Source organism: Bacillus rossius, chromosome 7 (assembly GCF_032445375.1).
Source record: "Bacillus rossius redtenbacheri isolate Brsri chromosome 7, Brsri_v3, whole genome shotgun sequence".
Taxonomy (NCBI): Eukaryota; Metazoa; Arthropoda; class Insecta; order Phasmatodea; family Bacillidae; genus Bacillus; species Bacillus rossius.
Window position 1 is genome coordinate 59,556,556 of NC_086335.1, and position 144,179 is coordinate 59,700,734.

Genomic DNA, 144,179 nt, shown 5'->3' on the forward strand with positions numbered 1-144,179 from the left:
TTGCCTCTCTTATTCTTGTATGTTCTCGAAAAAAAAATCAAGATCCTATTTGGAAACCTTAGCTCTTTTTTTTTTACTTTGTGCTCATTCTGTGAATCTTTGGTAGGCTAAGATAACATCAGATCGTGGATGCATAATGTCTCCAACTTCATTTGATATGTTTTCTGTGTTATCTACCTCGGAGTGACGACGTTTATCCTCTTTTCTGTGTCCGAGCCTATCTTTCATGTAAGTCTGTAGAAATACCCTTTGCTGTGAATGTTTCCACGGCTTGAAAGGAGCAGCTTCCTTCCCATTTCTAAAATTAGCTTTCAAACGCCCTACTCTGTTTCGGTACGAATCCCGCAACTTCATCCACGTTGTTTTGGCCATATCACCTGAAATAAAAAGGGTTCACATAACTTATAACACACATAGGTATTATTACCGGCCCGGAAATTTTGCAGATTTACTGAGCGTCATTGTTTGTAGACTCTACACGCTCTGTAAAGTTTATTGGCTGTTTTTGATTGCGCAGGGAAGTTTAAGATTGCAGGTGATTATATCGCTCTTCTATAAAATATTTATTACTACTGTCTTACAGTCATCCAGGGCGTGACAAATATTTTTTTTCCAATCGTGAAAGTAACACAGAAGTCAACTTATCTTACAATAATTTCTAGCTTTATATCAAAATTAATTCGCGATATTTGCAGGTCTCAATGTATTAATGACACTAAAAATAAAATAAAAATTTGAACCTAAACTTACGGAATAAAATAAAACTATATACAATTTTGTAACAATGAAAATAATGTTGTCCACCTGATTCAATTAAGTATTTATTGGCAGCTATTTCTGTCCATGTTTTAAATTTTAGTCTCGTGTCACAAAAAAATGTTAATCATCTGTATCATACAGCACTTCATTAACACTCACAAATTCAATCAGAAGTTCTTGCATTGATGTTCCTTCCATCTTGCCACATGTATCATGCCAACAACTAGAAAACGCGCTGGACGAGTGGGGAAGGGGGGGGGGGGACCTGATTCAGGTTCGTTTTCGCCCAAGACCGGAGACGCCCAGAGTCCAGTCACTCCACTACAGTCGTGTCGAGTCCTGTCCGGTCGCAGAGGCGCTGCGCCCATTGTGGACAAGCAAGTGGAAGTTCTTACTGGACTCAAGTCAGGTCAAGTCAACTCCAATCCACTCTCTGCGGTCGCCTTAGCTGAACTCCGTGCGACCAATAGAAACCGAGTGTTGTGATCGCGGGATCAGCCGTATTTTTTACTTTCAAAATAATGTTCAAAACTGAAGTAGCTCGGCTTCTGGGTTGCAGCTGCGTCCAAGGCGAATATATCACCGACGTTTCGGTCGACATTGCAGTCGCCATCATCAGGACAACACTCCTCTCATGCGAGAGTATCAAAGGCAGAAGAACTTGTAATAACCTCAGTTGGTATCTCTACCCTGATGATGGCGACTGCAATGTCGACCGAAACGTCGGTGATATGTTCGCCTTGGACGCGGCTACAACCCCAGAAGCCAAGCCACTTCAGACAATGGCCGCGAAAGTCTGCGATCTTTATGTTAAAAATTGTTTCAGGTACAAGAATACGACCTGCCAACTCTCACGATTTTGGAGTGAGGCTCACGATTTTAAGGTCCATCTCACGCCCTCACGCCAAAATAGTGTTTCCTCACGATTTTTCGGGGCCCCAAGATTTTGTTTGTAAAAGTTACAAAACAAGTTTTACGAAAGCTTACAGTAACGAGTTTCCATCAATACTCGAGTCACGTAAAGGAAGCTATTTTGCGTTTTGTAGCGTGTGCCGTGCTGATTTTTCTATCTCGCATAGTGGAAGAGGAGACATTGTGAAACATGTCGCTACAAAAAAACACAACTAAAACGTGTAGTGTATTGCTCCAATAAAAAAATTAATTTTGCTGTGAACAGTGATAATAGTGTTACACGAGCAGAATGTTATTTTACATCTTTTTTAGTTGCGGCTCTGCATGATCACTACACGGCAGTGCTAAATTATGTTCAACTAAATTAAATCTGCAACCTATAATTTGTTGAAATAAATTTTGAAGCAGAGACCATGTAACATATGTACAGGTATGTCACTTAAATTTAAAGATTCTCATTTGTTGTTTTTTATATCTAACCTGTATTTATGGGCCTGAAAATTTTTATCGAGGACCTCATGATTTTTTAAATTTGAATGTTGGCAGGTCTTGAATACCTAGTGTTCTATCATTACTTTGTGTTTTATGATTATTATATAAGAAGTAAATTTTGACCGTGCTTTGTTCTCGAATCTCAAAGTTTTTTTCAGTCAAATTATTTTTTTCGTAACCGTGAAATTAAATTTCATTTTTGCTTTTTGTAACGTTGCGGAAGCGTCATACGGATTGGGAAAACGTATAAATATCATGCGGGTCCGGATCCGTTTCCGTTTTTACGTTTCTGCGTCATTGTGGAACACGCAACAAAAGTAATGAACCTACAGTGCAGTACTGTAGTGTATAAACACGGAAGCCTTAACACATCGCCAACCTTATAACTGAAAATGTTAAACTACAAAAACTATTTCTTCATCAGGATTTTTTACACAACTATTTTTTTTTTTCAAGCAAACGTGTTTAATTCGTACTAATTTTATATAAAAGCGCCATATCCTTTAACTGTGCGATAGTATAGTAAGAAAAGAAATGTATGCCTTTGATAGATTTTTTATAGCTTTTCTACACACCCAGTGTCTGCATATTTAAAAAATTTTTCGGAAAACGCAAGAATTTGAAAGTTGGCTAATGTTGCGGTGTTTTTTTTTTTTTTTTTTTTTTTCGTCTTTTGACGAGTATTCGTAAACCTTGTTAAATAACTTTTTGCGTCTTGCATTTCTTGCGTTCTTTAGTGTCTTGCGTAGTTTACGAACCCGACCTAAAAGTTGGTTTCGTGCTCAAAAGGACCGCCTTATGAAAGCATCCCGAATATATTCCCTTTTTTTCTCCGTCAGTTGGCACGGGCATGACGAAAGCCTGTTATCTTTCTTATCAGCGATGTAGCAGTTCAATGATTTTCTTTTAACAAGTTGCTGTTCGTTAATCAGTGAATGCACTCTGCAGTGTTTATCGAAGACTGGAGATATCTGTAAAAAATTGGTTGTCTGTAAAGTCGGTTTTCGGACGATAGTTTAACGTGACAACTTCATAACAAAACATTGATGAAATGATCGCATACTTTTATGAATAAAATTGAATCATTTTTATTGAATTATCACTATTTAGTATGGATACAAGAAGGGAGTGAAATGAAATCTAGAATTTAATCGATAAATTTACTTTTATTTGCACTCATTAATTCAAATGTGTTTATTACTTTAACGAGCATATTATTTTAACTATAACTTTTATACATGTTTGCTATTTAACTTCTTACAATCTGTGTTATTCTGTTAAGGATAGGACGATGATACGAAAAGTAGGAAACGAATGGGAGTATTTCAAGGATGATGTGAAGGAAAATGGCTTACCCAACACCAAAATGCAGTCAAAAATAATATATTTGCGCCACGGACTCTGCAGCAATGCTAGGAGGAACGGGTTAGCAAAGAGCAATGAAAATTTAAATGGAAATGCATGAAAACAGAACTACGCCACGGACTCGGTCGCAATGCTAGGAGGTTCAGGTTAGCAAAGAGCAATAATAAATGAGCGTAACGGGACACAGCGAAACGGGACAATGTGTGTAACGGGACACTTTTTCGTGCGTGCAGCCGGCGTTCATCGATTTATTAGACGTTGTCACTTCAATAGAAGAATATTTTATGGTTTAGTCGATGGATTACCGCCATTGAAATCATACATAAAATTTTACACTTGTCACCCACGAACATTCTCCCGGTTTTCACGCAACGGAAGAATGTGGCGAATGTTGTAGTAACCGGTGGGTTTTCTCGGGATACTTCCGCTTCTACCACCAGTGCTCCATCAACTACTCGAGCGCTTTTTACTGATCTCGATGTAAACGACACGTTCAACACTAATCGATTAGTTACATTCATCCTAAATGATTCCACGTCATGAAAAAGAAAACAAACAAGCAGGAGCGAACGCGGGAATTTCATTTTTTTATTTTGTTTTGGCGGGGAAGGAGGATGTAACTACTGTGCATGCTGTTTGTGAAAACTTTCCTTTCGTTGGTGGGAATTATATATATATATATATATATATATATATATATTTCCTCAGAATTTTTATGATTTTAAAAGGCTACTAAATAACTTAAATCAATTTTTCTGAAAGCATTAAAACCATATCACGCAGAAACCACCAGCATTGCCTTAAAACACAAAAATGTTCAGTTATTTATTCAATTTGTTCTGCTTATCAATACTTAAAAAATATATTTTTTTTTAATTCAGTTCTTATGGAAAATCTAATATACATATATATACACACATACACGCACACACATTGATTTCATTTGGTTGAGGTTCGGCCACTCAAAATGTCTACAAGTTCAACCGAGTTAAACGTAAATATATATATATATATATGTGTGTGTGTGTGTATATATATATATATACATACATATAAAATAACCTGTAAAGGGACACTCACCCTTAACTTCAAATACTAGCGCTGTGGCGGAAAAAAAACTTCAACCTCGGTATCCTATTGACCCACGCGGTGACTATCTGCCAGCAACTCGATATGGAAATGAGATCCTATTATGTAAAACGGTCCGGAAACGCCCACACGCTTTGTGAAGCTGTCCCTAACAGGGTTTAGGAAAGGAGATTGCTCTGTGTACGAGGATAGAGGTGGATGTCGTTTTATAACCAATTTCGGTTTATCCCTTACCAATATTTTCATAGTCTTAAAACAATATGGAATCAAATAAATAATTGTTATAAACTTGAAATATTACAATTTCTTAATGACAAGTTAAATAAAGAGAAAATGGTTTAAATGTATCATTTAAGCCCAAAATGTATTTCGTACTAAATATCGAGCAAAAAATCAAGAGCCAAAAATTAACTGAAACATAAAAAATTATAAAACTGGGATGTTAAGCCATTAAGACTGTTTTCCAGCTGTATTGTTGTTTGGTAATTTGCATTAAGCGTTTTGTATGTTGTAAATATTACACCTGTATCTTTCACTGGTGGTCAGAAAATGCATCCAGAGATTTAAAAAAAAAACGTAAAAACGTTATGATAAAATAACGAAAGCTTAACTTCGTAAACAAGTCGTTTTATTTTAGCCCAAAAAAATGGTATCGGAAAATACTTAAAATACCTAATGTAAAAGAAAATTTCAAACATTGTCAATCACCATCGTTACTTAAGGAGATATATTTGATGTCAACAGTATTTGTTGTTATTTTTATATTAGTACCTAAATTTATTTATTTTGTGCTAACTCTCGTACGTGGATAAATTAATTGGCAGTGATCTAGTACTAAATATTTTATTATTTGTTAGCTTCGCGGTTAACAAAACAGAAAACGAAAACTACGAAAAAACCTTTTTCAGATTTTGTCGGGGTAAAAGCGTGCTTAGTGACAACTGTTAATACAAAAATTTTCAAGGGAAATATTACCTATTGTTGTTTTTTTTCTGCTTAGTTTATTGCGTGAGTTTATCCTGATTTGAGAGCAAAAATTGAAGTCTATTGCTAGCAACAGTCGTTTTAAATATTTTCAAGTTATGCGATACGCGCTGATCACTTGAGAATTTTCACACGATTTTATAGTTGTAGTCATTCCCAAAAAGAAATTAAACATATAATGCCAATGGCTTTACAGGGGAAACTGTATGTAGCAGCCAGTCACTATTATATTCAGGCATTCCATTGAATTATATGCTATGCATTAATGAGGACAAATTTTGAAACTCAAACTGTATAATATTGCTGAGGCCGAAATATTAAAAAAAAAAAATTGTTAAAATCAAGATGTCTTTCGGTTCCTGTATCTCCCCGTTAAACCTTGGACTTCTCATTCAGGAGAGCCGGGTTCGCACCCAGCTAGCTTCATTCGTTCTGATGTCAGTTCTCCATGGTTACCGGAGATCAATGTTGGGATCAGGGGCGACTCCGGGTAGACGGCTATCATCCAAAACGATATGATGCATGTCAGATGTTTGGCTTGGAATATTCACAAATTAATAGTCTCAAATACTGAACGTTGATCATTTTAAACAAATTTTGATCTAATAAAATATTAACATATGAATTTATGTATTCAAGAAAACTTCACAAACCCTCAAAAATATAAACAGAATAATACAATTTGGAATCGGGAGATGCTGTAACCCCCCCCCCCCCTCCCCCCCCCCCCAAAAAAAAAACCTATGGAGTCGCGCTTGGTTCGGATGCTTTCTTAACAGAGGCCATAGGCGATATCTTTCCCAAATTTAAAATGCATGACATCGTTATGTGCAAGACGTAAAAACCAAATTCAGCTATTTATTTCTTCATATCCTTTAACATAACTCTTAATTTTTAATTATAAATATGTATTGAGTGGTTTATATTTTTTTAACGTTATAAACAGATCTTGCTTAATTTTTGCATCAAATCTAGCGGCCTATAGGCAGGAGGCCACAACTTGGGTACATTCAGAAATTTTTAAAAGAAAATAGTAGCAAAAAAGAGAGTTATTTGTGTACCACTTTGTATGCATCCTTTAAGCGTATATATGAATAGGTGCATATGTCACCAAATAATCTGTTACCAAACGATATTTAATGTGTTAACTTTTTTTTTAAATTTTATTTATATTAAATGGAACACAATAAATTATCAAATTGGGCATGAATTTCCATGTCAAAGTTTTAATGTGGGAGCTCATGCTAAAAAAAAATACGTCCAGGTACTGCCACTGGCTAAAGAGCAAAGGTACTATCGAGTACAGTGTTTGCATGCAGCCTCCGCCTTTTAAGAAAAGACGATTGGCTGTCCTGACGGGTTCAACATCAGGCTGACCACCTTTATTCAGGATGCGCCTCTTTGGAACCAGCGGAGTGCGAGGTGGAGTGGTCCGTTTGAGTTCTCCCCCTATCACTCTTCTTTCTACGTTTTCAACTCCCCCTCCCCCCTTCCTTTCTTTTCTATTTAACTCTTGATCCTTTAGAAAGACCCCCTTTAGTTGAGAGCTACCGCTCAGAACGTAGGCGGCAAAAAAAAAAGTTCGGGAAGAGCTCCTTTTTTTTTCCTCTTCGTGAGAGGATAACAAGACGCGTACTGTCTCCTCCTGTATATCGAGTGAATGACCTCCGTATCATAGGGCAACGGGCATGTGCGGTTAATCATCTAATCTATTCCTTCACCTGGTGTGAGTCGCCTAAATAATCCGCGTTCGTGCATCTTAATATTTCTTCGTAAATTATATATAGTTACTGTTCCAAAATGGGTTAGGTATGTTAGATAAATAAAATTCTTGCGAATATTTTGAACTGGGTTATTAGGCTAAATCGGCGAATTTTGATATAGGCCTACTCTAAAATCATACATACGTGTGAATTCTGGTTTAGTCTTCTTAAAAACAATTTTGATGTTTTCTTTGTAAATAATTAATAAATTAAAATAGTTCACGTCTTCGGAACCAATTAGTACTTCGGATTATATAACCCCTCTCTTCTAAAGGATGACTGAACACAGAGTCGTGGCTGAATTTCTAGCGAGTGACCAGCAAAAAGTCAATTTCCAATTACTTGTTACAAGAAAATGAGCGTTATGTATAATATAGTTTTAAAATTAACTTTTATTACTCACGTGTTATACAACCAAATTTATACCACAGAAGGCCTCTGGTTGTTAAAAAAAAATACATAAACCATGTTTGAACATACCTATATTTTAACAAATTTTGCGCGCGTAGGTCGTTTTCAGTAGCTTCTTACAGAAATGTTAATATGTATACATTTTGATACCTATTGAATGAAATATTATGAAAGTTATTTATACTTATGGGTGCATCTTATTCAATACATTATAGTGGTTTCTAAATTATATACATTTAAATATTTCTATGTTCAATGATGATAAAAAAGAATGTTAAATTGTGACACATATGGAAACTTTTGATTTCTCAGGGCTTTTAAAGTAAATGAATGAAATTAAATCATAAGTTTTGTTTTAATTTCAGAAACGCTGAGTTCTCGGCGAGCGGAGCCAATGACTACCTGTTGATGCCGGGAATCGTTCCTCCGCGGAAAGGCATCATGCTGCACCACAGCGAAGAGGCGGACGACACCAACCAACTCCCCGAAGAACTGCAGCGGCGCCTGATCGTCGCCATGATCTACGGCGACGAGAGAAAGTTCCGCGAACGTCTGTCGAAGGGAGCCGCGCCTGAGCGATTCCGCGCCCACCACTGCATCGCCACGGCCTGCTGGCGCGACCGCTACGCCAAGTTCGTGAAGATCCTGCTCGAGGCGGGTCTCGACCAGAACGCCAAGATCCCGAACTCCGTCGTGCTGGAGACGTTCCCCGTCTGGCTGGACGTGTACGACCGGCACGTGAAGGTCACCATCGAGGACGACGCGAACCGATGTCGAGGAAGAACCCCCGTCCATCTCGCTGCCGGGGCAGGGAATCCTCAAGTTCTCCGGCAGCTGCTGTCGAAGAGCGACACGAACTGCAACGCGAAGGACTCTCAAGGAGAAACGCCGCTTCACTACGCGACGTGCGCGAGGTACCACGTGGCAGGGAGTGGTCAGGAACAGTACGCCAAGTGCGTGGACCTGATCCTGCAGAGGAAGGACATCGGAGTGAACTGCGCCAACGCCCACGGCTGGACGGCGGCGCACCTGGCGGCTCTGCGAGGGAGCACCTGTGTGCTCAGCACCCTGCTGGCCGATGACCGCGTGGACGCCAATCTCAAAGACATGAACGACAGGACCTTGCTTCACTTGCTGGCGCACTACGAGGACATCCCGGATCAAAACATCGACTACATTGAAGCCTGCCTGACGCTGATCTTGTACGAGAGCGTGACAGACGTGAACTCCGTGGACCGAGACGGAAACACTGCGCTTCACTTGGCAGCGAAATCGGCGAACATACTGATATTGAAGACTCTGGCGAAGCGGCGCACCACTGACATGATGAAATTGAATGGCAACTGCAGGAACCTGTTGCACTGTGTGGCCGAGAGCAGGGTCAAAGATACGGAGAGAATAAAGTCGTGTCTGGACTTTCTTCTCGACTGGCAGGACAACAAAACCTTCGAGAAGCTGGAAGTGAACCACCGAGACGTCTGGGGCTACACTCCAGTCCATGTGGCCATAATAAGGAGGAATCACACGGCCGCACTTTCGCTCATGAAGCGAGGAGCATGCCTTTGTGAGAGAAGTGATGAAGACAGAAGAATCCTAGACGATATGTCACCAGAAACTCTCGAAGCTTTCTTCGATTCTTGCTTGGAGCAGTCAGGAGAGCCCTATGACAAATCTTTCAAGATCACATTCAAATACAAGTTCCTTCCTCCGCGAGTTCACCCGAAGTCATATAAATGTTCTGGAGGTGAGATGAGTGTTATAAACTGCATTTCTCAGAAAATACATTTAAGACATTTACTTGTTCATCCACTCGTGAGGAGTTTTCTTCATCTTAAGTACAAACGTTTACGAATGTTAGTTTATCTTAATATTATGATCTACATACTTTTTGTGACTTTAATTAATTCGTACATTAGCATGGAATCGTCTAGTTGGGGGAACATTACTATGAGACAAAACTCTACCCTTGTTGACCAAATGTCGGAAAATTCTCGCACGAAAGTCACATTGCGGGCAGGTATCGTTATACTCATTGCTTGCCTCGGCATACGTGAGATAATACAGATCACTTTATTGCATTGGAAATACTTCAATGGTGAAAATTTTTTAGAACTGCTGACACTTGTTCTTGCTGCTGTAATTACTTGGGATGCACACATAAACACGACCTGGCAGAGATACGTTTGTGTAACAGTGTTGATATTATCGTGGGTGGAGCTGATTCTGCTCACCGGCAGACTGCCCACGTGGTCTGTGCAGTACGAGATGCTGAAGACTGTTTTGGCCACGTTGCTCACGTACCTCGTCTGGTTCCTGATCATCCTCACGGGTTTCGCCATGTGCTTTCACGTCCTGTTCATCGTGGGCACGTCGGACGACTTCTTCGCGTTGCCGTGGCTGTCCCTGGTCCGAACCATCGTCATGATGACGGGGGAGTTCGAGTTCACCGGCTTGCCCTTCGACAACCTGCCGTTCATCAGCGACTTCGTCTTCCTGAGCTTCGTGGTGCTGGTGTTCTTCGCGATGCTGAACCTCCTGAACGGCCTCGCCGTCAGCGACACGCAGAAGATCAGGGAAGAAGCCCTGCAGCTCAGTGTCGTCTCCAGGGTCAGGCTCGTCTCGTTCATGGAGGAAGCGTTCGCGCACCAACTTCGGCTGCCTTTCGCCAGGCGGATTGGCGGCTTCTTCCGTCTCTTCTCGGACGCCGCCAGGGACGAAGAGCTCGTGCACGTCGTCAGGCCCAACCTTATGTTCGTCCCCGACTATTGGCAGTTCCGCCTCCGGGTCCAGTACTTGATCCGCAGTTTCCTCGATTCCGACATGGACATTGACATAGTAGATGCGTGCAAGGAACGTTTGGATCAACAGCATCAAGGAGATAATTGTTTGGGAGTGCTGGCCAAATTGTTGGAAACCAAGGGAAGAAGCAGGGAAACGACTGCACCTAGCTCTAATAGACAAAACTGTTCTAGTTTCTGTGAAGGAAACATGAACGAGAACATAAAAAATGAAACTGTAATTACTCTTAAAAAATAATTTTATTCGTTTGTGGCAAAAAACTCTGTTTTTATGATTTTTTTTATTTGATATAAAAATGTAAACTTTTTGATAAAGTGTATTATGTTGTGTGGTCTTGTTATTGAATGATTTTATATCTAAATGTTAATTTTTATTTTAAAAAATATATATTTTACCAAAGGATTTTAAAATTAATACCAAGTCTGTGTGGGTAAGTTTACTACTGAAGTTTTGGCATTCTTTGAAAATAATACATAACATCACTTCATGGCATTATTAGAAAACAAAAAATTGGTTTACTAATTTTTCTCTTGTTTATGTTTGTTACACGATATTGATAATGTACTTAAAATTTTATTAATTTTTAAATGTGATTATGTTTGTAACTCGATAATGACACTGGACCTAACAAAGCAGAAGAAAAAATGGATGAATAAAACGTATCAAATATTTTCTTTTACATTTTTTAATTTTTTAACAGTGATTACAAACTGTGCACATTAACCCAAATGTTCTGTCCAACCAGTTCGACTTACCCGCTATTTCACTCACGAAAATATTGTAACCTTGTAAGAAAAGTACGATATGGATTCAAAATTTCCCTACGTAAAGCAATATGCACAATACTAGGTTTAATCGAAATTTATAAAGTGATAATTTATGTAAATATGTATCGTAATAATCCTTATCATCCATTTAAATTTATTATTTTCCATTATATGGCATTCTAAGATATATTAAACCTCGATAAAATCACACCACCTGTGGGAACGAAGTATGAAGATAATGCCAACTTTCACATTTTTCATATCATTAGATGTGCGATAATCGTAAGCTTAATAAAATCAAACCTTTTTTCGCCTATTTTTAGATACTTTTTTTATATTACTGCAGACATTGTATAAAAAGAGCAAGTTTTTTTAGTCAGAGTTAGTGTGGACGTTCGTGGTAATGAACATATTTGTATGTAATAAGGTTTTTTTCGAATATTAATTACAGACTTTTATGTCATCCGTCTAGGTTTTTATTGCTTTCCACTTTGCCCTGTAACAAGGTCCTTTCTACATATGGCCTTCCCTCCTCGAAATATTTCCAAGGAACCTGAAGTAGGTTTCATTAGCACGGAACGTCAGCTGTTTTGTGATGTATAATTCTAGCATAGACGTTAGTATACAATATTTTAAACAGGTTTTCAAACAAATTAATTTCATTAGAAAAGACGTGCAAGACTTTAATTTTAATGAAAAATGTGGTGTGTCATAACGTCAGGAATATAATCACGAAAATGTATAATAATCTAAATTAATATTTTTTAAATATAAAATCCTAGTGGCAACAAAGAATAAATGTTAAATCTCCCAAATAATATGTGTTTTTTTAAATTTTAAAACTACTTTATGTTAATTTTTAGGTACGTTATCCAAACTCGGTTTAATAGAACCGGAGTTATAAATTTCAATAATAAAATTAAATATGCAACATTTTTAAGCATCTTTGTAGTGGACTTCAAAAAGTGAATGAAAAAAAAACTTAAAATTTAAATACAAGTTTTTGTATATGTTTCCACTATTTAAAACTAAGAGTGTGCTATCCCTCGTTTTCATTCATCTCTCCTCACTCATTGCGAGCTCATGAATTCATCTAAAGCCACACGACCGTGTTGGTATAGTTGCCGGCCAAACGAGCTTCGCTTGCAGCAAACATTAACAAGTGCTGTTTAAACATTTGCTAATCATATTCCTTTCCCACCGCAGCAACCCCCCCCCCCCCCCTTCCCACTCACGAATATTTCAACAAAAATTTCCAACAGTTCAATGGGACGTGAAGTAGGCCGCGGGTCAGAGTGGTTTACGTTTATTTTAGCTCCTACGGAGTTTATTTACTCTTAGAGCGTCGTTTTCATAGCGGCAGTCCAAACTACAAATTTCGGAGGTCATAACTGTTCGTTCGCACCAGAAGAATGTCTACGAGGGCAAAGCTCTCACAAGGGCCACTTCACAGAGTTCGTTGTTTTTGAGAGTCAAACAAGTTACGTTAAGAATTTTTTTTTTCCTTCACTCCCAGAAAGATATTTTATTTTGGTAAATACATTGTAATTATTTTTCGTAAGTGGAACAGAAATATTCATTACAGATGTTTGCAAATTTGTACATTTAGATGAAAACATGTAAACAACTCTATCACTACAAAATAGTGTTCGCAGTAATACTGGGTCCGGATTCATACACGGGCATTTATGCTCTGTGTGGTCCCGGTACCTCGAATTTTTTTTTCTTTTTTTTTTGTGAATCGTTCCCTGAATAGCTTTCCAGTTTTAACTGCACACATTAATAAGCATAATAAAACAAAATGAAGTCTAATTACTGAACATTCGATTACCGTTCTCACGGTTTGAAAAATTATGCTTGAATGAAACATTAATTAAAATTTTAAATAATTCACCAATTTTCGTAATAAATGCTCGTTATTATCTCCAGAGACGTATTTCATGTATGAAAAAATAGCCATAGCCTTTACAAATTATTTATTGGCAACTGGTTTCCAAAGGAATCTTTTGTAAAAGAGGAGAATTTTTTTTCTGTGTAGATTTAAATGTAAAGTATTTATTTTCTTGTGCTGTAAAAATCGATAGTGCAGAATTAATGTTTATATAATTTTCTTATAGGCTTCTTAAATTCTTAACATGACAGGTTGCTGATTATAAAGGAGTGTGTGAGGAGTTTGTGAGCACCAAAAATTTGATCCGTCCTTCCGTTGGTGGGAAAGACGGGTATCATTTTTGCAGTCGATCATAAACCAACTTCCCGATGAGCTAGAGAGTTGTAACTTTGAACATAGCTAAGAACCGGATGGCAATGCAATAATAATACTCGCTTTCTTTTCAGTTTGTTTTTTACTGATTTGTTTGGTTTTGTTTATCAAAGCTCCCGGATTCGTGGCATTAGGCTACGAGCATAACATTACAGTGTTGAGGGATGCATAACGTAGTACTCGCAGGCGGTGCCTACATCACACGTAAGGGGTCGTCCATTAATCACGTGATGTTTTATTAGCAAAATTTTAACCACCCCTCCCCCCTAGTGATTTCTGGTGAGGTTTTAGACTTCACCCCCCCCCCCCCCCCCAATAAATCACGTGTATTTTTTTGGTACAAAATATTTTTAAAAATTTCAGAATATTATCTTTAAATATAGGTATAATCTAATTTAATTCTGGAAAATTAAGTACAGTGATAAAAATGTCCAGACACACATTAAGGTTGCAGGTTTATTCTCACTGGCATAAAAATAATAAAGGAAAGGCTTATATGTGATTTACGCATGTATTCGGCGCCAAAATCACAGTCATACTGGCGGCTGGCAAGCCGAGCCGGGTGGTTCATGTTGCGGCGGGCGGGGATATTGTTGCTTGGCTACGGCGTCACTTTTCGGTTTAGTAGAAATCGGGCGAAAAAATAAATACACGTGATATCTCTCTACACCCCCCTCCCCCCTTGTGATATTTCGTGATTTTTCCCGACCCCCTCCCCCCCCCCCCTTTCGAGCCTCACGTGATTAATGGACGATCCCTAAAGCACTAGGAGAAGTGTCCAACACACGGTCATATAGTAAGGTCTAGCAACTTCCTATCCATCTCCTTGGCAAACATGTCCGCTTAGCAAAGCTCACGGCGATTAACGTACTAACGCCGCTGATAACAGTTGAGTTTAGAACTTCGTCAATAGATGGCGTTGCACTGATTTTGACACTCACTGTCGTTTTGTGATTCCGTCACGGCTTGTCTCCTATTGAAAGCTCGCCTCAATTTTAGTTTAAAACTTACAAGTATTTTTATAGTTAGGTATTTAAAATCCGCAATTGCAAATTTCCATTACAGAAATAAAATCAATTACCAAATCTGAACTAAAAAAAATTTAATTGATTGCAAAATCACGATCACGACACTAAAGAGCAGAAAATAATAATGAATATTTTTTTAATGTAACAAGTATTTTAAAACGGTCTACAAGTTATCATTTAATTTTTTCCTAGCCCCGTAAAGATCTATAACCACAAACAGATTCCTAATCCCATATAGAGTGTCCTAAAAGTTAGTATTTGTTCATTTTTAACACCTATGAATTAACTTGTAAGATTTAAAATGGAAAACGTGGGGTGGGTGCAATAGATAATTAACGCATGAATAGTTCACTAACAATTTTATTGCATTGTGTGAGTTTTTTTTCAACGACAGCTACTTCCTTCACTCCCTACTATTATCGATCACATTAGCCTCCGTTGCCATCCTTAATACGCCCTTGACCACAGATATCAGGTTCCATGAGACAATGTTTACGTTGAATTTACATGGACATCGAGTTTTGAAGGAGTACATATTCCAGTTCTATTCACCCCCCCCCCCTCCTTATTTTCCACATTTAAAATACTGAGATTCGAAATTGCCAATTAAAAATGTAGCTAACTTAATTATACCTTAGTTATAAATTGTCATTATTCTATAGGCCTAGTATTTTTAATGTAGCTAACCTAACACAAAAAACTGTTCACACGATTTTTACAATATTTTTTAATGTAGCTAACTTAACCAACTGTCTACATTATATTTAAATATTTTTTTAATGTATCTTGACAATTATAAAATTTCTCAATGTTCATACTTAAAGAGTCGACCTTTGGTTAGGTTATTTACATTTAAAACACTGAGATTCGGAATCGCCAATTTAAAATTTTGCCAACTTAATCATAACTTAGTTATAAATTGACCTTATTATTGTATAGGCCTAGTATTTTTTTAACGGATTTTAAAGTTCCATTGATTGCTGGATCTCGGTGAATCAAGGCTACACATGAGCTAAACCGGGACGCCAATCTTCAGCTTCATTTTGTGGGTAGGGCAGGTAACCAACTCCTGGGCAAGACGTGACAGACGATGAAAGACGACCTCGACATCTTTTTTTTTTTTCCGAGCGGACTTCGGTAAACTCCGGAACCGCTCGGGCAGCCAAGGCGCACGAGGGCGCCTCCGGTGCCGGGCGGCGCCTGGCGCGGAGGCGGAGGTCCGCGGATCGATGCTGGCGCCCCTCGCGGCCGTTCGCGGACACTCGCGGGGACAGCCCCCGGCAGCGCCGAGTCCATCCGGAGCCGTCCGCGATCCGACAGCGCGCGCACAGGTGAGAGATCCGCCGCTCCGTCCGCAGAGCATGGGAGGGAGATGCGGAGGTGCGACTCTGGTGGAAACTGAAACCACCACGTGGCGCTATCTGTTGGGTGGGCCCATAACTAGAGCCACGGAATTTTCGCGCATTCATTTAGTCGCAAGCTAGAATGCAAACCTACACACTGTCGCACTGTGTTCGTGATTGGACCGCAGTTACATATCTGGACACGCCCCTCTATGACCGTGAGCCAACGATGCCCAGCTAGGAGAGAAGTAAGCGAATCCAGGTAGTGCCAAATAACAAGGATAAAAATGTTCTCGCTAAGAAATCAACCAAGGGGAAAGTAAACATGGGTCGAGCACACCTATAACTTTGAATTCTATCCTGAGGCCAGAGGAATCCGCGAAATTTCCGGGACTCTACCATAACTACTAGCAGACAAAAAACTCGGACTGGAGGTTCGATTCCAACCTGACGATTGATTGCTCAGTAATTGAGATTCTAACCGTGCGAGAAAAACTTAATGCTGTTTTGTAACAAAATAAACATGTGATACATAAATAATTAGCATGAGATGCGAAATTTCTGTTACGCAACAACACATAATATGAGGCTACTAAAATAAAGTTAATTAATTTTCACGGGTTTGTTTCTCTGATAATACCTTATGCATAGAGACCTGAAAAATTCGCGGGTTCATTTCGTGATATGCCACAATTCAAATAATTATACCTTAGTGCTGCTTGTGCCATTGGTTCACTGTTAATCTGGAGGACTGAGGGACAATTAGAGACCCTCACTCATAGAAGTGTCGAATCACAGGGCACCCAGTCGAGACGACTCACAAGTCAGCAGCCAATGGACAGGTGGCATTTGCCCGAGTGTGTAGAGTGTAGTAGAGGTAATTGATTCCGCGAATTTTGCAGGTCTCTACTGATTGCTCAGTAAATGAGATTGTAACTGTGCGAGAAACACTTAATGCTGTTTTGTAAAAAAAATAAACATGTGATACATAAATTAGCATGAGATGCGAAATTTCTGTTACGCCACAACACAAAATATGAGGCTACTAAAATAAAGTGAATTAATTTTCACGGGTTTGTTTCTCTGATAATACCTTATGCATTACTTATCACAATCAATGTGGCCATGTTAGTAATATAAGTATTATAAAAAGCTACTATCTAGCAGGTGGGTCCAAAATTAATTCAAAAACTAGGTCTCACTCCCAGAAATTTCTCCGCCATGTTTCCATTCCACGACGAACAAAACTGCGGCATTGGAAAATAAAATGGAAATAAAATATGGCCACGTGACCCGCCAGGCTTGTTGCTAGTGAAACTTCACGGACAGAGGGAGAATTTGTAGGTTTGACAAATATTTGAAACACGTGCACAAGTGTGCAAGTATACAACCGCGAGGGCTTGTGGAAGTGTGCGATTAGGCAAGTATGCGAGTGCGAAAGTATGCAAGTGTGCTACAATGCTACTTATTTGATATCTGAAGCATGAAACATAAATTCGTGTTGCGCTTTTCATTAGCCTCTGAGCTTTACCATTTTCCGAGTTCACTAGGTCACTTGAAATTACAGCACACAGACAAGCCTCTAATGCACACCAACACGACGCTACATCACGCCAGTTAGCCGATCTAGCTGGTGGGGAGCTTCTCTCCCCCGCCGAATTAGGTACACGTAACTTTTATAGCATTACACAACCCACCAGCGCACACACAGGCCCGTGTGCCAAACCTATCCCACAAGACACACACCCCCGCCGTCGATTCAAATGATTCTTCACCAGTGTGGGGTGCACCTGAATTACTATGTACTTAGCGAGTTATAGAAACTTCGGTTTCTGGCCTCGCCCACACTTACTGCCCCGGATGGCAATATGATGAATCGGCGGCTCTCATGATGTCTCGACACATTGCATCTGCATATTTCAGAGTTATCGGAACACTTCGTTTCTAAAGTTGATGGCAGAGATGCAAGCTGAAACGTAAGAAGTTTAAAGTTGGTCGATGCTTGCGTTGTTTCGTTTACTGCATATTTCTTGATTTGCAAACCGGTATTTGAAAAAAAAGTCGTTATTTAACTTCGTTGTGTTTTGATTTTTTTTTCGTTCTTACAATCCTTGCGTGGTTTATAAACTCAGGCCAGGTTTGTAAACTACGGCAAAAAACTCAAGGCACAAAAAGTTTTAACAACAAAGTTTATAAACCACGCAGGGCGCAAAAACGCAACCCAAGCATCGGCCAACTTTCAAATTCTTGCGTTTCGGCTTGCGTCTCCAAATTCCACATTCGAAGTGAAGTATTCCGAAAACTTTTAAAGACGCAGACGCTATGTGCGTAAATGACAACGATGATGTTCTTATTACATGCATCACGTTTCCAATTGCTAAACATTCGCACTGTGAAAGTAAATAACCTTTTTTTAAATAAAAATATTGACGATTTCATATTATTTGAAGTTAAATATTAATTATCAAAAGAAAGAAAAAATGGAGGATAAATTTGTTTTGTACTGTTTGACAAATTCAAGTCGTAGGGTCGGTGACGTCTTGCGACTTCCGTGCTGTACAAACGACCGAGATTTACTTGCGTTGGTTGCGTGTTGCGTTGTTGCGTCGTTGCGTTGTTGTGGTCTATTTTTTATTTCCTTATCAAACTAAAAGTGGTTTGGGAGGGGGTTGGGGTTAGGGAAGACTAGGTGCACCTCAGGCCGAAGCGTCTTATGCTGGGTTTCGGCCGCGCAGCATGCATCGTATGCTTTTTTTTTAGGGGGATTTGCAAGCCATGGCAGCGATTGATGCTATGATTAACTCCCATTTATTAGTTCTAGACTTTAACTAGTTAAGTTGGGCCCAGATAAGACCTGCATAGACACATTACTGCAAGCATTAAGCAGGTGGGTTCAGTGCAGGACAAGAAGGTTGGTCCAGGAACAAGAGTTGGTCATGGACAGAAAAGTTCCAACCATGCTTTGGGATCGGGAGCTTGGAGCTTGCGGTATTTGCGTGATTTATAAAACCCGGCCTGACGTGCGATCGCCGCAACCTGATCACGCCAAAGGTGGGTTGGAGAAGGGGGGTGGAAATTAAGGGTTCTTCCCCCCCAACCCTTCCTTGTGATGGGTGCTCCGGCTGATGATTGGGTGCCGGGGACAGTTGAAGTCTCTCGATCAGCATCAAGCGATCGGGGGTTCTCGGTCGAATGGAATACAATTGGACGGACTGAACGGGGAACGGATTGGGACTCGAAGTCTCCGTGACATGCAGGTCGTTTAGTGACACGGTGAGGAGGGGGGAGGAAGAAGTGACGAGAAACGCAATTGCAGCGTATTATTTAATAATTACTGAAGGTCTGGTGTTTCAGTATTCCCCACTTCCCTACTATAATCCCTACTAATATTATAAATGCGAAAGTGTGTTTGTCTGTCCTTATTTCACGCGGCAACAGAGTAACGGATCGACATGATTGTTTTGCACGTAGATAGTTTATGGGCCGGAGAGTGACATGGACTACATTCAATCATAAATTCCGTCCCCAAGGGAGTGAAAATGGGGTAAGTTCTGATTTATAATAGAAAATCATACGAGGTAGGTCATAGATATACAAACTGTGTTTCTCTATGTCCGCCACACGGTCATATAGTAACTGGCAACTTCCCATCCTTCTCCTTGGCGAAACCTTTCCACTTAGTGAAGCTCGTGGCGGCTAACGAACTAAAGACGCTAATAACAGTTTAGTTTAGAACTTAGTCAATAGATGGCGTGGTCTTGAATTTGTAACGCGCTATCTTTTTTTTGCGTCCGTCACGTTTTTTCTAGGGGTTACCTGCCTTCCCACCAAATGAAGCTGAAGAATGGCGTCTCGGTTTTGCTGATGTGTAGCCTTGATGCACCGAGATTGCGCAATCAGTGGAAATTTAAAATCCAAATTTCCCGTTTTTCTTGTGCATGTCCTACTGACTTGATGTTCCTTACATCATCACGTGTTCACCCCGGGCCTTTTCGGGCACTTCAGCTTTAATATTCATAAAGGGAAATCTAGCCTGTCATGGACATCCACAGGGACCAATCACCGTTAGGCTGAGAATGGCCGTGTATAAGTTCTGTGTCAGAACAACACCAAGCCTTCAGTCACAAATCGTCCTTGAAGATGGCTGCAACAAGACATGCTGAAACGTCAGGGCATACCAGAGTTCCCACAGACGCGGCCTTGGACTATAAGCCGAGTAGTAGTTAGCGACTCGCTTCAGTTCTCGCGATTTCATATTCAGAGTGTGATCACAACACGTAAATGAGGGTTTTATTCTCTGTTCAGCGGTAACTACGTACAAATCCAAAAGAGAGAGATTTTATTAATTTATTTTCACGTTTGTGCATGAAATATATATTTTTTTAATTGAACATAAATATTCATGCAAAAATTACAGATATTTGTAAGTCTGTACATTTACATGAAAACAACTGTATCACTACAAAACAGTGCTCGCGATAATACTGGGTTCGGATTCTCACCCGCGCATTTAATGCTGTGTGTTGTCCCAGTACCAACCTCCAATAGTTAAAGTTATCTGCAAACCGTTTCTTGAATAGCTATCCAGTATTAACTGGTCACATTAATAAGCATAATAAAACAAAACAAAAAAGTTAAATATTTAACTTTTTCCATGGTTTGGATAACTAATGCTTGAATGACATATAAATTAAAATATAAAATCATGCGCGAATTTTCGTAAGATATGATCAGTATTATCATGAAAACTGTGTTTCACGTGTGTAAAAAAAACCATAGCCGTGTTGTATAAAGTTACAATATCTTCCGTGTGGTATTAAAAACTATATCTTGGCAACTGGTTTCCAAATGAATCTTTTGTACATGAGAAGAATTTTTAATTTTCTTTGCAACCGTGTGAGGTTTCGATTTGGCCAAAGCCTTTGACACTGTTAACCACTCTTTATTACTTGGAAAGTTATCTCAGTATGGTTTATGTCATAATTATATCAATTGGTTTTCCAGTTATTTGACCAATAGAAGTTTTTTTGTATCTATAAAGAATAATTCCTCTCTTTTCAATGCTATTTCTGGAGTTCGTCAGGGTGGCACTTTATCTCTTCTTTTCAATATCTTTATCAATGATATCACCAGTGTCTTAAATCACTGCACCGCAGTCCTTTTTGCTGATGATTTGAAAATTTACAGGAAAATTGGTACTCCCAAAGATTGCTTATTATTACAACATGACATTAAAAAAATTAATAATTGGTGCATGCATAATTTAGTTAGACTCAATAAGGCAAAAAACTAAGATAATATCCTTTACTAGGAAATCTTATCCAGTTAAGTACGACTGTAATTTGTTTAACTCTCAAATTGTTAGAACTACCTTAATAAAAGATCTTGTAATCTTCCTATATTCCAAGTTATTTTTTTCATAAGCATATTAACTATTTATATTCTACTACACTGAGAGAAAGGTTTGTTTACCTCAACAAAATATTTGTTTATATATGGCGAATTAAATATATTTTGTTAAATCAAACAAATTTTTTGTAGTAGGAGGGATTCTGTTAACCCAAAAATATGATTTTGTCAACTCAAATGTATATTTGGTTGAGTGTAACAAGTTATTTTTGCTACTTATCGAGTTTGGTTAAACTAACAAAATATTTTGTTCCACCAAGTTAATATTTGTTCCTCCATATATAAACAAATATTTGTTTGAATCAAACAAAGTTTTTTTCTCAGTGTACCCGAAGAACTTTGGCCCTAATGAAATGTGCTCGCCGCAGCGGACCCGTCTACTTCGGGTTGCGACGGCCAGCGGGGTCGGAGGTCCAGGGGCGTGCTTGCCCCCCTGAGGACCGCGGGGCACCATGGGTAACACGGAGAGCAACGTCACCAGCGGCGTCAAGAAGCAGGCCGGGGTCTCCACGCAGTCGCTCTACAAGCTCGTCGACCTCAAAGGTCAGCGCCCGTGTCATGGACACGGCCGTGTGTTGTCGTCAGGGCCATGCACAGAGAGCTCAAACACAAACTTTTAAAACATTATTATTTCCGAACTGCGCGAAAATTCTATGATAAATGTGCCATAAGCAGAAACCCATGTATTCCATCACTGGGCGAACAAGATCCAGAGATGCATGGAAAATATAAAATGCCAAATTCAATCTTGGCTCACAGACCTCCGTAGTGTGCTGTGGTGGCTGGCTGAGCGATCGGCCAATCAGCGCGACGCAGTTTTTTTTTAATATTGAATTTGTATAATTATTCTACCCCGAGTTGGAACTTTAAAATTATAGACAACATTAAAATGAAATAATTTGCTAATTCAAAATGGTCCGAAGCACGCAGGTGTAAGTTTGGCTCCCGGGAGTTCACTCCCTGTTGTGTTAGGGCTGACTCCCTATGTCCGATGGGCATGGCCCGCCTGGCAGGCTTCACCTCCAGTGCCGGTTGTGTTTCTGAAAGACATGGGATTTTGAATTGCAAGCTTTCAACAAATACCAAAATGAAATAGGCCTTGACTTAATTTACCTGTAACTTTATACGCCGACAGTTCCTCTGTAGTATAGTAGTAGATATTAGAGATTTGTAAATTAGTAATAAGTCCTAGCTACTAAGTAATAGTCATCAAAAATATATATATCTAAAATAATAATCAAAAAATCAAAAAATAATATTTATAGATATTATTTTAGTTTTATCTTAAGCACTGCACGTCCATCCCTGAGTTGGGTGTTTGCATATTTCGAAACGAAATGCCTAGTTTGTACGTCATTTATATTTTTTTCTGTCTTATTTTCTTATTTTTTTAGCTGCTGACTGGCGGCGGAGTGAGTGGTCAGTGTAACCACTCACCACCAGGGGCGCTTGCGTCCCTGGTCAAATATTCCAGATACAAATAAAATTCAAAGCGGACCACGAGTCCAAGTGCCCAACCCCCGCATGCTAGACTCTTTTCTACTCTGTCCAACACTTCATCCAGACCATCCTCTGTCTCCTGTAAATTCCTACACGTAATGCATGCAAATTTGCATCCCGAATGAAAGCGCCCAGGGTTTTCCCTGTGTCTATGCAGGTTTTACCTGGGCCCAACCTATCTCTAGTTATAGTCTAGATTTAAGAGTGAAGGGAGTTAGTCATGGCGCCAATCGTTGCCATGGCTGGCCAATCCCCTCCTAGCACATGATGCATGCGACCCTTTCCCTGCATGGCTAATCCCAGCATGACTAGGCGAATTGGCTTCGGCCTGAGACGCACCTAGGTCCCTCCCTAACCCGGACCCCTCCAAAATACACTTAGTTTTAGTTAGGTTAGAAAAAAAATTGGGAGATATATTTTTATTTTTCTGAGTAGTTAGCTTCCCATGCTTACTACTAATGATTTTATTGTATAAGTGCATAATGTGTCAGTAAAATGAGACTAGTTTTATAAAATAGATTTAAGAAATTTTAGATTTCATATATGTTGAATACTACACTTTTTTATGATTAAATACAATGTATTAAAGTAAAACCGTAAAATCTTGTCCATAAAAATAGCTTCTTTTTTTTCATTTTATTGTTTGAACTTGCTCTAAACATGAGGGGGAAAAAACTTTAAAGAATGTGCGTTTTAAAACACGAATTTTAATAAAAAGATTTTGTGGAGTTTGCTTTTCACAAAAATAAAAGCAAAAAAAGATTTTGGGTGATTTTCTTTTTTATCTCAATAACTAGGTCATTAGTAGAGACCCGTGAATTTCGCGGATTCATTTCGTGTTATGCTAAAATTCAAATAATTATACCTTAGTGCTGCTTCTATCATTGGTTCTCTGTTAATCTGGAGGACTGAGGGCCAATTAAAGTCCCTCACTCATAGAAATGTCGAATCACAGGCCACCCCAGTCGAGACGACTCACAAGTCAACAGCCGATGAACAGTTGGCATTTGCCCGAGTGTGTAGAGGATATTGGTAGTCTATCCTGGAGGTCATTGAATCCGCGAAATTCACGGGTCTCTAGTCATTAGAGATGGTCTGAGAAACATCCCAGCCATTTTTTTCCTGATGAATCGGGAGATTTCGTGGGGGGGGTGGGGGGATGCTGGTCGTGGGAGGGTCGGTGAACCGCGCGCGACCTCCCCTGTTCCCACAGGCGGGGGGCTGCTGGTGGACATGATGAAGAGGGCGTCGGTCACCAAGCAGTACGCAGAGCTGGACCACGCCATCAAGACCAAGGTGGAGCCCTTCCTCTACAACAAGGGCGACGGCAGGATGATCCCCATATCCAAGCTGGTGCTGCTGCGGAACAAGGAGCGCTCCAGGACCAAGATGGTAACCACCCGCGAACCAGCTGATACACGCTGTAATTTTTTTTACACGCTTTATATTAGCTTTGCCTGTATGTATGCTTGTTTGTTTGTATGTTTGTAACCGACTCCTTTGGGTGCGATTTTGACCCTCTTTAAACGGCCAGATTTCATTCAAACTTTGTAGATTTATCGAGGACCGATGACAATACACTAATTTGATAAGATTATTCCATTATTCAATTATTTACATTCCAAGTTAAGATAACTTACTCCCCTAAAAATTTTAGTTATTTTACAAAAGACTTAGCTTCAGTATGCCCGGCGTTGCCCGGGCTGAACACAGGGTGATTATGTTGTCCGCGTGTTAAAGCAAAATCGATAGCGCAATTTATGACAGTGTGGTGAACATAGAGAAATGGCACACAATTGCTGCCTGTATGTCTATGACCTATGATTTACCGTTTTACCCATGGCGATCGGTTGAACGGTTTAGAAGTTGATGCGCTGCAGCGTCATCTAGCGGCGAGTTAAAAAAAAATAATTGTTAGCATGAAAAACTTCTCCACGAAAAAAAACACTTCGATGTGCCAACTTTCATGGCCATCGATCAAACGGTATCCAAGTTCACCAACGTCACATAGAAAGAGTTTGTAATTATACAAGAAATATATCGTAACTTTGTGCAACACATGGCTTTGGCTATTTTTGCATGTCTGAAATACTTTTTTTTCGAGATAATACTGAGCATTTCTTACGAAAATTTGGCTCACAATTTTATATCTTAATTGATGTTTCATTCAAGCATTGTTTTTGATCATTGAAAAGATAATCGAACATTTAACAACTTGACTTTATTTTTTTTTTTGCATCATGCTTTTCACGTGCGCAGTCAATACTGAAAAGCTATTCAGGAAACGGGTTCCAAATATCTCTTTAACTACCGGAAGTACTGGTACAACACAAATCATAAATGCCCGGATAAGAATCCGAGCGCATTATTACTGCGATAAATATTATGTATTGTTGCGGTAGTATTCGTGTAAATGTACAGATTTACAAATATATGTCATTTTACAAGAATATTTGTGTTCCATTAACAAAAAAAAATAGTACATTTAGAGGTTAGTTTCATCTTCATGGTCCCCTTCTAATATCTCTGCGTTTCTTCATTTATATTTTTTTTCACAAAAACATGTTTAGTCTTTCAGTGATCGGCTGTATTTATTTCAGACACTTGGTATGTTTGCGTGTAACGAATCTCAGGTAATATATAATGTTATGGTTACCGTTTGAACCTAATAGTTGTCTCGTGCGTGGCAAGTTCACAGCCTTGCGCTTAGAGGCGACACAACGTTAAAAGCACCAGCGGGCGTCGCACTTATCACCCCGCCTCACAAACACAGATGCACACCAAAAAATTATTCTTTGCGTCAATTTTTTTTATTCTTCTCAGAAAGATCAAACGCTCTCAAAATACAGCTCACGCGAAAAACCTTGGAAGTGATTGCATTATCTCGCGCCAGACGTCGAGAAACTCAGCGCAAAGCACAAAATTTCCCAATGGTATTTAAAAAAAAAATGTTCTGAAAATCATGCTGCAAAATTTCTAGCGAGATTCAAATTCTTGAGAAATGTAGCTTTCTCCCCCCACTACCTTTGCGAGTATACAGAAATGCGACATTGTTTGGCACCAGACTCGCTTTTTTTTTACGTATTCATCTAAATTTTTCACGAGACGTTAAGTCTGGAATCCCGCTGCCAATGATGGCACGAGAAAATTGCGTAGGTGGGGAGAGGAGAGGGGGAGAGAAATAGATAGAGAGAGAAGGTAGCGATTTGCAAGGAATTTATCTCTCTCACACACATCCCGAGTGCCGAGCATATCTGTTGTTCAGGAATTCCCTCGCCAACACTCCGGCATGCCCACCAACTTTTATTTCCCCACACCAGCGGGCTGACTTTGCATCAACTGCGTGCATTCCCCACCCCGCTAATCCACCCCACCTGGACCGCATTTTGGTGGCAAATTAACTTTCCCATCACCGGAATCGTAATTATTTTTTTTCATGTGGATGTCTTCATCGTTACCGTTTCGCCGCTGGTTGTTTTCAAACACGAAAATTTGATTGGCGGAGAGAGAGGGAGGGGCATAGTTTATCGTGAGAGAATTCCTTCTCTTTTATATTTCCCCTTAATTTTAATTATGTACTATAATAATTTTAAATAGATAATAAATTATGAATTTACTTTGAAAAAAAAATGAGTTTGATACTTTGTTTTATTTTATCCGAGCTATTGATCAGAGTTGAAGCTTAATCAAAAATTCTCTAATAAATCAAAATCTGATCGGTTTTCTCGGGGAATTCCAATCATCACAGATTTATTTCTTTTAGGTATTGTTATCTGATGACACATATTTTGTGGTAGCGATCTGTGCATTTGTTATGGTAGGTACCCCTACCTAACGATTTCGCCCCTAAACTGCGTGATTATGTTGTGTGTTTTGAGTTAGGGGAGCTGTTTATTAATTATAGGTCAATTTTCAGAATAAAATCGGGAAGAGGGTTTGTGTATTTATCGTTTGTTTAGTATTTATAAATACTCCTTCATTTTACAGAGACTTGCAAGCCGTATCCTGTTAAGCGATACTTCGTGACGGCTGTTCACGGCTACCTAAAAGTGCCAAGTTTGCATTTGTGTCATCTGTAAATCTTGTTCTAATAAAAAAAAAGTGTATTACACCAAACTGTTTAAATTTGATCGCAAGTAAACCTAACCCATTTCTCCTTTGGCATATCTTGAAGAGCTGCTACAGGAGAGATAACACATTTAACATAAGTATATGTTATTCCTTCATCTTCCTGGCCAAGAAGTACCATCAGTTATTGCGAAATGAGAACCTATAGATGCCCCAGCTCTAATATTATGATTCATGCTTCCAGCTGCCCGTTTTGAAGGCCATGGAGAACCCTGAAGACTACGATATAAACAAAGATCTGACGGAAGAAGACAGCAAGCTTGGTACGTATTTAATATGTGGTATTACGTGCTTTCACATATAATTAAAGTGAAAATTAAAACAAATGTTTTGAATTATTGAGTTATCTTACATAATTATTACCCAGTCCACAAACTATATATTTTCTATGGAACAAAAAAATGGTAACTTGGACAGTTTTATTTTTCAAACAGTCAGTGGTTTTGTTTTAACTGGTTTTAAATGGTCGTTGTACATAATATTTTTTTCCGCTATGATTTATTAGCTAAAGAGAACTTTGTTGCCGCTGAAAATTTAAGCTTCAAAAATGTATGATTCAGTGTGTGTTTTGTTATAATAAAAATATAAATGAAACAAACTATGTAATAAATTAAATTTGCGTACTGATAATGCCACGTATTTGAAACATTTTTAGGGATATCTCCTCAAATGAGGATGTAGATGGCGAATTTTTTTTATACGTTTGACTCATGCTGTTGGTAGGCCTATTTTTTATTCTTTATATGTGTGTACTGTTAAGGCCGAATTTTTTTTTCGCGCGTGTGTGCGTATGTACGGTCCAATCAAATCCCGCAAATTGGAACGGTAAAAAATTAAAAAAAAAAAAAAAAGGTTCCTCAAGTTCTGCAATCAATTTTCTAATAACAGTATTTCCAACTACAACACGATCTTCGACACATAATCAAACAAAAAACCCTCATCAAAATTTAATGTAACGTATTGGACTTTCATTTGGAGCAAGATCATTTTGAATATTATTGAAAGCGTTTCTCTAAGCGGAAACATATTTCCTGTCCTAGAAAAATTAATGTTTCACAGAATGAACTTGCACCTAATTATTAGGAGCGTATGTTTTTTTTGGCAACAGATTTAGATACTAGACTAGCTGAGAGTAAAAACACTGTAGCATTCTCTGTGTTTCGTGATTGGTTGAATTTCCTTCAGGTAGATTTTTACTATTAGTGCGCAAATGACAACCAGTGCGGAAGCAAACGCGTCTTGAATGGGCTGGTAAAATAGGGCAATAGCTTCGCTTTCAGAGCGTAAGCAATTAAAAAAAGACAAGAAATTGCTGGCGTGGGCAGTCTAAGAAGCATTCAGATTTTTTGTTCGTGAAAAATCCACGGACCTAACAAATGGTTTCCTTGTTAACGTGGTCGTTGTCCAACAGCCAGAAACCGACGGAAACTGAAACCCAGATAGCAAACTAGGCTTGAATCAAGCTTGCCATGAGAAATGTGTGACGGTAACTATTTTCACACGGCAAGTTTAAAGCCGCCTACCACGACAAGCTCGTAGCAGTCTTGCCATGGAGAGACTGCAAAATTGCGGCGGAGGGTTCATGGTTCGAAGAAGGCTTGAACAAAGCTTGCCATGAGAAATGTGTGACGGTAACTATTTGCACACGGCAAGTTTAAAGCCGCCTACCACGACAAGCTTGTAGCAGGCTTGCCATGGAAAGACTGCAAGCTTGCGGCGGAGGGTTCATGGTTCGAAGAAGGCTTGAACCAAGCTTGCCATGAGAAATGTGTGACGTGGTAACTATTTGCACACGGCAAGTTTAAAGCCGCCTACCACGACAAGCTTGTAGCAGGCTTGCCATGGAAAGACTGCAAGCTTGCGGCGGAGGGTTCATGGTTCGAAGAAGGCTTGAACCAAGCTTGCCATGAGAAATGTGTGACGTGGTAACTATTTGCACACGGCAAGTTTAAAGCCGCCTACCACGACAAGCTTGTAGCAGGCTTGCCATGGAAAGACTGCAAGCTTGCGGCGGAGGGTTCATGGTTCGAAGAAGGCTTGAACCAGGCTTGCCATGAGAAATATGTCACGTGGTAACTATTTGCGCACGGCAAGTTTAAAGCCGCCTACCACGACAAGCTTGTAGCAGTCTTGCTATGGAGAGACTGCAAGCTTGCGGTGGTGGTTCATGGTTCGAAGAAGGCTTGAACCAAGCTTGCCATGAGAAATGTGTGACGTGGTAACTATTTGCACACGGCAAGGTTAAAGCCTCCTACCACGACAAGCTTGTAGCATCAGGCTTGCCATGGAGAGACTGCAAGCTTGGTTCGAAAAAGGCTTGAACCAAGCTTGCTATGAGAAATGTGTGACACGGCAAGTTTAAAGCCGCCTACCACGACAAGCTTGTAGCAGGCTTGCCATGGCAAGAAGAAGGCTTGAACCAAGCTCGACGCGCAAAGCGTGGACGGCAAGCCTGATTCAAGTGATGCGGTGGCGTGTTACGTGGAGACCTGCAGGGGCTTGAAAGAGGGTGGTTGGGGGGGGGGGGGGGAAATGTGCGCAGACCCGAGCCTGTGCCGGGAGGTGTGCTGGGACTTGAACGAGCGGGGGGCGGTGGGGGAGACCATCCTGCACCTGTGTCTGCTCAACGCCACCTCCGTCCACGCAGACATCGCCAAGAGGCTGCTGCGCTTCTACCCCAAGCTCATCAACGACATCTACATGAGCGACGAGTACTACGGTAAGCCACAAGGGCGTCACCAGCCGATGGCCTAGGCCGGGGGGGGGGGGGAGTTGTGGGAAAAGTATATATTTTGTTGCATTTGGCTATATTTTTTTGAATCTCTAGAGCTCTAGGAGGTGGGGAGGGGAACTGCCCCCCCTGGCGAAGCCCTTGGTAAGCCATACAGACATACACCGTGCTTTTACAAAAGGTTCCTTCGGAAACAAGTCTGTAGCACTACAAGAAAGATATTGTAACTTTATGCAACACAGGGCTGTGGTTATTTTCGCGTATATGAAACAACTCTTTTTTTTTTACGAAAATTGGCACATAGTTTTATATTTTAATTGGCGTTTCACTAAAGAATTTTTTTTCAAACTATAAGTATAATAAAATAATCGAATATTTAACATTCTGCCATAATTTTGTTGTATCGTGCTTATTATGTGCGTAAATATTAGAGTGATTTTATTTACAAAATTTCAGATCATTCATAACACAGGTATCAAAACTCCTGTTTTTAATGTTACAACCACTTCTCATGTGAAATACCCTATTTTAAGTTATTGAAATGATGTCTATTTTGTAAATACTTTCAGTATTAATTTAATCATAATAATATTATTTTTTTAGTCAACTCCTGTTAACGACAGCATGTGTTTTCAGTAGTTGTTAAAATTAAGTCAGCGACGACATGTGCTGCTACCTTGTGCGAACAGCGTCACAATTGACACTGCTGCTACCTGTTGTGGCAGATTAGAAATGTATTAACTTCAGTTCACGCGAGAAACGATGGTTGCAGTCGCAGTATGTTCTGGTGCAACGTTTAGAAAAATGATACAAAGATCATTTTTGATCTAAGATCATTGGATCGCCTATCGAAAAGCAGAATGGCGCAACTTGTCATGAGAGACGCCTAATAAGTTACGACAAGATACACGAGGGATGACATTTACGATAAGACCGCTGAACGAGATATTATAATAGTAGGACAGTAACATGACAGACAAGTATATCGGTCAGCCTTTTGGTATATTGTAGATTTTGTCAAAATTGTTTTACAAATACACTAATGTATTTTCGTCACCAATATTAGGGGCATGTATTTTATGCGAAGAGATTTCGAGACCAATTATGGGTTAAAATACTGGAGTATTGCCTGCGTTTCGTGATTGGTTGAGTTTCTTCCAGGTGCAAGTCTAGTGTCGGCACACCAATCACAGCCATTCTCTGTGGAAGCAAAATCATTCTGATTGGCCTGGCCAAATAAGGGAATGGCTTCTCTTTCAGACGGCTGCCAGTTATATTGCAGAAACCGCAGGAGCTGACATACCGTATTGCAGTTTAGAGACCGTTCCGATTTCTTCACAACGTTACCTGCCCCTACGCAATAATATTTAGTTTTGTTTCAAACAATACAAAATATTTGGTAGCTCCAAATATAGTTTTATTTCGGTGATTCCTGCTACATGAGCGAGTCCATCGTTTCAAAATTACTTAATTATTCTCTCTGGTGGGACATTAACTCACAGTGGTTTAGGTAAGGAATTAATACAGAAATAAGGTAAAATATTCAGTCTAGAATTTCAAATAACTCTCTCCTTTTAATCCTTTTTTTTTTCTATTCTGAATTTCTTCGCCGTCTCTTCCCTGTCGTGTTCGACTAACGCACTTCATCCGTGAATTCGCAACGCTCCAACTGGAGTTATTTCCCACAGATAAATCATTGACAGACTGGTTCAAATACGAAGGAACATGCGGCTATGCTAGGAGCAGATCGGAATCACGGTCACAGCATATTTCCGAGGAGTTTCTTTTCTAGTCCCTACCCGAGTGGTGCCCCCATACCTTGCGTTCATTGCTTTCAAAAAATAACCACCACAGAAAGCCGAGTGGAGTAACCGTGTTCTCTCAATTGAGAAGATACCCTGTGTTAAAACCCGCTTAGTGCAAAAGTGGTATTAAGTTTATCTTTTCTTCTAACACAATTTTTCACCAAATATATAATTTCTCGCTGTTACCTAATAGACCGATGTAAAATCCATGCGCTAACTCTTGCGACATAGAACAAGAACTTGCCTATACATCGCAAGCCAGTTAAATGCGTTGTGCGTAGAGGTGTTTTGAAGTGCATTCGAGACAGTCCAAAAACCTAGAATTAGGGACTGGTAGAGATCCAACATTTCGTAGATTCGTCTGTCCTCGGGGTAGAATTCAAAGTCATAAGTGTGCTCAACCTGTGTTGATTTCATAGCGAGAGCAATTTTATCCTTGTTGATTGGCGCTACCTGATTCGCTTACTTATCTCCTAGCTGGGCATCGTCGTCTCACGGCCGTAGAGGGGCGTGTCCAAACAACTGCGGTCCAATCATGATCACAGTGCGAGAGTGTGAAGGTTTGCATTCTAACTAGCGACTAAAAGAAGTAGCGAAATTTCAGTATCTCTAGGAACAGTTTTTTTTTTTTTTTGGAATAACAGTAATCTATGGAGAAAAAATCATTAGTTACTATAATGCCTTTCATCTATTCTTGAAAAAAATAGAAGCAGATTTTCTCGATTGAATTTGTTTTGGTTGCGAAAATTCGGAAAGCGCGTAGCAAATAAGTTCGCTGTATCCCACAAACTATATGAAGACTCGGTCTCATGCCATTTTGGTTGTTAATTTTACTTTAAAGGCAACTCTTGTCAATTCATTAAGATACATCTCTCTTGTGTGTGTATTTATTTTGTCTCGTTACAAATTATATTATCCGATATTTACCAAACGTTATTTGCGAGTCGTAAAAATCCTCAAGTAGTCACAATAATAAATTAATTAAGGTGGTCACAATAATAAATTAATTAAGGTGGTCACAATAATAAATAAATTAAGGTGGTCACAATAATAAATTAATTATGATCGATTGAGTGATATTTTACAGCTTTCAGATGGTACGTAATTAAATTCTAGTGATAAAGTTAGTAACAAAACAATAAATTCAAGAGTTCTTTAGTAATAAATTTAAATAAGGGAAAACATTTCTTAATCAATTTTTTTCCTTGGTATCATGGCTAACAATATTAATTCCAGGTAATATTTTAAAAAAAATGTTAAAGTTATCAATGTTTTGTTCACTCAACGCTGATTCGGACTGCATTTAAAAAAATTGTCTGTATTTATTCTTTTAAAAAATATATATTTCAGTGTGTTTAGAAACCTAACACAGATTTTGATATATAACATACATTCAGTTGTAGTGAATCACCTTATAACATATATATTTTTTTATTCAGTAAAAGAAAAAAAAAAGTATTTTATTCCCTTGAGCATCAAAAATGAATTAATCTACAAGGAAACTAAATAACTAGTGTGTGAGAGGGATAGCAGAGACTGAAGTTTCTACAGTTTACTTTCCGCGCTGTTATTTCAAGGTGCGCCCCACAGTAAACCAATACGCGAGCCTCTTTAATCCCATCTGCCGCTTTCCTTCCGCTCTCTCCGCGCCATCCCTATCACTCTCTCTCTCTCTCTCTCTCTCTCTCTCTCTCTCTCTCTCATTGACTCCTGTGTCACCCTGCGGCCTGGGCGGAGGGGGCGTCGCCGCCCATGGTCGTCACGGGGTGGAGGGGAAGGGGGTGCGCCGGGGAACGACCGCCCGCGAACAGCTAGCGGGGAATGTTTAGCGGCGGACACAGCGCCCTGCTCGTACACAGCTGAGCTCGAGCCATCGGAACATCGGAGGAAATAAAATGAAAAAAAAGAGAAAAAAACACGCGAGGGAGTCTTTCAGTAGCTACCCGCCAGTGATACGTAAACATTTAACCTAAATTAAAAAAAAAAATTTGTTGTCTGTAAAGTAGGTTTACGGACGATAGTCAAACGTGGCGTCATAACAAAACACTGATGAAATGATTGCATACTTTAAGAATAAAATTGAATCATTTTTATTTTATTAATAAAAGAATAAATACTTGAAATTATACAAGTAATCATATTTTTAAAGTGCAAGAATAATTAACCTTTATTGCCGAAATTGTTGTTGTAATAAGCAATGAAAACCACATTAACTTTTCACTTCACTTTATAAACAGTCGAGTGGAAGAGTGATAGATGCGGCGCAAGCGCACAATGAGCGTAACGGAACACGGCGTAACGGAACAATGTGCGTCACGGGACATTTTTTCGTGCGAGCAACCGGTTGTCACGTCAAAAAGAACACGTGAGAAAGTCTTTCAGTACTCGCCAGTGACCTGTAAACATTTAACCTCAAATATTCAAATAAACATAGGCCTATAAGTAATACGAAACTTGGGCATGGCACTTAACTTTTAATTCTTTGAAATAATGCCGAGCGTGATAAACATATACCAATACTGTTTTTTTTTTCAAATACATTTCTGGACGCTAAACACACACACGTAGTTTCCGAAACCACAGCTAGAATTCGCTGCCGTAGCAGCTACGTTGACTGTCGCATCAGTCGATTTGCAAAGCGAAAGGTTTAACTATCTAATGAAAACGGCTCCGATTAAAGCGGAAAAAAAGAAGAAAAAAAACTTTCATAAAAGAACTAAAACGCGGCTCTGGACCTGATTTTCGACAAATTTTTTTTATTGAAATACTGCCCAGCTTATTAAAATCTACTAAACCGTTAATACTATAAAGTTTCCCTTTGTCTCTGTGAGCTTTGGTTTCTCGTCATCCGTCACAGATGGCAGCACCGTGTTTACACATTTCCGTTCCATGCTACTTCCGTTCCATTCACGAAACTACTCCTGCCAAATGCCGTATACCTAGAGCTAGAGACCTGAAAAATTCGTGGATTCATTTCGTGTTATGCTAAAATTCAAATAATTATACCTTAGTGCTGCTTCTGCCATTGGTTCACTGTTAATCTGGAGGACTGAGGCCCAATTAGAGACCCTATTCATATAAGTGTCGAATCACAGGCCACCCAGTCGAGACGACTCGCAAGTCAGCAGCCAATGGACAGTTGGCATTTGCCCGAGTGTGTAGAGGATATTGGAGTCTTTCCTGAAGGTCATTGAACCCGCGAATTTTTCCGGCCTCCGTAAATAGCTCAAAATTATAATTATATCAAAATGATGGAGACATACAAGTTGGCGAGGCCTTATCTCACTCGAAGTAGCGCACTTCAACCATAAGTTAAAAAAAAAACACCATGTCGCTATTCTGGTGAGTGGAAACCAGCAGGAGAAGAGCATCTTGGACATTAGCTTTGCGCAATCTGAATAACGAACCAACTCAAGAAAAGTCTAGCGGAGAACAGAAAAGAAAAATCACTAACCTAATGCATTACATGGCTCCTCTTTTTTATTCAACTCGATTTGCTTGTTGAACTAAGCTTTTTTTATTCTTCCCCTTTCTTCCAAAGTTACAGGCACGTCGGAAGAAGACACAACCAAATCATCACTTCTGCGAGTCGTTCTTGGGTGTTTGCGCTGGCGAGAATGTCTGTCAGTGATAATCTTGTAAAAATCTCTTTAAAAAGAACGAATCACATTTAATCCCCGCTTCATCTCTAGTAACCATCCTCGTTGATGTACAGCCAAAGAAAACACGCCTTATGAAATTATATATATATATATATATATATATATATATATATAATCTTTTGAAAATCACTCAGCTTAATTTCTCTCCGGTGGAATAAAGTACGTTAGAAAATTTGAAGCAACTGAAATCCAATTATTGATTTATTTATTTATTTATTTATTGCGGTTTCATGTACACGCGTGGTGATACCACTGACGTTTATAAGAATATGAAGATATTTTTATTCCCAGGCAACGCCGAACAGTAGCGTATTTACTGTTATAGAAATTATCTGCGAGATATATTTATATTTTTACACTATATTTTGGTTTATATAAACACACAATAATATGTTATTATTCGATACTTAAATGGTTTTAAAGCAAAGGAAATATTTCTTTGAGGCTAACATACGTTTGTTTTGACGAAGATTTTTGTCGTGAGGTGAAACCAGCAGAAGATATATTAAAAAACTGTTCAAATGCGTACTTGGTGGCCACTGCAATAGTTCATACGCACGAGCGATTGAATCTCTCGAGCAGCTTAACTGATGCAGCGGGGAGGTCGTAGCGAGACGATAGGTACAGCAGCACACAACGCAGTTACTTTCTGCGCGCAAGAATCGGGTCGCTACTATAGGCCGTCCCACGCTCAGACTGCAGTACGCGGCTTATGGCGTGCGCTGTTGCCGGATCTCTTAACGCGTCGAGAAAGAAATTCAGGGGGATGTACTCCCTTTAGAATTCTGAGGATTCTGAGTGAACGAGAACCATTTTAAGAATCTGTATTAGTAATTTATAATTTTTTTAGGCGTATACCTACTGAAACGCTTATAAATCTTTAATAAATCGCCTATTTTTAACTTCAAACATGAAACCATTCACACACATTAATTGATATGAACTCATGCGGGAATTTGGAACGCTAGCTTGACAAATAAATAAACAATATCCAATGCATTTAATTTTAAATGCTTATTACATTTGGCAACATCGCGCGCAGAAATAATGACAGCGCTTACGGCAGTCGGCGTGTGCTAGAAAGAGAGACAGATAGAGAGAACTTCCACTCTGCAATCTAAGACTGGGGCGCTCTACAGATCCTATTACCCGCCGGTTGAGTGAGCATGCACGTGTGTCTCAGCAACTGCATATGCACTTAGATTAAATAAAATAAAGCGTTTGAACAGCTCGCAATGACGGGAAGTAGGCTACACGAATCAAATTACCCGTTTACATGACACGTAAGACTCAGGTAAGAATCGCAGTAGATTGCCACTAAACAATAGATTGCGTTTAGCTTGCGTTTCCTCGTCCTACTTTATTTGAAGGATGAACTCCGAAAATGTTAAAGAAACTAACATATGCATGGAAATCTACAGTTTTTATTTTATTTTCTGTTTACATCATGATTTTATTTTAAACTGCCTATTGTGAATCTTTAATCGTAAACTCTCTATAATAATTTAAATTTTTTTAGTATTTATGACAAGTACAAAACACTAAACCCCAAGGTGTCAAATATTGAAGGATTGAATCTTTTAGTATCAGAGAAGTTTTCAATCTTATTTTTTATGCATCTTGTTTTATTACCTGAGTAGCTGTTTGCGTTCTGTTGCTTTCACATTTCATACTTTATACAGAGGGGAAAAAAATATATATTCTGTACTTTTACAAAAGATTCCTTTCGAACCCAGTTTCCAAGAAATAGTTAGTGTCGTAACTTTGTGCAAAACAAGACTATAGTTATTTTTGTACGTATGAAATATTTTTTTCCAAGATACAACTGAGTATTTTTATGAAAATCGGTGCATGGTTTTATATTTTTTCTAACCATGAAAATAATAATGAAATACTCGATAATGTGACTTTATTTTGTTCTGTTGTGCTTATTAATGTGCGCAGTTGATACCTGAAAACTACCAGGGAACGGTTTGCAAATAATCTATATATGAGTATTAAAAAAAATCAATGTTTGTATGTATGTTCCCTATGGACTCCAAAACGGCTGGACCGATTTAGATGAAATTTTCAAGCAATCTTCAAATTATTCCAGCGGGTGATCTTGTTTAATTTGGTAGTGATCGGATCGAAATAATTTTTTGGGGCAATTTTGTGTCACATTTTCAATACAAAAAATACCAAAATTATATTTTTTTCTATATATATTGTTACGATTTACCACGAGGGGTTCTTAAAGGATAGCCCAATTAAAGATTTTTATTACACACACAGTTTTATTTATTACCACTACTTGTCACTTACAATTAATCTTCTAAATGACAAATAATTAACTACACTTAAAGAAATGTCTATTTCCCAGTCACTCGTTTCACACACCTCGCTGGGCCGCACCTCTGGCGCAACTCTTGCCGCAGCACCCCTCGTGGGTCTCCGCCGCGGGACTCCGTCGCCGCACTCCGCCGCCGCCGTCACACCCTTCGCCGAGATCCCACACGACGACTCGCTCGCAACTTCACTCGGGACTCCGCCGCGCCCGCGACTCTATCGCCCGGAAACTCCCGACTCCACTGAACTCACTCACTCCCTGCCTTGGAACCTTCGTCCAAGGACTTCGCCACTCTGCCGCACCCGCGGCACTATCGCCCGGAAACTCCGCCGCAGGAGAACTCCCGACTCCACTCACTCACTCAGATTCTCTGCCCTGGAACCTTCGTCCAAGGACTTCGCTACTCTGCCGCACCCGCGGCACTATCACCCGGAAACTCCGCCGCGGGAGAACTCCCCACTGAACTCCTGACTGACTCGAAGGTCGGCCCAACCTCCTTAAATAGCCCTTGGGTTCCCGTCCAGAACAATCGGGCATGTCTCCGAGATATCGCGCGACCTTCGTCGTCGAAATGCCCAGAAACGCGTCGTGAGTCCTCGAAGGACGCGGCGGCTGCTCAAAGAACGCCGATAAACTCAACAAGCATCGGGTTCCCACAAAACACACCGATAAACATGTGTGAGTCCCTCCATTCCACAGTGCGGCCTCCCTTAAGTAACTCGATCTGAGGCAGGTGCGCGCCGCGACAGTCAGGATGTCGCGAGATAGTATGGCACGAGATACCAGGGAGAGGATGCAGGTGGAAGGGGGCGCAGACAGGCCGAACGAGCGCGGCGACGCCAAGCACTGAAGCCAAGCGCGATCGTAACAATATATTTTTTTTTTCAGATTTTAGAACATTCACAATTAAAAGCGATATTAGGGTCGCTGGTGTCCAACTATTAGAGGTGGATTAGCCCAGCGGGTTATCCTGTGAAATTTGGTAGCAATCGGATCAAAAGCAATTATTTTTTTTTGGCATATTTGTGTCATATTTTCAATACAAATAACACAAAATTAGATTTTTCTATTATTTTTTATATTTTAGATTTTAGAACATTCACGATTAAAAGCATATCAAGGGGTCGCTAGTTTCCAACTATTCGGAGGTGCTGGCGCGGCGCTCAAGCAAGTGGACACGTCTCTGGTCCCGCCTGCGCAGAGAGAGAGAGAGAGAGAGAGAGAGAGAGAGAGGGGGACTGACTGTGACGCATGCGCAGGAGAGAGCGTGCTGCACGTGGCCATCGTGAACGAGGACCCCTCCATGGTGAAGTTCCTGCTGGACAGCGGCGCCGACCACCACGAGCGCTGCTTCGGCAACTTCATGTCGCCCGAGGACCAGAAGGCGTCGAGGAGCGACTCGCAGGACCACGAGTGGGTCAACGTCAACCCGGCCACCGACTACGAGGGGTGCGTGGCGAGCCGGGCCGCAACTGGAGTCTCTGGCACCCGGGGCATGAATGGATTCATGCGCCCCCCCCCCCCCCCCAACTCTTTTTTTTTCACATACCACACCAATGAAGCGGGGAGTCCGGGGGCGCTCCCACGGAAAAAATGGTGCTATTTAAGCATTTTCCATACCTTTCACGTAACAGTTTCTGTGCTACCGTACCTTCCATGCATGAACCCACTATGTCCATAAAGTAGTCCGCATAATCACTAGACTTGTTCATTAAATATATGTTGAGACGTTATATTGTAAATCAGATTAGACATTCCTGGCATGCAAGTTAAAAAAACTTTTTACCAGTTACCAGTTGTAGTAGGAAGGAATTACAATGCAAGCGATTTCGGCGCCCCCCACGGCTTTGCGCCCGGGGCGTATGCCCCGCTTGCTAGCTCGCGGCCCTGGTGGCGAGCCGCCTGCACATTCTTAGTATTCATCTGTAAATGGAACAGAAGAATTCGCGTGAAATTAACTGACTTGCTTTTGCGCTGCGGCAGTACCTCTGTTAGTCTTAATATATATATATATATATATATATATATATATATATATATATATATATATATATATATATATATATAGTGTCCTGATGTTTGTTTCCAGTGAACTCTTCACCAAGTCAACCGATTTCGATGAAAATTGGCATTTATGTGTAATTTTTTTTTCCAACTTGAGAGATAGGAAGGTTTTTATTTCGATTAATGGTGTTAATAATTTATAATTAATAATAAATAATAAATAACCGATCGCCATGGGTAAACAAAAAATCATAGGTCATAGACATACAAACAGCAATTGTGTGACACTTCTCTATGTCCAACACACTGTCATATAGCGCTATCCAGTTTGCTTTATCTCGCAGACAATAAAGCTCCGTGTGTTTAGCCCGGGCAACGCCGGGTACTGCAGCTAGTTTAACTTATTTTGTAAACCGTTCCCAGAATAGCTTTCCAGCATTAAATATGCATATTTTATAAGTATGATACAACAAAACAATGTTTAAAATTTTGAATTTCGATTAACTTTTCTAAGGTTCAACAAAAATTAAACATCCATTAAATTCTAAAAAAAAGCCAGAAAGTTATTAAATCTGTCAGTAAGTCATGTAATCTGTCATTAAGTCATTAAATCTGTCAGTAAGTCGTGTAATCTGTCAGTAAGTCATGTAATCTGTCAGTAAGTCATGAAATCAGTCAGTAAGTCATGAAATCTGTCAGTAAGTCATGAAATCTGTCAGTAAGTCATTAAACCTGTCAGTAAGTCATGAAATCTGTCAGTAAGTCATGCAATCTGTCAGAAAGTCATCAAATCTGTCAGTAAGTCGTGAAATGATGTTTGCAGCTATGTATACTGGGGAGAATATCCCCTGAGTTTCGCGGCTTGCCTGGGACAGGAAGAATGCTACAGGCTCATACTCGCTAGGGGTGCCAACCCTGACAACCAGGACACAAATGGCAACACTGTGCTGCACATGCTCGTCATCTACCAGAGACTGGTACGCATAGTTCACTTGGAAACCCCTATTTTAGGCTCCGCCAACCAAATGTTTAAATTTCTAAATTTTTAATGCTATTTTAAAAATTTTAAGAAGACATATTTTAAAAGGAACTATACAGGTTGAGTCCAAATTCTATAATGAAACTTTGGATGCAGGTTCATCACGACAAAATATGCTGGAAACATACATAAGATTATTATCTAAAGTTCTGCCCAAAGCTGGTGGTATAGGTACGTCTTTGAAGTTGAAGCTGAGCAACAGTTGTATTGTAAAGAATGGAGAAAGTATTTAAGATAGAACACTGTGCGTCTGGATTATATTTAATTGAATGAAGTTCTACACCACCACAAATATTGACGCAGTCGTGAAATAGAAATAATTCGTGGTATTAAAACGCCACAAAAACATGTGAAAAATTAATGTGTTATCCCCAGTCATTTCAATGAAAAAATCTTGCGAATACGGCAAAATTATCTGTGGTTGTAAAACATCGTTTAATTGAATACTGTCCAGACGCTCTTAAATACTTACTTTATTTATTAGCCTATTCGTAAAAAAATTAAGTTGTTAACCCCCAATTTTAAGTAGAAGAAATTTATACCATAAGTCGTACAGCTGTTTTCAACTTAATTTGTAGTGATGAACATCAACGGAATGTTTGTCGCAGATCACTTCTGGAAAACAAAACATAAATATGCAATTTTTTTTTAATGCACAAATAGCATAACAAGTACAAAAAAAAACATCCAGCACTGTTACACGTTTATTAATTTCAAAATGAGATTAAACTGAAAAGTTTGAGATAGCTCAAACAAAAACATAAACTTCGATGATGTGAACGATTTAAAAAAAAGTGAGGTTATAAGTTCAAATATAATTCAGAGAGAAAAATGGAAGCAAATTTCCGTCCAATCCTGCTACTTCAACGCTATTGTCAAGTATAGATGAGGACAAATGTCGAATGTCCTAATCATTCGCTCGCACTGTTCCGGCAGAGCACGTTCGACATGGCGTACGAGCTGGGCGCCTCGCTGGCGGTGCGCAACGTGCTCAACCTCACCCCGCTCACGCTCGCGGCCAAGCTCGCCCGCATCGAGATGTTCTTCCACATCCTCAACATCGAGCGGGAGATCTACTGGCAGATCGGTGAGTTCTTGATGTTCTTCCACATCCACAACATCGAGCGGGAGATCTACTGGCAGATCGGTGAGTTCTTGATGTTCTTCCACATCCATAACATCGAGCGGGAGATCTACTGGCAGATCGGTGAGTTCTTGATGTTCTTCCACATCCATAACATCGAGCGGGAGATCTACTGGCAGATCGGTGAGTTCTTGATGTTCTTCCACATCCTTTACATCGAGCGGGAGATCTACTGGCAGTTCGGTGAGTTCTTGATGTTCTTCCACATCCATAACATCGAGCGGGAGATCTACTGGCAGATCGGTGAGTTCTTGATGTTCTTCCACATCCATAACATCGAGCGGGAGATCTACTGGCAGATCGGTGAGTTCTTGATGTTCTTCCACATCTTCGACATCGAGCGGGAGATCTACTGGCAGATCGGTGAGTTCAAAATGTTCTTCCACATCCACAACATCGAGCGGAAGATCTTCTGGCAGATCGGTGAGTTCTTGATGTTCTTCCACATCCACGACATCGAGCGGGAGATCTACTGGCAGATCGGTGATTTCTTGATGTTCTTCCACATCCACGACATCGAGCGGGAGATCTACTGGTAGATCGGTGAGTTCTTGATGTTCTTCCACATCCACGACATCGAGCGGGAGATCTACTGGCAGATCGGTGAGTTCGAGATGTTCTTCCACATCCTCGACATCGAGCGGGAGATCTACTGGCAGATCGGTGAGTTCAAAATGTTCTTCCACATCCACAACATCGAGCGGAAGATCTTCTGGCAGATAGGTGAGTTCGAGATGTTCTTCCACATCCTCGACATCGAGCGTGAGATCTACTGGCAGATCGGTGAGTTCTTGATGTTCTTCCACATCCTCAACATCGAGCGGGAGATCTACTGGCAGATCGGTGAGTTCAAAATGTTCTTCCACATCCACAACATCGAGCGGAAGATCTTCCGGCAGATCGGTGAGTTCGAGATTTGTTTATTGTTTCAGGTAGCATCACCTGCGCTGCTTACCCACTATCTCAGATAGACACCATCGACATACAGACTGGCAAGATAAGCAAGGATTCTGCTCTCAACCTGGTGGTGTTCGGGGTAAGTGTGTTTATAGCTGCCGTGCGATACGTCCAAATTATAAAGCTCTGCAATGAAAGAAAAAAAAAGTTTTTCCTTATGGTGCTTATGGTGCCGAAGATAGTTACTTCCAAAGAATTTTTTTTTTTTACGAAGATTTCTATAACTATTATACGTAATGTGATTAACTGCTCTGCCCGATGCGGCCGCAAGGTCCGACAGTAGTTGTCCCGACAGCCGGGAGTTCATCGTGCCTCGAGGAGCGTGCAAGGGGTTGGGGGGGGGGGGTGTTTCACCCCGACTGTGGAACAGAGTGCCATCTCTACTGCTCGCTCATTGGTCGTTGCAGGACAAGGACGAGCACCTGGAGCTGATGGACGGAGTTCTGGTCGACCTCCTGAACGCCAAGTGGAACGCGTTCGTTAAATTCAGGTGAGACAGGTTTTACGCACTTTCGAAAAGCTTAACACACGCGGAAACGCGACTGCTTTTAACTTTTTATTGGAAACTTACGATTATCTTAAATGTTTCGAAGTGATTTTTTTTTTTTATTTGTCTGCGGGAGCTACAATTTTTCGAGCGTTACGAAAATTCCGTTCGCACGAGGGGAAGAGTTAGTGTTGTGGTGGGGGGAACCGGTTAAAGAAGGAGACGGCAGGGGAGAGGTGGAAATGACGCAGCATACTTTCACACTTGCATAATTTAGCGCTCGAATACTTGAATATATTTTTTTTTATCTGTGACCTCAGCCAAAGATAATTATGTTTCGTATATAGGCTACCTAATAATTAGAGACCCGGAAATTTCGCAAATTCGTCTGGCCTCAGGGTAGAATTCAAAATCATAGGTGTGTTAAACCGATGTTTGCTTATCCATTGGTTGATTTCTTAGCGAGAGCATGTTTATCGTCGTTAATTGGCACTACCCGATTCGCTTACTTCTCTCCCTAGCTGGGCGTCGTTGGCTCACGGTCATAGAGGGGCGTGTCCAAGTAACTGCGGGCCAATCATGAACACAGTGCGAGAGTGTGTGAAGGTTTGCATTCTAACTTGCGACTAAATGAATGCGCGAAATTTCCGTATCTCTACTAATAATGTAATATGAAAAAAAAATTTCACTTCCTACTTTAAAAAAAAAAATTCCAAGAAACAAGTTTGTGTGAATGTTTCGAGCAGGTTGGTAATGGAAGGAGGATTGTGTGCTGTTTTTTTCGCACGCAGGTTCTACCGGCAGTTCTTCCTCTTCCTGCTGTACTTCCTCTTCTCCCTGGTGTGCTTCACGCTGCGCCCCGGACCGCCGATGGCCACCAAGGTCCAGGCGGCGGCGGCGAACAGCACCGCCAGAGAGCCGCCCAGGAACTTGTCCGTCGCTGTCCACCCGGGGGCGGTGACTACGACCCCGCCGCCGCCGCCGGAGGCGCTCGTCCTGGGAGACGCCTCCGCGCCGCCGCCGCCGCACAGGGAGCTGCCCGGAGGAGGCGGCACACCCTCCCCCGCCCCCGAGCGCGCCGCGGAGGGGCGTGACCTCGCCTCGCCGCCCCCCGAGGACGCGGGTCGGACGACGACGGCGGCGGGTCCCGCCCCCAAGGTCACTGCCCGGGTCGAGAGTCGCAACTCCACCGGCAAACCTCGGCTGCAGGAAATTCACACAAAAAAAAACACATACATAAGATTTTAGTGTGTGACGTCCTTCCCAAGGCTGGTATACGCCTTTAAAATTGTAAATAAACAACTTTTTTTAAATTGCAAATAATAAATAAAGCACTTAAGATGGAACGCAGTAGCGTCTGTAAAATATTTTTAACCCAACAAATTTCCACAACCACCACAGTCAAAATTTATATTTCATTTAAATTGATTTTGGAAAACACCTTGATCATACATATCCTGTATGTTTCTGGTGATTATTCGCCACAACTAATAATTAATTCAAAGAAATCATTTGATGACAGCAACAAATATATTTTTTTTTATTTAGTAGAACTTTTTTTCAATCGATCATTATCCTTACGTTTAGAGTTCAATCTTTAAACACTTTCCCTATTGTTTGATAAAACCAGGTTGTACAGCTCCGGCATCGGAGACGTAAGCCAGCCTTGGATAGCACTTTATAAAAAAAATAAGCCGTGTGCATGTTTCCAATTTACATTCCCGTGATAAGCCTGTAGCCGAATATTGTCGGTCGAATTCTGACTCACCCGAATGTACAAGTGAGATGAAGCCAAGAGGCTAAATTGAAAAAAAAAAAAAAAAATCCTTTTTTTTTGTTCATAAGAAAGCTTTGAGTAGATCTCGTGACCGCCAAATTGGGGAGAGAAGACGTCCGATCGTTGTCTGGCAACGGTGTGGTAAGAAGAGACAGCGGAGAACACATGAACAAAGCCAACATCAGTGGCATTGGCAGGGTAGTGGTAGAGACACTAGCCTTAACCGAAAGAATAATTCTGATGGCATTTCAGAGACACGTACTTCGTTGTCTCAACGCACGAGGATTTCTTGCAGCCTGCAAGATTTTACCGTGCCGTACGAGAGTACAATTACGGATGGCAGGCGTTCCGATTCTCAGAAACACTCTACTCTACAAAGAGAAAAGGTGGGGGGACAAACAGAATCGCTTAAAAGGAAATTACTATATGAAATTCCGTTCTAAATTCGTCCTGACTATTAATCCTGCAAAATAAATATTAGATTGAAACTTTGGGTAATCACTTCGCAAGAGTTCTGAAGTGCTAACAAATTCGCTTTCCTACCCCACCCCCCTTTCCCCTTGTTTCAAGGTTCTCATCATTGGCGGTCCTTTGAGAAGAAATTAATAGAAGTGCCAATTAAAAGGTTTATATATATAACGTTGTGTGTTTTGTAGTTTTAGATTATTTTTTTTTTGGAAAATTCTCGCTTTAATATTAAATTTAACACGGGGTTTGCGTTTGACAAAACATCCCAAAAACTCAGTAAATTAGTTCAATGTTTAACTTTCATCAAAGAGATATTCAAGCCAAATACTTTAAATTCTCAGGAAACTTTATTATTCCTGCAAAGAATTTTGGTATCGTAAGAACTTACGATAAGTACGCTATAAAATTCTTATAACTTCCGGTCGAACTATCATCTACCTCTGAACACAAGACTTAATTAAAAATCTCTGAGGATAAATTCGTGTTGACTAATGTTATGTTTCCTACTTGGTTCATAAACTAAAAACAGAAAAAAAAACTAATATTTCTAAGATAAGAAAGAAATAATGTATGCACTTTACTATTATACAATAATAAAGATCATAAAACATAGTAAACAACTGAGTTAATACGTTTCCATACATTAGATTTATTGAAACCGATTCAATTCTAGTTATTTTTAGATCCCTCAAGGAACATTTCCAAAATATTGTACTGCAAATAATTAATATTGCTACATAACAATGCGATTTCCAGGATATTGCTGTGGAATATATCTAACTAATGGTTTATTTGATGAAGCTTGTGGTGTAAGTAGTATACCTTAGTGTGTCCGAGCGCAGGCTTCTGGCTGGGGTGTCGAGGTGTCAGCCGCCATCTTGGATTCGTCGCTCCGTCATGAGTATTATAATTATTTATATTTGTTGAGCGAGGTAGTGCAGTGGTAGGACACTGGACTCGCAATGCGGACTGGCTGAGTTCGACCCTCGGGCCGTCCATCTTGAATTCTGTTCAACGTGGTTTCCCTGAATCACACCGAGCAAATGCTGGGGTTGTTTCTTGCGGTAGGACATGGCACATTGTTTCCTCAATTTCCCTGACTTATGCTTATGTGATCGTCTCTAACGACCTTGATGTCGACGAGATGTCACGACATAATTTATTCATTATTCAATCGCTCAACTAGATTCCAAGGAATTGCACTCTACGAAGGTAGTTTTGAAAAATAGTGAGAGAGTCCTTCAGTACTCGCCAGAGATTTCTAACATCTAGTCTCGGTAATAAGAAAATGCGTGTGTACTCATGTAGCAAATGCTCTTATAATACGAAACTCGCGCCTCGTACATGAAATTATTTAAAGTATAATTCTTTAAAATAATGCCAAGCGTGATAAATATATACCCATATTGTGTTTTCAACTAAATTTCTGGACGCGAATCACACGTGGTTTCCGCGCCCACCACTAGAATTCGCTACCGGAGCAGCTACATTGACTATCGAATCATTTCAACTATTTAATGAAACTGCTCCGATAAAAGCGAAAAATATTTGAAGAATGCATGTGCTCTCGCGTAGCAAATACACTTACAGACATAATATGAAACTCGGATACGAAATTTACATATAATCCTTAAAATAAAATATTAACTTGATTTATTTTAAAATAACAAATTATAACACTAAATATATGTTTTTTTTTTTTTTTTTTTTTTTGAACGATTGAAATCAGTCTGTAAATACTGCCTACAAACAAACATTCACCTTATTGAGCTGATTCAACATTTAAGGTTTAATAGTAAACATTGTCACGAATTTTTTTTTCTTCATGGCATCGAATATATTATGTAAGCTAAAGATTTTTTGTGTCTCTGCAGTATGATGAAAGCTGTGCTATCGCTACATTTCAATGTTAAATAATGGTTGTCTAAATTGTAATGCTTATTTTTTTAAGTTGTCGTTTCTTTTTTTATGACTATAAATTATAACATCAAGTTTTAAAGGATAGTTGTACTATTATAAAGTTTTATTTTGTAATAAGTGTGCGCGGTGTGAATTCTGCGATGTTCCAGAAAGCCGTGTGTACGGATGGATCACGCGGGTCCGCCATCTTTTCCAAATTTCTGGCAACGCCGTGGTTACGCAATTCCGTTCATTAGACTTCCGTTCTATTCACGGAAATTACTCCTGTGTGCCGAAAGCTAAGATGTTCAAATATAGAAAACTTATCTTCAAAAATCCTGCCTCCTGGGAATGAAATCACTCCGTAACCGCATCGCGAAGCGAAGTGTCATCGTTGAAGCGGTGCAACGTAAGCCATTGTTTCGTACGCCTGGAGAGATGGTGATTACTAGAGACCTGAAAAATTCGCGGATTCATTTCGTGTTATGCTAAAATTAAAATAATTATACCTTAGTGCTGCTTCTGCCATTGGTTTACTGTTAATATGGAGGACTGAGGGCCAATTAGAGACCTTCACTCATAGAAGTGTCGTATCACAGGCCACCCAGTCGAGACGACTCACAAGTCAGCAGCCAATGAACAGTTGGCATTTGTCCGAGTGTGTAGAAGATTTTGGGAGTCTATCCTGGAGGTCATTGAACACGCGAATTTTTCCGGTCTCTAGTCATCGTTGAAGCGGTGCAACGCAAGCCATTGTTTCGTGCGCTTGGAGAGATGGTGATTTACTCCTTGCCAGATGTGTGGGACTTTTACATTTTGAAGAGTTTTTGTTTTTCAATTACGCCGTTTAGTTTCCAATCGTCCGTACCAACTGAACACCTGCCCACAGCTCCACAAGGAATGACGTTGCTTATATTATCTTTGAAAGATTTGTGCAATGGGAGTGCATGACTTGATGTAAGCTTTTGGACATACGCCATTGCTAAGCACATGTATTTCTGTAGAAGAAAAATACAAAAAAAAACACAAATGAGAAAAACACAAACAAAGCAAAAAATTGATTTTGTCAGGATATAGGCCTAAACACCACACAATACTCCACAACAGGAATATGGTTAACAAAAAAAAAGAAAAAAACTAAGAAAATGGACTAACAAAACGAAAAAAAAAACCACAAATGATGACAGCACAAAAATACCGAAACCAAAAAATTCAGCACAACAGCTGAAACGAGACAAAGACAGCAAAAGACGAAACGTCGAAAAGACGAAAAGACGAAACAAATACAATAGTTTTCTAAAAGCAGAAGAGAACGAAAAAAAAAAAAAAAAACCACAAATGATGACAACACAAAAATATTGAACCCAAAAAAATTCAGCACAACAGTCAAAACGAGACAAAAACACGACAAAATGAAAATACGAAACAAACACGACAGTTTTCTAAAACAGAAGCAAGCGACGTTACGGGAACTGCTATCTGCTCCCGTCCTCAGGCAGAGACGCACATGGTACGAAAACACAGGTGCGACTGAGTAGGGGCTGGATCTTATCCTATGCTTATCTCCGCCCATTTCTCGCACGTGCGTACACTGAGAGGTATTTTGAAGAGAAACTTCCTCACAGCGGTAGGGCAAGCCGAGGCAATGAGATCATCAGAGCGTAAAGAAGGAAAGTGCAATTCACAAGGCATCACGAAATGTGGAAGCAAATTAGGATGAGAGTAGTGTGACTGCATTGCCATTTGGCGCCGTGTTTTTGTTTTTACCACTTGCACTTTCATGAACACCATCGAGCAATTTTGTGGGGGTGAGGTATCGCAGCTTCGAATACGTCATCTGCACATTGCACGCATTATCCTTAAAACCTCTCGGGGCTTAGGAACTGAATTTTCAGGCTTATATCAATTTTAAAACTTGTTACTCACGCAAAGCCTGTAACTGTACTGCGTTAGCGTATAAAATAATCCCCTCGTGTCGCCAAATTTATGTGTCATATTTTACCCATTAGGATACTTGCCATAGACGGACAGCAGTAGCAGCACGCTGTTAGAAACTACAGTTAATATTACGGACTTTCTAACGAAGAAGTTACCTCAAATAAACGAAGAATTCTTCGTAATTTAAAATAACAATCTTCGTAATAACTATGCCGTATTTCGACTTCCAAGTTATATTTTTCGTTCTAAACAAATGCAAACATACAAGTGGACAAAACAAAGGTGTTTTTGCTGAAAATTTAACCCTTTTTTTATGTTATGTTAATGCACCAAGAAAATTATTTTTGGATTCGTCTTCTAAATAAGTTTCCGTGAACTTCAAAAGAAGTTCACAAATTTACGAAGATCCCAGGATAATAATTTGTAACGAGCGTTCTTCGTAAATTGAAGGCGAAAACGTTTAAGGGGCACTCATTGCCTTCAGTGCTGTTGGTGATTTGAAATGTTATAGAAATACAATCAGCATGTGAAGTTTCGTTTTTAACGCACGTGCAAGCCATGCACACGTGTGTTTTTGACGTGGCAACGTCTAATAAATCTATGTACGCCGGCTGCACGCACGAATAAGTGTCCCGTTACGCACATTGTCCCGTTACGCTGTGTCCCGTTACGCTCATTGTACGCTTGCGCCGCATCTATTTCTCTTCCACTCGATTGGAACAACCATCGATTTGACTTTTTCGAGGCACATTAAACTTGAAACACTCCCATTCGTTTCCTACTTTTCCTATCATCGTCCTATCCTTAACAGAATAACACAGATTGGAAGAAGTTAAATAGCAAACATGTATAAAAGTTATAGTTAAAATAATCACTTCGTTAAAGTAATAAACATATTTGAATTAATGAGTGCAAATAAAAGTAAATTTATCAATTAAATTGTAGATTTCATTTCACTCCTTGTTTGTATCCATACAAAATAGTGATAATTCAATAAAAATGATTCAATTTTATTCATAAAAGTATGCAATCAATCATCAATGTTTTGTTATGACGTTGTTTCGTTAAACTATCGTCCGTAAACCAACTTTACAGACAACCAATTTTTTTTTTATGTGTAACATTAAAGCTCTCGGCGTAGGCTATTTATTGGTGGGAGTGATAATTTCGTGAATGGAACGGAAATGTTGTGATCACGGTGCTGCCATCTGATGTGGCGGATGGTGAGAAACGAAGGGTAACTATGTAGTATATAGACTTTTTTTTACGAATTTTAACAATTTAATAAAAATTCCTTGTGGAATTTAGTATTTATTCAAGTCGACGTGGCTGCTGCTCCAGCAGCGAATTCTAGCGGCGGTTGCGGGAACTTGGTGTGATTCGCGTCCAGACGTGCAGTTGAAAATACAGACTGCGGTCGTTCGTCACGCCCGGCGTTGTCTTGCTGACCTATCGTGTCCGAGTGTCCGCAGCACGACAACACACGAGCACAGGGACGTCGGAACGTTTTCATGAATGGGGGGGCGAAAAGTCAGTCCCAGAGCTGGGGGTCCGGGGGTCCTCCCTCGGAAAAATTTGGAATTTTAGATGCAAAATTGTGCCATTTAATGAGTTTCCGAACCAAAATATTAAATATACCATTCCAAGAATTTGATGACGTAGTATGTATTAAATACTACTCTGGCAGTAGATGTAGTACAATTTAAATAAAATACCATCTAGGAATTTGCAATCATTTTACAGTATATTGACAATCATAAATTTGATTTTCTAATCAATGTGATCACCAATGCAAAGTTTGTAACTACTGGTTGAGAAAAATACTACTAGGACCAACATTTATTCTGGGAAAAGGAGGAGGGGGGAGATGCTACTCCCCCCACCCCCCTCAAATGCATAGCAGCACGGGGGCGACTCGCCCCTGCTGCCCCCCTGTTCCGACGTCCCTGCACGAGCACCCAATGGGGGACCTGACGAGGAGTGTCTGACGTCGTGTGCCGTCTGCAGCCGGGCGAGGAGGAGGAGGACTGGTGGGACGAGCTGCAAGGGGAGTGCCGCCTCATGCAGTTCGCCGGCACGGAGGCGCGCATCAGGCTCGGCGCAGAGATGGCCATGGAGCTGGGCGCCGGGCTGTACATCCTGGCGGCCGCGAGGGAGGCACGCTTCCTCGGGCTCGGCATGTTCGTGCAGAACCTGGTGGGTCGCCCCCTCCCCTGTCGCTCCTTCCACCTCCCTTCCCCTGCCTCGCCTCCCGCTGGCCCGGGTGCTTGGTCAGGTCCAACTGCCTGCCTGCGCCCTTCGTGCAGAACCTGGTGGGTCGCCCCCTTCTCCCTGTAGCTCCTTCCACCTCCCTTCCCCCTGCCACGCCACCCGCTGGCCCGGGTGCTTGGTCAGGTCCAACTGCCTGCCTGCGCCCTTCGTGCAGAACCTGGTGGGTCGCCCCCTTCTCCCTGTAGCTCCTTCCACCTCCCTTCCCCCTGCCACGCCACCCGCTGGCCCGGGTGCTTGGTCAGGTCCAACTGCCTGCCTGCGCCCTTCGTGCAGAACCTGGTGGGTCGCCCCCTTCTCCCTGTAGCTCCTTCCACCTCCCTTCCCCCTGCCACGCCACCCGCTGGCCCGGGTGCTTGGTCAGGTCCAACTGCCTGCCTGCGCCCTTCGTGCAGAACCTGGTGGGTCGCCCCCTTCTCCCTGTAGCTCCTTCCACCTCCCTTCCCCCTGCCACGCCACCCGCTGGCCCGGGTGCTTGGTCAGGTCCAACTGCCTGCCTGCGCCCTTCGTGCAGAACCTGGTGGGTCGCCCCCTTCTCCCTGTAGCTCCTTCCACCTCCCTTCCCCCTGCCACGCCACCCGCTGGCCCGGGTGCTTGGTCAGGTCCAACTGCCTGCCTGCGCCCTTCGTGCAGAACCAGGTGGGTCGCCCCCTTCTCCCTGTAGCTCCTTCCACCTCCCTTCCCCCTGCCACGCCACCCGCTGGCCCGGGTGCTTGGTCAGGTCCAACTGCCTGCCTGCGCCCTTCGTGCAGAACCTGGTGGATCGCCCCCTTCTCCCTGTAGCTCCTTCCACCTCCCTTCCCCCTGCCACGCCACCCGCTGGCCAGGGTGCTTGGTCAGGTCCAACTGCCTGCCTGCGCCCTTCGTGCAGAACCTGGTGGGTCGCCCCCTTCTCCCTGTAGCTCCTTCCACCTCCCTTCCCCCTGCCACGCCACCCGCTGGCCCGGGTGCTTGGTCAGGTCCAACTGCCTGCCTGCGCCCTTCGTGCAGAACCTGGTGGATCGCCCCCTTCTCCCTGTAGCTCCTTCCACCTCCCTTCCCCCTGCCAAACATCCCGCTGGCCCGGGTGCTTGGTCAGGTCCAACTGCCTGCCTGCGCCCTTCGTGCAGAACCTGGTGGGTCGCCCCCTCCCCTGTCGCTCCTTCCACCTCCCTTCCCCTGCCCCGCCTCCCGCTGGCCCGGGTGCTTGGTCAGGTCCAACTGCCTGCCTGCGCCCTTCGTGCAGAACCTGGTGGGTCGCCCCCTCCCCTGTCGCTCCTTCCACCTCCCTTCCCCTGCCCCGCCTCCCGCTGGCCCGGGTGCTTGGTCAGGTCCAACTGCCTGCCTGCGCCCTTCGTGCAGAACCTGGTGGGTCGCCCCCTTCTCCCTGTAGCTCCTTCCACCTCCCTTCCCCCTGCCAAACATCCCGCTGGCCCGGGTGCTTGGTCAGGTCCAACTGCCTGCCTGCGCCCTTCGTGCAGAACCTGGTGGGTCGCCCCCTCCCCTGTCGCTCCTTCCACCTCCCTTCCCCTGCCCCGCCTCCCGCTGGCCCGGGTGCTTGGTCAGGTCCAACTGCCTGCCTGCGCCCTTCGTGCAGAACCTGGTGGGTCGCCCCCTTCTCCCTGTAGCTCCTTCCACCTCCCTTCCCCCTGCCAAACATCCCGCTGGCCCGGGTGCTTAATCAGGTCCAACTGCCTGCCTGCGCCCTTCGTGCAGAACCTGGTGGGTCGCCCCCTCCCCTGTCGCTCCTTCCACCTCCCTTCCCCTGCCCCGCCTCCCGCTGGCCCGGGTGCTTGGTCAGGTCCAACTGCCTGCCTGCGCCCTTCGTGCAGAACCTGGTGGGTCGCCCCCTTCTCCCTGTAGCTCCTTCCACCTCCCTTCCCCCTGCCAAACATCCCGCTGGCCCGGGTGCTTGGTCAGGTCCAACTGCCTGCCTGCGCCCTTCGTGCAGAACCTGGTGGGTCGCCCCCTCCCCCTGTCGCTCCTTCCACCTCCCTTCCCCTGCCCCGCCTCCCGCTGGCCGGGTGCTTGGTCAGGTCCAACTGCCTGCCTGCACCCTTCGTGCAGAACCAGGTGGGTCGCACCCTCTCCCTGTCGCTCATTCCACCTCCCTTCCCCCTGCCAAACATCCCGCTGGCCCGGGTGCTTGGTCAGGTCCAACTGCCTGCCTGCGCCCTTCGTGCAGAACCTGGTGGGTCGCCCCCTTCTCCCTGTAGCTCCTTCCACCTCCCTTCCCCCTGCCACGCCACCCGCTGGCCCGGGTGCTTGGTCAGGTCCAACTGCCTGCCTGCGCCCTTCGTGCAGAACCTAGTGGGTCGCCCCCTTCTCCCTGTAGCTCCTTCCACCTCCCTTCCCCCTGCCAAACATCCCGCTGGCCCGGGTGCTTGGTCAGGTCCAACTGCCTGCCTGCGCCCTTCGTGCAGAACCTGGTGGGTCGCCCCCTTCTCCCTGTAGCTCCTTCCACCTCCCTTCCCCCTGCCACGCCACCCGCTGGCCCGGGTGCTTGGTCAGGTCCAACTGCCTGCCTGCGCCCTTCGTGCAGAACCTGGTGGGTCGCCCCCTTCTCCCTGTAGCTCCTTCCACCTCCCTTCCCCCTGCCACGCCACCCGCTGGCCCGGGTGCTTGGTCAGGTCCAACTGCCTGCCTGCGCCCTTCGTGCAGAACCAGGTGGGTCGCCCCCTTCTCCCTGTAGCTCCTTCCACCTCCCTTCCCCCTGCCAAACATCCCGCTGGCCCGGGTGCTTGGTCAGGTCCAACTGCCTGCCTGCGCCCTTCGTGCAGAACCAGGTGGGTCGCCCCCTTCTCCCTGTAGCTCCTTCCACCTCCCTTCCCCCTGCCAAACATCCCGCTGGCCCGGGTGCTTGGTCAGGTCCAACTGCCTGCCTGCGCCCTTCGTGCAGAACCAGGTGGGTCGCCCCCTTCTCCCTGTAGCTCCTTCCACCTCCCTTCCCCCTGCCAAACATCCCGCTGGCCCGGGTGCTTGGTTAGGTCCAACTGCCTGCCTGCGCCCTTCGTGCAGAACCTGGTGGGTCGCCCCCTTCTCCCTGTAGCTCCTTCCACCTCCCTTCCCCTGCCCCGCCACCCGCTGGCCCGGGTGCTTGGTCAGGTCCAACTGCCTGCCTGCGCCCTTCGTGCAGAACCTGGTGGGTCGCCCCCTTCTCCCTTTGGCTCCTTCCACCTCCCTTCCCCCTGCCAAACATCCCGCTGGCCCGGGTGCTTGGTCAGGTCCAACTGCCTGCCTGCGCCCTTCGTGCAGAACCAGGTGGGTCGCACCCTCCCCCTGTCGCTCCTTCCACCTCCCTTCCCCCTGCCAAACATCCCGCTGGCCCGGGTGCTTGGTCAGGTCCAACTGCCTGCCTGCGCCCTTCGTGCAGAACCAGGTGGGTCGCACCCTCCCCCTGTCGCTCCTTCCACCTCCCTTCCCCCTGCCAAACATCCCGCTGGCCCGGGTGCTTGGTCAGGTCCAACTGCCTGCCTGCGCCCTTCGTGCAGAACCAGGTGGGTCGCACCCTCCCCCTGTCGCACCTTCCACCTCCCTTCCCCCTGCCAAACATCCCGCTGGCCCGGGTGCTTGGTCAGGTCCAACTGCCTGCCTGCGCCCTTCGTGCAGAACCAGGTGGGTCGCACCCTCCCCCTGTCGCTCCTTCCACCTCCCTTCCCCTGCCCCGCCTCCCGCTGGCCCGGGTGCTTGGTCAGGTCCAACTGCCTGCCTGCGCCCTTCGTGCAGAACCTGGTGAGTCGCCCCCTTCTCCCTGTAGCTCCTTCCACCTCCCTTCCCCCTGCCAAACATCCCGCTGGCCCGGGTGCTTGGTCAGGTCCAACTGCCTGCCTGCGCCCTTCGTGCAGAACCTGGTGGGTCGCCCACTCCCCTGTCGCTCCTTCCACCTCCCTTCCCCTGCCCCGCCTCCCGCTGGCCCGGGTGCTTGGTCAGGTCCAACTGCCTGCCTGCGCCCTTCGTGCAGAACCTGGTGGGTCGCCCCCTCCCCTGTCGCTCCTTCCACCTCCCTTCCCCTGCCCCGCCTCCCGCTGGCCCGGGTGCTTGGTCAGGTCCAACTGCCTGCCTGCGCCCTTCGTGCAGAACCTGGTGGGTCGCCCCCTTCTCCCTGTAGCTCCTTCCACCTCCCTTCCCCCTGCCACGCCACCCGCTGGCCCGGGTGCTTGGTCAGGTCCAACTGCCTGCCTGCGCCCTTCGTGCAGAACCTGGTGGGTCGCCCCCTTCTCCCTGTAGCTCCTTCCACCTCCCTTCCCCCTGCCAAACATCCCGCTGGCCCGGGTGCTTGGTCAGGTCCAACTGCCTGCCTGCGCCCTTCGTGCAGAACCAGGTGGGTCGCACCCTCCCCCTGTCGCTCCTTCCACCTCCCTTCCCCCTGCCAAACATCCCGCTGGCCCGGGTGCTTGGTCAGGTCCAACTGCCTGCCTGCGCCCTTCGTGCAGAACCAGGTGGGTCGCACCCTCCCCCTGTCGCTCCTTCCACCTCCCTTCCCCCTGCCAAACATCCCGCTGGCCCGGGTGCTTGGTCAGGTCCAACTGCCTGCCTGCGCCCTTCGTGCAGAACCAGGTGGGTCGCACCCTCCCCCTGTCGCTCCTTCCACCTCCCTTCCCCTGCCCCGCCTCCCGCTGGCCCGGGTGCTTGGTCAGGTCCAACTGCCTGCCTGCGCCCTTCGTGCAGAACCTGGTGGGTCGCCCCCTTCTCCCTGTAGCTCCTTCCACCTCCCTTCCCCCTGCCAAACATCCCGCTGGCCCGGGTGCTTGGTCAGGTCCAACTGCCTGCCTGCGCCCTTCGTGCAGAACCAGGTGGGTCGCACCCTCCCCCTGTCGCTCCTTCCACCTCCCTTCCCCTGCCCCGCCTCCCGCTGGCCCGGGTGCTTGGTCAGGTCCAACTGCCTGCCTGCGCCCTTCGTGCAGAACCAGGTGGTTCGCCCCTTCCCCCTGCCGCTCCTTCCACCTCCCTTCCCCCTGCCACGCCACCCGCTGGCCCGGGTGCTTGGTCAGGTCCAACTGCCTGCCTGCGCCCTTCGTGCAGAACCTGGTGGGTCGCCCCCTTCTCCCTGTAGCTCCTTCCACCTCCCTTCCCCCTGCCAAACATCCCGCTGGCCCGGGTGCTTGGTCAGGTCCAACTGCCTGCCTGCGCCCTTCGTGCAGAACCAGGTGGGTCGCACCCTCTCCCTGTCGCTCATTCCACCTCCCTTCCCCCTGCCACGCCACCCGCTGGCCCGGGTGCTTGGTCAGGTCCAACTGCCTGCCTGCGCCCTTCGTGCAGAACCAGGTGGGTCGCACCCTCCCCCTGTCGCTCATTCCACCTCCCTTCCCCCTGCCAAACCTCCCGCTGGCCCGGGTGCTTGGTCAGGTCCAACTGCCTGCCTGCGCCCTTCGTGCAGAACCTGGTGGGTCGCACCCTCCCCCTGTCGCTCCTTCCACCTCCCTTCCCCTGCCAAACCTCCCGCTGGCCCGGGTGCTTGGTCAGGTCCAACTGCCTGCCTGCGCCCTTAGTGCAGAACCAGGTGGGTCGCACCCTCCCCCTGTCGCTCATTCCACCTCCCTTCCCCCTGCCTTGCCACCCGCTGTCCCGGGTGCTTGGTCAGGTCCAACTGCCTGCCTGCGCCCTTCGTGCAGAACCAGGTGGGTCGCACCCTCCCCCTGTCGCTCATTCCACCTCCCTTCCCCCTGCCACGCCACCCGCTGGCCCGGGTGCTTGGTCAGGTCCAACTGCCTGCCTGCGCCCTTCGTGCAGAACCAGGTGGTTCGCCCCTTCCCCCTGCCACTCCTTCCACCTCCCTTCCCCCTGCCACGCCACCCGCTGGCCCGGGTGCTTGGTCAGGTCCAACTGCCTGCCTGCGCCCTTCGTGCAGAACCAGGTGGGTCGCACCCTCCACCTGTTGCTCATTCCACCTCCCTTCCCCCTGCCACGCCACCCGCTGGCCCGGGTGCTTGGTCAGGTCCAACTGCCTGCCTGCGCCCTTCGTGCAGAACCAGGTGGTTCGCCCCTTCCCCCTGCCGCTCCTTCCACCTCCCTTCCCCCTGCCACACCACCCGCTGGCCCGGGTGCTTGGTCAGGTCCAACTGCCTGCCTGCGCCCTTTGTGCAGAACCAGGTGGGTCGCATCCTCCCCCTGTCGCTCATTCCACCTCCCTTCCCCCTGCCAAACATCCCGCTGGCCCGGGTGCTTGGTCAGGTCCATCTGCCTGCCTGCGCCCTTCGTGCAGAACCAGGTGGGTCGCACCCTCCCCCTGCCGCTCCTTCCACCTCCCTTCCCCCTGCCACGCCACCCGCTGGCCCGGGTGCTTGGTCAGGTCCAACTGCCTGCCTGTGCCCTTCGTGCAGAACCAGGTGGGTCGCACCCTCCCCCTGTCGCTTATTCCACCTCCCTTCCCCCTGCCACGCCACCCGCTGGCCCGGGTGCTTGGTCAGGTCCAACTGCCTGCCTGCGCCCTTCGTGCAGAACCAGGTGGTTCGCACCTTCCCCCTGCCGCTCCTTCCACCTCCCTTCCCCCTGCCACGCCACCCGCTGGCCCGGGTGCTTGGTCAGGTCCAACTGCCTGCCTGCGCCCTTCGTGCAGAACCAGGTGGTTCGCCCCTTCCTCCTGCCGCTCCTTCCACCTCCCTTCCCCCTGCCAAACTTCCCGCTGGCCCGGGTGCTTGGTCAGGTCCAACTGCCTGCCTGCGCCCTTCGTGCAGAACCAGGTGGTTCGCCCCTTCCCCCTGCCGCTCCTTCCACCTCCCTTCCCCCTGCCACGCCACCCGCTGGCCCGGGTGCTTGGTCAGGTCCATCTGCCTGCCTGCGCCCTTCGTGCAGAACCAGGTGGGTCGCACCCTCCCCCTGCCGCTCCTTCCACCTCCCTTCCCCTCTGCCACGCCACCCGCTGGCCCGGGTGCTTGGTCAGGTCCAACTGCCTGCCTGCGCCCTTCGTGCAGAACCAGGTGGGTCGCACCCTCCCCCTGTCGTTTATTCCACCTCCCTTCCCCCTGCCACGCCACCCGCTGGCCCGGGTGCTTGGTCAGGTCCAACTGCCTGCCTGCGCCCTTCGTGCAGAACCAGGTGGTTCGCCCCTTCCCCCTGCCGCTCCTTCCACCTCCCTTCCCCCTGCCACGCCACCCGCTGGCCCGGGTGCTTGGTCAGGTCCAACTGCCTGCCTGCGCCCTTCGTGCAGAACCAGGTGGTTCGCCCCTTCCTCCTGCCGCTCCTTCCACCTCCCTTCCCCCTGCCAAACCTCCCGCTGGCCCGGGTGCTTGGTCAGGTCCAACTGCCTGCCTGCGCCCTTCGTGCAGAACCAGGTGGTTCGCCCCTTCCCCCTGCCGCTCCTTCCACCTCCCTTCCCCCTGCCAAACCTCCCGCTGGCCCGGGTGCTTGGTCAGGTCCAACTGCCTGCCTGCGCCCTTCGTGCAGAACCAGGTGGTTCGCCCCTTCCCCCTGCCACTCCTTCCACCTCCCTTCCCCCTGCCACGCCACCCGCTGGCCCGGGTGCTTGGTCAGGTCCAACTGCCTGCCTGCGCCCTTCGTGCAGACCCAGGTGGTTCGCCCCTTCCCCCTGCCGCTCCTTCCACCTCCCTTCCCCCTGCCACACCACCCGCTGGCCCGGGTGCTTGGTCAGGTCCAACTGCCTGCCTGCGCCCTTCGTGCAGAACCAGGTGGGTCGCATCCTCCCCCTGTCGCTCATTCCACCTCCCTTCCCCCTGCCAAACATCCCGCTGGCCCGGGTGCTTGGTCAGGTCCATCTGCCTGCCTGCGCCCTTCGTGCAGAACCAGGTGGGTCGCACCCTCCCCCTGCCGCTCCTTCCACCTCCCTTCCCCCTGCCACGCCACCCGCTGGCCCGGGTGCTTGGTCAGGTCCAACTGCCTGCCTGCGGCCTTCGTGCAGAACCAGGTGGGTCGCACCCTCCCCCTGTCGCTTATTCCACCTCCCTTCCCCCTGCCACGCCACCCGCTGGCCCGGGTGCTTGGTCAGGTCCAACTGCCTGCCTGCGCCCTTCGTGCAGAACCAGGTGGTTCGCACCTTCCCCCTGCCGCTCCTTCCACCTCCCTTCCCCCTGCCACGCCACCCGCTGGCCCGGGTGCTTGGTCAGGTCCAACTGCCTGCCTGCGCCCTTCGTGCAGAACCAGGTGGTTCGCCCCTTCCTCCTGCCGCTCCTTCCACCTCCCTTCCCCCTGCCAAACCTCCCGCTGGCCCGGGTGCTTGGTCAGGTCCAACTGCCTGCCTGTGCCCTTCGTGCAGAACCAGGTGGTTCGCCCCTTCCCCCTGCCGCTCCTTCCACCTCCCTTCCCCCTGCCACGCCACCCGCTGGCCCGGGTGCTTGGTCAGGTCCATCTGCCTGCCTGCGCCCTTCGTGCAGAACCAGGTGGGTCGCACCCTCCCCCTGCCGCTCCTTCCACCTCCCTTCCCCTCTGCCACGCCACCCGCTGGCCCGGGTGCTTGGTCAGGTCCAACTGCCTGCCTGCGCCCTTCGTGCAGAACCAGGTGGGTCGCACCCTCCCCCTGTCGCTTATTCCACCTCCCTTCCCCCTGCCACGCCACCCGCTGGCCCGGGTGCTTGGTCAGGTCCAACTGCCTGCCTGCGCCCTTCGTGCAGAACCAGGTGGTTCGCCCCTTCCCCCTGCCGCTCCTTCCACCTCCCTTCCCCCTGCCACGCCACCCGCTGGCCCGGGTGCTTGGTCAGGTCCAACTGCCTGCCTGCGCCCTTCGTGCAGAACCAGGTGGTTCGCCCCTTCCTCCTGCCGCTCCTTCCACTTCCCTTCCCCCTGCCAAACCTCCCGCTGGCCCGGGTGCTTGGTCAGGTCCAACTGCCTGCCTGCGCCCTTCGTGCAGAACCAGGTGGTTCGCCCCTTCCCCCTGCCGCTCCTTCCACCTCCCTTCCCCCTGCCAAACCTCCCGCTGGCCCGGGTGCTTGGTCAGGTCCAACTGCCTGCCTGCGCCCTTCGTGCAGAACCAGGTGGTTCGCCCCTTCCCCCTGCCGCTCCTTCCACCTCCCTTCCCCCTGCCACGCCACCCGCTGGCCCGGGTGCTTGGTCAGGTCCAACTGCCTGCCTGCGCCCTTCGTGCAGAACCAGGTGGTTCGCCCCTTCCCCCTGCCGCTCCTTCCACCTCCCTTCCCCCTGCCAAACCTCCCGCTGGCCCGGGTGCTTGGTCAGGTCCAACTGCCTGCCTGCGCCCTTCGTGCAGAACCTGGTGGGTCGCACCCTCCCCCTGTCGCTCCTTCCACCTCCCTTCCCCCTGCCACGCCACCCGCTGGTCAAACTGCCTGCGCCCTTCGTGCAGAACCTGGTGGGTCGCACCCTCCCCCTGTAGCTCCTTACACCTCCCTTCCCCCTGCCAAACCACCCGCTGGCCCGGGTGCTTGGTCAGGTCCAACTGCCTGCCTGCGCCCTTCGTGCAGAACCTGGTGGGTCGCCCCTTTCTCCCACTCCCCTCCTCTCACCAACCTCCTCCCCTCTACCTTCACCCCCACCCCTCCTCACCCCCCAATCACTCCCCTCCACCTTGGTCTCGCCCGAACAAGGTACACAGGTACACTAAAACACAAAACAAATCTGTTATGCAGTGAAGAAATGTGCATTAAATCATTATCCACCAATATTATCTAATTAAACTTTACAAGTATAATTATCCTTACACAATTAAATTTCAAACTGAGCAATTTAACTGATACTTCAGCAGTGATTGCTCACGACTCTTAAGATAAAAGTATACGTTTAAGACTTTGAACTCTACGTAAAATATTAAATAAGAAATTAATAATTATATATTTGTATTTATTTTATATACGCTTTTATTGTAACTAGGCCTTTTTGTTTAGGATTTTTGCTACTGGCTTATATTACTAGCTACATGGTATCTGAAATATTTAAATATATAATTTATAGAGGTTTCAAAGGTATAATTTTATATTGTATATTTAACTATAGGTTCGGTATGAGACGTACTGGTAATTGCCATATACGCATAATTGTAAATTTATTGCCATACTTAGTATTATGATGAAGGCTTTTCTAGTAAACCTCTCTATTTGCGTTTATTCTTTTTTTGTATTTAGTTACCAAAGACTAGCTCTTAGTTTGATTGCTACTTCTTTATGTTTACGCGCCCGGCTACTTGGGTAAATAGTGATGTGGACATTTATTATTATTTAAAGTTTTTTAGATTTTTGTGTGACAGTATAAAATTTACCCAGAGTGTGTCGGGGACGCAACCCTCATTTCTTCGGGGAAGGAAGGTGGGTTACAATAGAATATTTACCTGTTTTTGTTGTTTCTATATTGTTTCAGAGATGTTGTGAGCTAATATTACATCGTCTCTCCTTATTTGAACAAGCATTTTCTTTCGTGTTTTCTTTACTGTGTCAAAACGTATTTGTTGGTTTAATGAAATAACGAAAGGTGTTATATTCCAACTTTATTTGCAAACAAATACAGAAGCTGTTATTTACTCTTCATCTATGTAACTTGTAGAAGCTGACGGAATTAACACTATAAATACCCCCCCCCCCCCCCCCCCCACCTTTCAACAATCAACTGCTTAATTATTACGTTCTTTAAATACAATGGGTAATTTTGATTTGAAATAATTTTTTGGACATGCGTTATTGCAGTTATGAACTGTTTGTCATGGAAAAATTTCAAGAATGAAATATAAGAAAAAATGAAAATATAAACCCACTGAGAACAAGTACTACACGCTTTAAAGAATTCAAAAATCAAATACTTAACTTTGAAACAGACGATGGGCATGCCTGCATGAGTACGTGGTAATCGTGCGAAGTCGTGGACCGACGCTGCGATGGAGGACTGCGTGTTGCAGATGACGGCGCCGTCACGCGTCATGTTCCTCAGCTCGTGCATCCTCATGCTGTTCATGCCCATGCTGCGGCTGGGCTGCCTCACCGAGGCGGAGGACGTGGTGGCGGTGTTCGTGATGCTCACCACGGCGCCCTACTTCCTCTTCTTCTGCAGGCGAGTTCCTCTTCTTCTGCACGTGAGTTCCTCTTCTTCTGCAGGCGATTTCCTCTTCTTCTTCAGATGAGTTCCTCTTCTTCTGCACGTGAGTTCCTCTTCTTCTGCAGGCGAGTTCCTCTTCTTCTGCAGGCGAGTTCCTCTTCTTCTGAAGGCGAGTTCCTCTTCTTTTGCACGTGAGTTCCTCTTCTTCTGAAGGCGAGTTCCTCTTCTTCTGCACGTGAGTTCCTTTTCTTCTGCACGTGAGTTCCTCTTCTTCTGCAGATGAGTTCGTCTTCTTCTGCAGGCGAGTTCGTCTTCCTCTTCATGTGAGTTACTATTCTTCTGCAGGAGAGTTACTCTTCTTCTGCAGGCGAGTTCCTCTTCTTCTGCACGTGAGTTCCTCTTCTTCTGCAGGCGAGTTCCTCTTCTTCTGCAGGCGAGTTCCTCTTCTTCTGAAGGCGAGTTCCTCTTCTTCTGCACGTGAGTTCCTCTTCTTCTGCAGGCGAGTTCCTCTTCTTCTGCACGTGAGTTCCTCTTCTTATGCAGGCGAGTTCCTCTTCTTCTGCAGGCGAGATCCTCTTCTTCTGCACGTGAGTTCCTCTTATTCTGCACGTGAGTTCCTCTTCTTCTGCAGGCGAGTTCCTCTTCTTCTGCAGGCGAGTTCCTCTTCTTCTGAAGGCGAGTTCCTCTTCTTCTGCACGTGAGTTCCTCTTCTTCTGCACGTGAGTTCCTCTTCTTCTGCAGATGAGTTCGTCTTCTTCTGCAGGCGAGTTCGTCTTCCTCTTCATGTGAGTTACTATTCTTCTGCAGGAGAGTTACTCTTCTTCTGCAGGCGAGTTCCTCTTCTTCTGCAGGCGAGTCCCGCTTCTTCTGAAGGCGAGTTCCTCTTCTTCTGCACGTGAGTTCCTCTTCTTCTGCACGTGAGTTCCTCTTCTTCTGCAGGCGAGTTCCTCTTCTTCTGCACGTGAGTTCCTCTTCTTCTGCACGTGAGTTCCTCTTCTTCTGCAGGCGAGTTCCTATTCTTCTGAAGGCGAGTTCCTCTTCTTCTGTACATGAGTTCCTCTTCTTCTGCAGGCGAGTTCCTCTTCTTCTGCAGGCGAGTTCCTCTTCTTCTGAAGGCGAGTTCCTCTTCTTCTGCACGTGAGTTCCTCTTCTTCTGCACGTGAGTTCCTCTTCTTCTGCAGATGAGTTCGTCTTCTTCTGCAAGCGAGTTCCTCTCCTTATGCAGGTGAGTACCTCTTCTACTTTCCGCAGGCGAGTTCCTCTTATTCTGCAGGTGAGTCCATCTTATTCTTTTTGAAGGCGAGTTTCGTGACTAGAGAGGGAGCTGAAGAATTATCAAATAAACGATCATCGATTTCCTGTCCGACACGCGCCGTCGTCAGTACCTGCGGGCGGAGCTGAGCGGCGAACGACACGTCACCGCCCGGGGTTCGACGCCCGGCGACCGCCATCTTGCCCGGCGACCGCCATCTTGTCCGGCGACCGCCATCTTGCCTGATGGTCCCGGCGCCGGGGAGCCGCTCCTCCCGACTGCCACTTGCATGCGTCGTGTAAAGGTGTTTCAAAAATTCAAACGTCTTTTAGCTTGAGTTCGTTTGGTAGGCTTACGTCCGTACATTCCTCGCTGGCGCCGGACCATCCCATTGGACGTCGGACTATCGGATGTCTACTATACAAGTAAAGTCTAAAAGTCTAAACAATAAATAGTTCACCTGAACAACAGGAATCTTGACTTTCTTACGTCTTTGTTATCTTCCTTTTTTATTTTTATTTTCATCAATTGAAGGTGTCGGAAAGGCAAACCTATCTTTTCCATTGTTTTTTTCTAACGGTTTTCAGAGAATCACTCAGGAAATGTTCAGAAACAGTCCCTCCTTTCATCACAACATCCCCGTATTTGCACTGTTTCGTGTTTTCGTATCTTATCACCTAGCTGTCAACATGACGTAAAGCCAAAGATATTAAATTTTCTTGTGTGTATGTCACAAAATCTACGGACTCGCTCATCGCAAAGTATTGGAGTTTTTTTTTTTCAGGCTCAAATAAATTTTATTTTCCAGGCAAATCGAGATCTTCGTTTGATCTCTTCCCCGTTCCGATTATTTTTATTATTATTATTTTAATATCGTACCGGTGAGGTCCGTGGTAGAAAGTCACCGACGAAAGAAGAAGAATGTTATTTGTCGATACCTCGTTCAGGTGGTCACTGCCGAACAGAGCGAGAAGGGTGGACGTGGAAGCGGAGAACTGACGGGTAGAGAAGTCGTTTCGGACGTTCCGCCTGGTTCGTGAATGCTTCAATAACGAAATTCTTCCCTCGTATGGAGGACTTAAAAGGCGAGATTTTATTGCTACTGAAGTAATGGAAAAAAAAAACTCGAATAAACGGCGACATTCCCGTTTTGATGTTCGTTGGCGTCGCGAGGAACGACTAGCAAGCGCGACTCGTCAGTTCTCAAGGCCGTGACCGACTTCCTCTTCCTTGAGACCTTGAGTCTTCAATTTCCCTTGTGGTTACTAGAGCAGTTAGGACGTGAATAAAGTTTGGCCTCGGTAAATGAAACTAGCCATAAACATACCGTTGACATTTTTTTTTTCATTAAAGAAATTTATTCCTAGCAAACAAAACTGAAAATAGTACATTTTCGTAATCAGCTACGTAAACATTAATTTATGGCAATCTTTATATCGTAAACAACACGTATTTATTGAAAATTCTGTTAAAAACATGTTAAAATACTTTTTTTTTCATTTGATATGATAATTTTCGTAAACAATAAGATGAAATGAATTTATGTGTCTTAAATACTAAAATATTTGGACAAGTTATAAACTAACAAAGCTTTTTTTTTTTTAAAATGGCAATGTTTCGTTAGCTGGAAGTGCGAGGTTTTTTTTATTTTAAACCTCCTATGGGCTATAAAAAAATTTATGTAACATACTTTTACTACCAAAAGTACAGCAGAGTCTTACTTATTTTCCTACATAATCGCCAAAACGATCGAGGCATTTGTCATATCGTGACACAAGCTTCTATTGGCCTTCTTCGAAGAAAGTTAACCACCAGTGAGGAGATATACAGGGTCAGCGCCTGACTCTCCGTCTCCCTCACGACGCCGCTGTGAGGCGGGTGGACTAATAGTGCGGCGTATTCTGCCCCACTATAGATAATCTTGCTATAAGTCTTGACGCGGGAGCCAGTGCGCCGCGCGATTAGTCCACCCGCTTCACAGCGGCGGCGTGAGTGAGAGGGAGTTTAGGCGCTGGCCCTGTATCTCTATTCACTGGCGGCTAACTTCTTAGAAGGAGGCATCGAGATGCTTGTGTTACGATATGACAAGTGACTCGATCGTTTTGGCAATTATGTAGAAAAATAAGTAAGAATCTGCTGAACGTTTGGTAGTAAAATTGTAATGTTACGTATAATTTTTTTATATAACATCGGAGGTTGATAAATAAGCCCTCATACACAGGTTAGAAGTAGACAGATTTGTTTCCTACCATACCTGCATGCTTCACTTGAAGTTCGGGACAGTCCTCTGATGTCACTTCCGGGGAAAAGTACGTGTAAATATACACTTTAGGTGAATTTGGACACGGCTGAGCACTTATTACACTTCTACCCGGAGGAAGCCATCTTTCCTGGCTTTTCTCTGTGACCTGCCTCTCATACCCTGGTGTGTTTGCATGTTATATTTGCATTCCTTTGTTCTAAAAAAAATAATAACTGTCCTGTGTCCAAGAGAAAAAATCTTCCTGTGTCAAATTTCACACGCACTTTCAGTGAGTGAATTGTGTTTGTTTAATGTGGTTGTAGTCTAGTAATATTGTTGTTGGTGTTATTTTAACAATTGCAGGGGTTTCAAAACTGTCGGTCCGTTCGTGGTAATGATATACAGAATGGTCATGGGTGATCTCCTAAGATTCGTCTGCATATATCTTGTTTTCGTGATGGGATTTTCGCAAGGTAAGTTTGGTATAAAATATTAAATTCTCGTATAATGTATATGGCACAGCTTGCTTTCCACTCAAAATATTTTATTTTATTTCTAAATAAAACATTGTTACACGAACCGACCTCCTTACTACAGTCATACCGTAATGAAAAATTATGTGTTAATAGTTGAGTATTTGAATCCTGGATAAAGCATGGATGCCGTTCTAATTAATTTACTAGTTTCCCGATGCCTGTTGGAAACAAAAAAAAAACATTAAATAATTGTATTAGTTTTTCCAACAGCATGATACACGCAGAATGTCAAGTTCTCCTTCCACATTTCCTATTTGCAATACAAATAATAATGAATGAATTTGTTCAGTATACCACATTTTTAAAACTTTCTAAAATTATAAAAAAATTCCTCCAAGCCTCATACAGATTTATAACCCCATAAAGATGTCTAACCCCATTACAGATTGTCCTGAAAATGTGTGATGGTGAATTTTTAATAGCTATGAAAATACTTGTTAGATTTAAACGAAAAACGTGCGGTACGTGCAACAGTAAGGAGTGTAGGAAGTATCTGTCTTTGAAACAACTCAAACAAAAGTTAATTTCATTTGCAGCACAATAAAATTGTTAGTGGCCTAGGTGAACTATTCATATCCATTGCATACTCCTTACATTTTATTCATTTTAAATCTTGCAAATATTTTCATAGCTGTTAAAAATTCACAATCACAATTTTTCAGGACAATCTGCAATGGGGTTATATATCTTTATGGGGTTATAAATCTGTATGGGGGTTATAAATCTGTATGGGGCTAGGAGTAATTATTTTATAATTTTTAGTCCGTGTTAAAAAAAAGTGGTCTGTTAAAAATGTTATATTATTATTTTCTGTACTTAAGTCTTGTATTTGTGAAATTTTACAATCGATTTTAAAAATCTTGATGATATTATGACAGAGAAATTTGGCAAATTGCAGGTTTATTTCAGTTTATTTTCACCTGATAATATAGTAAATACAAAATTGTTATGCATGCCTACTAATAATATATCAAACTGTTTAATTGTTCCCCCCCCCTCCCCCTTTAAAATGTAATGCCATTTTCCATACAAACAGATGGAATGTCGTTATCGTAGGCATCGCCTGGGAGTACTGCGTTAGGCATCCCGCAATACTGTACTGTTCTGCTCGTAGCCTAACGCCACATATCCGGGGGCGTGCTAAAGAAAATTTGAGCTAGTCTTTCAGTAATTCTCAATGATATGTAAACGTCTAAACTCAGTAACGAGTGATCTGGTGTAGGCAGGGTAACTTAAAAGAACAAAAAGTAAAGTTAGTGCACTTGATACGCTACAGGTAGTTTCGGAACAGCTGTGATGCTCTGTTTGTGTTGGCAAAGTTTGCTTCATTCTGTTATTCCAAACCAAGCGACACTCTACTCAAATACGTCACAAAGGTTGGCGGAAAAAAAAGATCATGTGATATTTGTATAGAGAAAAGTATGAAACCATATAATTTTTCATGCATACGATTGACGAGTGGGAAAACATGCAAATTAATGCCTTAGTCGAAAAGAATAAATAAAACCGTTTCATGACAGAAAAATAGAAGGAAGTACGCGTCTAAATGCAGGTTAGGCCTACTTGGTAAAGCTTGGAAAACACATCAAGCAGCATCTCTGGTAAAAACACACGAGCTAAAACTTCAGCACGAAATAATCATAATTATGTTCCAATATAGTTTTACTATCATTGACACATCAGTACGAATGGTATGAAGCCTGATATGTACGAAAATGACTATAGATGGGTTTATGTTGTTAAGCTCAGCCATCTTTGTTCTACATTTCTGTTCATCTACTTCCGTTCAATTTTCACGAAATTTCTCCTACCAAATATCGTATACCGAGAGCTAAGATGTTTACACATCAAAAACCCAAACAAATTTGTATCGAACAGACAAACAAACAAACAGACAGACAAGAAAGCGAGTTAATATTGCATTGTCATCCAGTTATGAGGTATGTACAAAGATCCAAGTGTCTCTCTCATCAGGAAGTTATTTTTTTCTCTACAGATACTTTTTTTAATAGCAGAAACGACGCGTTTCTTTATGATGTTACATTAAGCACTATCAGATATAAAACAACAACCCTGTAGTGAATGAAAAGATTTTCAGTGGGGCATAAACCCACCAATATTTCCCGCCCAAAATTCGAGGCTGTGTCTGACACCGTGTCTGAGTGTCGATTCCTGAACCCCCCAAAAAATGGGTGCGTGTACTTAATGTACGCGCGCTAGAGGTTATACTTACTTAGCGTAGTAAAAACCTAACTTTAATTCTGAGTTAAAATAATTGATAGAAAAAAATAATTAAAAAATGGAGTGATATTTTAAATACGATTGGTAAAGCATAAAAACAAATTAAATTTAAAAAATTAACAAATACTAAGTTTTAAATATTAATATAAACATGTGTATTAAATTAATTATTTAATTTAGTAAAATAATCTGGAGAAATTTTAATTCGTAATGCAAATCAGTATATATGCTGAATATATGTTTTAATTAATTTTAATTATTGATTAAATAATGTGAAAAATTATACATACGGGAAACTAACCTCTCTTATACAAATACACTTGAAAAAGTTTATAAACACATTTTCTATCACTGATATTCACAATAAAAAATTAAGGAGCCATGGTTTTATTTTATTAAAGATTTCTTTTAGTCGTGATCTGATTTGTGCAGCGTATTACATCATATTCTTGTCTTTCGACAACCCCAAAACGCCGGAAGGCGTGGACGACACCGTGTCGAACCCCATGCCCAGCCCCATGGAGTCCGTCATGGCCATGTTCCTCATGTCCATGACCAACTTCGGCGACTACTTCAGCACTTTCGAGCAGACCGACCACGAGATAGAGGCCAAGGTAAAGTCACCTGCTCTGCCTCCGGGGAAACACGATGCGTGTTAATGTAAATGCCGCAGTGGTTCTTTGCAAAATGCCGCAGTGGTTACTTGCAAAATGCCGCAGTGGTTACTTGCAAAATGCCGCAGTGGTTACTTGCAAAATGCCGCAGTGGTTCCTTGCAAAATGCCACAGTGGTTTTTTTGCAAAATACCTCCGTGGTTCCTTGCAAAATGCCGCAGTGGTTCCTTGCAAAATGCCGCAGTGGTTCTTTGCAAAACACCGCAGTGGTTACTTGCAAAATGCCGCAGTGGTTACTTGCAAAATCCGATGCAAGTAATTGGTTCTCTGAGTCGCTGGATTTCATTTTTTTGAATGTATCTGCCTCTAAATGATGTCGCTCCCGTTCTTGTGTTTTATATGTTTTGGGTTTAAAGCACGCTTTATGTGTTCTTAGATAATACAAAACGTTCCACGAATTAGTCCAATCTCTATGTATGCCTCAAGCGATATCGCATTTTGTATTCTAAAATTTTGAATGCAGTTGGAATAAATATTTGTCAATTTTTTTTTTCGACACAATCTCTTCGAGACTAAGAACGAATTTTTAGTTTTTTTATTAAAAGAATCTTTAAAAAAAAATTGTTAATAACTGTAAAAGGAAACTTGTAACCAAAAATATGAAACTACGAAAGCGAGGAGAAATCAAATCTGAACAAAAAAAAATTGGTTGTCTGTAAAGTCGGTTTACGGACGATAGTTTAACGTGACAACGTCATAACAAAACATTGATGAAATGATTGATCCAGAAGAAAAGGAAATATGATATTCGGCCTGAGACTGAGCCGTATTAGGTTTTTTGCAACCAAACCATTTAGGCATTAAAAATATTATATTCTTTGAGGAAGAATTTTTTTTTTAATTTTTCAATCTTTTGCATGATAAAGTCTACCTCTGCATACTTTTATGAATAAAATTGAATCATTTTTATTGAATTATCACTATTCTGTATGGATACAAAGGAGTGAAATGAAATGTGCAATTGAATTAATAAATTTACTTTTATTTTCATTCATTAATTCAAATATATTTATTACTAGTTTTGAAATGTTGCGTCCGCCATATTTATTTTTACAAGTAAAAAAAAAATTTCGCAGATGCCGGGTTTCGAACCGACAACCTTTAATTTAAGAGTTAGAAAACGCTAACCACACGCCCACGAGGCCATACTAAGATTATGTATTTTCAAATGTTATATATATTTATAAAAACTTTGTTCACGGTAGGGGTATAATATTAACACGATTTTATAACAAATACGCATTCCAAATACACCAAACTTATTTATAATGTGTTACAATATTTTTTAAAACATTGTGCAAAAGATCCCGGGTGTAATTTGAATTATTATGTGTAACTACAAAACACCATTGTTGGTTCAAAACGTATTTGAATTTTCAACATTACTTTTAAATAACCGTACCGATTGTGCTGAAAATCGGTGGACGATCGTTAAATTACATAATATTAATAATTCAAACGACGAAAATATGATTGAAAAGTCAAATCGATGGTTGTTCCAATCGAGTGGAAGAGAGATGCCACGCATGCGTACAATGAGCATGAAGAGAGATGCCACGCATGCGTACAATGAGCAAACAGAACACATCCGTAGTGGGACATCCGTAGTGGGACACTTTTTCGTGCGTGCAGCTGGCGTTCATCGATTTATTAGATGTTGTCACGTCAATAAATTGTTTCTGCTAATTCAGTAATTAGGGAGATTAGTAGACCGTACGACCACAAGCCAATATTTATATTTTATTAGTGCAGTAAATTTAAATGATTAAACGAACGTGCTGTGTTTTGCACTTCATAAAAACTAAGATCCTTCAAATCTTTTATTCCATTTTAGTGTCCCTCTTCCCTTTTTGTGGAGTTTTTTTATAGTGACCCATACAAGTACAATCAATATGACCCTATAACACTTCACCTTCAATAAAACTGTACTTCAAGTTCAAACTGCCGCTCTTCAGTTTTGTGGATTTACGTTCAAACTTGTTCAAAACAACGGAAACTTGCTTCAATGGCCGTCGAACAAATATTTTTTGTCTGGCAGGAAATTCAAGTAGAATAGTTCGATGCTTACATGGTAATAAAACGGTGAATCGTTTAAATGCAGATGGTATTATTTAAATTGTCGTTTGTTTCAGTTTTTATTTGTAGTGTACATGGCCATCGTTGCTATACTGCTCATCAACATGCTGATAGCTATGATGGGGAACACCTACCAGAAGATAGCAGAGACGAGGAACGAGTGGCAAAGACAGGTTAGTTCACTCTGAGGCTTGGTTCACTCCGATTTTACACCAAACAGAACATTATACATGTTTATCTGCGTTGCCAAATTGTATTTGTGTTTAACACCCACTTCTATTGTTGTGCATTATCTTAGCTCATGTTGTGCGGCATTTGGTAGCAGTAGTGTCATGAATGGAACGGAAGTCGTATGGAGCAGCTCTCTGTGGCGAATGGTGCGAACCAAAATTCACAAAGCCAAAGGGAAACCTTGATATTAACTGTTTTTTTGTAAAATTCCTCGTCAAAAAACAGGTCCAAAGACAAGATTCAGTATTTTTCCCAAGTTTTTGTTAGCTTTTTATCGGAGCCGTTTAATTTTATAGTTTAAAAATTCTGTCTGCAAAAGGAATGTTTCTATAGTCAACTATAGCTGCTCCGGCATCGAAATCTAGCGGCGGTTACGAAAACTACGATTCGCGTCAAGAAATTTCGTTGAAAACACAATCTGCGTATATGTATCACGCTCGGCATTATTTTAAAGAATTGTACGTTAAATTTCGTGTCCGAGTTTCGTATTATAATTATATTGCAACTTGAGAACACGTGAATTTTCTCGTTACCGAGTGTAACTGCCCTTGTGTGGCTAAAGAAAACTTTATATAAACTTTGTTATAAAAGCCCTGGAAGCTACTTAAAGTGGGCGAAACATACAACCGTATACTCAGAGGTACACAAGGTACTTTACGCACCTGACACTAGGATTCGCTGCCGGAATCATAAACATGGCTTGCCACTATCACGCGCAGAAAACAGCGGGTTCGCTACGTCGACTATCGAAACATTCTACGTATTAGAAGAAGGAAATGTTAAACTATTAAAAACAGCTCCAATAAAAGCGATAAAGATTTCAATAAATACTAAACCCAGGCTTAGGATCTGATTTTCGACAAGAAATTTTCTTTAAAAACTGCCCATCTTTTAAAAAAAAAATCATACCGTTTCATTTGTCTTTGTAAACTTGGTTCGCGCCACAGATGGCAGCACCGTTGTTACACATTTACTTTCCATTACTTCCGCCGCGTTCACAAAATTACTCCCACCAAATGTCGTACACCGAGAGCTAAGGTGTTACACATAAAAAAATTATTTTCCCAACTTACTTTGCTTGCTTAACTTATGACCCTTCAGTGTTTGTTCAAAACCTGAAATTTTTACATAAACATTTTCATTAATGAAAGGCGGATTCTTACATTATGTGCCTGTGCTTATGATATTATGTCCTAATACGTATTTAAAGACACGACTTCTCTCGTTGTGAATAGTTAGTGTTAAAAAAAAAGGATATACTTAAGTAATGTTAAGCCGGTTAACGAGTTGCATTATAATTGAAAAAAAATCTGACTTCAGAAAAAAAAGGGGGGGGGCATAGCCGCACCTGCCCAGACTACGCTAAATGCAGTCATTACTGTTAAAAACTACACAAAACTCGACTTAAACGTAGGCGCACATGAGCATACAAACTACATATTGAAACAAATTGTTTTATATTTCAACCTTTCCACAGATATAGAAAAAAAGAACTGTCAAGGATTTAAAATGGCCCAGAATTTTTTTGGTTATGCTTTACAAGTAGGTACATTTTAATCAGATTTAGAATGCTGGCGACGTTCTCGTGCTTCCAGCCTTGTTCGGTGAATACTACCTGCAGGTCACTGGGCTCGTGGCAAAGATAAAAAGGGATTGAGGCGGGGGGGGGGGGGGGGTTACACTGAATGCAAGACCTCGAGCGAGGCTCCAGAAGAGGTTCGTTTGAGCGTGAGCCAGCCGTGAACTCCTGGCGTGGATACGCTTGTGAACACTGAGCCAGTCACCACGTGACTAGGCGTCCACTGTGCAAATGCTGTGGGAACTCCCGCCGCCTTAAGCATCGGGGCATGACCACGCGGCGCTAACACCTTAAACTTTACCATTCACCTCTTCCTCCCGTGCAATCGGCTTTCCGACCGCGTCTCTGCGTTAAGAGGATCGCGCCCACTGCTGGGCGTCACGTGACGTGTTACCACCAGGGTCCTGCCGCCGGGGTGCCCCAAGAGGGCGTAAGGGTTCCAGCGGGGAGGTCACCAGACCGTGCAAGCCAGACAACCATCCATGACCCGCGACTAGCTGGGCCCCGCGCCAGCCATTTTTATCCGGCTATCCTGATTACACGTTTGCACCGTTCCCCGAATCCAATCACCAATTTTTCTTATACCTTGTGTTAGTTGTATCTTTTCCATTTACTTAATAAAATAACCCTTCTGTCAAATAGACGCAAAACCTAAGTTACATTAGGAAGAATACTTTGCACAATACGTACTTTGAATGAAGCAATGGAATAGTTACCTCGAGTAGAAAACAAAATAACCCACAAAAATTTGAAAACCGTGTTTTTAGTGGAATAGTGATCTACATGTAACAGATAACCAACCAGCTGATGTATGAAGCCCAATTTCCTACATGAGATATTTTTTTTTGTGTTTTTTAAAAAGTTAGTATTCGACTAAAAACTATAGCAAGGTTTCAGTTTTGTTGAAATTGTGTGAGTTTGTCCACGTTCGATGTAAGTGTTCAATTATTAACCACATTGGTTAAAAAAAAAATTCAGATTTTTAATATTTTTATAAATTGTAATGTAACTCACAATGCAGAATATCTATCGCATTGTCGATCATTAATGCTGGTTATCTCTGGATGTCTCACAGAAGTAGCAGAGTGTGATCTGAATGGTAGTGCAGTGTGGTCTGGCTGGCAGTACAGTGAGGTCAGATTGGGGGCCATTTTTTTGTCTGATTGGTATAGATTTGTGATGAGTGGTAGCAGATTATGGTCTGAGTGGTAGCAGATTATGGTCTGAGTGGTATCCAAGCACTGTCTGAAATGTAGCAGTGTGTGGTCTGAATGTTAGCAGAGTATGATCTGCATGGCTGCAGAGTACAGTCAGAACGATAGCAGTGCATGGTCTGAGTGGTAGCAGAGCAGGATCTGAATGGTAGCAGAGCGTGGTCCGAAAATGACGATCTTCGCGTGTTTCCCAGTGGGCCCGCATCGTGCTGGTGGTCGAGAGAGGCGTCAGCCCTTCGGAGCGGCTCAAGAAGCTAATGTCGTACTCGCAGCCCATGTCGGATGGTCGACGCGCTCTCGTGCTCCGCCTTAACCAAAGCGTGAGTAACCCCATGTTATTTGCAAACGGTCATTATTAAGTACTCGGTGGAAATGTTTGCTAACATGTGGCGAGAATCGCAGGTGATGACCCTGCCCACACGATTTAACATTAAAGTACCAGAGCTCACGTATTTGTTTGTTTCAATATATAGGAACTAAAAGTCACCATGTTGGTTTCAATAAGTTTCATGCAATAAACATTTTTTTTCACTTAATATTAAAAATTTGCTTTCATTAAGACAGATATCAAAAAACTAAGAGATTTTCAAAGACCATAGAACAATTCCCATTAAGCCTATAGTTACAGTTGTAGTCATTCCCAACAATTAAATCAATACTAAATGACTGATAATCCAGTCCAAGCGACTGAACTTTATTTCTCCAGTTTTATAATTTTTTACATGATTTCCTTTGAAATTTTATTATTGTCTTCAAAGTGACCACAGTTGCTGTTCACTCGCCTAGTTTTTTTTCTTCATATCTTGGCTTTCATGAGTCATATTTTCAATAAATCAAATTTTTAGTTTTATTATTTGGATCATAAAACACTACCTACCATAGAGGAGGGGAGGGGAGGAATTTCAGGAATAAACCATGTCACATGAAATTTCTTATAGCACACACTCAACCTCGATTCATTTATTCGAAATAAAAACCAACAATATTTATAAAACCACAAAACTTAATATTTCAGAAGAATAACATTCTGTTATGGAAATTTTACAATCCAAACTTAAATCGTGGTCTCTTATTTACTAAAGGATCTGATTTTGTGAATTGAGTAGTCTGCGTTAATCTTAATTTTGGTTCATTAATAGTAATAAACATTATTAAAGTCTTTATCATGTGGAAAATTTAATTGCTTACCCCGTACAGTTAAGAATAATGCAGCATCAATTTTTTTCTTCTTTAACTGAACTATATAAATTTGGATCGCATAATAAAAACATAAATATGCTGGGCTAAATATATATATATGTCTAGATAAAAGTAAACATAAAATTGAAATGTTTAAAATAGATGTAAAATATACTCAAAACATGTTCATTAACTGTTGAAATAGCAAAGTTTAAACTTATAACAAAACAAATTTTACTTGAACAATAATTTTATTGATATTAATGCAGATATTTAAAATTATCATAATATTTTATCAGGTCTACTAAATTTCCAATGCAACCGAGGACGGATGAAAACAACACAAATTCAGTGAACTAGAAAACTCCATCTCCATTTCAGATTTGGCGTCAGGCCAAAATGCCTGCCGAAACCACCACCCAGGAAAGAACATTTTATTGACACTCCGAATACGAGCCCTAAAATTGTTATTCCCAGAGAGGAGTATTTATTATTATTATTATTATTATTATTATTAAAAACAAACCTTTTTTCTGGTACGATCCGAGCTATTCTAATGTCCTTATTTGTAACAAAACACAAGTTCGTAAGGAGGTAGTAGGTATCTTAGATTTTTCGTATCTACAAATGCTAATTTTTGCTCATTTATTTAAAAAAAATACCGTTAATTGTTTATAAATGGTCACGATATTTTGGCATTCATTTTATTCTACAACTTATATATTAAATGGCCTTTAAATACATTGAAATATGTAAATGTACTCTTATTAACTGATGAAATCATTTTTAACAATATAATAATATTGATTCAATTCAAATCACGGCAAAAACGATATACAAGCCAAATAATTTAGGAAACCATTCCCTCAAAATAATGTTACAAACATTGCAAGTATTAAAAATTATTTACAAAATTCGTAGTCTCGATATGAAATTTCTACTGATTAACATAATTTTTAAAAATTATGTTTAAAAGTTTTTAAAAAATACCTCAATTTTAGATCTTTTTTTTTCTCTACTAAAACAGCTAAATTAATCTACCCGAATTCCACGATTAAGGAGATAAAGATCAATATAAATGTGACAAAAAATATCTTATTTTATGTATATTTATAATCGCTATAAATATGACAAAAAAATAACTCCATTCTGTTTGTTGTAAATTCCAGCCTCCTCGTTTAACATTCACTTTTTTTTATGTGCCGATTTATCAGTATTATTTCCACTTCCAAGCAAACATTTCGTTTGTAAAAAGCTAACAGATCACAATGCTTTTTAGTTGAATTAATTCTGTAACTTGCTCCACTAAAGAACAAATGAAAAATTACAGCTCGGTATGAGGATGTTTAATTTCTTGTCAGCTCAAATGGCGTAAAGAGGTCGATAGGAGACCAAATGCTGTGTGTTAATTTCCCCCCCCCCCCCCTTTTTCCCATTAAAAAAAACACACACACACACACATTTTGTACAGAATCAGATTATCCCGTAGTCGAAATTAAAATAATAAAACAGAAAAAAATTACAGAAAAGTGGTCAGAAGAATGAAAAAATAGTGATGCAGAATACACAGAGAGAATAGCATTCAAAGATAACACTTTGATGTCACACAAAATGTTGCAGGAGAAAGGAGAAAAAAAATTTATAGATTGTTAGTTTTTTTCCCTTACTTTTTCACTGGTGTGTTTCAGGAGGAGGACAAAGAAGAGATGAAGGAAATACTGGAGATGAAACGCGTGCACGACCGCATGGTGAAGAAAAGACTGCAGAAAGGGCAGAGCAGGATATCCGCCAGCCCCAGCCCCAAGAGGCTCATTTGAAGAAGGAAAAAATATTATCCCGACCGTTACCAAGGCTTTGCTTCGCCTTTCCCGAGGTTCTGCGGGACGGGTTTATAAAATACGTAAGGAACGCAACAACGCAAGCAGCGAACGCAAGAAAATCACAACAGTTTATAAAGCACGCAAGTCGCGAGACGTCATAATCTTCATAACTAAAATTTTAAAACAGTAAAAAGATATTTCTACCCTGGACTTCTTATAATCCATATTTTCAACGACAAAAAAACTTGTCAATAATTTGATTGAAACGTGTTTTTTTTTTCCTGTCACTGTGTTTAAGTTCAAAGAGTGTAAACATAATGTATATAATAAAAAAGAATATCGCGGGCTTATATGCACGTAACGTCTGCGTCTTGAAAGTTTTCGGAACACTTCTCTTCAAATATGGCTGTTTGAAACGCAAGCCAAAACACAGGGAAGTTTTGGAAGTTGAACAAAACCCGAGTTGCATTATTATGCGCCTTGCGTAGATTATAAACCAGGCCTTACGACCCCATCACCCGCAACGACTACGGAAGCTGCAACCAACAACGCCCCTATGTGCCTGTGGTCGCCTATCGACAGACGTTGTGCGACACGTTACCTACGTAAACCAACTGAAGACATAGTCTGAATTCTTCCTACAAATTTCATCTGCAGATTCATCACGTAAAAGTAAGTTATATATATATATATATATATATATATATATATATATATATATATATATATATATATATATATATATATATATATACATACATACATACTTACACACACACACACACACACACACACACTACATAGGGACTAAAATGCTTGCCTTTTAAGTTGCAGCTGAGTTGGTAGTTATTTGGAAAATAATAATAAAAAAAACTATTGATGATGAAAACACCAAGTGTCTGCATAATGTATAATTGAACAATGTTCTACAAACACTTCATATCTTGTCGCTAAAGTAAAAATTATTTAATGAAAATATTTTTGGAAAACACCCTTAATTCCCATAAATTTTGGTGGTGCGGAAGAATAATGTGGTATTAAAAACCGATTATTTATCTACATGTCAAAAGTATCTAAAAAGGTCGCCTTGTTGTACTACCCTACACTTTAGAACTTTAACATTTAGAGTGAAATACTTCAATGCCTGGCATGTGTACAACACTCACAACACTGTGTTTGAAAAAAGCTGCCTAAAATCAGGGGCACACTTATTGTTCTAAATTTTTAGTTTCTCACAAAAACGAAGGGGGCGAAAAAATAAAGTATAGTATTTGGTAATTTTTACACGTAGATTAATAATCAGTTTTTAAAAACATTATTTCTCCGAGACATCAACATTTATGGGGATTTATGGGGAAACAGGATGTTGTTACCCTAATTATTTCCATTAAGTGATTTTATTTCAGCAATCAGATTTGCAGTTATTGTAGAATTTTATTCAGTTAGACATTATGCAGATGCTTGGCGTTTCATCATTAGTATTTTCAAAATACTGCCAGTTTAGCTGCAACTTCTAAGGCATACCCCAGTGTTGAGAAGCAATCAAGACCGTATGTCGTACATCATGCGTTTTCCACTTATTTCTATGTGATGAATCTGCAGCCTAAGTTTTTCGAATTCGGGCTTGCTCTGTATTACTGAATTTGCATCAGTGTGCAAGATCTAGTTCAGAGCCACGATAAAAAAAATTGAAATGAAAACTGTTGAAATGTTGTTTAAATAAAGTATAAGCAAATAAAACTACACCATTAACACAATCAGCCAAGTCGCTGTCTGTCAAGTCTGTATTCGTAGCTCCGCACTCGCTGAGAGCCGAAAACTGCGCTGATCACCTTGAGCCAACCACTGTGACGTACAACCGGCTGCTACAGTGTGTGCGACTGACTACAAACTTTTCAAACATTTTCAAAATATTTCAGTCTTTTGCATATCTGCAATTTCCTCCAGTCTCATGTGTTTAATGTAAAAATCTTTGCAGCATCAGTAACGCGGCCATGGCAAACTCTCTTTTTTATGTAAAAATTTATCTTACTCACTTTTCTGTTTATCTTCCGTAACACCCATGTTTTGATTATTCTTTTCTGAAACATTAAAAAACTCACTGAGAATTATTCTTGTTAAAACATTTACTTAAAGTTGACACCCAATTTACATATCTGTAAACGAACAAAGATGATGTCACCCAGGACTACCAACTTACACAATACTATTTAACCACTTAGAGCACTATTACTATAGAGAACAAAATGACAGTCATTGTTATTCCACAGATTTGTAATGACGACCATTTTTTTTTCCCCTTTTCGTTTATATTTAAAACACTATTACAGGGCAGTCCATCCAAAGATATCACACTGTTTACCACTTGAGAATCAGCTTTCAATCATTCTTCAACAGATGCTAGTGCTATCTCAATCTTGGCATTTTTTTTATATTCGTTGCTTTTTCCCTGTACCCTTCATATGAAGGACATGCAGATTTATTCCATTTGATAGCATGGAGCAGAGAACTCCCATCATAAAATGAGTCAAAGTAGATATTCTCATCAAAAAATAATAATGTGCGCGTGGAGTTTACACGCAACAGAAGTGAACCTTTTTGCTTATTATGTATAAATAGAGATTATTATTATTATATTGAAGAAGAAATGATAATTTAAAATAGTAAAGATGAGGGTATAATCTAAAATGAAAAAAAAAAAAAAACATTTTTCTGCATTCTGTATCTCATATTCGTTGACTGACACTTTTTGTCACCTGTTTTGGCTCTTTATTCCCACATTGCCTTTGATAATAACCTTGCTTTTGCTTCTGCCTTTTTATTATTTTTAGGATTGATGTAAATAAAAATCTCCAGCTCAATAAAATGAAAGAGCAAAAAACACTCCAATCAAAAAAATTATCCTTATAAAGTCTATCTCACTAGTCTATAAGTCCTTCTGACATTTAAAATCACAGTGTTCACACACCAAAAATAAACAACACTATTTTGTTAACCTCTTACGACTTAACGTCTTTTTTACATTTTCAATCACACTTATCACATAAAATGAATAATACTTTTAAAGTTAATTGCACAAACCAAACCTCTTTGCCTTAAGAAGAAATAAAATTGTACATACTTTAAATAAAATAAAATATAATCTATATGGTAGTGTCAATCGTTAGACATTACAAAAACTGAAGTACAGGTGTTCACAAGCAAGGTTACGAGAATTCTGTAGCACCACTACTGTGTCATTTCAATCTCTCTCCAGCTGTCTTCCCTTCTGGCTATTACAACTAGCATACAGCATGCTATGCTACATACCCATCCCCCCCCCTCCTTTTGGCTAATTCCCATTCAACCTCTACCGGTTCCCCCACCACATACTTAACTATTCCCCTAATGCGATAGGAAATTTCTTAACGCTAGAAAATTATAGTCACCTCAGCAAAGAAATTTTACTTTAAAAAATGTTTTTGGGCCCAATTTTTGCAATATGGTGGCGCAAGCGGCAAAGATACAAGGTGACAAAGTGAAAATTTGAAAAGAACATGTTGAAATCTATAAAAATGCCAATTTTCAAAACTCTAGGTAAACTTTCTAAGTAAAACTCCCAAATCTGCTGATTAACAAACAAACATAGTTTCGCAGAGTAAATAAATATAGTCAAACACTATACCAGCTTCACTTTTGGTGTACTAGAGCAATTCAACAAGAAGAATTTTAAAATGTTGTTAGATTTACTTTTTGTAACCAATATCAACATTTTTTTTCTTAAATAGCTTCAAAATGACATTTTTAAAACATTTTTCAAGCTACATTACAAATTTTAGTGAGGAAATATGCTAAAATACACATATAAACAAAAATAGCTTTAAACTTAACTGCACCTATTTTCATATATTTCATAAAAATATTTAATAATACATCTTTTATGAACATTTTTACATTGCCCGAGCTTTATTACTAGTGGTGCATGGTGTGCAGATTTGAATTTCGCGGGCTTCAGGGGACTACTCCACTGGCTGAGCACACGATTGTAGCGCAGTGGTGCTCCGACACTCGGAGGGAAGCTGGCGATGAACCGGGCGCAGACGTTCAGACTCCCAGTTTCCGGCAGTAGCTGGTTGAGCCGTTCGAAGGGCTTCCTATTTGGTACACGTCTGTTGTAGAAGCGCCCTTGATATTTGCGCACTGCTCCTGTTACAATTTTTTTTTTTCGTTCGGGCCGTACACCACTGACATATCAGCAAGTTGCTGTCTGTCAAGTCTGTATTCGCAGCTCTGCACTCGCTGAGAGCCAACACTTCACTGGTCACACAGAGACATCCGCTGTGACATACACCAAGCTGCTACAGTGCGTGAGACTGACTACAAACGTTTTAGCATTAAAAATTCTGAACAACTGCAATGAAGTAGATATTTAAACAAATTTAATTATTACAACACATTACATTAACTTAAGTTCTGCAAAAAAAAAATTTTAAAAATACAGGGTAATATTGCTATATGACTGTGTGGTGGACATAGAGAAATAACACACAATTACTGTTTGTATGTCTATGACCTATGACTTTGTTTGCACATGGCGTTCAGTTGTACAGTTTACAAGTTGATGCTCTATAGCGCCATCTAGCGGCGAGTTACAAGAAAACGGATAGCATAAAAACCTTTTTAATGATAAAACACCTCGATGTACAAACTTTCATGGTGATCGGTCAAACGCCATACGTCATACATACATACCAACACCCTATTTTATATATAGATGACTACCCACGACGGTAGTGCGCCTTGCAGGCGACACTAGCACAACTAGCAAACCAGTGTGCAGAATTGCGGATGAAAAAGACGAATGTTATAGATGATGTTCAACGAACTCGCAATCAGTCATTGAGAGGTGAAAATGCCCGAACATTGCTGAATCCTCATGATTGGCAAGCCAACAAGCCATCAAGCCATAGTCCCATATTAAATACACTGTCTCAGAAGGAACTATTATATACTACTTTCCTTGCATCAAGTTCTCATTATGTTCACTGAAAAGAGTTTCTAGGTGGTAGACTACGAGTCCGTTTTTTTTTTTTATAAATTGGAAGAACTTTCACTAATTTCGCCAGACATGAAAAATACTATTTAATGTGGTCTTGCCAATTTTTTTTTGTAAAAGCTTAATTTTCCTATAAAAAAATATGATTTAAAGTACACCTTATGGAAACATTTTTTTAACACAGTAAAAAAGAATATCCGATTCCGTAAAGTCTCTAGTCCGCTGAGAAACAACTATGCATGTCTTAACAATGAGAACTTGGAAATGATATACGACCGAAGCAACAACGCAGTTTGTTTCTATAGTAATTAATTACTGCTGCTGAGTCCAACGTTTTCACGCACTGAGGGAAAATATTAATGAATATGTCTGATAAGTCATATGCATGCGGATAAGTTGATTTTTTTATTTGCGCTGGTTACTGAATTTTGGTTTTTGTAATATTAAAATGAAAACGGAAATTAAAATTATTTTAGTAACCACGCCACGATAATTGTAAAACTTATCCCCCCCTCCCCAACCCAATGTGTCAGGTGATGTCACTGAATAAAATAATTTGATTACGTTTACAATTAGTGGGACAAATCTTTCACCATGCTGTTTAACGTGTTTAAACATTTTAAAAAGTATTTATAAAATAAACATAAGAGAGAGTGCAATGGGCTACGCACACAATCTGAGCAATACCATTTCACAAATGAATATTACGTATTAATTTTACCAATTAAATATCGCGATCCATCCAACATATGTTCGTAAATAAAATATTTTAACTACCTGATAATTATTCCGCGGAAAGATGACCAGCAGACAATGTATACATATTTTCAATATATAAATTAATAGCTTATTATTGATTGTTTGAAACCTTTAGTAAACATTTCCAACATCGCAACATTTTTTAAATTTTATTTATAGTAAAATTTACAAATAATTAAAATGAATTATATTTTCAACTGGAATCACCTGAGCGATGTTTATTTAATAATCCATAATGTAGACACTGCCACTGAGTATAAGTTAGATTTGAATCCTAGCTTCAGTTCTAAACATGTACCATATTTATAGTACTGAGCGACAAAACTTGGCTAAAGACACCTAGGTAAAGAATACATTTATTTAAGAATAAATTGTTTTTTAATGCAAGGAACCTCCCCTCAAAACAGCCTTGTTGCATACTAATGTACTGTTTTGAACGAATTAACTGAAAGAACATGTCCTCTGAACTTGGCCTTTTTGGATGCCCATCTGTCGAAATTGCCAAGTTTATGGAGCTATAAAAGAAAAACTTGATTTAAAATATTGAAAAGACATGATAAAATATGACCTTAATCAGACAGTGTACAGTAGAATACCGGTACAACGTACCTCATTATAAAGTATATTTCACTTTAACGTATTTTTTTTAAGTCCCCGCCAAAAATCGTATCTTCACCATGCAAAATGGTTTCAGTTTAAAGTATCATATTTTCACTATAACGTATAAATTCTACTCGTAGCGTGGCATTACTACACCAAAATTTACTTAAACTGGTAAATAAATTTCCAGCTAAATGATTAATGTTGTAGAACAAACATACACAAATACCACCACAACGTATTATCTAACCTCTAAACCCTGAAAACAAAGTTACAAACAGTTGCGCGCACTACCATAGATTATACCATACGTAGTATGCGACGTGAGCAACACAACACCATTCGATACATCGAAACATGGAATTTTGAGAGTAGTATTAATTATTTAGACAATAGTGTTATGCTACGCTAATATACTGTTTGACGTCTGTGCCGGGATATTTTATTGTTATTGTTGAGTTTATTTTCAGGTTACGTTATTTAGACACCGCATTGTATTTGTGCTGCAAAATGAGATAAATGGAGATAAAAAGAAACGAAAGCAATTCACGCTTAAGGAAAAAGTGGAAATACTCAGAGAACTAGACAAAGGAAAAAAGCAAGTCGCAGTTGCGAAGACATAATATGAGATAGAACATTTAGTTCAACAGAGCATCATTCAAGCTCAAAAACAAACTGAAATAACACATTTTTTAAAAGTAACTAAACTTAAATTATACATACACACCAATGTTTAAACTGAAGTCAGATGTTGGCTAAAAAATAATGTATCTTACAATATCGCTATTTTTGTATTTTTTAATTTTTTTTTTTTCTCTTTGTAAAGATGATATGTATGTATGTTTCAGTACTAAGTACTTTCAGTACTAAGTACAAAAACTTGAGGTCCCTGTAAGTACTTAGTACTGAGATTCCACTGTATTTATCTTTATTTTAGTCTACACTGGAATAGAATTGACAAGTAAGCAGAGGTTGCGAGCAAAATAATGCATGCATAACACATGGCAAACTGTAAGCAGGTCGCAAAAAAATCATGTGACTGGATTCATTTTGAAGACCATTTCCTTATGCTGAGGTCCTACATATTATTTAAATGCAAATCAACAACTGCCAAAAGCAGTACGACATGGACACATATTGTCATCACTCGTATGATTGCTCAGCATATAATTTCAACTGATTTCAAAACTTTTTGTTTTCTTAGGAGTCTTTAAAAAAAATTATTTTGCTTGATTCTTTTACAGCTCACTTTTGTTTCTGCCAGCAAATGTTTTCATCATGCTCTTCCGTAAAGCAAGAAACTGAGTAAATGTGCACATCAAAACAGTCGAAACCAAACAATAAATTTGAAATAATACTGTATAAAGCAATCAGTTGAAAAAAATAGTAGTGAAAGCTGTTGAATATATAGTAATAACCTTCGAGTACTGATATGCATTTCAACCATTATGCTATTACTAAGGGAAAATAAGGTTATTCAAAGGACAATACATATAGGCCCTATGTATCTAAAATTTAATGAAAACATTGATAGTTATATTTTTAAATATATTCTTGTAATTAATTAAACTATATAAACAATATATTAATATTAAAAAAATATTCATGTTATTTCTAAAATAAACTGTGCTTAAGGTCTGTATATGTTCAGCTTATTTACCAATACAGAACTATGATGCACTAAAATTCAAGTCAGTATTTAGTGACACACATTTATTTCCAACACATTGAAAGTTAAAAAATGCATATCATTGTAAAAAATACAATGTACCTATGAGTAAAATATATAAAATTGTCTCAAAAAACTACATTTTACAGCATGTAATCACACAGTGATAAAAGTAAATAACAAATGGCACAAAAACAAAGTTGTTCTCTTTAAAAAAAATAGTCTCCAGTTTTTCGTTTGGGAACCTACAAAAGAGTCAAATCACTAAAGCTAAATATACCTAATCAAAAACTTCAATTGTTCCACACAATAACACAATTATTCTCCCAATTCTTTGGACAACTGCTCAATTTCACGTAACACTTCTTTCTTTCTAGCCACCTTCTCGATCTGGTCTTTTTCCAATGTTTTCAACTCTCCACTGGACATTTTTTGCTCTATGAGCTCAATTTCCCGGAGGCGCTTCCGAAGGTTTTTTATTCGTTTCGCCGGGTCGGCAGGTGACCCTACGTTAGTCTTCGATTCTTCTGGCGAATGAGGTGTGATTGCCGTAGGTTCAATCGTGTTACTGCAACTGCTGCTCTTCGGAGAGCTACCCGCTTCTGCAGCCAAGTGGGTTTTCGACAGATTGTCTGTGACTGCTTCAACTGGAGAGCTCGCGTTTTTCTTTTTCTTCTTCTTTTTACTCGACTTCCCTGTAATAAAATTTAACAAATCACAAATTGAATAGAAAAATAACAAGCGTTATTTATCAACCTCCTAACGTACAAACATTAAAGTTTATGGGTTTGGATATTTGTTACTTAATTACGTTTTTAACACGGAACAGATTTTGATACAATTTATTTGGATCAGCGGTAGCCCACTGGTATACTGGAGTAAAACATAGGGTACTTTTCATCCAGTAAGAAAGCACAGTTCCTTGGGGGATATCAATTAGTATCCATTTACAAAGAAAATGCATGCTGACACAAGCCATAGTAGCGACAGCAATAAAGAGTAGCCTAGTGCTTAATTATAAAGTTTCTTTAAATATTTTATTTGCATTATTATTATTTAGTTAAATATTTATAACAAAACAGACATCTAAAATGTTATATATATATATATATATATTTTTTTTTTTTTTTCATTTCTTTCTATCACTAAGTAGGTGATGGAACTGCAGTATCAGTTATTTTCATAGTGATAAAGATAAATGCAGGGTTGTGTGCATTAGAATGTTTTAGTTGAAACTGTAATCGAACTTGAAATGACCTGTACTGCAGCTAGAAATGTTACAATAAACAAAACTGAGTAGCCATTATAAACAATGCAACATCCAAGCAATACTGATAATGTTACATGAAATGCACCAAGGCTACATTTAATACTTCATAACTAGAAAGTATGTGTCAAACACAATGTTGGGTTCTTTGCCATTTCCAGGATATATCCATCCAGCCATATTATACCTTTATAACATTGACATAGCTCATTATTTCATGCAAAGGGAGACATAAAATAATTACAAATGATTTTGCAGACTAAATAATTATACAAGATAACAAAAAGTTACATGCATGTAGAAAACTTTAGTATTAATCGTACATTATACATACACACATACAAATAACTTTTTTAAAGATGAAAATTACAATAAATTAATACATAAATGAAATAACACTTGGAACACACATCTACATTTTAGTGGTGAAGGCAAAACAAGGGAAGAACAAAAAAGATACAACTTTCAACTGATGCAGAAAAAAAAACAACTGTTTATAAAAATTCAAGGCAATGAGATGTCACCAACCATAAAATTTAAAAGTCAAAACCTGAAGAAAAAGTTTCCTTGGCCTTATTTTCAAGATTAATCTTGCAGTGTACTGCATTTGTTAAGTATTTTCCGTGCTTCGGCTCTCTTTGATTTTCTCCGTTATTTAGCTCCGAGTGTCACCTCCCCTCCCACTTCCCCCTTCCCCTTGCTGCCTCGCTCCCCTCCTTTCTTTTGCTAGTGTCTTTCCCCCACTCCTTCACCTGTAGATCTACTTTCACAGAGGTATACATTTTCTAGTTTATATAACGTCATGTCAGTTTCAAAATCCTTCTTGTTCATTTAATTCTCTTGAGCAGATACTTAGTGTTGGTGTCAGAATCAGTCATGGGCGTTTAAGTATACAGTACACTCCCGATTATCCGCCAAATTAAGTGTCAGGGCCACCGCGGATAGTGAAAATCGCGGAAAATCCGCAAAAGAGCCGAAAATGGGAAACGAAAAAGGAAACATTAATTTCAACTTAAAATCTAAAAATTTATGTACACTAAAAGTTGCAATTAACAGTAAAAATTTTTAAATGATGCTAAAATACTGAATAATTAACATACAATACATTTCAGTAATGTAAACATAAACGTGCTCGGTACTTGCTTCGTAACAAGGATATAGTACTGTACGTACTCAGAGGCTTCAATAGACACTTCGTGAGTTCCGAGAAGGCCTGTGGCGTTTTACTGTATACTGCACACAATACACTCGTCAGTAGAGTTCCAATTAGCTTACTTGTAATAAAATACAGATTTACATATGTGCTATATTTTTTCGTAGCATGCGCGGATAATCGGCACCATGGATTAACCGCCCGCAGATAATAGGGAGTTTACTGTAATTCTTTGGAGTTGAAAATTTGTTTGTCTTAAGTTGCTTAGTATGTAACTTTTTTTCGTAACTCTCCATATTTAAATTCCTTTTGGTCTGCCACGCTCAAAATTTAGTATACTTGTTTCTTTGTTGCTACGTCGCTACTCAGCCCATGATCGGTTCCGCCGCGGCACATTCTTAAATAACTTTAGTTCTGCTGAACGTATACGTGTCTACCTTAATGTTTAATGGATCATTGTTCATATTTGCTTAAATATTGTTTTAAGTAGCATATGGCGTATTGCCTTGTTCACATTCTAGTTGATACATGCATCTTGTTGCATGTTTAGGTAAACTACAAATTTATTTATTAATTTATTATTTGTTTCTACTTGAATAATTAAATTTCTTGTTTATCTTGTCCCCTTTCAAACACGGACTAACCAATTACAAAGGCCTCCTACCTTTAGGGGTGAAATGTTCTTTGACACTATTTTTTTGAAAGCATATTCATGATCATAACTTATATCACCTCTGACGGAGATTGTTCTCTGTAGCTTTTAACGGTCACAGTATGCTGCAAACTATTATCATAAAGATATGTGTTCCAAAATACTTACCTTTACTACTACACAAAAATTTACAAGTAAATTTGATGAAAAATCCTAAAGTATAAAATCAAAAATGTTACAAAAAAATATTTTTGGCGAGGAGAAATAATTGGGGGAGGGGGGACTAATAGTAGTTTATTCTAGGTTCCAGTGAAGTTAAAAAACAACTCATTTTCTTTCCCGCAAAAACTCCTCCAGCTCTCTAAGCTTTCTCTCTCTTACGTACTTAGTATCTCTCCCAAATACTATAATGTATTCTATTATTTTTCTCCCCTTTCCTCACTTGACAAACATGAACACAAACACTAAATTTAAAACATAATATGAATACTTACCATCTGCATTGATAATAAGTCCCGGAATAAGAGATTTTTCCGCCTTTTCTCTTCTTGCTTTGGATTCATTGATGATTTCTGGAGAAAGGCCTACAGGATACTGTGGCTTGCTCTTTGTGAATTGTTTTCCTTTGCTTTCATACCTGGAAGAATGTTATAACACACCACTTTAATAAAACCTTTTTTAAAAAAACTACATAATATTTTTTAAACTACACAAATAAAAATAGAAGTATCCAACATAAAATATTAAAATTTCTTACATTATTTTGAAACAGCCTTGCTATTCAACATGAATATAATAAATTTAATGTATTTAAGACTCATTATCACATGACAAGTTGGTTATTTAATATTCTTGAAATTACCATTATGTAAAGACAATTGAGTCGTCCAGTTCCAATACTTGTTTTGTCCACAAAAAATATTTTGGGGTTATTGTGACAACTGATAGACGGTAACCACACCTATACCTATATCTCAGCAGTACCAAAATTCCGTAAGTCGTTATTTCCCACCTAAAATTCTATTTAAAATCCACGGAAATTTCCAAAACTTCACAAACGATTCCATAGTCCATTATGTCCACCACTCAATTACTGGACCAAAATTTGTTAAGTTCTGTAGACTTTCACTATTCACTTGTTGTGTCGGTTCCGTTTGATGTTATGTCCAAGCCATGACCAGCCTTGCTAGTTTAATACAAAAAACCTCACAAATAACTGAAATTCCAGTTTTTTTCCAAGCCCTGAAGTGTGTTCACTTTGCCTTATGCATTAGGAGCAACTGAAATTTACTCCTGGTGAAGAAGAAAAAGCTAAATTTAATGCTGAGCTTTCCATACACAACTACGACAATCTTCATAATCCTGTAGGAGGAGTAAAAATTATTTATTTTGATTGCGAAAAAAAATTTACATTAATTTTAAAAGCAATCATAAAATCAAGCTCCTTGAAGACTGTTGCAGGGGACAAAATAAAAATTCTATTGACGGAATGGTTTGCACAAGGCTAGCAAAAAAAAAAATGCTCCACCAGCAGTGAAAGAAGTCATTTATCTGTTCCTGGTTTTAGGTCATTCCCACGTATCCCCAGATGTTATTTTTGACAGAATCGAAAGAGAGATTGGGGTCAAATGAACAATTGCAATCCTAGAGAGTATGATGTACTTTTGAAGGAAGTTGAAACTGTTCATAAATTCGGCACTGATCTGGATGTACAGGACTGTAAAACAGCCATACTGGGCATTCCAAAACATGGAGAAACTCCAGCTTTACCAGGTACCACTAAAGCTCCAGCAAAATGGCATTTTCAGGTTTAAGTCTAGCTAACGAATTATCCTGACAAAACACAACACGACTATTAAAGTGCAATGTGATATTGGCTGCAACATGAACATTGTTCATAAAATTCTGATCAGTTGCATGATGTTACAGTGTAAGGTGACAAAATTTAGTACCAACCAATAATTCAATTCTACTGAGTGAAAATGAAAACTGACATGGTTTACCGCCTGAGGCAGGGTATACATGGATAGAATGGGGCTGACACTCATAGAAGCCGGATGCCCTACCCGAAGGACAGACCTGCTGTTCCGGCGAGTCTAAAGAATGCGTAAGGCGAGACGAGATTGTTTTCTTTTAAGGCCAATTTCGTTTTTGAAACAGGAGATTTTGGTGTTACTAATTTTATTTTTTACGAATTCTGTTTATTCATGACGGTAAATTAATCAATAAATATGACACTTAAATGTTACGTGATACTTATTTCACAAACACCATATAATTTTGACACATAAATTATTCACTCTTACGATAAAATGAATAGTAATAAGCATGTCTAACTATTAGGAACAAAAATAAATAAATTGTCAAATATTTGTGTTATTGAAAAAGTATCAATTTTGTAATTGAGTTATTAATAACAGTTGCAAGCTAAAAAATAAACTCTTTTTTTTTTTTTTCAATCTCTTTAGTGCATACATTTTTGGATAAAATGTCATGCAAAATAAATTACTTTCACTGAATAGGAAATAATATTAAAATAAAATTTTTATTCAAATTAAGTTTTGTTTAAAAATGTTGAATAACTTCATGAATTTAGTAGCATTTCAGTGGTCTATGGTTTATTAACTTGCATTTCAGTGTTTTATAGTGTAAGACATTCTTTTCAGTGTTATTTTGGTTTTATTACAATTCAACACATAATCACGTCCCTACTAATGGATGTTCAGATATTTTTGCGAAAAATTCCTGCCCCTGATGATTATTATTATTTATGCCTGTGGTGAGCAAGAAGCTCACTGAAAAGTGTCTTTGTTAGTGGCCAACACTGATTTCAGAGATCTAGGCACTATTGCATAGAATTCCAACTAAAGGATCGAAATACAGTTTAATTTGTTTCAGGCACAGTTTGAAGTGTATTTTTTGTGGTTTTTGCTACCTGCTTCACTATGAATTGGTGTGATATTCACCGAATATTGTTTCCCAATACCTTACAAAATTCATGATTCATTGCAAAGTTTCAGGTAAATAATAAATCAGTTTGGGCTAGCTGATAAAATAATTTTATAATCCTTATAACGTTATTTAAATAATTAATTGTAGAGTATTTTCAATAAATCTGTCAGAACCTAACCAGCCTGTAAGTTTGGTTAAATAGGATAACAACCTGAGAAAGTACACAACATTTAAGAAACTAAAACACAACTAAACTCACTTATAATCTTTTTAAGACCAGCAGAAGCACATTCTCTAATTCAAACTGGATTTTGAACAAATTGCTAGCATGAAGAGCTAAGAAGAACTAAATCATAGAGTTCCATTGAGTAGAGTTCCATACATTAAAACATAAATAAATATCAAAGAAAATTAATAAAACAGCTAGAGTTAAAACCCTCAAGAATGATTTTAATAAAACTTAAAAGGAATTTGAATAAGGAATTCTAAGGAAAATAAAGTATATTAATGTTGTAATTATACTTCTGCAGAGTACCAGCCTCTGTAAAATAGGGCAAATAAAAACTAAAGTAAAAAAGTTGGATGTGATTAAGGTGGCTGACCTAACCTAATACACCCTTACTTCCCAGAAGCCGCTAATCTGCCGATTTTTCCTCATTACATATTTATGCCATTCTGCTTCCCGGAACACGAACAAGTGAGTAAGGAGAGAAATATATGCAGTGTATTTCTCTTGTTTCTTTCAATTCCTAACTTACTTTAAAAAGGATACATTGTGAGATATAAGCCAGTGTACTAATTGCATTCACTGTGTAAGGGTACAAATTACAATTTATTAATTTTATTAATTTAATTTCTTTTTTTTTAGATAATCATGTCAACATTAAACTTTGGTTTTAATTGTTTGGAGTACTACACTATAATATAAGTTTATATTTATGATAGGAGAAAAGACTACTAAATTTTGTTTTGTAGGTTATGAAATTTTGTTTTCATTAATATGTTTGAAATGTTAGGAAAAATTACCAAAACAGAACAGGAAAGTTAGTTAAGACTTCAATCTAAACTATAATTACTGTTGAACATAGATAACTTTTCGCAGAATGTGTTTATGGCAAAGATAAGAATGCACTATTATACGTAGTTTATTTGGATTAAACAGTCTTTATATGATTTTAGTCTGGGAATTATAAAATATATTGAAATATTGATAAAAAATTTTGAATGCGAACAGAATAAATGTGATATAAAATTTATAAAATATATATGTGAAAATATTTTGGTTGTATTTAACCATCTCTGTAAAGTACAAGTATAGGATATTAACTTCTGTAAGTTGGGTAGCGATAACACAAAGTTCTGGAAAGCAAAGCGATGACAATTTGTGACAAAACTCCAGTAGTGTACTTTATTTGTTTGTATTTCTTTTTCTTTTTATTCCTTTGTCTTCTTATTTAATTTTATGGTGTAGAGGGTTATCATGCTTTTCACATTAGTCTTCATGGCCTTTCCCACTATTTAGTTTCTGAGAATTTAGTTGTGATTAGAACAATACCTTCGTGGGATAATCAAGCAACATTAGTAAAATCAAAAATAGAGTTCTAGAATTATTTTTTTTTTTTTGAATTTGTGGTTTTTCTGAAAACAATTCCAAAAACTTTGTTTTTATTCCACAATACAAGGTTTTTTTTAATTCCATCTGGATTTTGAAAAAAAAAAACTCATTAGGACAATATCAAGAAACTGTGTGATAAAAATAATTTTAAAAGCTTAACTATTAAATTTAAATGTGTTCTAAAATTTATTTAATTAATTTATGTTATTTACTTAACAAAAAACCCTTTACATAACATAATGAGTTAAAAATTGAAAATAAAGTATACTAATCACATTTTAATGCTGCTAGGGGTAGCAAGTGTAGTTGCCCCAATCGCTTCACTCATGTCTGAGAAGGTAAATTATGCAGATATATAATAACACCAGAATAAATATTATACTTTATTTACCTTAAGAATTCCTTTCTCTAGTTAATAAATTGATATTTCATTGAAATGTTTTGAACAAACTGATTTTAAGACTGAAATCAAGAGTTTTAACGCTTTAGCATATTTTTTTTAAACTGTCAATTGTTTGAGGCAAGCTGACTTAATTGTCAGTCTGTAAATGTAAAAGTAAATCACCTAATTTTCCCGGAGATGCTACTTTCAACATTTACATTGAGCATAAAAAAGTGCACAGAATACAAACACTAATTATAATGATAGCTACTATCCGAGAAAGACAGTACCAGAATAATTAGATTATTAAGTGAACGGTTTGTAAAAATAAAAAATTCTCTCCTTGTGTCAAATAGACTTTAACTAAAGATAAAGTGAAAAATAGGATTGTTCCAACATCCCACTGGCTAGCACAAGTCTTTGTACAAGGTGTGTAAAACGGTATGCACGTTCTTGTATTGAAACAGAGAAAAGGTGTCGATAAAAAGAAACTTACAAAGGCACTTCCTCCTGAGGTACATAGCCTTCTCTCACTCGTCTAGGTTTTCTCCAAGTACCGTCTGGGCGCTGACTCGCTGCAATGAAAGTGGCGCCTGTATAAAAAAAAACTATTTGTAAAATTTGCGACACTCAAACCATGTTGTACTGAACACACACATATATGCATCATCAATAATGGCTAGAGACCTGCAAAATTCGCGGGTTCATTGACCTCTAGGATAGACTCCACAGTCCTTTAAATACTCGCGGAAATGACACCTGTTCATTGGCTACTGACGCGTGAGACGTCTCAACTAGGCTGTCCGTAATTTGGCACTTTCTTGGTTAAGTGTTTCCCATTGGCTCACATTCCCCGGATAAAATGTGGGCCAATCGCATAAGCGGTACGAAGGTATAGTTGTTTTGATGCTAGCCTATCGCGAAATGAATCCGCAAATTTTGCATGTCTCTAATAATGGCGTACACACATCATAATATAAATTCCATCGAAACCAAGCTATTTTAATTTTGGAGCAAAAAAGGTATTTCTTGAGAAAATTTGGCAGTAATTTTGAAGCAGAGAGTAACTTCCATAAAATGTTATAACAATTCTAAGCTGCATCGATTGAATTCCTGACAGTTTACCAGTCATTTTGTGAAAGGGCGAGGCAATGCTTCAAATAGTTTATAATAGCTGCATCCATAGCACACACATCCCTACATGCCTTAGCAAGTGCACCCACAAAGTAAAGGAAGCATCTCTAATGGATTAACACTATCTGAATACTTTTACTCCTAGCACCACATGTTGCCAGTAATAATATGCCAGTAGCCATTTCGATTTGAAATAACTATCTACTAATATTCAGCAAAATGTAAAAAATATCAATAAACCCTTTTTAAAAAAAGTTGATGTAGCATGGATGTTACAAATTTACCAATCAAAATGAAAGTTTGTTATCAATTTCCAAATTTTTACTATATATGATATGAGCATTAAATAACCTTACAAGTTTAAGTTTGCCTTTCGGTAATTTTTATTAACGTTTTTATTTGTCTCTATTTGAGTTATTGCTTAGACCTTTTAAACAAATCCTATACCAAAAAATTTAAGTAATTTTATATACAAACAAAATAAATCACGATTGTGAAGTTAATGGATGTAGGAACGCATCATTGGATGTGAATGTTGCATCCCTAGAAATCTTGATTTCAGTGGACAAACTTAGAGATTGGTAATACTCGGACAGAGCAACTTTTAAGAACAGAAAAAAAATTGGAAAACATGGTTTGCACACAATAAACACTTCAATAAATTTCACCTGAAGGGATGGCTTCTTAATTCCTAACAGTATGTAAAAAATAATAGTTTATAGATTACATTACTATACCAGCATTGGACATCGCGGCTTTGTGGAACGAAAAGTAAATAAAAATGGAAAATATGTTTGTCAAGTACTAGAGACATACCTAAATTTATCCTGAAAACATGGTTTCTTAATTCCAACTGGTTCGTGAAACATAGCAGTTTAAAGTTTACATTTCAATACCTGTGTTTTCACACTGCCGCCACCATTCATTATTTACCCACGATTATGTATCTCTTTGCTTAGCACAATTACAGGACCTTCCAAAATACTTAATTAAAATAGTAAGCATCCTGTGGTACATGATACTTGCTATTATAATTCAGTACGTCGAAAGATCCTATTGGCTTGATCCTGTTAATAATACTTTTGACGTACTAATTAAAACAGCAAGCATCATGTACCACAGGATCATGCCATCACGATCAAGCCTTCAGGATAAAGCCTTAAGGAATAGCTGCTTAAAATACTTTTCAAACATGTGAATAGTTGGTTCGGTTAGCTCTATTTTAAGTGCATTTAAATAGGTAGGATGGTTAAATAGGTTAGGAACAATTGTAATTAATGTTGCTGACCTAACCTAACAAATAATTACCACTACTTTACAGTATTTAAAATTTAGATAACCGAACCTAGCTGATCTCAACTTTTACCTACTCTACATGTACTTAACCTAAAAAAATGTTAAAACGGTGAACTACTAGTAAACTACTTAAAATATCGCATGATTCTAAAACATGTTAGGAGGTTAGTAAATGCAGGTTTAAATTTATATCATACTTTAAAATAATAACCTAAATAAACCATTTAACTCCAAAAGCAAACAAGGTAAATGAAGTGTATGTAGATATATTGTAATCCACGCTCATTTTACGAGTATCTACTTTTGGCAATTGAGAGATAATGCATGAATAAAAAATATTAACTTAGCCCGTAGTTCTCAAATAGTTTAAATGAGTGAAAAAAAACAAAATCATTCATTATAATTACCTTGCTCATCTTTTACATATGGCGATTGGTTTTCCGCCATATTGAAGTAAAAAAAGCATCCATACCAACAGAAAGTTTATTTTGGTTTTTTGGCAAATAAAGTGTTCGATACAGCTTCTCCTTTTACTTTCCAAACAAAACGAAACCCAAACCCGAATACCTAGGCTGTAGGCAATTATCAGTTGTTTTTTTTATTCCTACATCAAAGTAATAAACTTATAGTTTAAAAAACTTAAAAAAAAAAAAAAAACGCTATCATCATCGAATAAACAGCCTAATAATACTTCAAAACTGTATTACTAAAAGCGTAGGGTGCTCTCTACTTTCATTTTCTTATTACTACCTATATTCTAAAATTAGTGTTAGAAATTTTAAGACAAATGATCCAGCACCCCATTACCAATTTTAAGTTCATTATTGTTATTAAGTTCATATTCCTAGTCATTTTCGTGATGACTGTATCCCAAAATTTTTGTTTTCACTATATACTAAAATTAAGGATAGAAAATCTATTACAAATATTATTGTTTTTACTAATAGAAATTTTAAAACAAAAAATATCAAGCACCCCGCACGTTTAGTTATACAGAGTTGTGATGCATTATTTGGCTGTTGGACAAAAATTTAATTTAATTTCTTAATTTTTAGTTCATTCAACAATAAAAGCAGGTGTTTTTTTTTTAGTTTTGGTTTGATCTTTTTAGTCTCAAAATAAAATAAAAATATTGAATATGAGTAATTGAAACAAATTAGAAATAAAAATATATGAATGATTAAAGTCGTTATTTGTTCCAATAAACTTTATATTAGTAATTTAAGTTCACATAATCTAGTCATTTCAGATAATGTGTCAACATTACATGGAACTAAAATCACTGTATGGAAACAAAAAATTATAAACCAAAACTTCTGATTTTACTTCGTGTGCTTCATTTACAATATTGTCAGTTCCCTACCAAAAATTTACAACAGAAAATACAACAGAACTTTACAACAGAAACCAACTGAAATACAATAGGATACAACAGGATTTTCTGTTGTATTTTATGCGGGAATTGGCCGCTTTCTGTTGGTTTCTGTTGTAAATCTTAGTGTATTTCAGTGGTTTCTATTGTTTTTTGTTGCAAAACATTCTAATGGATTCTGTTGTTTTCTGTGGGTTTCATTGTATTATGTTGGGTCTTGTTTTCTGTTGCAAAGAGTTCTGTCGGTTTCTGTTGCAATTCAGTGTTATTCATTGTATTCTGTTGGGTATTGTGGTTTTCTGTTGAAAAAAGTTCTGTTGATTTCTGTTGTATTCCAGTGTTTTTCATTGTATTCTGTTGGGTTGTGTTGTTATTTGTTACAAAGAGTTCTGATGGTTTCTGTTGTATTCCAGTGTTATTCAATGTATTCTGTTGGTTTTTGGTGTTTTCTATTGCAAAGAATTCTGTTGGTTTCGGTTATATTTCAGGGTTTTTAATTGTTTACTGTTTCAAAGAGTTCTGTGGGTTTCTATGGCATACCTGTGTATTTCATTGTATTCTGTTGGGTTTTTTGGTTTCATGTTGCAAAGAGAGAGCTGTCTAGGCTTGTTTAGCCCGCATGATATATACTTTTTCCTTCTACAATCGTTCATGTTACAACTTTACATATTGCTATCCCTTTGGATGTTTTGCATTTACAATATTATTTACAAGGCTACGAAACATACTTACACTACACACTTAATAATCTTCATAAATATTTACAATCATAACATGTCTTAACATAACTATAATACATTGTCTGTTCATATTTTACAACTGCCATCTGGTGACGAGTGGTGGCACTACAATGGCCATGGCCGGAAAATTGTGCCGCGGACAGGACTGTGACCCGGGTTTTTGTTTAAATAAAGAGGAGGTACAACGTCAATCTGATGCAAGAGTTCTGTTGGTTTCTATTGTATTCCAGTGTTTTTTATTGTATTCTGTTCGGTTTTATTGTTTTCTGTTGCAAAGAGTTCTGTTGGTTTCTGTTGTATTCCAGTGTTGTTCATTGTATTCTGTTGGGTTTTGTTGTTTTCTGTTGCAAAAAGTTATGTTGGTTTCTGTTATATTCTAGTGTTTTTCATTGTATTCTGTTGGGTTTTGTTGGTTTCTGTTGTATTCCAGTGTTTTTCATTGTATTATGTTGGGTATTGTTGTTTTCTGTTACAAAGAGTTGTGTTGGTTTCTGTTGTATTCCAGTGTTTTTCATTGTATTCTGTTGGGTTTTGTTGTTTTCTGTTGCAAAAAGTTATGTTGGTTTCTGTTATATTCTAGTGTTTTTCATTGTATTCTGTTGGGTTTTGTTGGTTTCTGTTGTATTCCAGTGTTTTTCATTGTATTCTGTTGGGTATTGTTGTTTTCTGTTACAAAGAGTTCTGTTGGTTTCTATTGCATTCCAGTGTTTTTCATTGTATTCTGTTGGGTTTTATTGTTTTCTGTTGCAAAGAGTTCTGTTGGTTTCTGTTGTATTCCAGTGTTGTTCATTGTATTCTGTTGGGTTTTGTTGTTTTCTGTTGCAAAAAGTTATGTTGGTTTCTGTTATATTCTAGTGTTTTTCATTGTATTCTGTTGGGTTTTGTTGGTTTCTGTTGTATTCCAGTGTTTTTCATTGTATTCTGTTGGGTATTGTTGTTTTCTGTTACAAAGAGTTCTGTTGGTTTCTATTGCATTCCAGTGTTTTTCATTGTATTCTGTTGGGTTTTGTTGTTTTCTGTTGCAAAAAGTTTTGTTGGTTTCTGTTGTATTCCAGTGTTTTTCATTGTATTCTGTTGTTTTGCTGATAATTTTGAAGCACATATGTAAAGGCTAATTACCATCACCATGTATCCCGTACATTAATACTGATATAATATCAATAGGTAAAAGTTATGTATCGCGTATCCAAGATTATCACTTGGCCCTGTACTACATTTTGTTCCCCCATAACCTGAATAAAGATTATAATTTCTTTTATACGTCACATTACGTGCTATCGGACATAACACGTTGGCAATTCGCGCCTCCATACTGCTAAAAAAAATTCCTGCAAGGCTTAACGCTTGGGCTTGGGTACACAGTAGGGACTCACGTTTTTTTTTTTGTTATTATTTACGTTGTATCAAGTAAAACAACAAAGCATATTTTTTATTTGGATGTATTAATGCAATGTAACATAAATAACAACAAACAAAAATTTACATTATATACTGTGCATCCAAGCCCAAGCGTAATCCTTGACGCAAGCCATAATGTTTAATAAATCTTATCTATAACCCCTAAATATATATTAAAAGAAATATTTATTTTTTCAATTTCTTCATTCACTTTCGTAGCAAACAAATGTCACATTCGTAACCTTGCAGTGTGTCCTAGCCGGTACAAAGAGAGTGAGCCATAAAAATGTGTTAAATAGTTAATGAAAAATGTATTTAGAGAAATTTTATTAGCCAATGGTAATTTTACACTAATCAAACTCGGTAAATAAAATATGTAAACGATAAACAGACGTTTTTCTTAAATGCCAAAAATTATGTGGGTAATGCCGATCAGTGGTGGGAAATGTGATCACTGTAATCAGCATTTCCCCCGAAGGCATCCGCCATGAAACAGGTTATGTACAAGGAAAAAAAAAACATACAAAAATCACTAAAGAACAGCAAGAAAAACAAAAAAAAAACCAACAGAATGCAATGAAAAACACTAGAATACAAGAGAACTCTTCGCAACAGAAAACAACAAAACCCAACAGAATACAATGAACAACACTGGAATACAACAGAAACCAACAGAACTCTTTGCAACAGAAAACAACAAAACCCAACAGATTACAATGAGAAACACTAGAAAACAACAGACTCCAACAAAACTCTTTGCAACAGAAAACAAAAGAATACAATGAAAAACACTAGAATACAACAGAAACCAACATAAATTCTTGCACCAGAATACAACAGAACCCAACAGAATACAAGGAGAAACACTCAAATAGACCAGAATCAAACAGAACTCTTTGCAACAGAAAACAACATAATCCAATGAGAAACACTAAAATACAACAGAATCCAACAGAACTCTTTGCTACAGAAAACAACAGAATAAATGAAAAACACTAGGATACAATAGAACTCTTTGCAACAGAAAACAACAAAACCCAACAGAATACAATGATAAACACTGGTATTCAAAAGAAACCAACATAACTGTTTGCAACAGAAAACAACAAAACCGAACAGAATACAATGAAAAACACTGGAATACAACAGAAACCAACATAACTCTTTGCAAAAGAAAACAACAAAACCCAACAGAATACAATAATAAACACTAAAATACAATAGAATCCAACAGACTGCTTTACAACAGAAAACAACAAAACCCAACACTTTCTGTTCCAATATTTTTCACAACAGAATTCAATAAAAACCATTGAATTCAGTGGGCTTTGACAACAGAACCCACTAGAATACAATGATGTATTTTTGTGTGTGTGTAAATTTTCCCCAACAAAATACACTGAAACCCAATGAAGTCAGTGTGTTTACAACAAAACCTAACAGGATCCAATAAAATACACTGCAATCTCATCTGTCATACAACAGGATACACTGAAATTCCTGTTGTATTTTATTGGTTTCTGTTGTAAATTTTTGGTAGGGTTGTCTTAAGAATGATTTCGTTAAGTTTTCGCGAATTGTGAATTGTAGAATTTATGAGTTCTAGGATAACATTAAAGCTTTTTATCATTGACAGGGATGTTATTTATATTACACACACATTAAATGATCTCAGGGTTTTCCTAAAATCAGCCTCCAAGGCGGGTTACAGGAGCGTTAAAGATTTTGGGGCTCGACCTCGGAAAAATTCTAAATAGAAAAATATATACCGGTATCGTTAAAATTTTCGAAATTAAGGGTCACTTATACCCCCATCCCCTCTTTGCCGGATACATTTTCAACCATTACCCGATCTTTTAAATCAGAAACACTCCAAATCAAAACAGTGTTTATTTTTAAAATTTTCGAAATTTTGGGTTTCTAACGCCTCACCCCTTCCTATCTAGGGACACAGTCGACCCTTGGGAAAATTCCCACCATGCCCCGACTTCATTGATTCACATAAAGCATTATTGTCTACCCGCTTGAATGAGGTTCGGAACACGGCCATTGGGTGGTATTGATGGATGGGACCTACTGTATTGTGCAAGGGTCGGTGTACGAGTTTGGTTTTATTTATTTTATTTTATTTTATTTATAGTTACGTTCCGTCGACCATGTATGAGCAAATGCTCAATGGTGTAGAACATGTCAGTATATACAATACAATACAAAATAAAAAATAAATCCATAACATAGTAAGATAAAAGTTATAAACAATTTTATTGGCAGCTGTGCCGCATAAAGAGGATCCACTGTTTAATCAACTAGCGCGCTAGCAGCTGACGACTTGGAAGAAGTGTCGGTAAATAAACATGCCCGATGCATCGGAACACTTGCTGGTGGTGGATAGCAAACCTGTGATAAATATTTTCCTGACTTTCCCAGCTTTAGGAGCAGAAAAAAATATCCCTGATCATTGATGCTAGTTAGAAGCCAATAACTATCAAAAATTCAAATTCAAAACCGCGACTTGTAGGTACATCACACTGCACTTTTGCATAAGACAACTAATCAATTATTTTACTGCACTACTGTCAATGTGCGTGGTAGAACAGCTGATATACTTGTGAGCAGAAAGGAATAGGATAAAGTTTTTTGTAACACTTAAACACTTAGATATGGGTTGGGAAAGATGAAAAAAGGATGTACGTGTGGAACAGGTAAAGATAAAAATAAGTCCGCTGTAGCTATAAAATTTTTCGGTAAACTCGTTATTAAAAAAAACTTACTACCTAAGAAATCTCCTGGTCTATCCGTGACTTTATCATGTTGCTAGCCGCTCTAACTTGCGCTACTTGTGTTTTATCTCTCTGGGGGGAAATGTTACTCACTTGGCTTGGCTAGGTTTAGCACGAACATGCACTCCTTGATCCTTGATCAGGGTCGCACGCAATCGGTATCCTATAGTAAAATAAACTATTATTTCAACGAACAAATGAAAAGAATGTGAAAGCAAATAGCGGAAAGAGTAGCAATTAACCACCTGTCCTTTGACTTGTAACTATCATATTTTTCAATATAACTTCATGGTATACCTAGTATTTTTTCGTAGTTTTAGCTGTTAGTTATATCACAACGTAAAGAAAGAGAATAAAAAAAACAGTTAAGTCATTTATAAACGAAACAATTTTTATAGTCTCGTGTTTTAAATTCTATTATTTAATTTTAAACTTAATTGAAACAATGCATTTAGTTTACTATTCGAAATTTCTGTTTTCGAAAATTTTATCATAATTATGATCGTTGAAAATATTTAATGGATAAAACTGAGACTTATGAATAATGAATACAAACCGAATAAAGAGAATTACGTAGAGGACATGTGAAAATAATAAACATTAATCCGGCAATATCCTACTATTAACTTTGGCACGTGTCGTAGTTCTGGCAACAAGTGTGATTCTGATGTGTGCTATTTGCACTGCTGGTGTACTATATATATTGACGTCGTCCCGACCATGGCCTCTAAGCCCGTGCTCCGCACCGCTAGTACCAGATCCCGTTTTCGGAGCGCACCCCTAGCCCAGCAGGAATGAGTCAGGCGAGCGCCTCGGGCGTGACCTCACTAAACTCAAATAAACTTCAGGGCACGAAACCCCAGGCGCTCGACCCCATAAAACAATTAAGGAACAAGACATTAGGACACAATATTATATATTCACAGGCATTAAACAAGTGCGTCGTAACTCCATGTGAGCACCGCACGCACGGAGTAGACAACGAACCTCATTACCAGTCACCGTGGCCACTGGCCTTAATTAAAGTGCCCGTGACAATGATAGAGTCAGTTTAGGAGAAATCCAACTAAAACAGTCTACAGTGAGACAATTTGTTAATAAATTTACAGTCGCAACTTGATGCCACAATTCAAATAATTAAATACTATAAAACAGTTGTTAAGCCTTAAGCATCCAATTACCAGGTGCTACCTTTTAATTGAGCACCTGGAACATGTTATTAGCTTATAATAGAGCAAATTAAGTTGATATAAGTTTTTGGCGCCGACTCACAAAGGAGATGAAAGTTTCCCTCCCTTGCGAGGCGGCCATGTTCGGCAGTCTCCAATCACTCCGCACCGGGTCAAGACGTGTGTCCATGAGCAACCTTCAATTTTATTCCACCGATCGTTCACTCTGCACTTGATTAATAACCAAACCTTTTTTAATCATTGCTGCTCACGTAGACTCGGCGTGTATTTCGCGGATCCGGACTTATCTCGACCGTTTCCTTGGTGATTCCGAACCGTGTCGCGGACCACTGGCCGACTCCAGCCAACTCGTTTTCGTTAAGATGGCCACGCATACGCCTACCGGCGACAACCTCACGTAAGTGTAGAATCGAATTTAGGACCACGCTCATTGAGCCCTCCTAAGAAAATTAACTTTCAGCGCTGGCCGTCTCCGGCGAACTAGTAACCACGTCCCCGCGAGTCTGCCGCGGCAAATTCACAGTGTTATGTTAATGTCGTGTTTTGTTTTGCAATCAGCGTGTGTTAGTGTAATAGTACTACGTCTCAGACGCCGCATAGCGCACTATCCTAGCGTTTGTAGCGGTTCTGCCACCGCGTAGTGTATGTGTAGGGAGTACAGCTTACCCATGCGTACCACCGGAGAAGTCCGTGGATTAAAAGCCAATTTAATATAAACTGAGTCGTCTACAATTATTCCGCACCATTCCGTCCTCCACACGGCCGAGCGGCCTCACAGCCAAGTAGGGAGTTTCAGGGTAGATTTCAAGCCGCGTACCTGGCGGGGCACGCGGGGGCAGAGTACCCGCGACCCATCACCACCGGCCTAGTGTCCCACTAGCCTGGCGCCCCCCCCCCCTCTCCCCGGACAACAGCAGCACCACGATGCCCGTAGCGGCCATCAGGTACTTCCCAGGCCTTCTACAGAGGCCGGGTGATGGCAATATATATATATATATATATATATATATATATATATATATATATATATATATATAGAGTAATTTTTATTTCCTTTATAATTTAGTTACAACAGCCAGAGAAAATTCAATCCCACAGAAATGTATAATCTGTGTTTATGGATCCAGGTAATGCAGTGGATAGAGAACATTGGGCTTCGCTATCTTGAATTTTTCTATCTATTAGCTATATTTATATTTCTGAACTATCCATCCCAATTTTTGGCATGTTAATGCATAAATCATATCTCGAATACCTTCTATGCCTAGTTGCTAACACATATTTACTAACAGGCTCTAGTCTGTAAGCGCCACGAGACAATAATTTATTATTTCACGCGGGCGACTAAAACTAACGTGATAACCACACCAGTTCGAAAGTGAGTGAATTCAAAAAGTTGCCAAAGCTAATTCCTATTTCACATTAAACCGAAAAATTTAGCACGGAAGTTTTATTGCAAGTGGTATCAAAATATTTGAAATTGCAAGATAGAGACCACTAATCCCCTTTAAGACACTGGATTCGCATTGCTGAGAACTCGGGATCGAACCACAGTACAGGCACCCAGACTTCGACCTGCCTACGGTTACGCTAGACCACTGCTGGAAGATGCAGGGCGACCTCCAAAGGGACAGATAGCCGCCACTCATCATCGTGAAGACATTGTTTAAATGTCAAAGGCCTCGATGAAGTAGTGGTACCTATTAGAAGCCTGTTTTAAAATCAATATTTACATTTTTCGTTGTTTTTTTTAATACATTTCAGCACCAGATGACTGAACTATACTCTGTTTTCTTACAAAAGATTCATTTGAAAACCAGTTGCCAAGAAATAGTTTGTAATGCTACAAGAAAAATATTGTAACTTTATACAAAACATGACTGTGTTTATTTTTACTTGTATGAAATGCGTTTTTCGAGATAATACAAATGTTTCTTATTATAATTCGCGTATATTTTTTAATTTAACTGATGTTGTACTAAGCATAACTTTTTTAAACTATGGAAATATAATGAACTATTAAACTATTAGGCTTATTAATGTGTGCAGTTAATACTGGAAATCTATTAAGGGAGCGGTTTACAAATACCTAACTAATTGGAGGTACTGGAACAAAATAAAGCACAAGTTCACGGGCAAAAATCCGAACCCACTATTACTGCGAACGCTATTTTGTACTGATAAGTACTGTTTTTTTCATGTAAATGTAGAAAATTTACAAATGTATAATTTTACAGGAATAAATATATAACATTAAAAATTTTACAGTGCAGAAGCGAGGTTCGGCCAGACAGATCACGGCGCAGGGCAGCGTCATCTCTAGGTAAACCCCCCCTCCCCCACCCAAACCCACTCCCTCCTCCTGAAGGGCGCGGCAAAGTGGAGCTCACTCATCCTCTGTGTAAATCCTTCCTAAAGAGTCTGCGGCGCCTCTCCGCCCCTCTGGAGGGTTCTACGCGCTCCCGGTGCCGGCCTGCGTGGAGTGGCGTAACTGGGACGCCATTGTTCTGGGAGCTTCGGGTGTCACGTCGATCCTGATGATTCCCCACTTCAAAATAGATGCGAGAACATTCCAGAAGGGGGCTGAGGGGTATAAAAGCGGCGAAACCAACCTCCTAGGCAGTTAAGTGAAGAGGGTGAGTGGCCTTTTTTGGCGAGCGACAGGCCTCATGTGCGAAGACTGTTGCATCGGGACTGTGTACTGTGCGACGGACGAGTTAGTAATGCGAGGCAGTGTGTTGTGACCGAGGTGCGAGGTAAGAGACGAGCATTAGAGAGAACCTCTGTCGAGCCGAGCTCCAGTGGGGAGAGTGAATTTTAGACCTTATGAAAGAGTTATAAAGTTGATGGACAATAAATATAGTAACTATTAGGTAATTGGGCTATCCTTTTCGAACCTGTTTTCCCACTCGTAACGAATGAAGTTGAAAACCCAATTGGTGAGTATGTATCACGCTCGAAATATTTAAATAATTCTACGGTAAAAGTTCGTGTCCGAGTTTCATATTACAAGTGTATTCGCAACAGGAGAAGACATTGATAGGGACCGGACAAATTCGCGGGTTCAATGACCTCCAGGATGAACTCCATAGTTCTGCGTACACTTGGTCAAACGCCACCCACTCATTGGCTGCTGTCTTGTGAGACGTCCCAACGTAGCAGCCTGTGTTTCGATAAAGCTTTGGTTGGGTGTTTCTCATTGGCCCAGCGTCATCCAGGTGAGTTGTGAGCCAATAGCAGAGGCAGCACTGAGGTATAACTATTTGCATTTTAGCCTATCACGAAATGAATTCGCGAATTTTCCGGTCCCTAGACATGGATAAGGTGCTACCGAGGTTAGATGTTACTAGAGACCGGAAAAATTCGCGGGTTTAATGACCTTCAGGATAGACTCCAATATCCTCTACACACTCGGGCAAATGCCAACTGCCCATTGGCTGCTGACTTGTGAGTCGTCTCGACTGGATGGCCTGTGATTCGACACTTCTATGAGTGAGGGTCTCTAATTGTCCCTCAGTCCTACAGATTAACAGTGAACCAATGGCAGAGGCAGCACTAAGGTATAATAATTTGAATTTTAGCATAACACGAAATGAATCCGCGAATTTTTCAGGTCTCTAGATGTTACACATCACTGGAGAGTACCGGAGGACTCGATCACGTGCCACGTGCACGCCCGGCCTGACGCACGCCCCGAGAGTCGAGCGCGGGAGGTTGGCACCGCTGCGCCGGCCCGCTGGCGTGCCCGTACACGCATCCTGTCCGCCGACAATGAGCGCCGGGTCACGTGGTCGGAAGCGGCGCTGCCGGGTCGTGAACAAGGAGCGAGGGGAGAGGGGGAGGGTGAGGTTCGCGGATACCGGAAGCCGCCCGCCGCCCCGAATGCGACAAACACGAACGAGGGGCCTCGCCGCGAAGCGACCGGGATCGCGTGCCCCGAGAGTTGTTCGCCTGCGCGTATCGACGGCGCGGGAGGTCGGACCGCATCGCTGCAAGGTGAGTCTCGACTGTAGAGCTTCATGGCAACATGGAATCGGGCTTGACGGTGTAGGGTGACAGGGAATCATGCTTGACGGTGTATGGTGACAGGGGATCATGCTTGACGGTGTATGGTGGCAGGGGATCATGCTTGACGGTGTATGGTGACAGGGAATCATGATGACGGTTTATGGTGGCAGGGGATCATGCTTGACGGTGTATGGTGACAGGGAATCATGCTTGACGGTGTATGGTGACAGGGGATCATGCTTGACGGTGTATGGTGACAGGGGATCATGCTTGATGGTGTATGGTGACAGGGGATAATGCTTGACGGTGTATGGTGACAGGGAATCATGCTTGACGGTGTATGGTGACAGGGGATAATTCTTGACGGTGTAGGGTGACAGGGAATCATGCTTGACGGCGTATGGTGACAGGGGATCATGCTTGACGGTGTATGCTGACAGGGGATCATGCTTGACGGTGTGCAGAGCTATATGGCCACAGGGAATCATGCTTGACGGTGTATGGTGACAGGGGATAATGCTTGACGGTGTAGGGTGACAGGGAATCATGCTTGACGGTGTATGGTGACAGGGGATCATGCTTGACGGTGTATGGTGACAGGGGATCATGCTTGACGGTGTATGGTGACAGGGAATCATGCTTGACGGTGTGCAGAGCTATATGGCCACAGGGAATCATGCTAGACGGTGTTTAGAGTGTCATGGTTACAGAGAATCATGCTTGACTGTGTGCAGAGTTTCATGGCCACAGCGAATGATGCTTGACGGTGTTCAGAGCTTCATTGTAACAGGGAATCATGATTGACGGTGTTCAGAGCTTCATGGTCACGGGGAATCATGCTTGACAGTGTGCAAAGCTTCATGGCCACAGGGAATTATGTTTGACGGTGTGCACAGTTTCATGGTCACGGGGAATCATGCTTGACAGTGTGCAAAGCTTCATGGCCACAGGGAATTATGTTTGACGGTGTGTAAGGCTTCATGGCCACAGGGAATCATGCTTGGGTGTTCATAGCTTCATGGCCACAGAGAATCACGCTTGAAGGTGTGCAGAGCTTCAGAAGAAACCGCGCCATTTGTAAACTGCTACATCCGAGTGGGGTCCGTTTACGAAGAGCATTAAATATACGCTGAAGGCGGATCAGTAGTTCTTATTCCGTATTTTGTTTTAAAAATTGAAATTTTCAGTAGAGTGTAAACTGCTAAAACGCGCATTTTCAAAATAACTTTTAGGTAGGGCCATACATATTTCGCGAGAAATATTTCGAGACTAGCTGAAAGATAAAACTTTCGTGATTGGATGAGTTTCTTTCAGGTACATGTCGATTCCTACAACACCAGTCACAGTAATTCCGTGCGGAAGCAAAAGCGTCCTGAGTGGCTGGGTCACATAAAGCAACGACTTATCTCACAGACGGCCGCCAATCACGAGGAAGAAACCGCTGTTGCTCCACCACGTCACTGAAACTTCCTAACTCAATGAAATTAACTCTTTTTTTCTAAACGAGTAATGCACCACAAATAAACGACGCGTTCTTCGAGGTTCCAAATAACTACATCTGCTGTATGTTGTGAAAAAAACGTTAACATGCTTTTGGTTAGAATTAAGTGCTTCTAATTCAGACTAAAAGTTTCTAAGTGTGTTTTTAATTCTCAGAATTGATTCCAGTGAATTCATGTTTAAAGTAAGTAAACCCATTATCTGAAAAATCCCGAAGGTATCCGTAAATTTACGAAGATCCTTGGATAAATAATTTTGTCTTTCGGTAGGCTTGAACTGTATGTTACGAATTGTATGGCACGTGTTTTAATTTTATTATTTTTTCATAAGATTTCAAGAATTTTGTTCATTTGATTTTTTTAAATTTTAGGAGAAAACGAGATCCAGGTGTGAAATCTCTCCAGATTTGTCAAATATCAACTGAGATCAAGGCGTAAACCCAGCAGGCAGAGTTTTAAGCCTTTTTGCGGAAATTTCAAGCCATTCACAGTTTTGGGAAACAGAACCCAAAATGTTCTCTCAAAACGATAATTATTCCTTCGAAATGGGAAAATTTTATGACTTTTCGAAGAATTTTGAGTTAATTTGAAAGGTCAAAATCACCCGAATGACTGCTTGTTTTATCTGACTCGTGATAATATTCAAGCTTTATTGGTTTTAACACTTTACTGAATATATCGAAATAAATACGCGTTTAAACAAATCAATTTTAATACCGTGGGTAGTGTACTACAGCAGGAATATAAATTATCTGTGTGTTTCTAGCTTGTAAAATTGTTTACATGTGTCGGAAAGATTTTCCGTTTTTATTCTCTAATAAGAGTCATCATTGCGAGGTTAAATTAATGACCGTGCATTAATCTGCGCTGCTTGCCCGCTGGAACGATGAAGGTCGCGGGTTCGAGTACACCTGCCACAATTAAATTTTTAACATATTTAAATATTTTATGTACCTTCCGTAAGGACTAACATAAACCGATATTTTAAAATAGTGGTAGCCAATATCGAACAAAAATCTCTCGGCAATTATGATGTACATACCCCCCCCCCCCCCCTCCATATCCACCAGCGAATAAAATATTTCACCCTGTTTGAAGTTTGAAATATTTATGACACAGCGGCTCGAAGATGCCCATTTTGATCGTGTTGAAGGGCTTCGAGCAGATTTTAACAGAAACGCCAAACGTCTCGAACGTAGACATTCGGTGCAGTCTAAAGATTTATTTTCTTTTTTGCGAGGAAAAGAGGTTGTAAATACGTTTAGAATTCCCTGTAAATAACTGTTTGTTTCAAACATCCTCCGAATAATTTCGTCCCGGTTATGCGGGCTTCTTATAATACAAGTTAATAACTTTCGATTCCCAAGCATTCACTTATTTTACTCAAAACGTCGAATGAAATTGGTTCATTTTGAAATAAAAATTGAAATATGTCAGGTTCTTTATTCAATTTGATAGAAATCTAATTGAATTCGTGTGAACGCTTACAACGTAATAAAACCATCGGTAAAGAAAAATATAAAAGAGTTATGTTATAGAATATCTTATATTGTTTTTTTTTCTTCATAAAATGTCATTGCAGTAGCGTTTGTAAAATAAATACAATTTTTAAACAATCTGATGTATCTGATGATATTGCTGCCATGTGAAGTTGTTTCATGATGAACAAACGCGATGAATAGCAAAAATATTGGAAAATGTGAGCTGTAGGTAGATAGATTGGGCGAACTAATATCTTCGCGTGCGCCTGCGTATTCTTGAGTAGGCAGTCCTCACAACACGACTGCTCTGTGTGTCACAGTCTTCAACCCCTTCCTCATTCCACTTCCCCTCCCCTTTTCAATCATTGTCAATGAGACGGCAAAACAAACCTCTCCACGGGGCTACCAACCCCTCCAACCGCTCCGCAGTGCCACCAACCCCTCCACCAGAGAGTGACGAGAGTGCTTGGCACGGAGCGAGGAAAGCATCCTCCCAGCAAATTGATTCTATGAGAGGAAGAAGAAGGAAAACGCCCGTGTCGATAACCCCGTAGACCGAACACAAGGGAAGCTTTGTTTTGCCGCGAGCACGCGACCAGACGTTACCAACTGCACAAGCTTTGGCTGATAACACATTCAGAGTATTTTTTACCTGCCCTGTCAAATCCCATTCGACACACAAGGTTTCAAGTACATTTCAAGAATGTAAACGACAATTCTGAAGTGTTATACCCAGGCTTTGATCCCGTGGGTAGGAAAGGGGGAGAGTTTGTCAAACCAGGAGTTTTTCTTTTGTTTGGTTTTTCGTGGTTTGCAAACCCGGCACTAGGCAGGAACGTATCTAGAGGTTGCACAGTAACTTTTACTATGTAGATATATTTACTTGAATATCGTAAAGTTAAACACACAAAAAGAAAATGTTAGAGAGGTCAGATGAACTGGATCATTTGCATTGAAAGATACACGAGTGTAAAACCGTCAAATATTATAAAAAAAATCTGGTATTTTTTCGCTTACTTACCGACTTGCGATGTGTTAAAATTAAATACATTTATTTACCATCTAAGTTCCATCGCAAGCATATTTGGAAAAATGGAATCTGAGGTGTTGTAGGTAAAGGTTTTTAGTTTGGTTGGTTTGAAAAGGGAAAGTAAATGGGTGGTTGCCAATATGAGTTGTCGCCCCGGGTGTAAGCTAGTGTAGTTACGCCCCTGCTCGTCGGCTTGGAGGTCGCGGGAGGCGATGGGGAGCGGCGCCAGCCGGCGGCCCGAAGAGGGCGAGCTCCGGCTGCCCGCCTGCGACCTGCGCTTCTCCCAGGAGCAGCTCCGGAGACTCAACGCCCACCTCTGCGGGCTGCTCGACCCGGCCGGTAGGTGTCCGTCCTCCTCAGCTCCCCCGCGTCTAACCCCGCCCGCCGACTGCAGTCACCCGTGCTTCAAGTACACTTCGCCACTCGACGAGTCCGCGAAAAATTCGTGCAATTAAGGAACCATTCCACGCATTTGCCAACGAGCGATCTCGGAAAACCGTGAATGGCCGTAACGGGATTCGAGCCCAGCTACTCTGTACCACCTCGCAAAAAAAAAACCTGGTTGTCCAATGAGACCTAGTTGTCCCTCGAGACCTAGTTGTTTACGGAGACATAATTATCTAAGGTGAACTAGTTTTCCTCTGAGACACAGATGTCCTCGGAGTACCTAGTTATCAAAGGAGACTTACGCATCCACGTATAACTAGTAGCGCGCGAAGGCCTGTTTGTCTACAGTGACTTATTTGTTCGTGGAGACGTAGTTGTCCGTGGGGACCTAGTTGTCCATGGAGACGTAGTTGTAAATGGGGACCTAGTGGTCTGCGTGGACACATAGTTGTACTCGAGGACCTAGTTGTCCACGGAGACATAGTTATACACGAGGACCCAGTTGTCCGTGGAGACGTAGCTGTATATGGGGACCTAGTGGTCCGCGGACACATAGTTGTACTCGAGGATCTAGTTATCTGCAGGGACGTAGTTGTACTCGAGGACCTAGTTGTCCACGGGGACGTAGTTGTACATGAGAACCTAGTTGTCCGCGGGGACCTAGATGTACGTGGAGAGATGGTTGTGCTGGGAGACGTGGTTGTCGACGGAGACCCGGTGGCGGACAGAGGCGGACAGCGGCGCGGAGCGCGCGCGCGCCGCCGCCCACGCGGTCGTGGAGCGCCTGGTGCAGCGGCTGCTGTGCGCCGTGGGCTCGCTGGACCCGCGGTTCTCCTGCAAGTACCTGGCGGCCCTGGACCCGGCGCCGCACCGCCGCCGCCCCAGTTACCTGGTGCGCCTGGACGGGCTGTCGGCGCCGCAGCTCTACCCCGAGGACCGCCGCCCCACCTGCCGCCTGGCCGCCGAGGGCCTGCCGCAGGGCTTCGCGCGCCTGCGGCCCCAGGGGGAGGGCGCCGAGGACTGGGCCGAGTTCCTGGGCCCGTCGGGCTTCCTGCGGAGGTGAGCTAGCTCTTCCCGTCCGTCCGCGCCTCTGTACTTCCAGGGCCAGGGTTCCTTACCGGGGTACACTGAAAGCAGGGGCGTAGCCAGGGGTGGTTTTAGGGGTTCAAACCTTGCCCCCCTTAGCACCAAATCTTTAATTAATTTCTTATTCCATCACAAACAAATTTCATATTAAAATTAATAAAATTTTTACCATTACAATATTTAAATTTAAGTACCGAAAACTGCTAAAATAGCACTATTTTACACCTTAAAATCCAAATTTTCTCCGGGGGAGGACCCCCGGACCCCCCACTTTAATACGGTGGTGGGGGGCCATGCTTCTTAACACCCCCTATACACAAATCCTGGATACGCCACTGAATGAAAGAAAGGTTTGTTTGCCTGAACTAAATATTTGTTTGTACATTGCGAAAATAAATACCTATATTTCGTCGATTCAAGAAAATATTTTGTAGAAGGAGAGATTTTTGTAGATCCAAACTGAATGATTTTTTTTTCAACTCAATTGTATTATATTTGGTTAGTTGTAACAAATTAACTTTGTTACCCAAAAAAATTTGGTTGTGGTAACAAAATATTTTGTTATGGCAAATAAATGCTTGTTTCGCCATATATAAACAAATATTTGTTTCATTCAAACAAACATTTTTCTCCGTGTATGGAACAGCTCCCAGAAAAAAACGCAAAATGAGCTCCGTTTGTGTCTCTACAGTAGACTTGAAGCGTGCCAACGGATCCCATTAAAAGCTAAATATGTAATTCGAAATGAGCAGAGTGAATAATATCGTACTTAAGGCTTGTATTATAAGCTTAAGACTGAATGGACGTGGTCTTAGTGTAGGTATAGGTAAAACAAAGCAGCTGTTAAAGTTGTTCGGGAGCCATTTACAAAATATCCATGTGTAAAAACAGTTGTTATCAATAGTTCGCAATACTCTAAGAAATAAATTGTAACTTTTTAAAACACATGGCTATGGTTATTTTTTTCATATACGAATTGCGTTTTTTCGAGATAATAGATACTGAGTATTTCCGACGAATATAGGCGCATAATGTTTATGTTTCAATTAATGTTTCATTCAAGCATAACACTGGAAAGATATTCATGGAACGGTTTACTAATAACTTTAACTATTGGAGGCACTGGGGAAACACAAAGAATATGTAAAAAATGTATTGATACGGTTGTTTTCATTTCTGTTCCTTTTACGAAAAAATTGGTTGTCTGTAAAGTCGGTTTACGGACGATAGTTTAACGTGACGTCATTACAAAACATTGATGTAATGATTGCATACTTTTATGAATAAAATTGAATCATTTTTATTGAATTATCACTATTTTGTATGGATACAAAGAAGGAGTGAAATGAAATCTACAGTTTAATTGATAAATTTACTTTTATTTGCACTCATTAATTCAAATATGTTTAATACTTTTAACGAACAGATTATTTAAACTTAAACTTTTATACATGTTCGCTATTTTAACTTCTTCGAATCTCGTGTTATTCTGTTGAGGATGGGACGATGATAGGAAAAGTAGGAAACGAATGGGAGTGTTTCAAGTTTATAATGTGCCTCGAAAAAATTAAAATCGATGGTTGTTCCAATCGAGTGGAGCGTAACGGGACACAGCGTATTGGGACAATGTGCGTTACGGGCCAATTTTTTTTTTTTCGTGCGTTCAGCCGGCGTTCATCGATTTATTGCACGTTGTCACGTCAAAAAGACTTTCACTGAGTAGTGTAGAATGGAGCGCACGCCCCTGGCGCCTGGTGATGACTAGAGACCTGAAAAATTCGCGGTTTCATTTCGTGATAGTCTGGAATCCAAAAACGTTTGCCTTTTTACTGCATCAGTGATTGGGCCACAGTTTACCTGAATGATACTCGTCCAATGAAAAACCTTTAACAAAAGAAGTATCGAATCACTAGCGTCCCAGTTAACAGGCGACACGAGTCAGTAGCCAATGAGCAGATGAAATTTTCCTGCGTGCGTAGAGGATCATGGAGTATATCCCACAGGTCATTGAAATCGCGAATTTTTCCGGTCTCTAGTGATGACTAGAGACCGTGAATTTCGCGGATTCATTTCGTGTTATGCTAAAATTCAAATAATTATACCTTTGTGCTGCTTTTGTCATTGGTTCTCTGTTAATCTGGAGGACTGAGGGCCAATTAGAGACCCTCGCTCGTAGAGATGTCGAATCACAGGCCACCCAATCGAGAAGACTCACAAGTCAAAAGCCAATGAACAGTTGGCATTTGCCCGAGTGTGTAGAGGATATTAGAGTCAATCCTGAAGGTCATTGAACCCGCGAATTTTTCCAGTCTCTAATAATATGTATTGATACAGTGTTTTCATTTCTGTTCCTTTTACAAAAAAAAAAAAAGGCTTACACTGAGTAGTGTAGAATGGAGCGCACGGCCCTGCCGCCTGGTGACGACGTGTTGTAACCGGGGAAGAACGGAGGGCAGCTGACCCGGGTGGGGGTGTACCCAGGGACAAGCTGCAGGAGCGGTTCGTGGAGCTGCTGGCCCAGGCGGCGGCGAGCGCCTGTCCGCCCAGTGGGGCCGACGAGGTGGACGAGTCCGTGCTGTGCGGCTGTCCGGGCAAGGTGCTGGACGTGGGCCTGCTGGACCAGTTGCTGCGGGTGCCCGCCGACCAGCAGGTCTTCTACGGCGCGGGTCGGTGCCTCCGGGGTCCCTCCCCTGCATCGCAGCACCTTCCTGCACCTCCCTGTACCTACCTGCACCACCCTATACCTCCCTGCACCTCCCTGCACCTCCCTGCATATCCCCGCTCATCCCCGTATCCCCCCTCGAGTCCCTGTCCTGCCGCGGAGACGAGATCTCACCTGGGCAATCCACCGTCGCGTCTGCCGCCGACGCGACGCGCGGGAACGTACCGATAATTAGAGTCCCGGAAAAATTCGCGGATTCCTCTGGCCTCAGGATACAATTCAAAGTTGTAGGCGTGCTCGATCCGTGTTAAACTTTCCCATTTGGTTGATTTCTTAGCGAGAACATTTTTATCCTTGTTATTTGGCACTACCTGGATTCGCTTACTTCTCTCCCAGCTGGATTCATTCGTGCGATAAGGCTAGACGTTAAATACATATATACCTTTCAGATGATTTTATAGAGCCACGGAATTTTCGCGCATTCATTTAGTCGCAAGCTAGAATGCAAACCTCCACACTGTCGTCGCACTGTGTTCGTGATTGGACCGCAGTTATCTGGACACGCCCCTCTACGACCGTGAGCGATAACGATGTCCAGCTAGGAGATAAGTAAGCGAATCCAGGTAGTGCCAAATAACAAGGAATAAAAAATTTTCTCGCTAAGAAATCAACCAATGGGAAAGTTTAACATGGGTCGAGCACACCTATAACTTTGAATTCTATCCTGAGGCCAGAGGAATCCGCAAAATTTCCGGGACTCTAATGATTTTGCTATTGGCTTACTGTTCATCTGTACGAATCTCAACCAATTATAAACCCTCAAACCAAAGAAGGATCGAATCACAGACAAACCAGCTGAGACGACTCACAAGTCAGCAGCCAGTGAACTGGCGTTATTAGCCCAAGTGTACAGAGGGGAATGTGCAGTCTATCCTGAAGGCTATTGAAACCGCGAATTTTTTCCGGTCCCTAATAATACTGCATTTCAAGCCCACGTAGTATCAAGTCCTCTATCTATACAATTGTAAAATTGTCTGTTCGTTTGTTTGTTTGTTTGTTCGAGGTTTACGCAAAAAACCACGACGTGTTTTGAAAAGTTTATGATTGGCCTTAAAAAAAAAACTGGTATTACGTTTTAATAAAGATCGCAGGCTTTCGCGGCCATTTTGTGTGGAGTTGCTTGGCTCCTGGGTTGTAACCTTTTTTAATAACATTATAGTATAACGATATTATATAACAATAATGTTGAATCAGCTCAATTAGGTTAACGTTTCTTTGTAGGAAATATTTACAGACTGGTTTCATTCATTTAAGCAAACAAAAATTACACAAACATATTCTTAGCGTTATAATACGTTTTTTTAAATGTTTCAGGCTAATATTTTAGTAATGACATCGAAATGTAACATCTAACGTGTGCGGTAACATTATAGTATTAACGGTTTAGTAAATTTAAAAAAAAAAATGGCATCATTTTGATAAAATTCCTCGTCGAAAACCAGTTATGAAGCCGTGGTTTTTATCGGAGCCGTTTCCGTGACGGTTTTAAAATTTCCCGATTGTTTGCCCGGTGAGGTGTAAATTATTCTAACGTCGGGTAACGAGAAAAATTCGTTATCACACGTACGTACGTAGTTTCCGCACCACCCGGCGCGCTTAAAATTCGACGAGGAATTTTATCGGAGAGGTTGCCCTTTTGGCTTTGCGAACTTTGGTCCAAGGGCGTCTCACCAGGGAGGGGGGTGGGGGTAGGGGGGGGGCAGTTTCCCCCTCCCTAGAGCCTTTGAATATATATACTGTATAGAAGTCGCGAGTGGATAGGATTTACTCTACGTTTTTCAGAAGCGTATGATGAGCAGCTTGGGAACTTCACCGCTGCAGTGCGCTGCCGTAACGCCCTGTATCGTCTTAGTTGTTATTTACACGTTAGAGCGCAGCACTGTCGCCCGCTGTCATTTCCCCGCACCCCCCCCCCCCCCCACCAATCATTCACTGCAGCTCAAGGTCGTTCAACGGGAGTAGGGAAGTGGGTGTTCGAAGAGTTCGACACTTGTCCGCTAGGGACCACCGCAAGTCGATGCCCCTAGAGATGGTTGGCGATTGCGGCGGTGAATTAACCAACTACCTCAAAACCGTATTAGAAATTTTAACCCTGGGCTGGCGACTTCTATACAGTATATGTATTCAAAGCTAGAGCCCTAGAGATTCCCCCCCCTCCTAGGCAATCGGCTGGCGACGCCCTTGCTTTGGTACGTGGAGCACGAGCTCGCGCGTGGGGCCCGAGGGGTGAGACCCCGAGGGGACGCTGTGTCGCAGCGGACTGGGGCGGAGCGCGCTTCCCGGACCCGCGCGACCTGCGCATCGCCATCGCCGAGGGCTCGCCCCAGGTGTCGCTGCGGGTGGGGTTCCTGTCGCCGGCGCTGCCCGGGGACCTGGAGGCCGACCTGTGCCTCGCCGTGGGCTTCGAGGGCTGGCCGTCCGCCTGCGACTTCCCGGCTCGCGTGCCCTTGTGGCACGCCGACTGCCTGCTGTTCCAGCGCGCCGCGCAGACGGTGCGTGGACTTACACCGTGTGCGACACGCGGCTAACGCTTCGAACAAGTTTCCACGGAAGTAGCTCGGCTTCTGGGGTTGTTAGCCGCGTCCTCGGCGGATAGATTCAACCGCGAACGTTCCGGCCGACGTTGCAGTCGCCGTCATCAGGGGAGCAGTTATAGCTAGGGGCAGGCATTTTTCGCGAAAAATTCTGAACGCCTATTAGACTGCAATGAAGTATACCCACATCAGCGGTTTCTTCCTTGTGATTGGTGGCCGTCTGCGAGAGAAGTCGTTGCCTTATTTCACCGAGCCATTCAGGACGCGTTTGCCTCCGCGCTGATTTACTGTGATTGGCGTTGTAACAATCGTCACGCACCTGAAAGAAACTCACCCAATCGCGAAACACAGACGACGATACAGTTTTTTTTTTAACTTTCAGCTAGTCTCGGAATCTTTTCGCGAAATATGCATGGCCCTAGTTATAGCCTACTGAGGTTCTTACAAGTTATTCCTGCCTCATTGGCCAAATTGGCCCACGGCTGCAGCCAATCGGGAAGCACCTTCCCCTCAGGCGAGAATAAGTATATAAAGGCAGGATAACTTGTAAGAACCTCAGTGCCACTGCTCCCTGATGATGGCGACTGCAATGTCAACCGAGACGTCTGGTGAATTATTCGCCGAGGACGCGGCTGCAACCCAGGAGCCGAGCTACTTCAGACAATGGCCGTGAAGGCCTGAGAACATTATTGAGTTTCACGGAAATTGGCTCAAAAAGCAATTCCTTCTAGAATTTTTTTAAAAATGGAAATGATAATCGAATATTCAATAATTTGAAATAATTTTTCGAAGTGAAACTTCTTTGCTTGAGGGAGCTACAAATTTCGAGCGTTACGAAAATTCAGATTTCATGAGGGTTAATAGTTAGGTAAGTGGTGGGGGAACCGTCAGAGGAGATTGTGTCATATGCGACGCCACTCCAACACATGCGCTGGCGGTCTAATGGGAAGACGCCAAAATCCCATATAGTTTTATTACGCTCATCACTCTAATGCCAATGGTATATGATTACCTTGGAGACAATCGTATAATTGAGCAAAAATATTAGCTTTATCCATATAGATGTGTATAACATAGAAAAAGGAAGTGTAACATTAGGGTAACATTAAATATACGGCTACGTAATTGAGACACGCCTTGATTATTAAATTAAAGTGTTTGTTATATACATTTATTTCTATGGGCGCCTTAGGCGCCTTAGAGTTAATATGCTTATAGTTAATAAAAAGGCTTATATGTCAGAAAGTTTAGCTCTAAACGAAAAACAGTGAAAATTGGACCCATTTTTATAAACGTAAGTTCGCGCCACTGGGAATCACTCAGCAGTGACTTTCCTCACATTATATAGTCATGAACGGAGAACGAGGTTTTCAGAAATTCAGTTCCCAAGGGCGGATTAGCCCGTGCAATGGCGGGTTTTTAAGCTAATATATATAGTATAAATCACACTCTGACCCTAGGTTATTATTTTTATATCCAAACTTTCGTTATTATCTCTCCAGCATGGTTTGTTGGTTTTATAAATTACTACACACATTAAACAAAACTGAAAAGTGACTCAGCGAAAGATTGTAACTCAAATTTTTTTTACGAAAGCTGGCTTCTTATATGAAGAAAAAACATGTTGTGTATGCTACAGGTAATGCTATAAGAAGAAGAAGAAGAAGAATAAGAAGAAGAAAACCTAGGTCTACCCGCGTTAACTTAGTACTATCCAAGTTTTTTGGGTAAAGTATGGTATGAATAATCACTTAAATATATTTGAATTCGGAGTTTACCCATGTACACCTAGGTCTACCCAACGCAGACTGGGTAAATGTTAGGTGTTGCATACTTTTTGAGCGCGTGAGGTTCAATTAGGTTAGTTAGTTAATTAAGGTGTCAATGAAACAAACATTACCCAGTCAACGTGGAGTATGCCTAGGTGTACACGGGTAAACGCCGAACTCAAATTTATTTCAGTTGTCATACAAAGTTAACCAGGGTAAACCTAGGATGACATCTCCTACTAGCCTTGATGTAATCTTTTGGACATACGCCATTACTAAGCACATGTATGTCTGTAAAAGAAAACTACAAAAAAACACAAATTAAGCAAACAATTGCTGTTGTCAACAGGATATAAACACAACATAATATTCCATAACAGTAATATGGTCAACAAACAAAGAAAAAAAATAAACTAACAGAACGAAAAAAAAAACACAAATGATGTGGGGTTTTTTTTCCGTTCTGTTAGTTCATTTTTCTTTGTTTTTCTTTGTTTCTTGAGTCCATTTTTCTTTGTTTTTCTTTGTTTGTTGACCATATTCCTGTTATGGAATATTATGTGGTGTTTATATCCTGTTGACCTCAGCAATTTTTTGCTTAATTTGTGTTTTTGTCGTTTGTGTTTTTTGTAGTTTTCTTCTACAGACATACCTACATATGCTTAGCAATAGCGTATGTCCATAAGATTACATCCAGTCATGCACTCCCATTGCACAAATCTTTCAAAGGTTTCTTGTACTAGCATTGCCCGCAACACACACATGTCGGTGCCGAGTGGTCCCGAAGAGCTGGCGAGGGCAGTCGTGGAGGGTTGACGGGCGGGAGGTAATGGGCCGCAGGGCTTCTACGCCGTGCCCGCCCCGCCGCACCCCTCGCTGCGCTGCGACGACCGCCCCACGGCGTGGCGGCTGTGCACTCCGGCGGCGGAGGCGGCCCTGCTCGCGCACCACGCCGCCTCCAGCACCCCGGCGCGCGTGCTGGCGGCGGCAGAGGCGGTGCTGGACCACCTCAAGGGCCGCCTGCGACACGGGGGCATGGGCCTGCCGCCGCCCGACCCCCAGGTACCCGCCTCCTGTCCCTCGGCAGCACCTGGAGTACTCGCGGGGTCGCAGCTCATGTCCGGGTCCTCTGGGACGACGAGCAACTCTGTAGACGTCTCCCGGGCGACACGTGACAGAGAATTTACCGTATCCCCATAGACCGGAAAATTTCGTGGATTAATTTCGTGATAGGCTAGAATCCACACTTGTCCACCTCAATGCTGCTTCAGTGAATGGACCATAGTTTACCTGAAGATTTTTGAACTAGTGAAAAAACTCTTAGCAAAAGAAGTACCAAATCACAAGCATACAACTTGACAGGTGTCATGAGTTAGTAGCCAATGAGCGGGTTTAATTTGCCCAAGTACGTAGAGGATCGTAGAGTCTATCCTAGAGGTCACTGAAAACGCGAATTTCTCTCTACAACTCCTATATCTTTCTATCTTTATGTATTGTTAGGGACATGCTGATTTCGCGAAAATATTTCGGGACTAGATGCAAGTCAAAACACTGTAGCATCGGCTGTGTTTCGTGATTGGGTGAGTTTCTTCCAGGTACATATCGATTGTAACAACACCAATCACAGTGATTCAGTGCGGAAGTAAACGCGTCCTGAGTGGCTCGGTCAAATAAGGCAATGACTTCTCTCACGGACGGCCGCCAATCACAAGGAAGAAACTACATTTGCGGGTATACCTTGTTGCAATCTAATAAGTGTTCAGATCTTTTCGCGAAATCTGCATGACCCTATGTTTTGTCCCCATATATATCTCCATTTCCCTCTATATATCTCTATCTTTTTGTATTCCCCTTATATATATATATATATATATATATATATATTCCACTAATAACTCTCTGTAGATCTCTCTATATATGACTATCTACCTATCTCTCTCTTTATACTCGTACATTTCTCGAACTCTCTCTAGCATTCTGTATCCCTCTCGCAACCCTCACGTAACACTCGTTATTCGGACTATAGAAAAGAGAAACTGTCATAAAATACTTACTTGTAATTATCTGATACTACTCGAGCGCGCCACCTTAATGGAAATCTTAGCTGGACAGTAACCTTCCTCGGTTTCGAAGGTCAAGTTTGTAAAAAATTGTTCACAGCGACAGGATGAATGATTGAGGAACGATTCATAGGGACAGGTTCAATGACATCTAGGATGAACTCCAAAGTTCTACGTACACTCGGGTCAAACGCCACCCACTCATTGGCTGCTGTCTTGTGAGACGTCCCAACGTAGCAGCCTGTGATTCGATAGAGCTTTGGTCGGGCGTTTCTCATTGGCCCAGAGATATCCAGGTGAGTTGTGAGCCAATAGTAGAGGCAGCACTGAGGTATAACTATTTGTATTTTAGCCTATCGCGAAATTAATTCGTGAATTTTTTCGGTCTCTAACGATTAGAGACCGGAAAAATTCGCGGATTCATTTCGTGATAAGTAGAGACTAGCAAAATTCGCGGATTCATTTCGTGAAATGCTACAATTCAAATAATATTACCTTAGCGCTGCTTCTGCAATTGGTTCACTGTTAATCTGGATTAATGAGGGCCAATTAGAGACCCTCACTCATAGAAGTGTCGAATCACAGACACTCGGTCGAGACGACTCACAAGTCAGCAGCCAATGAACAGGTGGCATTTGCCCGAGTCTGTAGAGTGTAGTAGAGTCTATCCTGGAGGTCAATGAATCCACGAATTTTCCAGGTCTCTAGTGATAAGCTGAAATACAAACATTTTTTATCATTCTGCTAGTTCTGCTATTGGCTCGCGGTTTAACTAGAGTTCTCTGGGCCAATGAGAGACTATCGACCAAAGAAGCGTCGAATCACAGGCTACCCAGTGGAGACGACTCACAATTTAGTAACCAATGAACACGCGTGTTTACTTGAGAAGTGCAGAGGATAATGGAGGCTATCCTAGAGGTCATTGAATCCGCGAATTTTTCCGGTCCCTACTAACGATTCATTATTAGAGACCCGTGAATTTCGCGGATTCAATGACCTCCAGGATAGACACCAATTATCCTCTACACACTCGGGCAAATGCCAACTGTTCATTGGCTTTTGACTTGTGAGTCTTCTCGATTGGGTGGCCTGTGATTCGACATTTCTATGAGTGAGGGTTTCTAATTGGCCCTCAGTCCTCCAGATTGACAGTGAACCAATGGCAGAAGCAGCACTAAGGTATAATATATTTGAATTTTAGCATAGCACGAAATGAATCCGCGAAATTCACGGGTCTCTATTCATTATACAAGCTAATTTGTATGCCAGTGTAGAGTGTTAGTCTGGCAGTGATGACGTCGCGGGTGTCGGCAGGAGCAGCTGCGCGCGCTGGGCCGCCGCCTGCTGCGCACCCTGCTGTGGTTCCAGCTCGAGGAGTCTCCCCCAGACGGCGCGCCCGCCTCCGCCCTGCTCGCCTGGTCGCGCGACTCGCTCTCCTCGCACGTGCTGCTGCTGCTGGACTCCGCCGTGGCCGCGCTGCGCTCCCAGCGCCGCCGCTGCTACTTCTTCCCGCGCCTCAACGCCGCGCTGGCGCACCCTCGCCTCTCCGAGGACGACTACCTGCGAGACGCCGCGCTGCTGGCCCGCTTCGTGGCGCGCCTGGGCGAGGCGTCGGCCGGCCCGCGCGCTCCCTCCCTGGACCCGGAGCCGGACCCCGCCGGAGACCTGGAGGAGCGGCTCCTGCGCAGCTGGGCGGGGGTTCTGCGCGGCCTGCCCGAACCGGCGCGCTGCTCCGACCGCCAGCTAGACTACCTGGCGCTGCTGCTGCGCGAGGCGCTGCGCGTCCGCCGGCTCGCCCTCCAGGTGCGCTGGTATAGTCCACACGCCTCTACCACTCTTGTCACCATACTCCCAGGTATAGTGCACACGCCTCTACCACTATTGTCATCCTCCTCCCAGGTATAGTCCACACGCCTCTACCACTCTTGTCACCCTCCTCCCAGGTATAGTCCAAACGCCTATACCACTCTTGTCACCCTCCTCCCAGGTATAGTCCACACGCCTCTACCACTCTTGTCACCTTCCTCCCAGGTATAGTCCACACGCCTCTACCACTCTTGTCACCCTCCTCCCAGGTATAGTCCACACGCCTCTACCACTCTTGTCACCCTCCTCCCAGGTACACTACACACACCTCTACCACTCTTGTCACCCTCCTCCCAGGTATAGTGCACACGCCTCTACCACTCTTGTCACCCTCCTCCCAGGTATAGTGCACACGCCTCTACCACTCTTGTCACCCTCCTCCCAGGTATAGTGCACACGCCTCTACCACTCTTGTCACCCTCCTCCCAGCTATAGTGCACACGCCTCTACCACTCTTGTCACCCTCCTCCCAGGTATAGTGCACACGCCTCTACCACTCTTGTCACCCTCCTCCCAGCTATAGTGCACACGCCTCTACCACTCTTGTCACCCTCCTCCCAGGTATAGTGCACACGCCTCTACCACTCTTGTCACCCTCCTCCCAGCTATAGTGCACACGCCTCTACCACTCTTGTCACCCTCCTCCCAGGTATAGTGCACACGCCTCTACCACTCTTGTCACCCTCCTCCCAGCTATAGTGCACACGCCTCTACCACTCTTGTCACCCTCCTCCCAGGTATAGTGCACACGCCTCTACCACTCTTGTCACCCTCCTCCCAGGTATAGTGCACACGCCTCTACCACTCTTGTCACCCTCCTCCCAGCTATAGTGCACACGCCTCTACCACTCTTGTCACCCTCCTCCCAGCTATAGTGCACACGCCTCTACCACTCTTGTCACCCTCCTCCCAGGTATAGTGCACACGCCTCTACCACTCTTGTCACCCTCCTCCCAGCTATAGTGCACACGCCTCTACCACTCTTGTCACCCTCCTCCCAGGTATAGTGCACACGCCTCTACCACTCTTGTCACCCTCCTCCCAGTTATAGTCCACACGCCTCTACCACTTTTGTCACCCTCCTCCCAGGTATAGTCCAAACGCCTCTACCACTCTTGTCACCCTCCTCCCAGGTATAGTCCACACGCCTCTACCACTCTTGTCACCCTCCTCCCAGGTATAGTGCACACGCCTCTACCACTCTTGTCACCCTTCCAGGTATAGTCCACACGCCTCTACCACTCTTGTCACCCTCCTCCCAGCTGTAGTGCACACGCCTCTACCACTCTTGTCACCCTCCTCCCAGCTATAGTGCACACGCCTCTACCACTCTTGTCACCCTCCTCCCAGGTACACTACACACACCTCTACCACTCTTGTCACCATACTCCCAGCAATAGTGCACACGCCTCTACCACTCTTGTCACCCTCCTCCCAGCTATAGTGCACACGCCTCTACCACTCTTGTCACCCTCCTCCCAGGTACACTACACACACCTCTACCACTCTTGTCACCCTTCCAGGTATAGTCCACACGCCTCTACCACTCTTGTCACCCTCCTCCCAGGTATAGTCCACACGCCTCTACAACTCTTGTCACCCTCCTCCCAGGTATAGTCCACACGCCTCTACCACTCTAGTCACCCTCCTCCCAGGTACACTACACACACCTCTACCACTCTTGTCACCATACTCCTAGCTATAGTGCACACGCCTCTACCACTCTTGTCACCCTCCTCCCAGCTATAGTGCACACGCCTCTACCACTCTTGTCACCCTCCTCCCAGGTACACTACACACACCTCTACCACTCTTGTCACCCTTCCAGGTATAGTCCACACGCCTCTACCACTCTTGTCACCCTCCTCCCAGGTATAGTCCACACGCCTCTACCACTCTTGTCACCCTTCCAGGTATAGTCCACACGCCTCAACCACTCTTGTCACCCTCCTCCCAGCTATAGTGCACACGCCTCTACCACTCTTGTCACCCTCCTCCCAGGTATAGTCCACACGCCTCTACCACTCTAGTCACCCTCCTCCCAGCTATAGTGCACACGCCTCTACCACTCTTGTCACCCTCCTCCCAGCTATAGTGCACACGCCTCTACCACTCTTGTCACCCTCCTCCCAGGTACACTACACACACCTCTACCACTCTTGTCACCCTTCCAGTTATAGTCCACACGCCTCTACCACTCTTGTTACCCTCCTCCCAGCTATAGTGCACACGCCTCTTCCACTCTTGTCACCCTCCTCCCAGGTATAGTCCACACGCCTCTACCACTCTTGTCACCCTCCTCCCAGGTATAGTGCACACGCCTCTACCACTCTTGTCACCCTCCTCCCAGGTACACTACACACACCTCTACCACTCTTGTCACCCTTCCAGGTATAGTCCACACGCCTCTACCACTCTTGTCACCCTCCTCCCAGGTACACTACACACACCTCTACCACTCTTGTCACCCTTCCAGGTATAGTCCACACGCCTCTACCACTCTTGTCACCCTCCTCCCAGGTATAGTCCACACGCCTCTACCACTCTTGTCACCCTCCTCCCAGGTATAGTCCACACGCCTCTACCACTCTTGTCACCCTCCTCCCAGCTATAGTGCACACGCCTCTACCACTCTTGTCACCCTCCTCCCAGGTACACTACACACACCTCTACCACTCTTGTGTGTCGCAGGACGAGGGCGGCGGGCAGTGGGAGGCGGCGCCGGCGGCGGCCCAGGAGGACCTGGCCTACCTGCTGGCGGCGGTGCTGGAGCAGGTCGGCGCGCACGCGCACTGCGGCGCCGGCTTCGAGGCGGCGTCGCGGCGCCTGGTGGAGCGCGCGCGGAGCCAGGGGCTTGTCTCGACGCCTGCCGGGGACCGCCAGCTCGTGTCCAGCCTGCTGCAGGTACCCCTGCCGTCACCTCCCTCCACATTTGTATCAGCTGTTACAACCTCCTTTTACCAACCACTGTGGTCAAGCTTTCCGGAATGAAATTATATCAAAATATTACTGGTTAATATTAAAAATTTCCAAAAGTCCAAAACTAACATTCATGATAAAAAAAATATATAATTATATCAGTTGACGTTATTCCTCAATTTTTTTTAATCTTCAATACAGGGACAGGTGATACGTTTTGTAAACAAAGTGTATTACACTGAAATCCCCTTCCTTTTTTTGTCTGCAGCCCTCTTCCCCCCTGTCCCCCCCTCGGTCCACGGTCCCGAATCTGTATACTTTTCTAATCTCTGCTGACCCCCCAGTGTCTACGCCTCGGAGGCATAACGCGCCATATCCCAAGGCCGTGGCCAGGATTTTATTAAGTTTAACCATTAATGAGTAGGTTTTGTTTTTCAATTTTTGAAACGTAAAATGAATTTTATTCGCCACTTTTAAATCTCAGATATCAAGTAGACTTTTAAAAAAAATTCTAGTGACGGTTTTTTTGTCTGAGAAAATAAATCTAAATATTTTATATTCTGGGATTTATTCAAAAAAATTTTTATATTTCTGTAGTCAATTATTAGATTATTTTTGTTCTAAAGAAAGTCATTAATGTGTATATAGAGTTCGGAAAAATTCGCAAGTTCATTCCGCGTCAGGTTAAAATTCAAATACTTATACGTTTACGATCCTTCTACTGTTGGCGCACGGTTCACCTGGAGGACTCTGGGCCAATGAGAGAGGCTCTAAGCCAAAGAAGTGTCTGATCACGGGTAACCCAGTCTAGACAACTCTCGAGTCAGCAGCCAATGAGCAGGGGAAATTTGCTCAAGCATGTAGAGGACTGTAGAGTCTATCCTAGGGGTCATTGAAACCGCAAAATTTTCCGGTCCCTATTAATATATATACGGTCACGTTATTAATAGAGACCTGTAAAATTAGCGATTTTAAAACCCTAAAGGATAGACTCCATGATCCTCTAAGTACTCGTGCAAATTACATCTGCTGATTGGTTACCGACTCGTAACACCTGTTGACTGGAAAATGATCGTGATTCGCTAATTCTTCTGTTAAAGATTTTTTCATTGGCTCAGATAAACTGTGGCCCAATCACTAGAGACCCGGAAATTTCGCGGATTCTTCTGGCCTCAGGATAGAATTCAAAGTTATAGGTGTGCTCGACCCATGTTTACTTTCCCATTGGTTGATTTCTTAGCCAGAACATTTTTATCCTTGTTATTTCGCACTACCTGGATTCGCTTACTTCTCTCCTAGCTGGACATCGTTATGGCTCACGGTCGTAGACGGGCGTGTCCAAACAACTGCTGGCCAATCATGATCACAGTGCTAGAGTGTGAAGGTTTGCATTCTTACTTGCGACCATAATGAATCCGCGAAATTTCCGGGTCTCTACCAATCACTGAAGCAAAATAATGTCAAACGTATTTGGACTCTATCCTATCGCGAAATGAATCCGCGAATTTTTCCGGGACTCTAGTTATTAAACACGTGTATGAGAGAAACGTGAAGGTGCGCCTGCGCAGTGGCTGCAGCGCGGGGTCGACGAGGACTCCAGGCACCTGGGGCCCGCGCTACGCCCCTACCTGCAGCGCCTGCGCCGGGCCTCCAGCGAGGCGGGCTGGCACCTGGAGGAGCTGCGGCGGCGCGACGACGACTCGGAGGAGCGCGCGCTGGCCGCCTTCAGCCGCGCCGTGTCCCGGGGAGACCGCCCCGCCGACGAGGCCCTGCGAGACGCCGCCTCCAAGGGCTGGCTGTGGGCCGGCCGGGGGGCAGGGGAAGAAGGCGTCGCGCTGGTGCTGGCGCCGCGGAGAGGCGTCGTGCTGCGGCGAGGACTGGGCCCGCCCCACGAGGCGCGCAGCCTCGCCGGCACCTTGCGGGAGCGGAGGGCCACCTTGCAGCGGGCGGCCGCCACCTTGCCGGCTCTGCTGCGGCGACAACCACCCGGTCAGTCCCTGTCTTCACGTCAACACCGCAGGGGCAGGCATAATCCGAGACTAGCTGAAAGTTAAAACCCTGCAGCATCGTCTGCGTCTCGTGATCGGTAGAGACCGGAAAAATTCGCGAATTCATTTCGCGATAGGCTAAAATATAAATAGTTATACCTCAGTGCTGCCTATGCTGTTGGCTCACACCTCACCTGGAGGACTTTGGGCCAATGAGAAACACCCAACCAAAGCTTTATACGAATCACAGGCTGCTACGCTGGGAAGTCTCACAAAACAGAAGCCAATGGATGGGTGACATTTGACCGAGCGTACGTAGAAGTATGGAGTTCATCCTGGAGGTTATTGAACCCGCGAATTTTTCCGGTCCCTAGTGATCGGTATAGAGACTTGGGAAAATTCGCGATTTCGATGACCTCCAGGATAGACTCCACAATCCCCTTCGCACTCAGGCAAAAGCCACTTGCTCATTGGCTATTGACTCGTGACACCTGTCAACTGGGACGCTTGCGATTCGATACTTTTTTTTTTGGTTGAAGGTTTTTTTCCATTGACTGAAAGTCCCTTCAGATAAACTGTGAGAAGAGACCCGGAAAAATTCGCGGGTTCGATGAACTTTTTCAGGATGGACTCCGATATCCACCACACACTCGGGAAAATGCCAACTGTTCATTGGCTGCTGACTTGTGAGTCGTCTCGATTGTGTGGGCCTGTGATTCGACGCTTCTATGAGTGATGGGTTTCTAATTGGCCCTCAGTCCAGATTAACAGCGAACCAGTGGCAGAAGCAGCACTAAGGTATAATTATTTGAATTTTAGCATAACACGAAATGAATCAGCGATTTTTTCAGGTCTCTAGTCATTGGTTCACTGTTAATCTGGAGGACTGAGGGCCAAATTAGAGACCCTCACTCATAGAAGTGTCGAATCACCGGCCACCCAATCGAGAAGACTCACAAGTCAAAAGCCAATGAACAGTTGGCATTTGCCCGAGTGTGTAGAGGATATTGGAGTCTATCCTGGAGGTCATTGAATCCGCGAAATTCACGGGTCTCTAGTTATACTAAATGGAAATCTCGAAACGCAGAAAAAAAGACCTAAAAATGGCGGGGCTTCCCCCTCCACCGCGCGCGTTATACGTCACAGTCCTCCCTTAGCGTAACGAATTCTTTGATCCTTTAGCCATCCAGTGGTGTAATCAAATTTTTGGATGCAGATGATAGATATGTAGCTGCAGCACCAAACTGTATCCCTCGATCTTGTTATCAATTAGGGGCATGCATATTTCGCGAATAGATTCCGAGACTAGCTGAAAGTTACAACACTGTAGCATTGTCTGTGTCTCGTGATCGGGTGAGTTTCGTTCAGGTCAATATCGATTGTTAACAACACCAGTCACAGTGAGTCAGTGCGGAAGCAAACACGTCCTGAGCGGCTCGGTCAAATAGGGCAACGACTTCTCTCGTAGACATCCGTCAATCACAAGGAAGAAACCGCTGGTGTGAGTATAACTAATCAGCTTTCAGATTTATTCGCGAAAAATGCCTGCCCCTAGTTATGATTCGTTTATTTTTTTTTTAATTTTCTCCCACTATGAAAGCAATTTTATTGACGGGACGCAGCGTAACGGGACAATGTGCGTAACGGCACATTTTTTCGTGCGTGCAGCCGGCGTTCATAGATTTATTAGACGTCACGTCAAAAAAATAATTTTTTTTTTCATTGGGGTCAGCGTTAGGTTGGCAGCATGTCGCCATGCCGGGAAAGTGTTACGAGCCTGAGTAACAGTCACAGGGCTCGAGACACGCTCGTGAGTTACGGTTTCAAATCAGGCCGGAGTCGCGAGAGAAGCTGCTGTAGGCCCGGAATATATCGTTTCTCGTTAGGCCGGCGTCAGAGCTCACGAGGGCAGACCGAGGCGCGCCCCGCAGGGCCGGAATGTAACTAAGAGACGAGTGAGCGGGTGTCTACGAGCCGAGATCGGAAGAAAAAGCATCGACACTTGCGAGTCGAATATTGGCCTCGCTCTGAAGTCAGCGCGTGGAATAACTCGCCCTTCTCAACTGCGAATCACTCTGACACGCCATGTTTTTATTTTAAGTTTTTGAAGTGAAAACTTCTACGGGAAGGTTTGGATAGGGAGTAAATTCATGTAAGTCGTCATCGACATGGTCACGTGACGTGTTATTTTTTTTTATATTTCAAGGATAAAACTTAATTTATTCTATTTTTAAAGATACAAGTTTTTAATTTTATCTTTATTTTCCAAGGAAATTTTAACGTTATTGTGTGGTACATATCGCGAGTATTAGATATTTTTTAGTAGGTAGTTAAGTTGAGGATATGTTTTTTTCTTTTGTTTATATTTTTACGATGGGAATTTCTTCAAATGTCAGGTCATTTATTTATTAGAGATAATGTTGATTATTTGTAGATTTAAGTTAATAATTTTTTATTCATTCATTGAAAAAGCTTCATTTCTTCTAGTTTTAAAGTTATTATTGGTAAGGGCAAAACTTATGGGTTTGCGTCACCGACATGCTAGTGATATTGATATATAATACCAAAATCATTTTCTTGCGTACATTTGACGTAGAAATGATTTCATATTGCACATTTAAAAACAAAATTTTAAGTATTCACTTCTGTCGACAGTCCCTATGACTGACAGTTTTTTTTTTAAATCTTAAATTTTATTAAATCTTAACTCGATAACTCACTCGAATTTTTCGTTCTGCCACAAGTCTTTTCAACGTAGTTATATCCGCTATGCCGGTTATTCCAAGACTTAAAACTAAGGGTTTAGGAGTTTAATATTCTACATCTGTACCCTAACCGTATTCCTAGTGCAAGATATTACATGGCCAGTCCCTGATTTTGGTGACCTATCCGTTGCCGATCTGTTGCCTAAATTCCGCGCATGCGCAGACGCATCTGGCGCCATTTTCTCGTATATAGTCACTTTCGTGATCATCTGGGGACGTACCAAGCGTTTTGGCGTGCCTAATGAAACTTAATGGCAGCAAAACAATCCTGGAATAAATTTTGTGCACTTTAATTGTCATAATAACACATAATCGCTACTTAAATAGTACGTGAGAAAAATATACAAGTGGTACTTTTTTTTTTTGCGATGGTGCTGCTAACTCTATTATTTTTTCCGTAAGTATTGGATTGATAGGTTTGCGAAACGACCGCTAGAATGCGTTGAAACCATTTTCTAGCCTCGGGCAGGGAACTGTTTATTAAAACGGTTGCCCATTTGTTTCCTTACTGGGATTCGTTTTGCTGCTAATAAATGTTATTTAGTAAATATATGGTGAACATTCCCGTATGTATAACGACGTCAGGTTGCTTGTAAGCTTCCATTGTCGCTGGCAGGGAGTGTCTGTGGAGGGTTTAGTAGTCACCTATTAATTATTATTTTTCCCGTATGTATTATTTATTTTCATGATGAATAATTACTTTATTAATTAACACATAATTTAAATTATTAAATTAGGATTATATAATTGGATTTAATTATTTATTTCAAAATACCCAGATCATTTTACTAATTATAGAGAGAGATATAGAGATACAAATGCAGAGACAAATTACAAATAATTACCTATCTCTATCTACATACATATCTACCTATTTAACCATCTCTCTATATATATATGAATATATTTCTATCTATCTCCTCTATATAATTCTATTTATATATCACTACATTTGTCCATGTTTATATCCAACTTTATATTTTTATTTATCTTTTTTTTTGCCTGTGACAGGTGTGACATGGAGGTACATAAAAAAAATGCGCGCGTATTCGAATGCGACGTTGTGTCTAGATTTCAAATGAACCTGCGGAGAAGTTCCGGCCGGAGGAACAGTCACGTGGACGTGTCGCGGTCCTGGAAGAGGCAGGGTCGTGGAAGAGGCAGGGTCGTGGAAGAGGCAGGGTCGTGGAAGAGGCAGGGTCGTGGAAGAGGCAGGGTCGTGGAAGAGGCAGGGTCGTGGAAGAGGCAGGGTCGTGGAAGAGGCAGGGTCGTGGAAGAGGCAGGGTCCTGGAAGAGGCAGGGTTGTGGAAGAGGCAGGGTCGTGGAAGAGGCAGGGTCGTGGAAGAGGCAGGGTCGTGGAAGAGGCAGGGTCGTGGAAGAGGCAGGATCGTGGAAGAGGCAGGATCGTGGAAGAGGCAGGGTCGTGGAAGAGGCAGGGTCGTGGAAGAGGCAGGGTCTTGGAAGATGCAGGGTCCTAGAAGAGGCAGGGTCGTGGAAGAGGCAGGGTCGTGGAAGAGGCAGGGTCGTGGAAGAGGCAGGGTCGTGGAAGAGGCAGGGTCTTGGAAGATGCAGGGTCCTGGAAGAGGCAGGGTCGTGGAAGAGGCAGGGTCGTGGAAGAGGCAGGGTCGTGGAAGAGGCAGGGTCGTGGAAGAGGCAGGGTCGTGGAAGAGGCAGGGTCGTGGAAGAGGCAGGGTCGTGGAAGAGGCAGGGTCGTGGAAGAGGCAGGGTCGTGGAAGAGGCAGGGTCGTGGAAGAGGCAGGGTCGTGGAAGAGGCAGGGTCGTGGAAGAGGCAGGGTCGTGGAAGAGGCAGGGTCTTGGAAGATGCAGGGTCCTGGAAGAGGCAGGGTCGTGGAAGAGGCAGGGTCGTGGAAGAGGCAGGGTCGTGGAAGAGGCAGGGTCGTGGAAGAGGCAGGGTCGTGGAAGAGGCAGGGTCTTGGAAGATGCAGGGTCCTGGAAGAGGCAGGGTCGTGGAAGAGGCAGGGTCCTGGAAGAGGCAGGGTCGTGGAAGAGGCAGGGTCGTGGAAGAGGCAGGGTCGTGGAAGAGGCAGGGTCGTGGAAGAGGCAGGGTCGTGGAAGAGGCAGGGTCGTGGAAGAGGCAGGGTCGTGGAAGAGGCAGGGTCGTGGAAGAGGCAGGGTCGTGGAAGAGGCAGGGTCGTGGAAGAGGCAGGGTCTTGGAAGATGCAGGGTCCTGGAAGAGGCAGGGTTGTGGGACAGCGGGGGCCTCGGTGTGTCGCAGGGCCGGAGTCGCCGGCGCCCGCCCACTGCCGCCTGAGGGACCTCAGCCCCTGGACGGCGACCTTGGAGGCCAGGAGGCGCTACGGCCAGCACCGCGGGCCCGGGGACCCGGTACAGGCTCTGCTGGCGCTGCGCAAGTTCGCGGTACGTGCCTCCCTCACTGCAGACAGTGCATACCTCCCAGCATACCCAGAGCGATACCCCACACGAGGGGAAGACAACAAGTCCGAGCCGGGGAGGGGGGGGGGGGGGTCGTGGCCTCGATCGCCGAGGGAACGATTTCGGTAGAGGGGGGTCCAAGTTACAAGTCGTAGTTTTTAAAGAGGTTATATATATGTATATATATCACTTGGGTGCTGGGTACAAGGCTTGTCAGGGTGTCTACAAGCCCCAAGAGTATTAAAGTCAAAAATAAATAAATCCCAATATAAACATAAATAGTGCATAAAGTTATAATATGTATGTATTCGTAGTTATTTTAGCTCGTGTGTTGCTACCAAAGATGCTGTTCCGCGTACATGACCAAGATTCGCAAGGTAACCTGCCATTTAAAAAAAAAATATATCTTTCATTTATTCTATTTTTGTCACGAAACAATTTTTTTTTCCACACACTGTAATTATTTTGTTTTTGTTTTTATTACTTATTTCTTAATTACTTCTCAATTGTTTGCGTGATAACATCTGTGCTTTCCATATTTGTGCTATTTTTAACGATCTTTTATGTTTATATAATTGGCAGACAACGGTAGTAATTTTACATGAATACGTCCTTAGCGTATCTTTGTTATTGAACTTTTAATATGCGTAGGATTTAGGCTACAAAACTGTAAAAAAAACTCCAGGGCTAGATGGGCCGGAAATTGTTTTGTAGGCTACTAAAAGTTTCTAATGTAAGGTGAATATAAAAATAATAATTAGTGACAGAAAAACGAAATGATTTTGTATGAATAAATCCTCAGCATAACTTTGTTATTGGACTTTATGTATGCATGATATTTTGGTAATACAACAGTCAAAGTAACTTGCATAGTATTTTGGTAATACAACAGTCAAAGTAACTTGATGTAAGCTTTTGGACATACGCCATTGCTAAGCACTTTTTCTGTAGAATAAAACTAAAAAAATACCCAAAAGACTGTGCTGTCAACATTTATGGTTTTTTTTTCCTTCGTTCTCTTCTGTTTTGGAAAACTATTGTGTTTGTTTCGTCTTTTCGTTTTTTCGTGTTTTTGTCTCGTTTCAACTGTTGTACTGAATTATTTTGGGTTCAAAATTTTTGTGCTGTCATCATTTGTGGTTTTTTTTTTTCGTTCTCTTAGTACATTTTTCTTTGTTTTTCTTTGTTTTTTGACCATATTCCTGTTATGGAATATTATGTGGTGTTTATATCCTGTTGACAACAGCAATTTTTGCGCTTAATTTGTATTTTTGTCTTTTGGGATGTTTTTTTTTTTTTTTTTTTTTTTTTTTTAGTTTTCTTCTACAGAAAACGTGCTTAGCAATGGCTAGAGATCCGTGAATTTCGCGGATTCAATGACCTCCAGGATAGACTCCAATATCCTCTACACACTCGGACAAATGCCAACTGTTCATCGGCTGTTAAATTTGTAAGTCGTCTCGACTGGGTGGCCTGTGATTCGACATTTCTATGAGTGAGGGTCTCTAATTGGCCCTCAGTCCTCCGTATTAACAGAGAACCAATGACAGAAGCAGCACTAAGGTATAATCATTGAATTTTAGCATAACACGAAATTAATCCGCGAAATTCACGGGTCTCTAGCAATGGCGCATGTCTAGGGGCAGGTGTTTTTCGCGAAAAGATCTGAATGCCTATAAGACTGCAACAAGGTGTACGCGTACCTGCGGTTTCTTCCTTGTGATTGGCGGCTGTCTGCGAGAGAAGTCGTTGCCTTATATGACCGAGCCACTAAGAACGCGTTTGCTTCCACGCTGAGTCACTGTGATCGGTGTTGTTAACAATCGATATGTACCTGGGAGAAATTCGCCTAATCACGAAACACAGACGATGCTACAGTGTTTTGACTTTCATCTAGTCTCGAAATCTTTTCGCGAAATCTGCATGCCCCCATACGCATGTCCGAAAGCTTACATCAAGTCATGCACTCCCACTGCACAAATCTTTCAAAGATAAAAGTGAAAGTAAGCCCAGTGGCGGCCGAGGGGGAAAGGCCAGACGCCAGAGGTGGTGATTGTCGCGCGCAGGTGCTGCAGGAGCTGTCGGCCGGACTGCCCGACGGCGAGAGACGCCGCGTGCTGGACGCCGTGCACCGGGCGTCGCGGGCGTCGAGGCGCGCCGCCGCCGCTCGCAGGGCCGTCCTGGAGGCGCGCGCCGCCCCCGCCTACCGCCCCCGCTGCGAGCTGGACCGCGCGCCGGCGGCCGACCCCCGCCTCATCGAGGTGCGTGCGCGTGTGCGTCTCTCCCCCTCCCCGACCGCACTGCTGCAACCCTGTCTAGGCACGTCGCTCTAGTTCGTGATTTAACATCAGGTCTAAAAACAATAAAATGGCAGAAGCAGGTAAGAGATTTATTATCAAAGGCAACGTGGGAATAAACCGCCAAAAGAGGCGCCTAAAAGTGCCAGTGCGAGAGTACCGGACGCGGAAAAAGGCATTTTCCCATTAGCGATCATACCCATATTCTTGATATTCTAAAATATCATCTCTTGGTCAATTAAGGAAAAGACTAATAGTTTATCTCGGTCTATACCTAATAAGCGAGATGTTTCACGCTCACATTAAAAAAATATATATAAATGCAGTTAAATGCACGTATAAAATAAATGAAACAATATTCTAAAGAGTTAAGAATTTGTAACGTGTGTACCTTCGTACACACTCAGAATCTACAGTGCCCCTAGCAAGTCTGTGGATGCCTACCCGCGCAACACAAGAGCGCGTAGATGGTGAGGGGGGTTTTTTGAACGATGCGACTGGTGGTCGGGCTTCTTCGGAAGCGGTCGGGCGTCATCGGTTGCGCGCCGATTCGCAGGATTAAGGGTGTTGCTTTGATAAATTATCAGATTGTTAATTTTTGTGTGTTTTGTGTTATAGCCGTCCAGTGACAAATATTCAACCCCACCACTCAGGGGTGCCGCTCGATCAATGTCGGTTCGAGAATGATATAAGCTATTTGTTTGTTGGAATATTGCTGTTAGTAAAATGTTGCTTTTTTACGAATTCTACAGGGCACCTAATTCTGACACACTCGCATCCGTTCTTTTCCTGCCTTGTTAGGGTTTCCTATTCCTCTAGTGATACCCGCGACAACTTTAAATGTCGTCAGTAACAAATGGCGACGCTTGCCAGGCGGAGCAGCAGGGAGACGGCGAGCTGCTGGTGTCTTGCCGCGCCGCCAGAGCGCAGCACCAGCTAGGTCGTGGGCCCGCCGCCGCCTTCAACGGCGCCCTGCTGTCCGCGGACACAGACTTCTACCTGCCGCCATTGCACCTGCGCGCACGGTAACTATGGCATCACCTTGCCACCCAACAGACTCGACACCTATCAACGAGCAACTCAATGCTTTAACTAACGCTCTTATTGACGTGACAACGTCTAATGAATCGATCAACGCCGGCTGCACGCACGAAAAAATATGTCCCGTAACGAACATTATCCCGTTACACTGTGTCCCGTTACGCTCATTGTACGCTTGCGCCGCATCTATCTCTCTTCCACTCGATTGGAACAACCATCGATTGGACTTTTTCGAGGCACATTCAACTTGAAACACTCCCATTCGTTTCCTACTTTTCCTATCATCGTACTATCCTTAACAGAATAACAGATATTGGAAGAAGTTAAATAGCAAACATGTATAAAAGTTATAGTTAAAATAATCTCTTCGTTAAAGTAATAATCATATTTGAATTAATGAGTCCAAATTAAAGTAAATTTATCAATTAAATTGTTGATTTCAATTCACTCCTTCTTTGTATCCATACAAAATAGTGATAATTCAGTAAAAATGATTCAATTTTATTCATAAAAGTATGCAATCATTTCATCAATGTTTTGTTATGACGTTGTCACGTTAAACTATCGTCCGTAAACCGACTTTACAGACAACTATTTTTTTTCTTTGGGAATCAGCGAAACGTGCGGTATTCACAGGCAAACCTAACAAACCTAAAAATTTTCTTAACGTTTCGCAAGTAAGATGTTGGCAACCACTGATTTTTTATGGTCGTTATGAATGTTTAAGATTATCAATTTGGCAATACGGAACAACCAAAACATTATGTTAAAATGGTTTATATTTTGTTTCATAAATTAAAAAAAACAACTTGGCTTCAAAGTAGGTGTTTTTGTGAGACCATGACCTCAGTTTAAATTATTAAAAAAAAATGGTTGTCTGTAAAGTCGGTTTACGGATGATAGTTTAACGTGACAACGTCATAACAAAACATTGATGAAATGATTGCATACTTTTATGAATAAATTTGACCATTTTTATTGAATTATCACTATTTTGTATGGATACAAAAGAAGGAGTGAAATGAAATCTACAATTTAATTGATAAATTTACTTTTATTTGCACTCATTAATTCAAATATGTTTTAATACTTTAACGAAGAGATTATTTTAACTAGGTATAACTTTTGTACATGTTTGCTATTTAACTTCTTCCAATCTGTGTTATTCTGTTAAGGATAGGACGATGATATAGGAAAAGTAGGAAACGAATGGGTGTGTTTGAAGTTTAATGTGCCTCGAAAAAGTCAAATCGATGGTTGTTCCAATCGAGCGGAAGAGAGATACAGATGCGGCGCAAGCGTACAATGAGCGTAACGGGACACTTTTTCGTGCGTGCGGCCGACGTTCAGCGATCTATTAGACGTTGTCACGTCAAAATATACACACGCGCCCCAAGAAGTTTCACTCGAGAAGAAGTAAGGGGAGAGGTTGAGACTGTGTCTTGACGTCTGCGCAGGGATATTCTTCTGCCCGACGCGGGACTGCTGCAGCTGACAGAGGACAGGCGACTGCAGCTGTCCGACCCGGGGGAGGTGGTGCAGACCTCTAGGCGCGGAGACCCGCCCCGCAGGAGGGACATAGTCACCAAGCTGTGATCACCACCTCCCCCTAACCCCCCCCCCCCCCCCCCCCCCCCCCCCGCGTTTCAACCCTCCAGCAGTGCGTTCACCAGGTCCGACCACGCAGCAGTTCCCCGCCTACCGACCGGGTTCAACAGCGTTCCGTCCAGTGGCGGATCCAGGAATTTGGTTTGGGAGGGGCTTGACCCAGCTGAGGCTAGGCTTCATCAAGGCAAACACTAGAACAATAGTGGACCCAGATGCTTTTGGAGGGGGCTTGAACCCCTTAGCCCCTCCCTTCTGGATCCGCTACTGGTTCTGTCGCTTGGTTTTCGACATTTTCAACATTAACACAGACCTGGGGAGAAAAAAAAATATATTTTTTTTTTTGCCATTTATTTCGAAGAGATGCGCTGGTCTGCACAGCACGCGTTGAAGCATGGGTAGCTTTTTTTTTTCTTTGCACTCATCTGAGGACAGTAGAAAAATAATTCTAATTTTAAAAAAAGATCCAAGCCGGAAGAATACTCGTGGCAGCTGTCAAGGGACATTGGACGCAGACTTATTTTTTGTACAACTGTGAGGAGCTAATCGTGGTGCCAGAGAAGAAACCAGCTTCCCCCCCTACGATGCGTGAAAATTATTATCAACCAAGAAAAAAAAAAACGTATCACGTATTTTGCGTATGTCTACCAATAGCTAGAGGCGGGAAATCTTCCTGAATTTATCTGACTTCAGGCGTTCCACGAAAAAAAATATATATACTTTAAATAATTTGTAATTTTGTACATATAAGGCTTTACTTCACCCGCTACTGTATATAAAGTAAATATTATTCAAACCAAAGTATAGTTTTATTTCAGAAATTGTGTTAGTGTGAAACAAGTTATGTATTTCACGGCACTCTTTTGTGCCCATGGGCTTAAGGCAACGAGACGTCCAAAATTACAGTGGACTGCGAACTTTTTGAACCCGACTAGATGAATTCAGTGATTTCCGTTTGATATAACAAGCTAAAGATAAATATAAAATATTCCCTTTTTTTTTGGGGGGGGGGGAATTAAAAAGGAATACATTGTAGAAATAATCGATGGAAGATAGAATAAGTATGATAAAACCCTTTTAAAATAAATTTTAGACTGAAAATATTTGGTTTTATGAAACAAATTAATATTTTAACAACTGAACTCTAGTTAAAACAAATATAAAATCCAAATTTAAAAAACAAATTAAACTTTTGTGTGGACGTATTCCTATATCTTCATATGCTTGGGGCCTAGTTTTCCAATTGGGAAGAATGCATACTTGTGAGAATTTAATTAAAACTTCCTCAAGGTAAGTGCATCTCCTAAGTTTTTATTTCCCAGGGGGAACTCAGGCCCATGACTCCGAAACTCGTATGGATTGTTAAAGTTGCTATTTTCTATGGCTGATACTGTATATAACTAGTTAATATTTCACTGGAAGTAAAACTGGAACTCCAAAATAATCTTAGTTTCCGAGTTGTATCAACAAATATTTCCAGTATTTTCGCAAACTGTTATTACATTTTTACCTTTTAGGGCAGTAAAGTACATAATATTTTTTAACCCAAATTTTCTCACGTAATTTATTTACTATGGATAATTCATTATACAATATACAAAGGTGTTTATTTTTAAAAAGTAAGAAAATTTCCCAGGAACAAAAGTATTTTATCATCCACACATTTTACCACCTTCAGCTTGCTTACAAGATTTTGATAAATTGTAGCCCAAAGCCATTATTTGCAGTTGCGTCCAATTAATTGACTAAGTAGCACCTTCTTTGATCAACTCTTCACTTTCATATCTACATATATATATATATATATATATATATATATATATATATATATATATATATATATATATATATCATTTGAAAAATTTAATTCGGTAAACGATTCCACATATGTTAAAATAGCAGCTCTTTACCAAGTGAAACGGGAAAAAAAAGACATACTGCAAATATATTCCAAAAGTTAAGCTCAAGTCGTGAGAAGTTCGTGAGTCACCTTAGCTGCATGAAGAGATTCACGATGGATAACGGTTGAGTGAATGTGTAGGGACATTTGGTTGAATAAAGGCATCGCAGTTACACCCTGTTTCTGTAATAAATCACATTGATGAACCTGACACACGGTGAGTTTAGCATGCTCTCCTAACAGACAGAGAGCAAAGACTATTAGGGATTTCACTGTTATGAGAACACGTTAAACTCTCCATATATATATATGGTTATAAAAATGCATGCATATACACATATACAGAAATATACATAAATACATATGTGAAGATATACATACATGTCTATACACACATATACCTACGAGTGGGAATAACAGCTCCAAAAAGTCAAAATTATTTATTAGAATATATTCCTTAGTAGAGACCTTCAAAATTCGCGGATTCATTCGGTGATATGCTAGAATTCAAACACATATACGTACCTCTTAGATGATTTTGCTATTGGCTTACTGTTCATCTGGACGAATCTCAACCAGTTATAAACCCTCAACCAAAGAAGAATCGAATCACAGACAAACCAGCTGAGACGACTTACAAGTCGGCAGCCAATGAACTTGCGTTATTTGCCCGAGTGTACAGGGGTATGTGTCAGTCTATCCTGAAGGCCATCGAAACCGCGAATTTTGCGGGTCTCTATATCATTAGTTAATGTTTACAGTAATAGTTAAATTACAACAATGTGTATGGCTGTCCACAAAATAATCGTGGTTTAATAAGTCCACTGTTTACACTCCCCAGTGGAGCTCGGCCTGACAATTGGTCTCTCTCTCTGCTGTTGCCTCTACCGCGCGCCTCGCACCTAGCTCTCTCTCCCGCACACCTGCCGGCGGTACTCAGGGAAGTGCCTCAGAGTTCCCCCAAGGACAGGGGTGTCCAAGCCACGGGGAAGCCTTCTTTTCACAGACGAGAGAGCCAAACCACCGATCGTGCATCTTCGGTTGTTTTTTTTTTTGTTTTTTTTTTTTGTTCATTGTAACTCATGATTAGAGACCCGTGAATTTCGCGGATTCAATGACCTCCAGGATAGACTCCAATATCCTCTACACACTCGGGAAAATACCAACTGTTCATTGGCTGTTGACTTGTGAGTCGTCTCGACTGGGTGGCCTGTGATTCGACACCTCTATGAGTGAGGGTGTCTAATTGGCCCTCAGTCCTCCAGATTAACAGAGAACCAATGGCAGAAGCAGCACTAAGGTATAATTATTGAATTTTAGCATAACACGAAATGAATCCGCGAAATTCACGGGTCTCTACTCATGATAACTAATGGTTAGGGGCATGCAGATTTCCGCGAAAAGATTCCGAGACTAGCTGAAAGTTAAAACACTATAGCATCGTCTGTGTTTCGCGATTGGGTGTGTTTCTCCCAGGTACATGTCGATTGTAACAACACCAATCACAGTGATTCAGTGCGGAAGCAAACGCGTCCTGAGTGGCTCGGTCAAATAAGGCAACGACTTCTCTCGCAGACGGCCGCCAATCACAAGGAAGAGACCACAGGTGCGGGTATACATTGTTGCAGTCTAATGAGTGTTCAGATCTTTTCGCGAAAAAAATGCCTGCCTTTACTAATGGTCAATTAGGTTAGGTAAGCTACATGATAAATACTTTAAAACATTGTGGACGGTTGATTTGGTTAGGATAGCTACATTAAAAAGATACTGTGAAATCACGTAAACGGTTTCCTAGCCCTGGATAGCTACATATTAAAAAAGTTATTTGCTAAGCAAACAATAAAATGATTTTACAGTTTTTTTTATGTAGCTATACTTGCCTAACATAACCAACCATCCGCAATGTTTTAAAGTATTTATAATGTAGCTAACCTATCCTAATCGACCGCAAAATGTAATGTCACACCGGTTTATACAATGAGATAGAACGGGGGGAAAAAAGCGAGCATGAACTTCGGAGAACTTCGGGTGTGGCTCTCTGTGAAATGAAGTCTTCCCGCCAAAAACACGCCACGTCACGCGGCGGTCCTCTTAGTTCCCGCACAATCCGCCAGAGGGACAGCGAGGCACCCTGGACCCCGCGGGGCGGACAGAGGTCCGCTAATGGGGGGTACGTGTAGCGGTAGTGGCAGTGATCGGTGCCTCCTGTGCTGCGCCCGGTTAAGGGGAGGGGGTTATCCATATGAATCCCACCGGGCTGGCTGGTTGGCCCTCGTACCAACGTATCAAACGTTTCATGTAATTTATCTACGTAAACAAAAATGTAAAATGTTCGTTCGTTCAAAATCTTAAATCTCCGAAAGTTATCAACAAATTGCTTTGAAATTTCGACACAACTTTGTAATCGAATACGCGCGTGTTTTTATTTACATATGTCCCACCAGTGGCAGGTAAAAACATAAATAGAAATATGGATAGGTGAAAACAATTTTTTTTTTTTATATTTTCATCGATATAGAGAGAATTATAGATTTAGGTATATAGAGGAAAGATATAGATGTCGAGATATATATAGATATTTAGAGAGATGTAGATATGTATGTAGACAGAGGTATAGAGATATACATAGAGATAGGGTGAGATGCTTTGTATATGTGTACCTACTTCAAACAAATAACAGAAAAAAAATTCAGGAATTGCAACTCATACCGGGCATTAGCTAGAGTTTGATAATTTTTATACAATAATGTCCTGTCAAGACAATGGACATACATTTGTTTTGATTCTTTTAAAATTATTTAGTAGGATGGGAAAACTCAGAATTTTTTCTGATTTTTGAAAATGGAATTTAGGACTTTCGAAACGAGTGTGAAAGGCTCTAAATAGAAACAATGAACAAAAAAAATTATTTCAGAAGAAAACATGGACTATATATCTACCACCCTGATTTTAAAGAATACCATGTCCATTTTCTAACAAAACAAAAGTTAGCAAAATTAAAAAAAAAATGTTATCTTGCAAATAGTATTTTCGTTATGCGGAATAACATCAAGAAGAATGTGTTAAAGTTGCATAAAGCAATTCCTATTACTAGCGAAGAAACTGGAGAGAGAAAAAAATTGAAACACAACTATAACTTGCTCTCCTGAAATACAACTATTTTTGACACGTGTCTTTTACCCCCTGGGTACAGATATTGATTTAACATTGAAACACGTTCATACGCACCACACAGGTGCATGTCTCGTAGTAACTTTGCTAGATCTCTCCAAGGACGGCGCATCATGCAATTACCCCTGAATAATGAATAAAGTTCCCTCCCTGGAGGGCGTAACTACTAAACTTTCAGCGGCGCGGGATTTTCC

At 41.9% G+C, this 144,179-nt stretch overlaps 3 protein-coding genes across 3 annotated transcripts in view; 2 read left to right on the forward strand and 1 right to left on the reverse strand.

The window, feature by feature from the left end:
* LOC134534136 (transient receptor potential channel pyrexia-like) overlaps window positions 1-11,246 on the forward strand; it is a 16,467-nt gene extending 5,221 nt beyond the window's left edge. The window contains exon 2 of the mRNA XM_063372234.1: window positions 8,141-11,246. Within this exon, the coding sequence (XP_063228304.1) occupies window positions 8,141-10,811 (2,671 nt within the window). The 3' untranslated portion in view covers window positions 10,812-11,246. The remainder of the gene's footprint in view (window positions 1-8,140) is intronic.
* Window positions 11,247-21,789: 10,543 nt separating this feature from the next.
* On the forward strand, window positions 21,790-77,514 carry LOC134534573 (transient receptor potential cation channel subfamily V member 5). The gene is made up of 17 exons (XM_063373055.1): window positions 21,790-21,927; window positions 24,098-24,276; window positions 27,197-27,275; window positions 29,555-29,731; window positions 38,799-38,988; window positions 40,367-40,520; window positions 41,519-41,669; window positions 42,659-42,762; window positions 43,091-43,173; window positions 43,962-44,328; window positions 51,260-51,448; window positions 62,289-62,440; window positions 66,283-66,392; window positions 69,129-69,310; window positions 71,503-71,619; window positions 74,665-74,790; window positions 77,338-77,514. Exons 1-17 carry the CDS (start codon window positions 21,837-21,839, stop codon window positions 77,464-77,466), a joined length of 2,580 nt encoding a protein of 859 aa, XP_063229125.1. The 5' UTR covers window positions 21,790-21,836; the 3' UTR covers window positions 77,467-77,514.
* A 7,915-nt stretch (window positions 77,515-85,429) lies between these two features.
* On the reverse strand, window positions 85,430-96,652 carry LOC134534137 (partner of Y14 and mago). Its single transcript, XM_063372236.1, has 4 exons — window positions 96,391-96,652; window positions 94,050-94,146; window positions 89,099-89,241; window positions 85,430-86,227 (listed from the first exon to the last, which is right to left on the reverse strand). Exons 1-4 carry the CDS (start codon window positions 96,428-96,430, stop codon window positions 85,851-85,853), a joined length of 657 nt encoding a protein of 218 aa, XP_063228306.1. The 5' UTR covers window positions 96,431-96,652; the 3' UTR covers window positions 85,430-85,850.
* Window positions 96,653-144,179: the final 47,527 nt, after the last annotated feature.

Bases quoted from the DNA above. Each gene is read 5' to 3' on its own strand.
- LOC134534573 (XM_063373055.1), top strand. From the start codon at position 21,837: ATGGGTAACACGGAGAGCAACGTCACCAGCGGCGTCAAGAAGCAGGCC. The intron at 40,521-41,518 runs GTACGCATAGTT...CTGTTCCGGCAG, and splicing joins TCGTCATCTACCAGAGACTG to AGCACGTTCGACATGGCGTA. The intron at 43,174-43,961 runs GTGAGACAGGTT...TTTCGCACGCAG, and splicing joins AACGCGTTCGTTAAATTCAG to GTTCTACCGGCAGTTCTTCC.
- LOC134534137 (XM_063372236.1), bottom strand. From the start codon at position 96,430: ATGGCGGAAAACCAATCGCCATATGTAAAAGATGAGCAAG. The intron at 89,242-94,049 runs GTAAGTTTCTTT...ACATTCTTCCAG, and splicing joins CCTCAGGAGGAAGTGCCTTT to GTATGAAAGCAAAGGAAAAC. The intron at 86,228-89,098 runs GTAAGTATTCAT...ATTTTATTACAG, and splicing joins ACTTATTATCAATGCAGATG to GGAAGTCGAGTAAAAAGAAG.